This window comes from Erinaceus europaeus, chromosome 11 (genome assembly GCF_950295315.1).
Source record: "Erinaceus europaeus chromosome 11, mEriEur2.1, whole genome shotgun sequence".
Lineage (NCBI taxonomy): Eukaryota > Metazoa > Chordata > Mammalia > Eulipotyphla > Erinaceidae > Erinaceus > Erinaceus europaeus.
Genome location: NC_080172.1, coordinates 55,088,247 through 55,206,914, shown reverse-complemented (window position 1 = coordinate 55,206,914; position 118,668 = coordinate 55,088,247). Strand labels below are relative to the sequence as shown.

General features: G+C 44.4%; 5 protein-coding genes and 1 non-coding gene across 12 annotated transcripts; 4 read left to right on the top strand and 2 right to left on the bottom strand.

The window, feature by feature from the left end:
• The first annotated feature begins 16,065 nt into the window (after window positions 1–16,065).
• CA14 (carbonic anhydrase 14) lies at window positions 16,066–24,873 on the top strand. Of its 2 annotated transcripts, XM_007531588.3 has the most exons (11): window positions 16,070–16,905; window positions 18,637–18,657; window positions 21,262–21,441; window positions 22,192–22,334; window positions 22,546–22,641; window positions 22,829–22,895; window positions 23,510–23,667; window positions 23,752–23,875; window positions 24,062–24,082; window positions 24,241–24,325; window positions 24,436–24,873. In XM_007531588.3, exons 1-11 carry the CDS (start codon window positions 16,851–16,853, stop codon window positions 24,497–24,499), a joined length of 1,014 nt encoding a protein of 337 aa, XP_007531650.1. In that variant the 5' UTR covers window positions 16,070–16,850; the 3' UTR covers window positions 24,500–24,873. The 2 variants fall into 2 exon arrangements, with proteins under 2 accessions (XP_016047388.1, XP_007531650.1); XM_016191902.2 differs by lacking the exon at window positions 21,262–21,441 and having other exon boundaries at window positions 16,066–16,905.
• A 323-nt stretch (window positions 24,874–25,196) lies between these two features.
• Window positions 25,197–29,078, bottom strand: APH1A (aph-1 homolog A, gamma-secretase subunit). 3 transcript variants are annotated; one of them, XM_007531562.2, is made up of 7 exons: window positions 28,732–29,074; window positions 28,050–28,220; window positions 27,819–27,892; window positions 27,467–27,589; window positions 27,185–27,312; window positions 26,341–26,464; window positions 25,197–26,005 (listed from the first exon to the last, which is right to left on the bottom strand). In XM_007531562.2, the coding sequence occupies exons 1-7, from the start codon at window positions 28,842–28,844 to the stop codon at window positions 25,941–25,943; spliced, it is 798 nt and encodes a 265-aa protein (XP_007531624.1). In that variant the 5' UTR covers window positions 28,845–29,074; the 3' UTR covers window positions 25,197–25,940. The 3 variants fall into 3 exon arrangements, with proteins under 3 accessions (XP_007531624.1, XP_060057743.1, XP_060057744.1); XM_060201760.1 differs by lacking the exon at window positions 27,467–27,589 and having other exon boundaries at window positions 28,732–29,078; XM_060201761.1 differs by lacking the exon at window positions 28,050–28,220 and having other exon boundaries at window positions 28,732–29,077.
• A 12,567-nt stretch (window positions 29,079–41,645) lies between these two features.
• Window positions 41,646–78,219, top strand: C11H1orf54 (chromosome 11 C1orf54 homolog). Of its 2 annotated transcripts, none has more exons than XM_060201756.1 (6): window positions 41,646–41,785; window positions 63,378–63,455; window positions 63,797–63,855; window positions 64,280–64,462; window positions 75,010–75,106; window positions 78,132–78,219. In XM_060201756.1, exons 1-5 carry the CDS (start codon window positions 41,740–41,742, stop codon window positions 75,103–75,105), a joined length of 462 nt encoding a protein of 153 aa, XP_060057739.1. In that variant the 5' UTR covers window positions 41,646–41,739; the 3' UTR covers window position 75,106; window positions 78,132–78,219. The 2 variants fall into 2 exon arrangements, with proteins under 2 accessions (XP_060057739.1, XP_016047358.1); XM_016191872.2 differs by having other exon boundaries at window positions 41,648–41,785; window positions 75,007–75,106.
• Window positions 78,220–79,668: 1,449 nt separating this feature from the next.
• Window positions 79,669–87,503, top strand: CIART (circadian associated repressor of transcription). 2 transcript variants are annotated; one of them, XM_060201755.1, is made up of 6 exons: window positions 79,669–79,813; window positions 80,888–81,027; window positions 81,196–81,271; window positions 83,213–83,291; window positions 83,405–83,516; window positions 86,864–87,503. In XM_060201755.1, exons 2-6 carry the CDS (start codon window positions 80,926–80,928, stop codon window positions 87,371–87,373), a joined length of 879 nt encoding a protein of 292 aa, XP_060057738.1. In that variant the 5' UTR covers window positions 79,669–79,813; window positions 80,888–80,925; the 3' UTR covers window positions 87,374–87,503. The 2 variants fall into 2 exon arrangements, with proteins under 2 accessions (XP_060057738.1, XP_007531648.1); XM_007531586.3 differs by having other exon boundaries at window positions 79,709–79,813; window positions 80,599–81,027.
• Window positions 87,504–91,334: 3,831 nt separating this feature from the next.
• MRPS21 (mitochondrial ribosomal protein S21) lies at window positions 91,335–112,827 on the top strand. 2 transcript variants are annotated; one of them, XM_007531561.3, is made up of 3 exons: window positions 91,335–91,415; window positions 91,836–91,950; window positions 112,558–112,827. In XM_007531561.3, the coding sequence occupies exons 2-3, from the start codon at window positions 91,868–91,870 to the stop codon at window positions 112,736–112,738; spliced, it is 264 nt and encodes an 87-aa protein (XP_007531623.1). In that variant the 5' UTR covers window positions 91,335–91,415; window positions 91,836–91,867; the 3' UTR covers window positions 112,739–112,827. The 2 variants fall into 2 exon arrangements, with proteins under 2 accessions (XP_007531623.1, XP_016047364.1); XM_016191878.2 differs by having other exon boundaries at window positions 91,362–91,458.
• LOC132541616 (small nucleolar RNA SNORA70) lies at window positions 102,564–102,696 on the bottom strand. The gene has a single exon (XR_009552747.1). It is a non-coding gene; the product is annotated as a small nucleolar RNA SNORA70 (small nucleolar RNA).
• Window positions 112,828–118,668: the final 5,841 nt, after the last annotated feature.

Sequence of the window (118,668 nt, the reverse complement as noted above, 5' to 3'; positions counted from 1 at the left end):
AATGGTATGACTTTTTTTTTTTTTTTTTTTTTTTTTGCCTACAGGGTTATTGGCTGCGGGCTCAGTGCCTGCACTATGAATCCACTGCTCCTGGAAGCTATTTTTTTCCTTTTAGTTGCCGTTGTTGTTTATCATTGTTGTTGTTATTGCTGTCGTTGTTGTTGGATAGGACAGAGAGAAATCGGGAGAGGAGGGGAAAACAGAGAGAGGGAGAGAAAGATAGATAACTACAGACCTGCTTCACTGCTTGTGAAACGACCCCCCTGCAAGTGGGGAGCTGAGGGCTGGAACCAGGATACTTAAGCCGGTCCTTGCCATGTGTGCTTAACCTAGTGCGCTACCGCTGGGTCCCGTGACTTTGTATTTTAATCAGAGTGCAGTACATAGAAGGGGTTGAGTATCCTGGAAATAATAATAATGAGAAGAATCCCTGGGCTGGGGAGATAGTATATAGTTAAGTAAATGGCTTTCATGCCTGAGGCTCTAAGGTTCAATGTCCAGCACCACCATAAACCAAAATTGAGCAGCACTTTGGATGAAGGGGAGGGGAGGGGAGGGGAGGGGAGGGGAGGGGAGGGGAGGGGAGGGGAGGGGAGGGGAGGGGAAAAGAAGGGCTAGGTGGTGCTCCTGGTTGAGCTCACATTACAATGAGCAAGGATCAGGGTGGGAGCCCCCAGTTCCCAACTGCAGGGGGAAAGCTTCAGAGTGGTGAAACAGTGTTGCTGGTGTCTCTGTTTCTCTCCCTCTCTATTACTCCCTTCCCTCTCAATTTCTGCTGTCTCTATCCAATAAATAAATAAAAATAATTAAAAACTGAATAAATAGAAAATACTTTTTTAAAAAGGAAAAGAAAAGAGGGTAGGGTGGGAGAAACAAGTCCCTGAATTCATTTAACCACTGGAGGAAACTGGAGAAAGACATGAATCCACCCACCCTCATATACATCTTCCTGCCACCTCTCAGTTGAATTGGCTCAGTATGTTGACACTCAAGCCTAATTGAGAAGCCAGGATAAACAAGATGCTGGGAGAGAGGAGAGTCCTCATATGACCTGTCTCTAAGATTTTGTGAGAACCAGGCACAGTCTACTGGTGATGGATGTAGTATAAAACTATACCTATGGGGAGTTGGGTGGCAGCGCAGCGGGTTAAGCTCACATGGCGCCATGCAAAGCGCAAGGACCTGCGAAAGGATCCCAGTTCGAACCCCCGGCTCCCCACCTACAGGGGATAAAGCAGGCGGTGAAGCAGGTCTGCAGGTGTCTATCTTTCTCTTCCCCCTCGCTGTCTTCCCCTCCTCTCTCCATTTCTCTTTGTCCTATCCTACCACCACGACAACAATAAAACAACAAGGGCAGGAGTAGGGTGGTAGCACTGTGGTTAAGCGCAGGCGTGCGAAGCACATGGGCCGGGCCGGCTTAAGGATCCCGGTTCGAGCCCCCAGCTCCCCACCTGTAGGGGAGTTCCTTCACAGGCCGTGAAGCAGGTCTGCAGGTGTCTATTTTTCTCTCCCCCTCTCTGTCTTCCCCATCTCTCTCCATTTCTCTCTGTCCTATCTAACAACGACGACATCAATAACTACAACAACAATAAAAATACAAGGGCAACAAAAGGGAAAAAATTAAATTAAAAAAAGCTTTATAAAAAAACAAGGGCAACAACAGGGAATAAATAAACATTTTTTAAAAAATAGAACTATAACTATGTAATCTTACAATATTGTAAACCATTATTAAATCACTATTTAATTAAAAATAAAAGAAGGAGCTGGGCGGGAACACACTGGGTTAAGCACATGTGGCAGTGAAGCAGGTCTGCAGGTGTCTTTTTCTTCCCTCTCTGTCTTCCCTCTCCTCTCTCAATTTCTGTCCTATCCAACAACAACAATGGCAGTAACAACAACGGTAACAAAATGGAGGAAATGACTGTCAGGAGCTTTAGACTCATGGTGCAGGTACCCAGCTTCAGCGATAGCCCTGGAGGCAATAAATAAATACATAAAATAAGATTGTGGGTGGGAGGAATAGCACAATGGTTATGCAAAAAGACTCACATCTGAGGCTCCTAAGTGCCAGGTTCAATCCCTAGTGCCACTATAAGCCAGAGCTGAGCTCTGGTGGTAGTGGGGGGGAGAGGATGGGGGAGCGGGTAGTGAGATGATTAGAAAGGTGGCTGAGCAAATATGAAACTGTACCCCTGTGGAAAATAGCATTTCCCCAATAAAGATAAGTTAATAATGCAAAATATTAAACAATAGATTTTTTTTTTTTTACCAGAGCACTGATAAAATCCAGCTTCAGGGCCAGGCAGTGGCACATCTGGCTAAGTGCACACATTACAATGTGCAAGAATCCAAGTTCAAGCCGCTGGTCCCTACCTGCAGGGGAAAAGCTTCCCAAGTAGTGAAGCAGGGCTTCAGGTGTCTCTCTGTCTCCCGCTCTACCACCCCTCTCAATCTCTCTGTCTCTATCCAATCATAAGTAAATAAAATTATTTAATTAAAATAAAATGCAGCTTCTGGTGGTAAAGCTGGAATTAAACTTGGGGCCATTAGTGCCTCCGGCATGAGGTTCTGTTTTATTTGTTTTTGTTTTTCATAACCACTATGTTATCTCCCTAATGGTTTTGCTTTCCACATGTGTACTTGGTAAGCTTGCCACATGCACTGAAGTAGACTTCACTCATCACTAAATCAAAATTTCCTTCAGGTGAATATCTCTCTCTCACATTATTTACCATAAGTTCATGAAAAGATGAAATTCGTTGCACAGGAATATAATTGTGACCCTAGTAAGTAAATTTAATTTCTCTGTGACAACTAAAAGGTGGTAAATGAGCTTGCATACAACTGTAACAAGCCTATGTATGTCAAGCTGGTAGAGGCCCTCTGTACTGAACACCAGACCAACCTAATTAAGGTTGATAACAACAAGAAACTTGGAGAATGAGTAGGCCTCTGTAAAACTGACAGAGAGGGCAAACCTCGTAAGGTCGTTGGTTGCAGTTGTGTAGTAGTTAAGGACTATGGCAAAGAATCTCAGGCCTAAAATGTCACCGAGGAATACTTCAAATGCAAGAAATAAAATAAATAAATAACATTGGCTGTTAACACTTGTAAAAAAAAAAAAGGTGGTAAGAGAGATAACTGAAATGTTTACATAGTTACAGAACACCAAGTATAGCATCATTTTGTTTATCTCTCCAAAAACCGAGGTGACTTATGTATGTGCCATGAGAGGATTATAACCTTTTTGGTTTTTGTTTTTATATTTTTATTTATTATTATTTTTTAAATTTTCTTTCTTTCTTTTTTTTGCCTCCAAGTTTATCACTAGGGATTAGTGTCAGCACTACAAATCCTCTATTCCTGTTGACCAATTTTTTTTTTCAATTGGCTAGGACAGAGAGAAATTGAGAGAGAAGGGGGAGACAGAGGGAGAGAAAAAGACAGATAGGCATCTGCAGACCTGCTTCACCACTTGTGAAGTGACCCGCCTACAGGTGGGGAGCCAGGGACTCCAACTAGGATCCTTAGGTGGGTCCTTGCGGTTCGTACTATGTGCACTTAACCCGGTGTGCCACCATCTGGCTCCCTTTATTTGCTTACTACTCAATAGAGACAGAAAGAAATTGAAAGGGGAGGAGGAGAGAGAGAGAGACCAAGAGACATCTACCTGCAGATCTGCTTCACCACTCATAAAGCATTCCCCCGTAGGTGATAACAAGGGGCTTGAATTCGGGTACTTGTGCACTGTAGTGTGTACGTTTAAGCAGGGACACCACTGCCAGCCGCCACCCCCCCTTTTTTTTAACTTACATGTAGGATAATATGACAACAAATAGAGAAAAAAAAAACTTTTAAAATATTTTACTTTTATTAACATAGAAGTGAGGGAGAGAGAGAACCAAAGTATCACTATGGCATGTGCAATACTTGGGGTTAAACTCAGGGCTTAATACTTTTAGGTCCAAAGCTCTAGCCACTGTGCTTGCTGCCCCTTAGGCCAATGGAACATTTTTTGAGATAGAGAGAGATGCCAGAGCACTACTCATCTCTGGCATATAATGTTACTGGGTTTTGAACCTAGGACCTCAAGGTCTATGGCATGAAAATCTTTTTGCATAATCATTATGTTATCTCCCCAGCCTGAAACAATAATTCATAAATTAAAGTCAAAATGAGGTGCCAAGGGGGTGGCTCATCTGACTGAGCACACATACTACCATGCAGAAGGACTTGGGTTCAAGCCCCTGGTCCCCACCTATAGGGGAAAAGCTTTGAAAGTGGTGAAGCGGTGCTGCAGGTGTCTTTTTTTCTTGCGCTCAAAATACAACCTAGTACTAGGAATTTACTCCCACAACTAGGTGGTTTTTGTTTGTTTGTTTTGTTTGTTTGTTTTGCCAGAGCACTGCTCAACTCTGGCTTATGGTTGGTGTGGGGGATTGAACCTGGGACGTGAGAGCCTCAGGCATGCGTCTCTTTGCATTAATCATTATTCTGTCTTCCCCTACCCAACCAAACTAGGTGTTTACTCAAGAATTAAAAATGCTGGAGTCGGGCCTTAGTGCAGCGGTTAGACTCACATGGCGCAAAGCACAAGGACGGGAGCAAGGATCCCAGTTCGAGGCCCGGCTCCGCACCTGCAGGGGAGTTGCTTCACAGGCGGTGAAGCAGGTCTGCAGGTGTCTTTCTCTTCCCCTCTATCTCCCCCTCCTCTCTCCATTTCTCTCTGTCCTATCCAACAACGAAAACATCAATAACAACAGCAACAATATAAAAAAAGGGCAACAAAAGGGAAAATAAATAAATATAATAATTTTTTTTCCCTCCAGGGTTATTGCTGGTCTCGGTGCCTGCACCATGAATCCACCGCTCCTGGAGGCCATTTTCCCCCCTTTTGTTGCCCTTGTTGCAGCCTCGTTGTGGTTATTATTGCCATTGTTGATATTGTTCGTTGTGGGATAGGACAGAGAGAAATGGAGAGAGGAGGGAAAGACAGAGGCGGGAGAGAAAGACACCTGCGGACCTGCTTCACTGCTTGTGCTTTGCACCAGGTGCGCTTAACCCACTGCGCTACTGCCTAATTCCCGTCTGTAGTGGTTTTTATCTTTGGTTGTCTCAAACTTGAAACAACCCACCTGTTTTCTAACTGGTAAGTAGCTTAAACAAACTGGCTTCATTTGTAAGTGGGAGAACTCAGCAACAAAGTACATTTCTAATATGTAGCAATATGAATCCATGCTAAGTGAAAGAAGCCAAACTCAAAGGGCTACCTGCTGTGTAATTTAACACATAAGACATTCTTGGGAAGGTAAATTACAGGGTCAGGAAGCAGATCAGTAGTTAGCAGCAAAGGGTAAGTGTGGGAAGAGAAGCTGACTACAAAGGGCCACCAGGGAACTCTGGCGGGGGTGGGATGAAGAATTGCTCCCTATCTTGATGATGGTGGTGGTTACAGGACACTGTGCAGGTGCTGAAACATACTGAGATGGATGAGAAAGATAAGCCTGAGGTTTTTTTTTAATTTTTATATTTATTTAATTTTCCCTTTTGTTGCCCTTGTTGTTTTATTGTTGTTGTCGTTGTTAGACTGGACAGGAAAATGGAGAGGCGAGGGGAAGACAGAGGGGGGAGAGACAGACAGGCACCTACAGACCTGCTTCACCCTTTGGGAAGCAACTCCCCTGTAGGTGGGGAGTCTGGGCTTGAACGGGGTTTGAACCTGGGCTTGTACCAGGATACTTACACTGGTCCTTGCGCTTTGGGCCACCTGCGCTTAACCTGCTGCACTACAGCCTGACTCCCTGATGAGCCTGATTGTAGGGAAGTTTTATCTCCTTAAACCTGGATTGCTTTTTTTTATTATTATTACAACTCAGGTTTATTTAGGTCCATATGAACGAACTGTGGCAGCAAAATAGGCAAAGAAGGGAAGAGGTGCTAGCCACACCCCAGAGTTGTTTACTTTGGTGCAATACACCAGACCTGGGCCAATTTCTGCTTTGTGTTTATTGTCCAACTATCTGGGTTTTTTTGTAATTGGATTCATTTCATTGAAGATACCTTTAAAATTTAGATGGAAAAGAGTTCTGTCAATATTTTCCTCTAAGTATTTGATAGTTACTGGTATAACAAACAAGGGGTGTTGAAATTCCCTATATTACTGTGTTGCAGTTAATACATTGCTGTAGCTCTTTCAGTAGATGTTTGATGTATTTAAATGGACTCTCCTTGAGTGTATATATGTTGATAATCATTAAGTCCTCTTGACTGACTGAGCCTCTGAGCATTAAGTAATGTCTATCCTTATTTTTTTTTAATTTTATTTATTTTAAGATTTATCATGTTAGCTTGAGAATAGCTGTTCCAGACAGATTGCTTATTTTTATTATTTATTTCATTTTATTTAACCAACAGAGTTATTGCTGGGGCTCAGAGCCTGCATAACCCCACCACACCCAGAATTTTTTTTTATCTTTATTTATTTTGTAGGGACAGCCAGAAGTCAAGAGGGAAGGGGGTGACAGAGAGGGAGAGAGACAGAGAGACAGCTACAATATTGCTTCACCACTCACAAAACTTTCCCACTGCAGGTGGGGATCAGGGGCTCAAACCCAGGTGCTTGCACATTGTAACATGTGCGCTCAACCAGGTGCACAACCAGGTGGCCCCCGTTTCTCTGTCTGTTTTTTAAAAAATATTTATTTATGTATTCCCTTTTGTTGCCCTTGTTGTTTTACCATTGTTAGATAGGACAGAGAGAAATGGAGAGAGGAGGGGAAGACAGAGAGGGGGAGAGAAAGACACCTGCAGACCTACTTCACTGCTTGTGCTTTGCACCAGATGCACTTAACCCACTGGGCTACAGCCCAATTCCATCTGTAGTTATTGTTGTTGTTATTGATATTGTTATTGGATAGGACAGAGAAAAATGGAGAGAGGAGGGAAAGACAGAGAAGGGGAGAGAAAGATACCTGCAGACCTGCTTCACCGATTGTGAAGCGACTCTCCTGCAGGTGGGGAGCCAGGGGCTCCAACTGGGATCCTTACATCTGTCCTTGCACTTCGTGCCAACTGCACTTAACCCGCTGAGCTATCACCCGACTCCCTTGTCTCTCTGTTTTGATGGTGAAAGGGGGAGAGAGAGAGAGAGAGAAAAGGAAAGACACAGAAATATTCTTCCACTCCTGAAGCTTCGCCCTGGCAAATGGGAACTGAGGGGTTTAATTTGGGCCATTGCCCATGGTAACGTGTTCACTCATTATATTAAAAACAAAAAAAAACAAAAAAACAAAAGAATGAGTTTGAATATTTATTTATTGGGGCCGGGTGGGGGCACACCTGGTTGAGTGCACATGTTACAGTGCTCAAGGGTTTGAGCCCCTGGCTCCCACCTGCAGGGGGGTCACTTCACAAGTGGTGAAGCAGGTCTGCAGGTATCTATCTTTCTCTCCACCTCTCTGTCTTCCCCTCCTCTCTCAATTTCTCTATGTCCTATCCAGCAACAATAGCAGCAATAACCACAACAGTAACAACAAGGGCAACAGAAATGGGGGGAAATGGCATCCAGGAGCAGTGGATTCGTAGTGCAGGAACCAAGCCCCAGCAATAACCCTGGAGGAAAAAAAAAGAGAGAGATTGACATGAAGCAGAAAGGAAAGAACCAGAGACCACTGTGCTATCTACCCTACCTGGCACTTTATTTTTTTTAAGTCTTATGTCCTTTTCTTTCTTCCTTCTTTTCCTCTTCCTCCCTCCCACCCACCCCCCTGCAGAGCACTGCTCAGCTCTCGTTAATGGTAGTACCAGAGACTGAACCTGGGACCTCAGAATCTCAGGCTCATTTTATTTAACTCAATTTATTTATTTATTTTATTTCCACCAGGGTGGCTTATCACTGTGGCTTAGTGCCTGCAGTGCTTCACTGCTGTCATTGACTATTTTTGATAGAAGATAAGGGAGTGGGAGTCCAGCGGTAGCGCAGCAGGTTAAGTGCAGGTGGTGCAAAAAGAGAGGACTAGGGTAAGGATCCCAGTTCGAGCCTCCGGCTCCCTATCTGCAGGGGAGTCACTTCACAAGTGATGAAGCAGGTCTGCAGGTGTCTATCTTTCTCTCCCCCTCTCTGTCTTCCCCTCTCTCTCCCTCTCTCTCTCTCGTGAAATGACTCCTCTGCAGGTGGGAAGCCAGGGGCCCGAACCGGGATCCTTATGCTGGTCCTTGCGCTTCGCCACTTGCGCTTAACCTGCTGCACTACCGCCCGCCCGACTCTTTCTTTTCTTTTTTTTTTTTTTTTTTTTTAACCAGAGCACTGCTTAACTCTGGCTTATGGTGGTGCAGGGGATTGAACCTGGGACTTGACGGAGGCTCAGGCATGAGAGTCTGTTTGCATAACCATTATGCTATCTACCCCCGCCCTATTTATTCATTTTTTAAAAACTTCATCATCTTTATTTATTTATTGGATAAAAACAGCTAGGAATTGAGAGGGAAAGGGGAAATAGAGAAGAAAAGAGACAGAGAGACACCTGCAGCCCTGTCTCACCACTCAAAAATCTTTCCCCATGCAGGTGGGGAACAGGGGCTTGAACCAGGGTCCTTGTGCATTGTAACACGTTGCTTAAGCAGATGTGCTCCCATCCAGCCCCTTTATTTATTAATTATTGGATAGAAATACAGAGAAATTGAGAGGGTTGGAGTTAGAGAGAGAGAGAGAGAGAGAGAGAGAGAGAGAAACTTGCATCCCTGCTTCACCACCTGTGAAGCTTTCCCCATGCAGGTGGGGACCAGGGGCTTGATCCTGTATTCTTGTGCATTGTAATGTGTGTCACCGCCGGCCCCCTTTTCCCTCTCTCTGTCTCTTTTTCTCTATCTGAAAAAGTTGACCCAGAGCAGTGAAAAAAGAAAAAAAGAGATTTATTAAAATGATCAATTTATCTATGAGACAGAGAATCAGAGCATCATTCCAGCAAATTTGATGCCAGGGATCAGATCTGAGTCCCTATGCCTACAGTCTTGTGTTCTAGCAGAAATCCCTACCCCAGCTGCAAGACTTTCTTTACATGACACCATGTCTTTTATTTTTATTTATTTTATTATCTTTATTGGATAGAGACAGCCAGAAATTGAGAGGGAAGAAAGTGATAGAGAGGGAAAGTCAGAAAGACACCTTCAGCCCTGCTTCATCACTTGTGACGCTTTCCTCTTGCAGGTGGGGATGGGGGCTCGAACCTGGGTCCTTGCGTACTGTGGCATGTGCACTCAACCAGGTGCGCCACCACCTGGGCTGTATTTATTTTTTTTACAGAGACAGATAAATTTAGAGGAAAAGGTTATTGAGGGGGAGAGGAAGAAGAACCTGCAGCACTACTTCACCACCTGTGAAGCTTCCCACCTGCAAATGGGGGCCGGGTCCTTGTGCATAGTAATATGTGCACTCAGATAGATGCACCCCAGCCCAGCCATCTGACACCATGTCTTGATCTTGCCCTATCTTGAGCCAAATTTGAGGCCAGCTCCTCACCCACCCACTGGGGGAAACTTCAGCAATGTGGTGTCTGTCCTCTCTTTCTGCCTCTTTATTTTTGCAAAAGTCAACCTGGAGGCAGCCCAGGAGTTGGCTCAGCAGATAAAACATTGGATTCTCAAAGCAGGATGTCCTGTGTTTGATCCTTGATGTTGCCATGTGCCAGAGCATTGGTCAGCTCTGGCTATGGTGGTGCGGGGGATTGAAACTGGGACTTCGGAGCCTCAGGCATGTGCTACCATCTGACTCCCAGAGACACTGAATTTAAAAGGGAGGGGGGGGGAGGGGAGAGTCAGGCGGTAGCACAGTGGGTTAAGCACATGTGGTGCAAAGTGCAAGGACCTACTTAAGGATCCCGGTTCCAGCCCTCTGCTCCCCACCTGTAGGGGAGTCGCTTCACAGGCAAGTGAAGCAGGTCTACAGGTGTCTGTCTTTCTCTCCCCCTCTCTGTCTTCCCTGCCTCTCTCCATTTCTCTGTCCTATCCAACAACAATAACATCAATAATAACTACAATAATAAAATAACAAGGTCAACAAAAGGGAATAAATAAATATTAAAAAAAAAGGAAAAGGGAAAGGAAAGATAGAGGAGGAGGAGGAAGAGAGGACTTCAGCTTCACTGCTTGCAAAGCTTTCCCCCTACAGGTGGGAACCAGGGGCTTGAACCTGGGTCCTTGTGCACTATAACATGTGTGTTCATCCAGGTGTCTCTCTGTCCTGTCCAACTACAATGACATCAATAACAACAATAATAACTACAACAATAAAACAACAAGGGCAACAAAAGGGAAAATAAATAAATTGAATTGCCTATCAAATTGAAGTATGTCTGGGTCTACATTACCTCATGGAATGGCTTGCATTATCTTAAAATAAAAAAAGATTTATTTATATATTCACAGAGAGAGCATGAAAGCATAACTCTGGCACATACAGTACTGGGAATTGAATTTAAGACCACATATTTCAGGGTACCACACTTTATCCACGGCACCAACACTGATAGGAAGTCAAATCTCATTAATTCTCTCTCCTCATTGGTTCTCTTTTCTTAGCAGTTCCTTACCATTTGCACTGTTTGGAAAAGCTCCTGTGGGGGATTTTTTTTTTTTTTTTTTGCTGTTCACCTCTGAGTTTATTTATTTTTTAATACTTATTTTCCCTTTTGTTGCCCTTGTTTTTTATTGTTGCTGTAGTTATTGATGTCATTATTGTTATATAGGACAGAGAGAAATGGAGAGAGGGGGAAAGACAGAGGGGGGAGAGAAAGACAAGACACCTGCAGACCTGCTTTACCGCCTGTGAAGCTACTCAGGTGGGGTGGGGGGAAATTTAAAAATTTTTTTAAAAGATTTATTTATTTATTTCCCTTTTTGTTGCCCTTGTTTTTTATTGTTGTTGTAGCTATTGTTGTTATTGATGTCGTTGTTGTTGGGACAGAGAGAAATGGAGAGAGGAGGGGAAGACAGAGAGGGGGAGAGAAAGATAGACACCTGCAGACCTGCTTCACCGTTTGTGCAGCGGCTCCCCTACAGGTGGGGAGCGGGGGTGGGGGGGCTCCAACCGGAATCCTTTCCCCAGTCCTTGTGCTTTGCGCCAAGTGCGCTTAACCTGTGGCTGCGCTACCGCCCAACGCCTGTGGGAATTTTTTATCCCTTTTTAACTATTTTTAAACAAAATACTGCTTGGCGCTGCCATATAGTAGTATGGGGGCGCTAATCTGGGACCTCAAAGGCTCAGACATGAAAATTTTGTTTTGCACAACCACAAGACTATCTTCCCTGCTTGAGGACCATTCTTCTTTCCTTATGTTCTGCCTTCTTCTGGAGTTGAAATCTCGTATCCTCTCACCACACACTCAGAACACTTAGTAGTTTAGGTTTTTTTTTTTAATATTTATTTATTATTGGATAGAGGCAGAGAGGTTGAGAGGGGTGGGGGAGACAGGAAGAGAGACAGAGAGACACCCATAGCCCAGCTTCATCACTTGTGAAGCTTTCCCCCTTCAGGTGGGGAACAAGGGCTGGAACCTGGGTCCTTTTGCTCTGTGAGCTTAACCAGGTGCACCACCGCCTGGCCCTAGTAGATAAGGTTTTTATCGCTGTGTGATTAAATACTATTCCCCCCCCCCTTTTTTTTTAAACAACTTTTAAATTACCTTTAGCTCCTCCCCCACGACCGGAGACCCCCGTGGGTGGGGTGGGGTGGGGGGGCTCGGGCTCCAACCCAAATCCTTACGCCAGTCCTTGCGCTTTGCGCCATGTGCGTTTAACCCACTGCGCTACAGCCCGACCCCCTAAATATTGTTTTCTAAGAAGCCTCTTTTGTGTGTGTGTGTGTTTGTGTCAGGGTTATTGTTGGGGCTCGGTTATTGTTGGGGCTCAGTGCCTTACTACGAATCCACTGCTCCTGGAGGCTATTTTTTCCCATTTTGTTGCCCTGTAGTTGTTATTGTTCTTTTTTTTTCTTTATTATTTATTTCCTTTTGTTGCCCTTGTTGTTTTATTGTTGTAGTTATTATTGATGTCGTCGTTGTTGGATAGGGCAGAGAGAAATAGAGAGAGGAGGAGAAGACGGGGGAGGGGGGGAGAAAGATAGACACCTGCAGACCTGCTTCACCGCCTGCTTCACCCCTGCAGGTGGGAAGTGGGGGGCTCTAACCGGGAGCTTTCGGCGGGTCCTTGCGCTTTGCGCCACCTGCGCTTAACCGAGAGCTTGTAGTTGTTATTGTTGTCATAGCTGTTGTTGTTGGATAGGACAGAGAGAAATGGAAAGAGGCGGAAAAGGCGGAGAGGAGGAGAGATAGACACCTACAAACCTGCTTCACTGCTTGTGAAACGACCTTATGAAGGTGGGGAGCCGGGGGCTCGAACCGGTAACCTTACGCCGGCCGTGCGCTTTGCGCCATGTGCGCTTAACCCACTGCGCTGCTGCGCTACCGCCCGACTCCCTTTAAGAAGCCTCTTAAGGATCAAGCACATCTAGATACTAAATAACATTCTCCATTAGGAAAAAAAAAAAGTGAATGCTGAAAAGCAGTGATTGGAAAACAAATGCTACATTATGTACACTAAGTGACTAATTTAATTTCTATTAAAAGAAGCATAAAGTACAAAAAAAAAAAGAAGAAGAAGAAGCCTCTTAAGGAGGAAGATAACTCACCTGGTAGAGAGCATACTATGCTATGGGCGAGGACCTGGGCTCAAGCTCAGAGTCAGAGAGGAGCACTAACACAGGGGAAGCTTAAAGAGCAGAGGTGCTGTGGTGTCTTTCATTCTCTCTCTCCCTCTCAAAGGACAAGCAATAAAAGAGAAAGAACACTCTAGGAGAGATGGAATCATGCAGAGAAAAAAACCTATGGGGGGGGGGGGGGACCAAACAAGAATAACAGTAACATTCTTAAGCAAAAAGTCACCACACTGGACAGTTAGTTGTTCCCATTGCACTATGCCTAGTGGACAGCAGAGGGCACCAGAAGGCAGCAGAACACTTTGCCCTTACTTAGCAGGGTTCTGAACAACGTGAGGCTAGAACTGGAGATGCATGGATTTTAACAATGGTGCCAGAGTTTGAGTAGAAACTAGGATGATGGGAAGGTGTGTTTCCTTAAAGCTCTTGACTCCTACTTAAAGTCAGATGGCAACAAAAAAATCTCAGAAATAAAGCAAAATCAAGGCAGTTCAGGAAGGACTACGTTTTGCTGTCCTGGAAACCAAAGTCTTTGGTGGAGAGGAAGGCAGAGGGGGTGGGGGGTGATTTGGGACTAAGACGGCTTTCTGCAACAACGTTCAACTTTATAGGCTGTGTTGGAAAAATCTCCAAGCCAAAACAGCAATAAAAACATTTCTCAGAAGGAGACGCCCGCGATACAGTTGAACGAACACAATTATAAAATGTCAAAGTTCGGGTGGGGTTTTAACATAATGGTTATGCAAAGGGGCTTTCATGCCTGAGGCTCTCAAGTCCCAGGTTCAATCCCCCACACCGCCATAAACCAGAGCTGAGCAGTGCTCTGGTGAAGAAAAGAGGAGGAGGGGGAGGGGGAGGGGGAGGAGGAGGAGGAGAGAAAAAAACAAAACAAAAATAATAATAAATAAAATGTCAAAGTTCACAAACGTGCCAGCAGGGGGCGCCAGGCAAACCGCATTGTGCACCCAAGGAGGTTGTAGGGCAGCTCCAGGTGCTCTGCTGGAACTGTCCTTGGAGAGGTCATTCTGCCCTACCCCTTTCCTAGCATCAGAAGATGTCCCTGCTTTCTTCCTTTTTATAAAAATATTCTTCTGTGTTAACTATTCTGATTTCCAAGAAGTCTAAGAGACACTTTAAACCTTGTACTGAAATGAAAAATCCATAGGTAAAAAAAACGAGAGAGAAGCGCTGCTTGTGGACTCTCACTTCCGCATTCCAGTCGGACTCTGAGTGTAGCCAACCTGCTCTCACCTTTATTGTCAGCACCTTGATGGACTATTTGTAACCAATCAGCTTGTTCCGCGTCCAGCTCAATGGTTACTTTTGAGCTATAACACTGGAGAGTAACATTACGGAATTCTTAATTTTTTTTAAAAAAGTATTTCTTTATTGGGGAATTAATGTTTTTACATTCAACAGTAAATACAATAGTTTGTACATGCATAACATTCCCCAGTTTCCCATTTAACAATACAACCCCCACTATGTCATTTATCATCCTTCATGGACCTGTATTCTCCCCAGGAATTTTTCATTTTTTAAATTTATATTTATTATTATTATTATTTACCAGAACACTGATCAGCCCTGGTTTATGGTGGTGCAGGGGCTTGAACCTGGGGCTTCTGGGTCTGTTTACCTAATCATTATGCTACCTACCACTACCTCAGAATTTCTCATAACAATATTCTTCTTAGATGGGGCAGACCAGGCTTGAGGGCAATCCCCTAACATAAAACTTTTCTGGGGAGTCGGGCAGTAGCGCAGCTTAGCCCACTGAGCGCAAGTATCTGCGGAAGGATCCCAGTTTGAGCCTCCGGCTCCCCACCTGCAGGCGAGTCGCTTCACAGGTGGTGAAGGAGGTCTGCAGGTATCTATCTTTCTCTCCGCCTCTCTGTCTTCCCCTCCTCTCTCCATTTCTCTCTGAAATCAACAACAACAAAAATAATAACTACAACTACAATAAAACAAGGGCAACAAAAGGGAATAAATAAATATTTTTAAAAACTTTTCTGGCTGGGAAATAGCTCATTGTATCATGTCAGGGGACCTGGTTTGAGCTCCATGCCACCACACTGGAGGACCATACACAGGGGAAGTGTCAGGATCGGTGGGGCAGTGCTGCTGTGTTTCTTCTCCCTGTGTCTCTCCCTAAAGAAAAAAAATAAAAGTTCAGTCGGGAAAAAGGAATTCAGAAAGTGATGAGTGATCCTAAAGGAACTCACACCTACAAAAAGGTTGGCTTTGCAAACCCATCATAGGGGCTAAAGAGGCACTGACCACACCCCAGATGTGATTCTGAAGTGAAAAATTCATAGGCTCCTGGTGGACCCCCACTTCCGCACTCCAGTATGAGTGGCAGGCCCTCATTGTAGCCAAACTGCTCTCACCTTTATTGTCCACACCTTGATGGACTCTGCTTCTAACCAATCAGCTTGTGCTGTGCCCAATTTGAAGCTGATAAAAGCTGGGTGCTATGATCCAATCTTGTGCAGGTCTGGTAGGAATCAGCCTGTAACCCATAACATAAATAAATGTAACTCCCTGTCCTCCATGAGGCCTCAGGTCTCATTCTTTGGTTACTTACAAGCTATATTACAGGATTTTTATTACAATTCTGTTCCCTTGTCTCTTCTCCTGCTCCCTTACCTTCTGTTTAAACTAGTTATTGCTACTTAGATCCAGGAGATCAGAGGAAGCTCAAAAGGGTGCATCACCCTGGCAACTTGGGTGAAGTATATGCAGGAAATAGAAAGGGGGTTGGGAGGCAGGCAGCAGGCCCTTCAGGCTCTACATTCTCCAGTGGGGATTTAGGAGTGCATTCCAATCAGGATTTCGAGTCCTGTGGGGAAGCAAACACCAGGCTACATTCCGGAGCACAGCCAGTGGCTCCAGGCGCTCCCTAGCTCAGATCCCCGGAGGCGGTTTCCGCCCAGGCCCTGTTGTCCAGGCTCTGTCCTTTGTCCCGCAGGAGGGAAGACCCATAGTCCTCTTCCAGTGAAATAACATGGCCTCTCTCCCTAGCCCTCTCTCCTTCCCTTGTCTCCTCAGGCTACCTTGTTTGGATGGTGATCAGGATGGTTTCTACGGTTTCCCAACTCGCTTCTCAGCTTGGCCTCCGGGCCAGGGGTCAGTGTCCTCTTCAGTGACAAAAGCCGCCCTAGATCTGGGCTCCCTGGGGAGGGAGGCGCCTAGGACTGGAGGCCCAGTGCTGTCTCCCCATGGTGCGGCCCCTCCCCCACTGGGCACACAAATGGGCTTTATCCAACAAACAAAACCACCACCCCCTGCCGGGCCACTCAGGCACGTGGACCAGGCCTCACTGTGGGAAGGGGGTGACACGCAGGGGAGAGCAGCAGTCGCCCCAAACAACTTCTCTCTGCCTCAGTTCTCGATTTTCCACCAACCAGGATGCAGTCCAGAGATTCCTACCCCCACCCACTTGCATCCTGAGTTTTCAGCTTCTATAAGCTACCTGTCCCCCAACTCTGGACTCTGTACCCAGCCCAAACCCCAGTCTGAGGCAGCTCAATTTTTGCTGGGGCATGGGAACAGTTTGCCCACTCTGCCCAGGGGAGTCTCTCCTCCAAGAAAACAGATGAGTAATGGTGGTGTCCCCCCGAGAAGACTACACTGAAACCTCAGGCTATCCTGCTCTGCACCGTACAGGGACAGGGACCAGAGTTCGCCCCATAGCTAGGCTCCTGAGCTAGGCCAGGGCTCTTGTGTAGCCCAGTGCTCTGGCTAGGAGGGGGCCACACTGCATGCCTAATCAGCTATTTAAGGAGCTGTGGACCAACCAGCCAGCCAAGCGCCCCCCCTCCCCACGGAAGCCCGCCAGAGCCACCTTAAAAGCAAAAGGCGATTGGGAAGTCACTGGCCAACAAGTGAAGACTGCAGGAGATAAAAGAGGGCAGAGGCAGAAGCAGCAGATTTGTCTGGGGGCAGGGGAGCCAGAAATTCAGGGCACCCTCCTAAAAGCCAACCCCCTTGGAGGCCCCCAGACACACACACACACACACACACACATACATACACACACACACACACACACACACACCTCCCTCTTACTCCACACCTTCACTAGCGGTCCTCCAGGCCCAAACTTCCAGCACTTGGTGCTCCCTCCTGGGATACCATGTTCTCCTTCACCCTGCTGCTACAAGGGATCTGGATCCTGGCTGCAGACGCGGGTAGGTGCATCTGGGTGTCTGTGCAGATGTCCATGTGCCCTTGTGGCCATGTCTGCCTCATGGGGGAGGGAGGAGACTAAAAGGAAGCCTGAGGGGCTAGAATAATGGGGGGGGGGGGTAGACCACCTTCCTTCTTGTCCCTTAACTTTCCATTCTCGATGGTGGGTGGTGGAGATGGAGGGACAGGATCAGCACTGTGTGTGCACCTCAGAATCTCTCTGCAGGCTACATACTTTCTCCTCTGGAGCTCTTTCCCCTACTGCCCCAGTGCCAGGCAGCCCTCTTGGCCTTCTTTAGTGACCAACTCTGCCAATTAGGGCACCTCAGAAACCTGAGGTCTGTCTGGGAATGGGGGTGGGGGGTCTATCTGCATCTCCTGCCTAACTCAGGCCTTGGTCCACTTTGTGTACCTAATGGTTGGGGTTCCTCTTGATTGGCACAAACTTTTCCCTGAAAGCCGAGGCAGTAACCTTCAGCACTTACTACTCCCCTTTCTACTTCCCAAAGGTCTCCCAGGAAATGCAGGAGAGCAGAGCTGAGGTGCTCCCAGGACACCCTCTCCCTTCATTTCTGGGATTCCAGTGCCTGGTAGAGCACTCAGCATGTAGCGGGTGTGCAGTTAAAAGTTGCTTGGAAGAAGAGACCATAATGGGGGTGGGAAGGGGTGGGGGCAAATAGAGAGTTACTAACTGCATCTAGAAACAAAAGAAAGCAGCTGAGCAAGAGAAGCTGGGCTGTGAGTTCTGCATGGGAAGGGCTTGGTGGGCGGGAAGGGCGAGGCTGTTACCTCCATGGCCTCCTCCGAACTTTCTGCATCAAAGGATGGGCTTTGGACGCCACCAAGGATAAGGTCCAAAGCATCAAGGAAGTCAGAGGGATTGAATGAATGCGAGAGACAGCAAGAGAGAGGTACTGAAGACTCTGCTCCAAAGTTCCCAGCAGTGGTCAATGCAGAGGAAAGCCTGCAAGCTGCCCCTTTTCCCCTTCAGTCTGGCCTTGGGTGCAAGCCGAACCGGCAGTCCCCTGGCCCGCGAGCGGAGACGCGCTGCCGAGGGCCGGGCATGTGACCCAGCTGGCAGCCCTCCGCACCATACACAATGCTGCACTTTTCATGCTGGCCCCGCCGCCCGGCTGCAGTGCCCACCCACCAGCCTCCACGTGCAGTGCGTAGACCCTCAGCGCCTCGCGCCAACCGGGGAGCCTGAGCGCACAGGCGCCCCGCGGCGGGGGAGGCCTTTGGCGCCGCGGGGACCCGTGGCCTCCAGTGTCCATTCACCGCTCGGGTGCCCTTGAAGCCCCGCAGCGCTTCCAAGCAAAGCAACAATGGCCCCGCTCCCCTCAGGAGCCGCGCCGCCCTCACGCGGAGCCCTCCTCCTCCTCGCACCCCCACTACAGCCCCCGCAGCCCCGACAGCACCCTGAGGTGTGGGGGTGGCCTGGCGAGACCTGGGGCACGCTGAGGACTGGGCGGGCTGCATGCTCGGACCCAGGTTAAATTTAGTCTCTCCGGCATTTCTCTCCTCACATTGGCCCTCCTCTTTCCCTCCGCTAACACCAGCAAGGCCGGCTGGCGATTTAAAACCACCCCCCACCCTGACCTTTCCACCGAGGTGTCCGGTTTCAGGGCTTCCTTTGGGAAGTGGAGGGGAGGGAGGTGGAGCGAGCCGAGTGGCCTCGGGAGGGAGCCGGGAGGCCGGGCTGCTGGCTGTAACTCGGGTCACTTTGCTTGCAGGTCATCACTGGACCTACGAGGGTGAGAGCAGACCCCAGGCTTGGCGACACCCCTTTCACGCTCCACCTGATTTATGGCCTGCGGGCTGGAGGCTTTCTGCAGCTTCTCAGCCTGACCTGCACCTGCACTGTCTACCCCCACGCCCCACCCCACCATCTGATCAACAGACCCCACAACTCCTGACTCAGCAAAAAGTCAACTGAATACCCACCCCCCAGTCCCGCTGCCAGTGAGGGGGCTGAGTGAAAACCAAGGGGACAGGTCTCTCTTTCCTAATCCATTCCAGCCCTCCCCTGCACCACCTGTTTCTGGGACCATGACAGAGCTAAAGGTCAGGGGTGAGGAAGCGGTTAGCAAGAGCTCCTGTGACCCTAGGGAAAGTGGAACTCTCTTTCATTGAATCTGTGGTTAATAAAAAATTGCAGTACCCTGCAAGGCCCAGTGTGAAAACTCAGGAGCTCTGAATCCCATCACCACTTAATAAGCCCCACCCCACATCGCCCCCAGAATCCTCTATATCTCTAAGGACATTTTATTGCTCATTTTCTTTATTTTATTTTATTTTACCAGAGCACTGCTCAGCTTTGGCTTATGGTGGTGTGGGGGACTGAACCTGGATTTTAGAACCTCAGGCATGAGAGTCTCTTTGCATAACTATTATGCTATCTACCCCTGCCCCTCTCATTTTCGTTAATATTAACTGTTTTTTTAATTTGATAGGATAGAGAGAAATTTATGCGGAAGGGAGAGATAGAGAAACACCTGCAGCTCTACTTCACCATTTGTGAAGCTTCCCCCTGCAGGCGGGGAAGGGGCTAGAACCTGGGTTCTTGCGCATGATAATATATGTCCTTCACCAGAAGTATGCCATGCTAGTCTGTTTCCTTTCTTTCCTTTTTTCTTTCTTTTCTCATTTCTTTCTTTCTCCCTTTTAAGTTTTTTTTTTTAATTCAAAATGGGGGGAGGCAGAGGGAGAAAAGTGAACCAGAGCATCACTATCGCACATGCAGTGGCAAGGATCAAGTTAATGACATCAAACTTGAGAGTCTAAGGCTTTATCCATTGCTCCAACACCCAGGCCACCCTGGTAGTCCTACATCTTATCTAGTCCCAGGTCTTTCTTCTTTTTTTTAAGTTTTATTATTTATTTATTTATTGGATAGACACAGCCAGAAATTGAGAGGGGAGGGGAAGATAGAGAGGGAGACACAGGACACCCGCAGCCCTACTTCACAGCTCACAAAGCTTTCCCCATGCAGGTGGGGACTGGGGGCTTGAACCTAGGTCCTTGCACGATGTAACATGCACACTCAACCAGGTTCATCACCACCCAGCACCCCTCTTTCTTCTTCTTCTTAAGCTTTTCTCTCTTTTTAAAAAATATTTATTTAGTTAGTTTGGATAGAGAGAGAGAAATTTAGAGGGAATGGGGAAATTAAGAGGGAAAGAAGTACAAGGACCGGCATAAGGATCCTGGTTCGAACCCCGGCTCCCCACCTGCAGGGGAGTCGCTTCACAGGCGGTGAAGCAGGTCTGCAGGTGTCTGTCTTTCTCTCCTCCTCTCTGTCTTCCCCTCCTCTCTCCATTTCTCTCTGTCCTATCCAACAAGGACAACAACAATAATAACTACAACAGTAAAAAAAAAAAAAAAAAAAAAAAAACAAGGGCAACAAAAGGGAATAAATAAAATATTTAAAAAATAAATTAAAAAAACTTAAAAAAAATAAATAAACTTTAAAAAAAAAGAGGGAAAGAGACAGAGAGACACCTGGAGTACTGTTTCAGTACTTGTGAAGCTTCCTGCAGGTGGGGACCAAGGGGACCTGGATCCTTGCACATTGCAATGTGTGTGTTCAAGCAGGTGTGCCACCACTTGGCCCCTTTTTCTTCTCCCCCCTCCTCCTTTACTTTATTTATTTTCCCTTTTGTTGCCCTTATTGTTTTTTATTGTTGTTGTAGTTATTGATGTCATCATCATTGGATAGGACAGAGAGAAATGGAGAGGGGAGGGGAAGACAGGGAGGGAGATAGACACCTGCAGACCTGCTTCACTGCCTGTGAAGTGACTCCCCTCCAGGTGGGGAGCCGGGGGCTTGAACTGGGATCCTTGCACAGGTCCTTGTGCTTCACAGTTATGTGAGTTTAATCCAGTGCACTACCACCCAACCCCCTATAGGCATACTTTTTTTTTTTTTAACCAGAGCACTGCTCAGCTCTGGCTTATGGTGGTGCAGGGGATTGAACCTGGGACTTCCGGAGTCTCACGCATGAGAGATTCTTTGCATAGCCATTATGCTATCTACTACCCTCTGCCTAGGCAGACTTTCTATCCATTCTCTTCCTCTCAGTCAGCTGTCTTGTCCTGGAAGTTGAGTGACAGGCACAATTGCCTCTTTGCCAGGAGTTGGGAGAACAGCACAGCTGGATAGTGAGGGCAGCCTCACTTCTAGCCCAGCAGGGACCCTGCCTCACAACCCTGTGCAGCCAGTTCCACCTGGGGTGGAGGGAGGTGCATGTGTTTTCTCCACATCTATACATAACTTGGTGGGGAGGAGGGACTGTTGAAGTGGGGAGCTGGAGTTGGGGGGAGGGGTCAGGACAGTTCTTTGTGGTAACCCCCACCAGGACAACATGGTCAAGACCACTGGGAAGCCTCTTACCCGGAGTGTGGGAGCAATGCCCAGTCCCCCATCAATATCTGGACAGACAGCGTGGTTTTTGACCCTGACTTGGCTGTCCTAAAGCTCGTCGGCTATGAGCAGCCTGTTGCCACCCCTTTGGAGCTGCACAACAACGGCCACACAGGTAAGGCATTCAGGCACCAGTCCCAAGCTCAGGAGTCCAAGGAAAACAGCATTCTCCCTGCTTCTGAGTTCTCAAGCAGCTTCCTCCATGGACTTAGAGGTGTGAAAATGGGTGTGAGACTCCCATAGATAAAATCTGGGTGGAAGCCAGGAGGTGCTGCATTAGTAGAGTACACACGATAGTGTTTGGGGACCCAGGTTCAAGCCCCAGGCTACCATCAGCAGGAAGGAAGCTTCATGGGTGGTGGAACAGTGCTACAGGTGTCTATCTCCCCCCGCCCCCTTCAAGGTCTGCTTCTGACCAAAATATTGGGTTGTCAGAAAAGTTATGACACATTTTTCCATAGAAAAATACATTATGAATGGTCTGGGAGTGGCACAGTGGATAAAGTGTTGGACTCTCAAGCATAAGGTCCTGAGTTCGATCCCCAGCAGCACATGTACCAGAGTGATGCTTGTTTTTTCTCTCTCCTCCTATCCCTCTGATTAATGAATAAATAAAATATTTTTAAAAATACATTATGACTTTCCAGACAACCCAGTAAATAAAGTTGGTGTCCACACTCCTCTGATCAAGCCCAATGGACAGATCTGTAGTATGGCATCAACTTGATCTTCATGGGACATGGAGGTGGGGGGGTAAGGAGGGTACTAGAAAAAAACATGGCTTATGGGGAGAACTGGGTGCCAAACAGGGAGGGTGGTCTCCACATTCCTTTTCCAACTCTGGTTTGCTCTCTTGTCCTTATAGTACAACTCTCTCTGCCCCCTACCCTCTATTTGGAGGGGCTCCCCCGAAAATATGTAGCCGCTCAGCTCCACCTGCACTGGGGGCAGAAAGGATCCACTGGGGGCTCTGAGCACCAGATCAACAGTGAAGCCACAGCAGCAGAGGTACCAGGGATCAGAGCACCTCGGGGTAGGACAGAGTGACAAGGCTGGTTGGTACACCAGGGGAGAAAGGAACTCAACACTCAAAACTTGGGGAGACCAAGTCAACCTTAGTAGGACAGATTTAGGATGTATAATGGTTAGGGTCATCGGTCTAGGGAGGGAGAAGTGGGGAGACATTGTATGACTCATCCTCCTTCCCCCTCCCATCAAGCTCCACATCGTGCATTATGATTGCGATTCCTATAACAGCTTGAGTGAGGCTGCTCAGAGCCCTCAGGGCCTGGCCGTCCTGGGCATCCTAATTGAGGTCAGTGATCAGAGACACCCCCCCCTTTCTCCCCATTCTTTCTGCACTCCTCCCTACTCCCATCCTCTATCTCAGCCTGTATCTATTGTTTTCCCTCCCAAGACAGTCACAATCCTGTCTGTCCATTTATCCTCTGTACACTGTCTTACTTCAGAGACTCATTCTAAACTCTGCATTCTCTCTCCAGGTAGGTGACACTGAGAATCCAGTTTATGAGCACATTCTCAGTCACTTGCATGAAATCAGGCACAAAGGTGAGCCCTAAAAGTTATATTTAATTTTATACCAAAGCATACTCAGCTCTGGCTTCTGGTGGTGCTGGAGATTGAACCCGGTGCCTCAGGCATGAAAGGCTTTTTGCATAACCTTTATGCTGTCTCCCCAGCCCTTGAAAGTCTATCTTAGAGGGCCAGGGGGTGGTACACCTGGTTGAGCACACATGTTATAGTGCACAAGGACCCAGGTTCAAGCCCCCGGTCCCCACCTGCAGGGGGAAAGTTTCGCAAGTGGTGAAGCAGGGCTGCAGGTATCTCTCTGTCTCTCTCCCTATCTCTTCTTCCCTCTCAATTTCTGACTGTCCCTCCAATAAATAATACAAAAAGAAAAAAATGGAGCAGTGCTGTGTAGTCTCTCCTATCTGAAATAAAAGGACTAGAAAAAGTCAGCCAGGAGCAGGGGGCTCCTATAAACAGGAAGTCCCAGGAAAACACACATACACACCACCACTGTCCCCATCGCCATCATCTATTTTAGGACATGAGAAACTTAAGGGGCCTGGGTTGAGGCAGTGAGTTGGAGCGGGGGTCATCCTTGAGACCAGGTCCTGGCAAGCTAGAGGGAACAAGAATCCAAATCTGTCCTCCTACAGATCAGAAAACCTTGGTGCCTTCCTTCAACATGAGAGGGCTGCTACCTCTGCAGCTGTGGCAATTCTTCCGCTACAATGGCTCACTGACCACACCACCCTGCTACCAGAGTGTTCTCTGGACAGTCTTCAGCCAGCGGGCCCAGATCTCCAGGGCACAGGTAAGTGGCAGGGCTCTGGGATATCACCACTTACCAACCCGCCCAAGTGACACCCCCACCCCCCACACACACTCTACTCCTCAGCTGGAAAAGCTTCAAGAGACACTGTTCTCCACGGAAGAGGGGTTATCCTCTGAGCTCTTGGCACAGAACTACCGAGTCCCCCAGCAGCTCAATCAGCGCACAGTCTTCGCTTCTTTCATCCAAGGTGACTGAAGAGGACGCAGAGAGGGAAAACTGAGGGACTTAGTGGGATGAACTAGAGAGCTCCTGGGAAGGAAAGGAAGGTTAAGAGGGAGATGGGGGACCAAGAACCAACCCCAGAAGATAGATGGTTGCTCTGGGGAACTGTTCCTAGTGAGAAGCGACTCTAACCTGTTTCCTTCTCTTACAGAGGAGTCCTTATACACCACAGGTAAGCTAGCTGTTGCTGCTGCTGCTGCTAAGGGAGGGGGTTGCCCTCAGGGATGGAGGGTAAGACTCAAGATGGGGGGGCTGACTTTAGGGATGGAGGGAAAGACCCACCATCTCCCTTACTACCAGGCAGACCCCCTCCATCGTTATCTGTTGCAGGTGAAATGCTGAGTCTAGGTGTGGGGATCCTGGTTGGCTGTCTCTGCCTTCTACTGGCCATCTATCTGATTGCTAGAAAGATCCGGTGAGGTCTTACTTACCCTTGCTCCCCTCCTTTCTTTGCTTTTGGAAAGCTTGCTCCTATCTCCATCTCTGCTGTCTCACACATTACACTAGTTATGCCTCCTCTTCTAGGAAGAAGAGGATGGGAAACCGGAAGAGTGTGGTCTTCACTTCAGCACGTACCACAGAGACCTAGGTGTCCCCTCAGCCACAGGGTGCTTCTAAAATGGGGCGCAAGGACTAGATAGAAACAACTGACAACATACAACTCTCCTTCCCCTGGACAGCCCCTATGGAGAGACATATCAGGCTCTCAAAGAAAAAACAGCAGCTCCCAGCCTCCCAGAACTTGTAGAAGGAAATCAGGACACACTGATGCTTTCACCAGAGGGTAAACTGAGTTTAGTTGTAGAAGTTAGGGAGGTACCCCAAACCCTCCACTCCTGCTCTTTCATGTGCCAATCCCTGTATGTAGTGAAAGATCTCCCTCTACGAGAAAGGGTTGTTAGTATTGGGAGATATATATTGATTTTGGTTTAGTGTACTTGGAAATTAAAGTTTCCGATCCCATCTCTGGCCTTAACTTTGGGGCTCCTGACAGTGAAAAAGTTCCTGAATCCTTCAGGTGGCAGAAGTGGGCAAAGGAGCAGAAGCATGTGTCAGTGACTCCTTCTTCACTAATCCTGGTGTGTGTGTGTGGGGGGGGGGGGGAATGAATTTTCCAGAAAATTCATTGAAGCCTGTGACAGATTTCTGCCCTTGTTTTGAAACTAGTATGTGTGGGGGGGTCAGAGGTAATCTGGTCAGCAAGACTGGCCAAGAGACAGGAACAGGCAGAAATCTTAGCAGTGTATCATGTCTACCCCACCTTTCAGAGTCAAGTTCCCCCACAATTAGAAAGTCCTTTTTATTAGTCAAAATCACAATCACCTTGATTAAAAGGATGGGGACACACCATCCTCAGCAGAAAATGATACAGTTTATAAAACCTCTCCCCTCCCACCCCCATCCCAATTAAAAACTAGAAAAAAAAAATCTGCCCTCCTGCCCTGCGATGGTATGGTGGTTTGACTCCTCCAGGGCACTGCTGCTCTGGGGTGGGTCCCACAGTGCCCTCCACTTCACCTTGGGGAGAGGAGGGAGGCTGGTGGTCAAGGAGGTGAAAACATTAGTTCCAGTAATACCAGTTCCCAAACATGCACTTCCTTCCTTCCTTCCTTCCCTCTTTCCCCCAAGGCTGGGATGAAGGGGAAAGATAGATATGAGCCCAGCCAAGAGGAAGCCATTCAAAGAGAAAAAATACAATCCAAGGAGCAGGCCAAGAGTCCAAACATACCTCCTCCCTCCACCCACTCAAAAAAAAAAAAAAAAAAAAAAGGCAGTTTGGGGTCTTTACCACACCAAAAATGGTTCCCCTCGGGCCTGAGAAAAAGATCAAGTTGTCCAGTCTGGGGAGAGAGTGCTGGGAAACTCACAGCTCATCTACCCCTGAGCTGCCAGTACTTTCATCTCCATGGCAATGGCTAAACTAGGTCCCTTTCCTTGGCCACCTGCACTGTCCACAACTGGAGATGGAGAAATACAGGGTGAGGAGATCAGGAGGGCACCCCAGGCCCCGGGGTCCCCCCCAGGTTCCCTCAGTCCTCGGGTGGGATGCGCAGGGCAGAATACACCATCACCCGACTGTCCTCCTGCCGTCGGCCTGCAGAGGGGAAGGGGGGTGAGTCTTGGGCAGGGTGAGAGCAGAGCACTGACACATGGGGAGTCCTGGACAACAAGGGGGTCCCCAGGTGGTGGGGATAAGAGCGGATTCAAACCCACCAGTCACTGACTGGCTGGCCCCAGGCTGTTCCTGGGAAAGCCTAGAGACTAAAGGTCACGAGTGGACAAAGCAAGACCCAGAAGGTGGTGGGAGAGACCAACGAGAAGGAGGCAGACTGGTGGGCAGTGGGTCTGGGTTGGGGCTGGGCTCAGTCATGGGCAGTGGGCAAGCAGGAGGGATCTGGCAGGCGAGCGGTCCAGAAAGTCAGTCCTTACACGAGAGGCTGCGCTGGATACTTCGAAGGGACCCTCCAGCTGTGATGAACGCCCAGAGCCCCATGGAAACAGTGACTGCATAGATGGGCAACAAGCTGGCCTCATACCAGGGGTTCAGGAAGGTCTGGGAGTGGGGTAAGAGTAGAAGAGAAGTTAGAATACCCCTCTGCCTGGTTCTCCGCTCCCTTTTGCACCTCTGATCCAAACCTCCCCCAGAGAGCTCACTCAAAAGCCCCTGTGCTTCCCTTCAGAGCACCAACATCTTGTGAGGGGAACTTTTGGTTTTCAGTCCCCTGGAATTCTGCCACTCCTGCCCAATTCAAGCCACCTGCATTACAGCTTGATTAACCCATTCAGACTCCTCCCCCAAGCATGTTATACAACTGATGCTGAAATAAAAGACTTCATCCTAAGATGTCTTAAGATGTTAAAAAGGGAAGCCAGGTGGTAGCACACCTGGTTGAGTGCACATGTTACCATGTGCAAGGAAGGACCCAGGTTCAGGGCCCTGCTCCCCGCCTGCAGGGAGGAAGTTTCACGAATGGTGAAGCAGTACTACAGGTGTGTGTGTTTCTCTCCCCTTCTCTCTCTCTCCCTTCTCTTTCAGTTTCTCACTGTCTCTATACTGTGGTAGAGCTTTGAACTTTGATGAGGTCCTGAGTTTGATCCCCAGCACTGCAATATGCCAGAGTGATGCTCTGGCCTCAGTATCTCACTCAAACATGTGTCTGTGTGCCACACACTCTCTTTCTCCATAAATAAAATGTTAAAAAGCAAGACTCAAATCTCCCCCCCACTGCAGTCTCTGGTGAATTATTTTCTCCTAATACAGGTCCCAACTCACCAGTCCTGATGTCAGTAGGTGACTCCCAACCACCAGGCCCAAAGCCCAGTATCGCCTCCTCTCGCAGGCATCAAAGAACACGACTCCCCAAAAGGTGTGAAGCAGGATGATGGCTGCGGTCAGAAAAGCTACAGGGAGGGAGATAGGGATGAGACACCTTCTGATGCTTCACCCAGCTTCCTGAGAAGTGGAGCCAAAGAAGCCTCCCAAGGGAGGGCCAGTAAGTCCTATCAAGCCCAGGGTCAGATGGGACACAAAGGCGAGACAGGACGTGGGTCTTACCTGAAGTCAGGAAGTAATAGGGTGAGTCTCCGTGGATCCCAACCACACCTGGCCCAAGAGCATCGGCCAAAATATTGATAACAGAGAAGACACCACTGATGATACCGAAGGAAAGACCAGAAACTGGGGGGAGGGAGGGTCTTATCAATGTCACAGATCACTGTAGCTGGACTGCCAGTGACCCCTCCCCATCCCCAATTCCCTCATGCCTAGGCTCTCCTCCAAACCACTTCTCCTTGGAAGCCAGGTATGAATGGAATCTAGAAGTCACTTAGAACAGATGGATATTTACAGATTTCCCTGGGAAATGGGGGCTCCAACTCCCTCCTCCAGGCCCTCTCCCTTGGCTCACCATAGGCCATCTGTCGGATGGAGATGGGTGATCTTCCGTCCTCACTCAGCGATGCTAACCCCTCATCTGCCTTCCTGGGGTGGAGTGGAGTGGGGTAAATATGAGGGAGAGCAGGACTGCACAGATTTCCCTCTGATGTCTTTCCTCCCTTAATACCTCCTTTTCCATCCCACCACCCACTTCTCATAGAACCCTTTGCCCTTCTCCCCTTCAGGCAGCCCATCTTCTTACTTAAGGAGCTTGTAGTAGGCAAAGCGGAACGCCTCTTGGAGGAGGACAGAGACTGCAGCACCAAAAATCAGAAGGCCATACTGGAGCCGGGCATCTGAGCGGTCGGTCACATGGACTAAGATGAACCAGACCACAGAGGCCAGGAGCAGGGAGACGAGCCAGAAAAATGCCCTGAAGGAAGACAAGGGCAATCAGACAGGCAAAGGGTAGGAGCAGCCAGAGAAATCAAAGGAGGGAAACAACCAAAGCTGCGGCAGGAAAAGTGGAAGTTAAACTTCCCAACAGTTAGAAAGACAGGGAGGGAATAGGGATCTAGTCGCCGAAGGGGTAGAAATGTGATTAATGAGTCTGACGAGAGCCAGAGTGTGTGAGCACTGTGGGTCGAGGTGTCCATTCCTGGATCCTCTCTTAGGGCCGGCTGAGGTCAGCACAACCCTCTCCCGAGTCCTGGTCTGGGGCCTCCTCTGGCGTCGCCGGGAGGAGTTCAGGAAGAATCTGTGCGATCCCTGGAGGGCGGAAACCAACTGCGGGAAAGGGCGAATAGCTCTGACCCCAGACTCCACCCTTTCTAATCAGCACAACCCGTTTCCCCCAACTCTGGCTCCCAGGCTAGCCCCAGTTGCTCCAATCCCTTCTGATCTCTCTCTCGGGCGCCCTCCGCATGTCCCTGGCCCCTACTCACCCCGCGACCAGGATGATGACGCGAAGCGGGTCTCCAGCCACAGTGATCAAGAAAAGCGCAAAGGCTGGACCGAAAGCAACGAAAGTGCAGCCAAAAAACACAGCGGCCCCCATGGCTGCACAGCTGGGGGCGGGGTGGAGGCCTGGCCAAGAGAGGCGAATGAAAGAAATTCACCAGCGGGGGAGTCCGCGTGGGGTGGCGACGCGACCCCGTAAGGGGCGCGATGCAATGTCACCCCCGAACCCCGAGGAAGGGGAAGGGGGGGAGCACCAAAATCCCAGATACTGGTCCGCGCGACTTCCTCTACGGAAGCCGACAAGGGGACAAAACCCGCTGCAGCCCCATGGCCACCTCCCATCTAATCTCCGCCCCCAGATGCCAATGAAGGCCGGATCGGGCGGGGCGGGCCGCATGGCCTGCCGGGAGTTGTAGTTCCCCGGAGTGGGATCCTAGGAGTGGCTGGAGTCTGTTGTAGGGATTGGGCGGGTAAGGGCCAGGGCTGCAGACCGGCTCTCGTATTCCGTGGGCCGCGCTATCCCTACGTCATTTTATGGGGAAGGGCTGGAGTCTTCTTCAAGGGCGGTTGCGTGGGGGAAGATCCTGTTGGAAGCTAAGGGACAAATACAAAGAGAGTACAGGATAAACGGTGCAGGGAGATAGGGACGGGTATTGTTTTCACTTGAATGAGAGGAAATGGGCTAGAGCTAATGCCTAAGAGATGACATTTGGACAGAAAAGCAGAGTCTCTTTGAATAGACTAGGAAACCTGCAAGCCAGTATCTGGATAATGAATCTTCATCTGCAGTGAGAACGGAACCAGAGAGAAACAAGTGGAAACTGGGAAGCAAAGTGGAAAGGATTCAGAGTTAAACTTGTAAAAATCATGAAAGTTATAGGGCTGGAGGGAAAACATCACCAGCCTCTTCCCAGTCACTTGGTTCTTTTTATATCATACTTCCTTTATTTATTTTTCTGAAAATAAACTTCTATCATGTCTCTTCCTTGGTTGAGGGATAGGGGCAGGGGTTGCGTATTATTGAGGTGACAGTAAGTTGAAGCAGGAGAGGAGGACTTTGTAGACTCATTTGGATAGGCGTGGGGTTAGTTGTTTTTTTCCCCCTTTTGTTGCCTTTGTTGTTTTTCATTGTTGTTGGATGGGCTTGGAGTTAATTTTTTCCCCTTTTGTTCCCCTTGTTGATTATTGTTGTTGTTGTAGTTATTATTGTTGTTGTTATGGGTTAGTTTTTTTTTATTATTACTGGATGGAGACAGAGAGGAATTGAGAGAAGGGAAAGATAGAGAGGAAGAGAGACAGAGAGACGCCTGCAGACCTACTTCACCGCCTGTGAAGCGACTCCCCTGCAGGTGAGTGCCAGGGGTTCAAACCAGGATCATAACCGGTTCTTGTGCTTTGCACCACAAGAGCTTAATCCGCTGCGCTACCGCCCGACTCCCAGTTCTTTTTTTTTTTAAGTGATATCTTCAGTAAGTATCAGATTTTTTTCTTTTTTAAAAAAGATTTTATTTATTTATGAGAAAGATAGGAGAGGGAAAGAACCAGAAATCATTCTGGTACATGTGCTGGACCTCATGCTTGAGAGTCCAAAGCTTTATCACTGCGCCGCCTCCGGGACCACTATGGGTTAGTTCTTGAGGATGTTGAGGCAGGGGATGCAGGATATTTTAGCAAGTGAGATCTGGAATATTGTTTTTGAGAAAGTAATCAAACCACCATGGGGGAAAACTATGGAAATCATTCATATTTTATTCCATATATTTTTTGATAGTGGGTGAGACATAAAAAGAATGACAGAGACAGGAGAGACACCTGCAACACTGCTCCACCACTGGAAGCCAGGTACATGGTAATGTGTGAGTGTTCTGGGTGATTTACCACCTGGCTCACTTGGAAATTATTAAAAAGGAACCAGGTTTTCCTTCCTGGAAGTGATTTATGATTTAATGAATATGTGATATGTGTACATCCACATACATTTTTTGCATACTTCCAGGAATTCCTGGAAAGCAGCAGAAAGAATAGACTGTATACATTTTTTTTTTTTTTTTTTTTACCAGAGCACTGTTCAGCTCTGGCTTATAGTGGTGCAGGGAATTGAACCTGGGGCTTTGGAGTTCAGGCAGGAGAGACTCTTTGCATAACCATTATGCTATCTACCCCCACCCGACTATGTATATATTTACATGGAAAAATCACCAAGGTGGTCCAGGAGGTAGTGCAGTGGATAAAGCATTTGATCCTCAAACATGAGAACCTGAGTTCAATCCCCGGCAGCACATGTACCAGAGTGATATCTGGTTCTTCCTCTCTTTCTTTTTTTTTCTTTTTTAAATATATCTTTAGCAACTTTCTTTTTTTTTTTTTTAATATTTATTTTATTTATTTATTCCCTTTTGCTGCCCTTGTTGTTTTATTGTTGTAGTTATTATTGTTGTTGTCGTTGTTGGATAGGACAGAGAGAAATGGAGAGAGGAGAGTAAGACAAAGAGGAGGAGAGAAAGATAGACACCTGCAGACCAGCTTCACCGCCTGTGAAGCGACTCCCCTGCAGGTGGGGAGCCGGGGTTCAAACGGGATCCTCATGCCGGTCCTTGTGCTTTGCGCCACCTACGTTTAACCCGCTGCACTACTCCCTCTTCCTCTCTTTCTTACTCTCTTTCTCATAAATAAATCTTTAGGGACTGGGTGGTGGCACACCTGGTTGAGCGCACATGTTACAGTGCTCAAGAACCCAAGTTCCAGTCCCCTTTCTCCACCTGCAAAGGGAAAGCTTTGCAAGTGGTAAAGCAGGGCTGCAGGTGTCTCTCTTTCTTTTTCTCTCTCCCTCTCTATCTCCCCTACCCTCTCTATTTCTGGCTGTCTCTATCCAATAAATAAAGATAATAAAAAAATAGGTAAAATTTAAAATAAATAAATCTTTAAAATAAGAAAGAAAAAAATCACCAAGAAAATCCTCCCTTGTGAGATTTAAAGGGTGGGAATGCCCTGACCTGCACTCCAGAATCCCTATGTCTTGCTTCTGAGCCTAGTTATCCCAGTGGGGAAAAGAAAAGGGTCAGAGTGACTTTTTTTTCCCTCCAGGGTTATTGCTCGGTGCCTGCACCATGAATCCACCGCTTCTGGAGGCCATTTTTTCTCCTTTTTGTTGCTCTAGTTGTTGTAGCCTCCTTGTGGTCATTATTATTGCCATTGTTGATGTCGTTCGTTGTTGGATAGGACAGAGAGAAATGGAGAGAGGAGGGGAAGACAGAGAGGGGGAGAGAAAGACCCCTGCAGGTGGGGAGCCTGGGGCTAGAACCGGGATCCTTACGCCGGTTCCTGCGCTTTGCGCCACATGTGCTTAACCCACTGCGCCGCCGCCCCACGCCCCCAGAATTACGATAGCAGCCTCTGAAAGATAAGAACAGGCATTGGTGGCTCGAGAAATGGCACAATGGCTGGGATGGTTTATTTACAAACATGAGGTCCCCAGTTCAACCCCCTGGCGTCACATGCACCAGAGTGATACTGTGGCTGCACCCCAGACGCACACATCATATGTACCCCCTGCTGACTTCTTTATGGGTAGCTCCACAGTGATGTACATAGTGCCTTGCAAATAATAGCTCCTGAACAGATTTATTGTTTTTGTTTTGTTTTGTTGTTACCAATACTGGGGCTTTACTGCTCCAAGTAAACTTTTTTTTTCTTTTTAAAAAAATATTAATTCTCTTTTGTTGTCTTTGTTGAATTCTATTTTTTGTTATTATTTAAGAAAGTAGACATTAACAAAACCACAGGATAGGAGGGGTACAACTCCACACAATTCCCACCACCAGATCTCTATATCCCATCCCCTCCCCTGATAGCTTTCCCATTCTCTATCCCTCTGGGAGTATGGACCCAAGGTCATTGTGGGTTGCAGAAGGTGGAAGGTCTGGCTTCTGTATTTGCTTCCCCGCTGAACATGGGCATTGACTGGTCCGTCCATACTCCCAGTCTGCCTCTCTCTTTCCCTAGTAGGGTGGGTCTCTGGGGAAGTGGTGCTCCAGGACACATTGGTGGGGTCTTCAGTCCAGGGAAGCCTGGTCGGCATCATGCTGGCATCTGGGACCTGGTGGCTGAAAAGAGAGTTAACATACAAAGCCAAACAAATTGTTGAACAATCATGGACCCAAAGGTTGGAATAGTGCAGATGAAGTGTTGGGGGATACTCACTGCAGACTACTGTGTACTTTTGCTTTCAGGTATATATTTTGCCCCAGATTATGGATATGTGTGAAGATATGCTCTATCTCAGGGGACCTGGTCTATATCTAGGTTTTGGGACTTTGTTAGGAAGTGAACCACCTGGAATGGAATTAGAGAATACTGTGAAAGGAACGGTCTCACCCGAGTAATGAAGCTGAAGTGTTGTCATTCCACACCTGAAGTCTCTGGACACAGTCTGAGTGAAGCATGCTGAGGTGGCACTCGTTGCGTTGATTAGGTTGTGATCGGCAGGTGCAATATTATTTGATGTGAATTGAGAGCAGCATGCAGGAAAGTGTGCCCCACCGTAAGGTTCCAAGACTGAGGTAAATACAGGCACTATAGTGGAAATGTGAGGTTCCTGCTGTCTTAGGGTTCAAGAAGACAATGAATAGTTATTGTTATCATCACATTATTTGGTAATTGGGTTAACTTTGAAAAGTCCCTTTGTTAGGGTTTGCTGTATAATACCCAGTATCTTGTATATAGCTGTGCCACCAGTTGTTTCTGATCTACCTGGTCTAGGCTTTTGAGATAGTCCACATATCAAAGACTCAGCTTATGTATTAAAAAGACTCAGTCTGTGTTTTAAAAATTTCAAGACATACAATCAATTTTCCCCCTCTCATATTAATTAAGTAGTGATTTATATGACTACACCTTAATAGGAGTGTACACCATTCTCACCAACAAAAGACTTTGTCCCATTCCACCCACCCACCCCCTCTCCCCCCACCACCCCAGGAAGCCGAATGTCCACCTTCCCCCTTACCACAGGGTTTTTACTTTGGTGCCCTACTCTCAATTTAGTCAGATCCTGCTTTTAGTTTCCCTTTCTGATCTTCTTTCTCACCTTCTGTTGATGAGTGGGATCATCCTATACTCATCTTTATCTTTCTGACTTAGTTCACTTAACATAATTCCTTCTATCTCTGTCCAAGATGGGTCAGAGAAGGTAGGTTCATTGTTCTTAATAGCTGCATACCAAGTAGACTTTTTTCAGATAGTAAGGCAGAGACAGAGAGAAAGACACCACAGCATTAAATTTCTCTCAGCCTGGTGGAGGATGGACTCAAACCCAGGTTGTACAATATTGCAGACCAGGAGCCTTCCCAAGCGAGCTATCTTGCTGGCTCTGAGTATTTTTATTAACTCATATTTATTTATTTATTTACTTACTTATTATTTTTGCTGCCAGGACATCTCTGGAAGCTTCATGCCTATACAATTCAACTGCTTCCAGAAGACACTCTCTCACACACTCTCTCTCTTTCCATATAGCTGGTGAGAGATAAAGAAGACAAACTCTACAGCACTTCTACATGAAGCTTCTTCTTTGCATGGTGTTCTTGTGTGGTGGCTAGGGACTCAGACCTGCCTACTTTAAAATGTATTCTCTCCCAAGCGAGCTGTCTCTTGATCCCCTAATATCTCCCTTGTAAAAATAGTAACCAGAGGGAGTCGGGCGGTAGCGCAGCGGGTTAAGCGCAGGTGGTGCCAAACTCAAGGACTGGCAAAAGGATCCAGGTTCGAGCCCCCGGCTCCCCACCTGCAGGGGAGTCGCTTCACAGGCGGTGAAGCAGGTCTGCAGGTGTCTGTCTTTCTCTCCTCTTCTCTGTCTTCCCCTCCTCTCTCCATTTCTCTCTGTGCTATCCAACAACGACATCGATAATAACTACAACAATAAAAAACAACAAGGGCAACAAAAGGGGAATAAATAAATAAATAAATTAATTAATTAAAAAAAAAAAGTAACCAGAGGGTTGGCAAGATAATTCACCTGGATAGCGTGCTACTTTGCTATGTGTGCAGCCCGCGTTCCTGCCTGGCCCCCACCATATTGACTGAAGCTTCAGTGTTGTCTTATTTTCTCCTCTTTCTTTTTTAAAAATTTTAAATTATTTTTATGTGTTTATTGGATAGTAGAGACAGCCAGAAGTTGAGAAGGAAGGGGGAGATGGAGAGGAAGAAGCTTTCCCCATGCAGGTGGGGACCAGGGGCTTAAACCTGAGTCCTTGCACATTGTAACATGTGCATTCAACCACGTGCACCACCACCTGGCCCCTTTTCTCCTCTTTCATTATGCTTCTCTTTCTCTTCACCTGAAAAAGTCATCCTAAAGATGCACAAAAATATAATAACTGGCAACCTGAGAAGAGGCACAATGACAGAAGTTCAAACTTCCAAGCAGAAGGCCCCAGATTCCAGCCTCAACACTTTATATGAGAGAGTGCTACTCGCGTGTTCTCTCTCACTCCTATCACTTCCTATATCTTTTAAAAGTAATATATATATAATCTCTGTATTTTTTGTTTTATTTATTTATCTTAGCTTTTATATTTTGCCACCAGGGTTATTGCTGTGCCTTGGTATCTGCACAGTTAATCCACCACTCCATGGCACAACTGGTGGCCTTTTTTTTTTCTTTCATTTTTTCCTTTCCCTCTCTCTCTCTTTCTTCTTTTGATAGAAACAGGAAGAAACTGAGAAGGGAAAAGAGGATTGAGAGGGAAAGAGAAGGGACCTGGTAGTGGCACAACTGGTTAAGTGCACAAGGACACAGGTTCAAGCCCCTGGTCCTCACCTGAAGGGGGAAAGCTTCACAAGTGGTGAAGCAGTGTTGCAGGTTTCTCTCTGTCTCTCTCCCTCTCTATCTTCCCCACCCCTCTCAATTTCTCTCTAGTTTTTTTTTTTTTTTTTTGGCTCCAGGGTTATTGCTGGGGCTCAGTGGCTGCACTATGAATCCAGTGCTCCTGGAGGCCATTTTTCCCATTTTGTTGCCCTTGTTGTTGTGCTTGTTGTAGTTGTTATTGTTGTTGTAACTGTTGTTGTTGGATAGGACAGAGAGAAATCGAGAGAGGAGGGGAACACAGAGAGGGGGAGAAATAGAGAGACACCGGCAGACCTGATTCACCACCTGTGAAGCGACTTCCCTGCAGGTGGGGAGCCAGAGGCTCGAACTGGGATCCTTACGCAGGTCCTTGCGCTTTGTGCCACGTGCACTCAATGCATCACACTATCACTGGACTCCCTTCTCTCTATTTCTATCCAATAATAAATAAATATTTAAAAGAGAGAGAGAGGGCGGGGGTAGATAGCATAATGGTTATACAAACAGACTCTCATGCCTGAGCTTTGTCAAGTTCCAGGTTCAATCCCCCGCACCACCATAAGCCAGAGCTGAGTAGTGCTCTGGTAGAAAAAAAAAGAGAGAGAGAGAGAGAAAGAGAAGGAGAGACACATGCAGCACTGCTTCACCTCTCAAGAAGCTTCCCCCCAGCAGATAGGGATTGGGGGTTTGAACCTAGGTTCTTAGGCATGGTAATATGTGTGCTTTACCAGGTGCACCAGCACTAGGATGCTGTATTCTTTTTGTATGACCTTGTCTGTTACCCCTAAGTTGTTTATAAGACTAGCACACTGGCACAGCTATATACAAGATACTGGGTATTATACAGCAAACCCTAACAAAGGGACTTTTCAAAGTTAACCCAATTACCAAATAATGTGATGATAACAATAACTATTCATTGTCTTCTTGAACCCTAAGACAGCAGGAACCTCACATTTCCACTATAGTGCCTGTATTTACCTCAGTCTTGGAACCTTACGGTGGGGCACACTTTCCTGCATGCTGCTCTCAATTCACATCAAATAATATTGCACCTGCCGATCACAACCTAATCAACGCAACGAGTGCCACCTCAGCATGCTTCACTCAGACTGTGTCCAGAGACTTCAGGTGTGGAATGACAACACTTCAGCTTCATTACTCGGGTGAGACCGTTCCTTTCACAGTATTCTCTAATTCCATTCCAGGTGGTTCACTTCCTAACAAAGTCCCAAAACCTAGATATAGACCAGGTCCCCTGAGATAGAGCATATCTTCACACATATCCATAATCTGGGGCAAAATATATACCTGAAAGCAAAAGTACACAGTAGTCTGCAGTGAGTATCCCCCAACACTTCATCTGCACTATTCCAACCTTTGGGTCCATGATTGTTCAACAATTTGTTTGGCTTTGTATGTTAACTCTCTTTTCAGCCACCAGGTCCCAGATGCCAGCATGATGCCGACCAGGCTTCCCTGGACTGAAGACCCCACCAATGTGTCCTGGAGCACCACTTCCCCAGAGACCCACCCTACTAGGGAAAGAGAGAGGCAGACTGGGAGTATGGATGGACCAGTCAATGCCCATGTTCAGCGAGGAAACAAATACAGAAGCCAGACCTTCCACCTTCTGCAACCCACAATGACCTTGGGTCCATACTCCCAGAGGGATAGAGAATGGGAAAGCTATCAGGGGAGGGGATGGGATATAGAGATCTGGTGGTGGGAATTGTGTGGAGTTGTACCCCTCCTATCCTGTGGTTTTGTTAATGTCTACTTTAAAAAAAAAAAAAAGACTAGCACACTGGCAGTGCAAGAGGTAGCACAGTGGATAAAGCATTGGACTCCTAAGCATGAGGTCCTCAGTTCAATCCCTGGTGTCATATGTGCCAGAGTGGTGCTCTGGTTCTCTTTCTCGTAAATAAATAAAATCTTAGGGGGAAAAAAAAGGACTTATGTCCTTGGCACATATGCTGTTAAATATTTCTGAACTGAATACAATGAAAACAGAGACTGTAAAAACAGGGAGAAGTGTAAGATAAACCATACTGAGCCACTGAAATAGCTCACTTGGATAAGCGCTCCGCTTTGGCATAGGCATCACCCAGGTTCAAGCCCAGACCCCAGGCTCATTGAAGGAAGAAGCATCAGTGCTGTGGTATCTTTCACTCTCTCTGTCTGCCTCTCTATCTCCAGAAAACAGACAACCAACCATACCTCTCCCTGTAAGTGAGAATAAAGGGAACTTACCTGGGCTGGCAAAATAGCTCACTTGGATAGTACACAGCTTTGGCCATGTATGTAACTCTGGTTCAAACTCTGCCCCCACCACATTGAAGGCAATTTTAGTGTCATGGTTTCTTTTCCTTTTTTTCCTCTCAGACTCTGTTTCTCTATTAAAAAAAAAAAAACTGAAATGTCTGAAAGTGAGAGATGGGTGTGGTGTTCACAGCAGGGAGAAACTATGTACTTCCTCCTTTCTTCCATCCTGTGTTCAGAAAGCTGGGGAAGGGGTGAAGTGAGGTCAGTTTTTACAAGAAGGAAACCACTGGCCTTGGCAGGGAGATTTTTATCACAGGCAGAGCAGCAGGTGCTTTGAGAATCAGACAATGATGTTGACAGGCTCTCAGACTTTGTAGTTCAAGACAGGCAGAGAGGGGCTACTCTGTTTTGAAAAATGTTCACACACACACACACACACACAAACACACACACACACACACCCCACTTTGTGAACAAGAGTTTGTGATTAGGCCTTACAAGGAAGAACAGTTGTATGTACAGGTGGAAAGTTAGGGACAATAATAGCAAGGAGGGAAAGCTTTCAGTTTAGCTTGGGAGACAGAAAGCAAAGGAATGGTGGGGCCGGATGGTGGCACAGCCAGTTGAGTGCAGCATACATCACACATCACCATCCACAAGGACCTGGGTTCAAGCCCCTGGTCCCACCTGCAGAAGATTCACAAGCAGTGAAGCAGTGCTGCAAGTGTCTCTCTCCTTCTCTAATTCTCCCTTCCCTTTCAATTTCTCTCTATCCTATCAAATTAAAATAATAATAGTAATATTTTTAAAAAGTAAAGAACCCAAAGGAGTGGTGAGGAAAGCCAACAGGCATCCTAAGGTGCTTTGGAACTTTGTTTTTTTCTAGTGGTATCTGGAATTATGAATGGGTCTAATCTAGGACTAGCTGGGGGGGAGTACAGTCAGCATGTTCCCATCAAAAGTCATTTGGGTAGAAGGAGAAATGACAGCTAGAAAAATCAGATTTGTCTGCCTCAGGTTACTTTTTTTTTTCTTTTTTCTTTTCCCTTTTGTTGCCTTTTTTTTTTCTTTTTGTTGCCCTTGTTTTATTGTTGTAGTATTATTGTTGTTATTTTTTTTTCACTTTTTTTTTTAATGGTTTACATTCAACAGTAAGTACAATAGTTTGTACATGCATAACATTCCCCAGATTCCCATATAACAATACAACCCCCACTAGGTCCTCTGAATCCTTCCTGGACCTATATTCTCCCCACCAACCCCAGAGTCTTTTACTTTGGTGTGATACGCCAATTCCACTTCAGGTTCTACTTGTGTTTTCTTTTCTGATCTTGTTTTTCAACTTCGGCTTGAGACTGAGATCATCCCATATTCATCCTTCTGTTTCTGACTTATTTCACTCAACATGATTTTTTTCAAGGTCCATCCAAGATTGGCTGAAAACAGTGAAGTCACCATTTTTTACAGCTGCGTAGTATTCCATTGTGTATATATACCACAACTTGCTCAGCCATTCATCTGTTGTTGGACACCTGGGTTGCTTCCAGGTTTTGGCTATTACAAATTGTGCTGCCAAGAACATATGTGTACACAGATCTTTTTGGATGGATATGTTGGGTTCCTTAGGATATATCTCCAGGAGAGGAATTGCAGGATCATAGGGTAGGTCCATTTCTAGCCTTCTGAGTGTTCTCCAGACTGTTCTCCACAGAGGCTAGACCAATTTGCATTCCCACCAGCAGTGTAGGAGGGTTCATTTGACCCCATACCCTCTCCAGTATTTGCTGCTGTTACCTTTTCTGATGTATGACATTCTCACAGGAGTGAAGTGGTATCTTGTTGTTGTTATTTGCATTTCTCTGACAATCAGAGACTTGGAGCATTTTTTCATGTGTTTCTCGGCCTTTTGGATCTCTTCTGTGGTGAATATTCTGTCCATGTCCTCCCCCCATTTTTGGATGGGGTTATTTGTTGTCTTGCCCTTGTTTTTTTTTGTTGTTGTTTTTAGTTATTATTGTTGCTGTTATTGATGTCGTTGTTGCTAGATAGGACAGAGAGAAATTGAGAGAGGAAGGGAGGACAGAGAGGAGGAGAGAAAGACACCTACAGACCTGCTTCATGGCCTGTGAAGGGAAGCCCCTACAAGTGGGGAGGGGAGAGCCGGGGGCTCAAACTGGGATACTTCTGCTGGTCCTTGTGCTTTGTGTCATGTGCGCTTAACCTGCTGAGCTACCACCCGACTCCCTGAGGTTCCTGTTTTAGTCCCCAGCACAGAGTAGTACTCTAACATTTCTTTCTTTTTCCTACTATCTTATGTCTCATATGCAAGAAAAATAATCTTTAAAAACTACTATCCCGGAGTCGGGCGGTAGTGCAGCAGGTTAAGCGCATGTGGCACAAAGCGCAAGGACTGGCATAAGGATCCAGGTTCAAGCCCCTGGCTCCCCACAGGGGAGTCCCTTCACAGGTGATGAAGCAGGTCTACAGGTATCTATCTTTCTCTCCCCTCTCTGTCTTCCCCTCCTCTCTCCATTTCTCTCTTCCTATCTAACAGTGACGACATCAATAACAAAAATTAATAATAACTACAACAACAATAAAAAGATAACAAGAGCCACAAGAGGGAAAATAAATAAATAAATTTTAGAAAAAAGATATACTAAAAAAAAAAAAAATCCTACTATCTCCTGGGGGCCAAGTAGTCGCACAGTGGATAAAGCACTGGACTCTCAAACCTGAAGTCCAGTAGTCTGGGAGGTGGCGCAGTGGATAAGACTGGACTTTCAAGCCTGAGGTCCTGAGTTCAATCCCCAGTAGCACATATACCAGAGTAATGTCTGGTTCTCTCTCTCCTATCATTTCTCATGAATAAATAAATACAATCTTTAAAAAAAAAAAACACCTGAGGTCCAGAGTTTGATCTCTGGAATGCTTTATTCACCAAGCTACCTCCCAGATCTCTCCCTCCCTTTCTATCTCTCTCTCTGTATCTCTTTTGCTCTCTCTCTCTCTCTCTCTCACTTTTAACCAGAGCACTGCTCAGCTCTGGCTGATGGTTGTACAGGGAATTGAACCTGAGACTTTGGAGCCTCAGGCATGAGAGTCTCTTTGCATAACTATTATGCTATTTACCCTAGCCCTTTCTCTTCCTATCTCCCCCTTTCCTCTCAATTTCTTCCTGCCTCTCTCTCTTTTTTATTTTCTAGGTCTGATTTTTTTTTTTTTTTTAGATTTTATTTATTTATGAGAAAGAGAGGAGGAGAGAAAGAACCAGACATCACTCTGGTACATGTGCTGCTGGGGACCAAACATAGGACCTCATGCCTGAGAGTCCAATAATTTATCCACTGCGCCACCTCCCGGACCACATCTAGGTCTGATTTTTAAAAATTTTATTAGTGACTTAATATTGATCCACAAAATTATAAGATAACAGGGTTATATCTCCCTATCTCTAGCAAAAAGGAAAAAAAGGATGTCCTCTGGAGGTGGTTGATTTGTCCTATAGGCACCAAGCATCTGCAATAACCCTGGTGGCAATTTAAAATGAATCAACAAATATATTAAACAATAATATCTCATGAAAAAAGGAATGGCAAATGTTCCTTGGGAAAAAGAAAAAAGAAGCATCAACATCAGCAACAGCTCATTAGCCTCCTGCATCTGGACAGCTTTGGCAGGCGCCCAGACCGGTAGTAACTCATGGTCCTGTCAGCCCAAAAGTGGGAGGGAGGAATTCCAGCCCCTGGGGAGCAGAACCCTGCAGCTCCTTCCCTGCCTTAAAGGGGGCGGGAGAGGCGGGAGGCGGGCTAAGTTTGGTGGGAAACTTTACAATTTCCTTTTTTTTTTTTTTTTTTTTTGCTTCACTAGTACAGAACCCAGAATGGATGTTCTCCTTATAGCCATTCTTGCTGTGCCGCTCATCCTGGGTAAGTAAGTGCCCTGCCCTCTGTGGGCTTTGGAGCCAGGGCTGCTCTCAGAAATGGTGTGGGGGAGAGAAATGGTGAAAAGGGTGAAGGATGCAGCTTACCTAGGGGTCAGGTAGCATCTTGGGGCCAAATGTCGGGCGTGGAGGGGGACTTAGAACATGGGCTAGAAAGAGGAGAGGGAAGCAGAGTCTCAAGAAGAGAAAGCTTGAGTCAGGAGAGTGCTCACCCAGTAAAGCACACCTTGAAGCATGTGTGAGGTCCTAGGTTCCAGCCCTATGGGAGCACCACAGCACCAGAGGAAGCTGCTGTACTGTCTCTTTCTTTATTCCTCTCTCTATTTCTCTTTCTCTCTTTCAAATCAAACAAATTAAAAAAAATGGGCTTGGGAACAGTGGAATCCTGTATGTAAGATCCCAGTACTGAGAAAGAAAAAAAAAGGGAGAAAGAAATAGAGGGAGGAAGAAAGAGAAAAAGAAGGAAAAGGAACAGAAAGAAAGAAAAAATAAGAGAGAAATGAAGGCATGGGCAGGGAGTCCCATTATGAGGCTTTCCTAAGGAAACTGATTTCAGCTTTATAGCAGCATGAACTTGAACTAGACCAGAGGGACTGAAATGAGAATGAAGGTGGGGGGGGTGACTCTGTGCCAGTGGGAGTGGTCCTGACTAATGAGGAAAGCCTGGGTACTTTCTTCTGTATATAGTTGAAGGAAAAAAAAAAAAACATCTTTTCTTAGCAAGGACTTGAAGTGACAGGGGTGACATTCAGGGTAGGGGAGAACTGCTCGCCTTCAGGACAGGGCCCTAAAAGTAGTCTGGTTCCTTCCCTCTTTTGTTCCCAGTCTTCCAGGTGAGCTCATGGTTTCCTTTTCCTCCTGATTCTTGTGTCATTGCTTGGGGTTAAGAAAAACGTTCAAGGACCTAAGGGAAATGTCTAGCAGGATGGCATTCTCGCTTCAAGCATATTAGAGCCACATACTTTCAGTCTTGCGAAGGAATTAAAATGAGGGAGAGACATCATTTCATCCAACTAGTTCTTTAAGAAAGTGATGTGAAGCCCTGGAGATGGCTCAGGGGGTCAGATTCCATCCCTGTTGTCCTGTATCTCTCCCCCCTCCCAATAAAAGTGAATCAATCTGTAAGAAATCAGTGTTAAATAGTTTGTTCAGGGTTGTTTCTTTAGTGAACTGTGAACCAAGAACTAAAATGCAAACCCCAAGCTTCAGGGTGTGTACATGCTTGCTGATTATTTGTGACAGATAAAATAATAGTGTAGATTCTTATTTCATCCCCAGCTGCTATGGACATAGGCTGCATACACACTAAGTACTTCTAAAACACACTCAATGGTACAGCTGATGTTCTTAATTTCTGGTCTCTTTCTGCTTCCTATTTTGTTCAGGTTTATTTCTCGGTGGGGAGCCAGTAAGTAAAGGGATCCTGTTTCTGTTCTGGAAGTTCCTGGATTCAAAGAGCTCAGAGGAATATTATTCATCATACTTCCTACTTTTTAAAATCATTATTATTATTTTTTTTTCTTTTTTGTGCCAGAGCACTATACAGTTCAGGCTTATGGTAGTGGGGGGGGGGGGTTTGGACTTGTGACTTCAGAGCATGCTCAGGCATGAAAGTCTTTTCTTTTGCTTGAGAATCCAGTGCTTTATCCACTGCACCACCTCTCAGACCAAGACTTTTCTTTTGCAAAATCATTATCTATTTCCTCACCTTACTTTTTTTTTTTTAATTAGGGAAGCTTTAAGATTCAAATTAACTTTGCATTAATAATTATAGTACAAATACAGTGTGACATTTTAAATAATTTCTCCTCAGGTTGAGTAAACAGGTTCAGTCCCCAGCACCACCATAAGCCAGAGCCGAGGAGTACTCTGGCATTTAAGAAAATACATATATATACACAAATATTTTTTTCTCAGGCTGGGGAGATAGCACAATGGTTATGCAAGGAGTCTTTTGTGCCTGAGGACCTAAGATCCCAGGTTCTGTCATCAGCACCACCATAAGCCAGAGCTGAGCAGTGCTCTGGTAAAAAACAAGCAAATAAAAGTAAATAATTTTTTTTCTTCTTAAAAAAAGGCAACTGATTTTCTTTTTCCTGGGACACATGGAGATTCAACTACTAGCATAAATGTGACCAATCTACTGCACTATGGTTTAGTTAATGTTGTTTACCAAAACAAGTATTCTCATTTCATGTTTACAGTTAGGTAGATTGTGAACTGCTTCTGTCACTAAAATTTTGCAAAACCTCCATGAGATAATTTAAAGGAATGTCAAATTTTTGAAGTGCAAACACATAAAACTCTACTTCAGGATAGCTTTTTTGTTTGTTACCAATGTATCTATATCTGACTTGAGAAATAGACAATTTCTTTCTTTATCTGTTTCTCTCTCTCTCTCTTTTTCAATGATTTTATTTATTTACTTTTTTTTTCTTTTCTTTTATTTAATTTTTTTAATTAAGAAAGGATTAATTAACAAAACCATAGGGTAGGAGGGGTACAACTCCACACAATTCCCACCACCCAATCTCCATATCCCACCCCCTGCCCAGTAGCTTTCCCATTCTCTATCCCTCTGGGAGCATGGACCCAGGGTCATTGAGGGTTGCAGAAGGTAGAAGGTCTGGCTTCTGTAATTGCTTCCCCGCTGAACATGGGTGTTGACTGGTCAATCCATACTCCCAGTCTGCCTCTCTCTTTCCCTAGTAGGGTGGGTCTCTGGGGAAGCTGAGCTCCAGGACATATTGGTGGGGTCTTCAGTCCAGGGAAGCCTGGCCAGCATCCTGAAGGCATTTGGAACCTGGTGACTGAAAAGAGAGTTAACATACAAAGCCAAACAAATTGTTGAGCAATCATGGACCCAAAGCTTGGAAAAGTGGAGAGGAAGTGTTAGGGAGGGTACTCACTGCAAACTCTAGTGCACTTCTACTTTCTTACTTTGGTGCCATACGCCAAACTCAGTCAATTTCTGCTTTGCGTTTCTACTTCTTCTTCTTCTTCTTCTTTTTTTTACATGCATAACATTCCCCAGATTCCCATTTAACAATACAACCCCCACTATTTCATTCATCATCTTTCATGGACCTGTATTCTCCCCACCTACCCACCCACCCCAGAGTTTTTTACTTTGGTGTAATACTCCAATTCCATTTCAGGTTCGACTTGTGTTTTCTTTTCTAATCTTGTTTTTCAACTTCGGCCTGAGAGTGAGATCATCCCGTATTCATCCTTCTGTTTCTGACTTATTTCACTCAACATGATTTTTTCAAGGTCCATCCAAGATCGGCTGAAAACGGTGAAGTCACCATTTTTTACAGCTGAGTAGTATTCCATTGTGTATATATCCCACAACTTGCTCAGCCACTCATCTGTTGTTGGACACCTGGGTTGCTTCCAGGTTTTGGCTATTACAAATTGTGCTGCCAAGAATATATGTGTACACAGATCTTTTTGGATGGATGTGTTGGGTTCCTTAGGATATATCCCCAGGAGGGGAATTGCAGGGTCATAGGGTAGGTCCATTTCTAGCCTTCTGAGAGTTCTCCAGACTGTTCTCCAGAGAGGTTGGACCAATTGACATTCCCACCAACAGTGCAGAAGGGTTCCTTTGACCCCACACCCTCTCCAGCATTTGCTGCTGTTACCTTTTCTGATGTGTGACATTCTCACAGGAGTGAAGTGATATCTCATTGTTGTCTTGATTTGCATTTCTCTGACAATCAGAGACTTGGAGCATTTTTTCATGTGTTTCTCGGCCTTTTGGATCTCTTCTGTGGTGAATATTCTGTCCAAGTCCTCCCCCCATTTTTGGATGGGGTTATTTGTTGTCTTGTTGTTGAGTCTGGCAAGCTCTTTATATATGTTGGTTATTAAACTCTTATCTGATGTATGGCATGTAAAGATCTTCTCCCATTCTGTGAGGGGTCTCTTGATTTGGGTAGTGGTTTCTTTTGCTGTGAAGAAGCTTTTTAATTTGATGTAGTCCCATAGGTTTATACTTGCCTTAGTCTTCCTTGTAATTGAATTCGTTTCATTGAAAATGTCTTTAAAATTTGTGCGGAAAAAAGTTCTTCCAATATTTTCCTCTAAGTATCTGATTGTTTCTGGCCTAACATCCAAGTCCTTGATCCACTTGGAATTTACTTTTGTATTTGGTGAAATACAGTGATTCAGTTTCATTCTTCTGCATGTTTCAACCCATTGTTTCCAACACCATTTGTTGAAGAGACTCTGCTTTCCCCATATAATAGTCTGGGCCCCTTTGTCAAAGATTAGATATCCATACGTGTGGGGCCTCATTTCTGGGCTCTCAATTCTATTCCACTGGTCAGTGTGTCTGTTCATGTTCCAGTACCAAGCAGTTTTGATGACAATGGCTCTATAATACAGTTTGAGATCTGGCAGTGTGATGCCTCCGGTTCTGTTCTTTTGATTTTATTTATTTACTAATGAGATAGGCGAAGAGAGAGAAAGAACCAGAACCCACTCTGGTACATGTGCTGCCAGGGATGTGGATCAAACTTAGGACCTCATGCTTGAGAGTCGAATGCTTTATCCACTGTGCCATCTCCTGGACCATGACAATTTCTTTCTCAATTCCTTGAAAAAAAAATCTTTCTGCAACAAGGGACCAACATAATAGCTCACTTAGGTAGTGCACTATTTTGCTATGTGCATGGCCTAGGTTAGAACCCAGACTCTACCTCATTAAAGGTGACTTTGCAGTGCTGTAGGTGCTTTTCTTTCCCCCTTCCTCTTTCTCTCACCCTCCTCACTCATAGTTTCTACTGTCTCTAGCCGATAAATAAATAATAAAAACAGTAAATGACTAAAATGCAAAGAGGGGGAAACTTTGGTGCTGTGGTATCTCCTTTCTTGCTCTCCTCTCTCTGTCTCTGTTTCATCTTTAAACTTTAAAAAATGTTTTTTATTATCTTTATTTATTTATTGGTTAATGACAGCCAGAAATTAAGAGGGAAGGGGGTGATAGGAAGAGAGACAGAGAGATGCCTGCAGCACTGCTTCACCACTCGTTAAGCTTTCCCCCTGCAAGTGGGGACTGGGGACTCAATCCTGGCTCCTTCAGCACTATAACATGTGCACTCAACCAGGTGCACCACCACCTGGCCCCCTTTAAACTTTTTTAAAAAAATTTTTGTTTAATATTTATTTATTTTCACTTTTGTTGACATTGTTTTATTGTTGTAGTTATTGCTGTTATTGATATTGTTGTAGTTGGATAGGACAGAGAGAAGTGGAGAGAGGAGGGGAAGACAGAGAAGGGGAAAGAAAGATAGACACCTGCAGACCTGCTTCACCGCTTGTGAAACAACTCCCCTGCAGGTGGGGAGCCAGGGGCTCAAACCAGGATCCTTATGCCAGTCCTTGTGCTTTGAACCACGTGCGCTTAATCCGCTGCACTACTGCCTAACTCCCCCCCCTTTTTTTTTTTTAACTGCAGTTAAACTTGTATCTTTTTTCCTAGGACTGGGCTGTCTTTCAGAAAGATGATCATTTCTGTGGTTTGCTTCCCACAAATGATAAATCAGTTTCACTGGCCTTTATTTTCTTTTATTATTTTATTATCTTATTTAATTTTTTATTGATAAAAAGGAAACATTGACTAGACCATAGGATAAGAGGGGTAAAACTTCACACAATTCCCATCACCAGAACTCAGTATCCCATCCCCTTACCTGGTAGCTTTCCTATTCTTTAGCCCTCTGGAAGTATGGACCCAAGGTCATCGTGGGATGCAGAAGGTGGAAGGTCTGGCTTCTGTAACTGCTTCCCTGATGAACATGGGTGTTGACAGGTCTATCCATACTCCTAGCCTGTCTTTCTCTTTCCTTAGTGGGGAAGGACTCTGGGGAATCAGAGTTCCAGGACACATTGGTGGGGTTGTCTGTCGAGGGAAGTCTGATCAGCATCATGCTACCATCTGGAACCTGATGGTTAAAAAGAGAGTTAACGGGAGTCGGGCTGTAGCACAGCGGGTTAAGCGCAGGTGGCGCAAAGCACAAGGACCGGCATAAGGATCCCGGTTCGAACCCCGGCTCCCCACCTGCAGGGGAGTCGCTTCACAGGCGGTGAAGCAGGTCTGCAGGTGTCTATCTTTCTCTCCTCCTCTCTGTCTTCCCCTCTTCTCTCCATTTCTCTCTGTCCTATCCAACAACGACAACAACAATAATAACTACAACAATAAAACAACAAGGGCAACAAAAAGGGAATAAATAAATAAAATAAATATTTAAAAAAAAGAGAGAGTTAACATACAAAGCCAAACAAATTGTTGACCAATCATGGAACTAAAGTGTGGAATAGTGCAGGTGAAGAGTTGGTGGGGGTAAGGGTGCTCCATTTTGTAGGTAGCTAGTAGACATATTTTAGTTATATTCCAAAGGGCCTGTGGCTATACTAGTTTTTCTTTTTTTTTTTTGCTTGAGCCTGAAATCTGATGTGCAGGTGGATCCTAATTATTGTCTGGAGAGATGATGTCATGACTGGCAGAAGGACCAGAAAGCTGGATCAGGGAAGAGAGTAGCTCCCTAATATGGGGAAGGGGTATAAATATTGTTAACTGTAAACCCCATCGATTTGATGTGATCTGGGGCCCATATTCAGCTTAGGAGCCTATGTAACCTCTGCATCCCTGTAGATCTGAGCTCACATTCTGTGGTCATGAGTAGGAACGTTCCAAACTACCCCAATATCAGGACCCATCTTCCTCAGGTGTAGCATAGAGTATGTTGTCCATCCTCCCTTCTGAGGTTGGAACATTCTCTACCATTGTTGATCCAAGTTGAGGGAAAGGTCCTATGGGGGCCCACAAAGGGGTCTATTGTGTCATTCCTGATAGAAATGACCGGTAACAATGGAAAGAGGGATTTATTTGAGGTCTAGGTCCATCATGTCTATTTGGGAATCTCAGGACTCCCCAATTAGGGCCCCAGCTGATGGGATGGCCTGATAGTGACTAAAGAGTGATCATTGAAATATGCTAGTCTCTTGCCCTTTTGCAGTCCTTGCTTTGATGAGGTTATCTTTGGAGTGAGTGAGAGAACTGTAATAGGAAGTAGGTGAGGAGAGTATCTAAGTAGACACTATTTCACTATGAACTTTATACTGACTCACTACAGACTATTGTGTACTTTTGCTTTCAGGTATATATTTTGCCCTAATTTATGGATACATGTGAACATATGCTCTATCTTACAGGACCTGGTCTATATCTAGGTTTTGGGACTTTGTCAGGAAGTGAACCTCCTGGAATGGAATTAGAGAATACTATGAAAGGAAAGGTCTCACCCAAGTAATGAGGGTGAATGTATGATATTCCATGCCTAACATCTCTGGACACAGTCTGAAGTGAAGCATGCTGAGGTGGTACTTATTGCGTTCATTAGGTTGGGATCGGCGGATGCAATATCATTTGGTATGAATTAAGAGAAGCATGCAGGAGAGTGAGCCCCACCCTAGAGGTTCTAGGACCAGGGTAAATATAGGTTCTAAAGAGGAAGGGGGAGGTTCCTGCTGTCTTAGGGTTTAAGAAGACAATAGATAGTTATTGCTATAATCACATTATTTGGAAATTAGATTAACTTTGAAAAAATCCCTTTGTTAGGATTTGTTGTATCATACACAACATCACCATAATTTATGTCCTTTGACATTATTTGTATATAGCTGTGCCACCAGTTGCTTCTGTTCTTCCTGGTCTAAGCTTTTAAGAGAGTCAACATATCAAAGACTCAGCCTATGTATTAAAAAGACTCAGTCTGTGATTTAAAAAGTTTGAGACATTCAATCAACTTTTCCCCTCTCATATTAATTAGTTATTTATTTAATTTTTTAATTTATTTAAAAAGGAGACATTAACAGAACCGTAGGATAAGAGGGGTACAACTCCACACAATTCCCACCACCAGATCTCCATATCCCATCCCCTCCCCTGATAGCTTTCCCATTCTTTATCCCTCTGGGAGTATGGACCCAAGGTCACTGTGGAATGCAGAATGTGGAAGGTCTGGCTTCTGTAATTGCTTCCCTGCTGAACATGGGCGTTGACTCTCTTTCTCTAGTAGGTTGGGGCTCTGGGGAAGCAGAGCTCCAGGACACATTGGTGAGGTCATCTGTCCAGGGAAGTTGGTCGGCATCATGTTAAATAGTGATTTATATGACTACAAATTGATAGGAGTGTACATTAACATGATTCCCACCACCAAAAGACTGTGTCCATCCCATCCACCTCACCTCCCGCCCCGTGAAGCTGAACATCCACCCTCACCTTCAACCCAGGGTTTTTACTTTGGTGCCCTACTCCAGTCACTGGCCTTTCATGTGCAGCCAAATGGGACTTTGCTGGCCAACAGCAATGTGGCTTCATAGGCAAAATAAAACAGCATAGGTCCTGCCAAACCAGTCTCATTTTTTAAAAAATTATTTAATTTGCATAGAGACAGAGAAATTGAGAGGGAAGGGGGAGATATAGGTGAAGAGAGACAAGGAGGCCAGGCAGTGATGCACCTGGTTTAGTGCACATATTATAGTGCACAAGAACCCGGGTTCAAGCCCCTGGTCCCCACCTGCAGAGGGAAAGCTTCATGAGTGGTGAAGCAGGGCTTCAGAGTTCTTTCTGTCTCTCTCGCTCTCTATCTCCCCCTTCCTCTCAACTTCTGGCTGTCTCTATCCAATAAATAAAGATAATGAAGAAATTTTAGGGGGGGGGGGCGGAGGTAGCACACCAGGTTAAATGCACTTAGTGGGAGAGTTCCTCTAAGCTCTACCTACCATGCTTTCACATAATCCCACACAGCACAAGGATTCCGGCTGAAGCCCCAACTCCCAACCTGGAGGAGGTCTATCTAACCCCCTCTCTATCTTCCCCTTCTCTCTCAATTTCTCTCTGTCCTATCTAACAACAACAGCAACAACAATAACAATAATGGAAAAATATGGCTGCCAGAACCAGTGGATTTGTAGTACAGACACTCCTTGTGCATTGTAACATGTGCTCAACAAGTTGCACCACCACTCAGTCCCCAGACTAGTCTCATTTGTGATGCTTCATCTGCTACTTTTTCTTATTTTATTTTATTTTATTTATTTATTCCCTTTTGTTGCTGTGTTGTTTTATTGTTGTAGTTATTATTGTTGTCATCATTGTTGGATAGGACATAGAGAAATGGAGAGAGGACGGGAAGACAGAGAGGGGGAGAGAAAGACACCTGCAGACCTGCTTCCCGCTTGTGAAGCAACTTCCCTGCAGGTGGAGATCCAGGGCTCAAACCAGGATTCTTACGCTGATCCTTGCGCTTTGTGCCACCTGCACTTAACCCTCTGCACTACAGCCCAACTCCTTACTTTTTATTTTCTAACTTTATTAATTAATGAAAGAAACAGAAAAATAGTGAGAGAACCAGAGTATCATTCTGGCACATGTGATGGTGGGGATTGAACTTAAGACCTCATGCTTGAGAGTCTGACTCCTTATCCACTGTACTACCTCTGGGCCTCTGCTACTTAAAAAAAAAACATTATTATTATTATTTTAATATTTATTTATTTATTTATTCCCTTTTGTTGCCCTTGTTTTATTGTTGTTGTTATTGATGTCGTTGTTGGATAGGACAGAGAGAAATGGAGAGGAGGGGGGAGACAGAGAGGTGAAGAGTAAGATAGACACCTGCAGACTTGCTTCACAGCTTGTGAAGCGACTCCCCTCCAGGTGGGGAGCCCGAGGCTCGATCTGGGATCCTTACGCCAGTCCTTGCACTTTGTGCCACCTGCGCTTAACCCGTTTGCGCTACCGCCCAACTCCCTTAAAAATTATTTTTAAATGTCTTTAATTATCTTTATTTATTATTGGGTAGAGACAGCCAGAATTTGAGAGCGAAGGGGGTGATAGAGAAGGAGAGAAACAGAGAGACACCGGCAGCACTGCTTCACCACTGGGGAAACTTTCAGGGGGCTCTAACCTGTGTCCTTGAGCACTGTAAGCTGTGTGCTCAACCAGGTGCACCACCACCTGGCCCAAATATTATTTTTATTTTTTAATATGTTGCTCATTTATTTGATAGAGACAGAGAGAAATTGAGAGGGGAGGGAAAGATAGGGAAGGAGAGAAACAGAGCACTGCTTCACCACTCACTGTATCTCTCATTTCAGGTGGGCATACTGGAGGTTTGAACCCAGGTCCTTGAGCATTGTAATATGTGCACTCAATGAAGTGCACCACCTCCTGACGCTGCTACCTCTTTTTTTTTCTTAATATTTATTTATTCCCTTTTGTTGCCCTTGTTGTTTTATTATTGTAGTTGTTATTGATGTCGTCGTTGTTGGATAGGACAAAGAGAAATGGAGAGAGGAGAGGAAGACAGAGAGGGGGAGAGAAATATAAGACACCTGCAGACCTGCTTCACTGCTTGTGAAGCGACTCCCTCGTCGGTGGGACCCCGGGGGCTCAAACCCAGATCCTTAGGCCGGTCCTTGTGCTTTGTTCCACCTGCGGTTAACTTAACCCGCCGCGCTACCACCCGACTCCCTGGTTCTTACTTTTTAAAGTTTCAATTCTCAGGAGTCGGGCGTTAGCATAGCGAGTTAAGCGCACGTGGAGGACTGGCTTAAGGATCCTGGTTCAAGCCCTTGGCTCCCCACCTGTAGGAGAGTAGCTTCATAGGTGATGAAGCAGGTTTTCAGGTGTCTTTCTCTCTCCTTCTCTGTCTTCCCCTCCTCTCTCCATTTCTCTCTGTCCTAACAAAGATGACATTAATAACTACAACAACAATTAAAAAAAAACAAAAAAACAAGGGCAACAAAAGGGGAAATAAAATTAAAAAAAATTTTTTTTAAGTTTCAATTCTCTCTGAGGTTGGTCATAAGTAAAGGGACCCTGTTTCTGTTCTGGGAGTTCCTGGGTTAAAAGAGTGCAGAATGCAGCCTTGGAGGTGCTATAAAAGTTAGAGTACTGGCCTGTGAGTATGAGGTCCTGAGACCCCTACCCAGCATCACTGATCACTCTCCCATTCATTAATAAATATAATTGTTAGTCTATTTTATCTTATTTTTATTTAGATAGGACAGAGAGAAATTGAGACTAGAACTTCACCACTAGTGAAACTTCCCCCTTGAAGATGGCAACTGGAGACTTGAAACTGGGTCCTGGGCTGGGGAGACAGCATAATGGTTATGCAAAAGCCTTTCAAGCCTGAGGCTCTCAGGTCCCTGGTTAAATTTCCAGCACCACCATAACTGAGAAGTATTCTTCTCAGAAGCCAGAACTGAGAAGTGTTCTGGTCTCTTCCTCTCTCGTGGTATCTTTCCCTCTGTATCTACTCTTTCTCATTAAAATAAAATATTTTTTTTAAAAGAAAGAAAGAAACTGGGTCCTTGCACATGATAATGTGTGTGTTCAGTCAGATGTCTCACCATTTAGCCCCATAAATATAATTTTAAAAAATTAAATAACGTGGGGAGTCAGGTGGTAACGCAGTGGGTTAAGCACAGGTGGTGCAAAGCACAAGGACCGGCATAAGCATCCCAGTTTGAGCCCCCAGCTCCCCATCTGCAGGGGAGTCGCTTCACAAGTGGTGAAGCAGGTCTGCAGGTGTCTTTCTCTCCCCATCTCTATCTTCTCTTCCTCTCTCCATTTCTCTCTGTCCTATCCAACAACAATGACATCAATAACAACAATAATAAATACAACAGCAATAAATAAATAAATAACAAGACCCAGATGTAGATTCAGTGTTGAATTTTTTAAATTATTATTTATTTATTAGATAGAGACAGAAGTTGAGAGGGAAGGGGGGAGATAAAGACACCTGCAGCCCTTGCTTCATCACTCCTGAAGCTTTCCCCCTGCAGGTGGGGACCAGAGGCTTGAACCTGGGTCCTTGTGCACTATAAAGTGTGCACTTAACCAGATGTGCCACTGCCTTGTCCCAAGTGTTGAATTTTTTATTATTTTTTTCTTTTTTTATATTTATTTTATTTTTTATTCCCTTTTGTTGCCCTTGTTTTATTGTTGTAGTTATTATTATTGTTGTTGTTGTTGTTGTTGGATAGGACAGAGAGAAATGGAGAGAGGGAGGGGAAGACAGAGAGGAGGAGAGAAAGATAGACACCTGCAGACCTGCTTCACCGCCTGTGAAGTGACTCCCCTGCAGGTGGGGAGCTGGGGTTCGAACCGGTATCTTTATGCCGGTCCTTGTGCTTTGTGCCACCTGCACTTAGCCCGCTGCACTACAGCCCAACTCCCGAATTTTTTATTATTTCTTTCTTTATTTTTACCAGAGCACTGCTCAGCTCTGGCTTATGGTGGTACTGGGGATTAAACCTGAGACCTGCCTTGGGCATGAAATTATTTTTTGCATAACTATTATACTGTTTCCCCAGCCCAGGTGTTGGCCTCTTAAGGATAATGTCCCAAGTTCAGTCCCTACCATCATATGTGCCAGACTGATGTTTTAGTTCTTTCACGCTCTCTCATAAATAAATGAATTTTTAAATATTTTTTTATTTTCCCTTTTGTTGCCCTTGTTTTTTTGTTATTGTTATTGTAGTTATTATTGTTGTTGTTATTGTTGTCATCGTTGTTGGATAGGACAGAGAGAGATGGAGAGAGGAGGCAAAGACAGAGAGGAAGAGAGAAAGATAGATACCTGCAGACCTGCTTCACCTCCTGTGAAGCAACCCCCCTGCAGGTGGGGACCCGGGAGCTCGAACCAGCATCCTTATGATAAATGATTTAAAAAAAAATTTTATTTCAGGCAGGGATAGATAGCATAATGGTTATGCAAAGAGACTCTCAAGCCAGAGGCTCCTAAGTCTTAGGTTCAATCCCCCGCACCACCATAAGCCAGAGCTGAGCAGTGATCTGGTAAAAAAATTAATTAACTGGGGCTGGGTGGTGGCGCACCTGGTTGAATGCACATGTTACAGTGCCTAAGGACTTGGTTCGCGCCCCGGGTGCCCACCTGTAAGGGGAAAGCTTAATGAGTAGTGAAACAGGACTGCTGGTGTCTCTCTATCTCTCCCCTTTCTATTTCTGACAATCTCTATCCAATAAATAAATAAAGATAATAAAAAGCTTAACTAATTAATTAATTAGATTTATTTATTTATTTATTTATTTATTTACTTTGCCTCCAGGGTTATCGCTGGGGCTCAGTTTCCACTGCTCCTGGAAGCTTTTTTTTTTTTTTTTTCCCTTTTGTGGCCCTTGTTTTATTGTTGTTGTGGTTATTATTATTGTTGTTATTGATGTTATTGTTGTTGGATAGGACAGAGAGAAATGGAGAGAAGAGGAGAAGACAGACACCTGTAGACCTGCTTCACCACTTGTGAAGCGAAGCCCCTGCAGGTGGGGAGCCCAGGGGCTCAAACCGGGATCCTTAGGCCAGTCCTTGCAATTTGCACCACCTGCTCTTAACCTGCTGTGCTACCGCCCGACTCCTAGTTCTCTCTCTTTTTTAAGATTTTATTTATTGATTTTTTTTAAATTTTTTTTTATTTAAGAAAGGATTAATTAACAAAACCATAGGGTAGGAGGGGTACAACTCCACACAATTCCCACCGCCCAATCTCCATATCCCACCCCCTCCCCAGTAGCTTTCCCATTCTCTATCCCTCTGGGATAGGGTCCCCAGGGTCATTGAGGGTTGCAGAAGGTAGAAGGTCTGGCTTCTGTAATTGCTTCCTCGCTGAACATGGGCGTTGACTGGTCGGTCCATACTCCCAGCCTGTCTCTCTCTTTCCCTAGTAGGGTGGGTCTCTGGGGAAGCTGAGCTCCAGGACACATTGGTGGGGTCTTCAATCCAGGGAAGCCTGGCCGGCATCCTGATGGCATCTGGAACCTGGTGGCTGAAAAGAGAGTTAACATACAAAGCCAAACAAATTGTTGAGCAATCATGGACCCAAAGCTTGGAAAAGTGGAGAGGAAGTGTTAGGGAGGTACTCACTGCAAACTCTAGTGCACTTCTGCTTTCTTACTTTGGTGTCATACTCCAAACTCAGTCAATTTCTGCTTTGCGTTTCTACTTCTTTTTTTTTTTTTTTTACATGCATAACATTCCCCAGATTCCCATTTAACAATACAACCCCTACTATTTCATTCATCATTTTTCATGGACCTGTATTCTCCCCACCCACCCACCCACCCACCCCAGAGTCTTTTACTTTGGTGTAATACTCCAATTCCATTTCAGGTTCAACTTGTGTTTTCTTTTCTTTTTTATTTATTTATTTATTTATTTTCCCACCGCCCAATCTCCATATCCCACCCCCTCCCCTGACAGCTTTCCCATTCTCTATCCCTCTGGGAGCATGGACCCAGGGTCATTGAGGGTTGCAGAAGGTAGAAGGTCTGGCTTCTGTAATTGCTTCCTCCCTGAACATGGGCGTTGACTGGTCGGTCCATACTCCCAGTCTGCCTCTCTCTTTCCCTAGTAGGATGGGTCTCTGGGGAAGCTGAGCTCCAGGACACATTGGTGGTATCTTCAATCCAGGGAAGTCTGGCCGGCATCCTGATGACACCTGGAACCTGGTGACTGAAAAGAGAGTTAACATACAAAGCCAAACAAATTGTTGAGCAATCATGGACCCAAAGCTTGGAAAAGTGGAAAGGTAGTATTAGGGAGGTACTCACTGCAAACTCTAGTATACTTCTGCTTTCTTACTTTGGTGCCATACTCCAAACTCAGTCAATTTCTGCTTTGCGTTTCTACTTCTTTTTTTTTTTTTTTTACATGCATAACATTTCCCAGATTCCCATTTAGCAATACAACCCCCACTATTTCATTCATCATTTTTCATGGACCTGTATTCTCCCCACCAACCCACCCACCCCAGAGTCTTTTACTTTGGTGTAATACTCCAATTCCATTTCAGGTTCGACTTGTGTTTTCTTTTCTAATCTTGTTTTTCAACTTCGGCCTGAGAGTGAGATCATCCCGTATTCATCCTTCTGTTTCTGACTTATTTCACTCAACATGATTTTTTCAAGGTCCATCCAAGATCGGCTGAAAACGGTGAAGTCACCATTTTTTTACAGCTGAGTAGTATTCCATTGTGTATATATCCCACAACTTGCTCAGCCACTCATCTGTTGTTGGACACCTGGGTTGCTTCCAGGTTTTGGCTATTACAAATTGTGCTGCCAAGAACATATGTGTACACAGATCTTTTTGGATGGATGTGTTGGGTTCCTTAGGATATATCCCCAGGAGGGGAATTGCAGGGTCATAGGGTAGGTCCATTTCTAGCCTTCTGAGAGTTCTCCAGACTGTTCTCCACAGAGGTTGGACCAATTGACATTCCCACCAGCAGTGCAGGAGGGTTCCTTTGACCCCACACCCTCTCCAGCATTTGCTGCTGTTACCTTTTCTGATGTATGACATTCTCACAGGAGTGAAGTGATATCTCATTGTTGTCTTGATTTGCATTTCTCTGACAATCAGAGACTTGGAGCATTTTTTCATGTGTTTCTCGGCCTTTTGGATCTCTTCTGTAGTGAATATTCTGTCCAAGTCCTCCCCCCATTTTTGGATGGGGTTATTTGTTGTCTTGTTGTTGAGTCTGGCAAGCTCTTTATATATGTTGGTTATTAAACTCTTATCTGATGTATGGCATGTAAAGATCTTCTCCCATTCTGTGAGGGGTCTCTTGATTTGGGTAGTGGTTTCTTTTGCTGTGAAGAAGCTTTTTAATTTGATGTAGTCCCATAGGTTTATACTTGCCTTAGTCTTCCTTGTAATTGGATTCGTTTCATTGAAAATGTCTTTAAAATTTATGCGGAAAAAAGTTCTGCCAATATTTTCCTCTAAGTATCTGATAGTTTCTGGTCTAACATTCAAGTCCTTGATCCACTTGGAATTTACTTTTGTATTTGGTGAAATACAGTGATTCAGTTTCATTCTTCTGCATGTTTCAACCCATTGTTTCCAACACCATTTGTTGAAGAGACTCTGCTTTCCCCATATAATAGTCTGGGCCCCTTTGTCAAAGATTAGATGTCCATACGTGTGGGGCCTCATTTCTGGGCTCTCAATTCTATTCCACTGGTCAGTGTGTCTGTTCATGTTCCAGTACCAAGCAGTTTTGATGACAATGGCCCTATAATACAGTTTGAGATGTGGGAGTGTGATGGCTGCGGTTCTGTTCTTTTTTCTCAAGATTGTTTTGGCAATTCTAGGTCTTTTCTGGTTCCAGATAAACATTTGTAGCATTTGTTCTATTCTCCTAAAAAATGTGCTTGGGATCTTGATGGGGATAGCATTAAATTTGTAGATGGCTCTGGGTAATATATTCATTTTGATGATGTTAATTCTTCCAACCCATGAACATGGAATATCTTTCCACTTCTTTGTGTCTTTTTCAATTTCTTTGAGTAGTGACTCACAATTTTCAGTATACAAGTCTTTCACTTCTTTGGTTAGGTTTACTCCTAGATATTTTATTGTTTTTGTTGCTATAGAAAAAGGAACTGATTTCTGGATTTCAATTTCTTCTAGCTTAGTGTTTGCATAGAGGAATGCCACTGACTTTTGAATGTTAATTTTATAGCCTGACACATTACTGTATTGCCTGATGATTTCCAAAAGCTTCTTGCTGGATTCCTTAGGTTTTTCCATGTATACTATCATGTCATCTGCAAATAAGGAGAGTTTGACTTCTTCTTTTCCAATCTGTATGCCTTTAATTCCTTGCTCCTGCCTGATTGCTATTGCAAGAACTCCCAACACTATGTTGAATAGTAATGGTGATAGTGGGCAGCCCTGTCTAGTACCTGATCTTAGGGGAAATGCTTCCAGTTTTTCACCATTGAGTATGATGTTGGCTGTAGGTTTGCTATATATAGACTCCACTATCTTGAGGAATTTTCCATCTATTCCCATTTTTTGTAGTGTTTTGATCATAAAGGGATGTTGTATTTTGTCAAAGGCTTTCTCTGCATCTATTGATATGACCATGTGGTTTTTGGTCTTGCTTTTGTTGATGTGGTGGATCACACTGATTGATTTACGTATATTAAACCAACCTTGCATGCCTGGGATAAACCCCACTTGGTCATGATGAACAATCTTTTTGATATACTGCTGTATCCGGTTGGCTAGAATTTTATTCAATATTTTTGCATCTATGTTCATCAGAGATATTGGTCTGTAGTTTTCTTTTTTGGTTGTGTCCCTGTCTGCTTTTGGTATCAGGGTGATGTTGGCTTCATAGAAGCTGGCAGGGAGTATTCCAGTGTCTTCAATCTTCTGGAAGACTTTTAAAAGTAGAGGTATTAGTTCTTCTTTGAAAGTTTTGTAGAATTCATTTGTAAAACCATCTGGTCCAGGACTTTTATTTTTGGGAAGATTTTTGATAACTGTTTCAATTTAATTAGCTGTGATGGGCCTGTTCATGTTATCCACTTCCTCTTGACTTAGTTTTGGAAGTTGGTAGGTATCTAGGAAATCATTCATTTCTTCCAGGTTCTCTAGCTTGGTGGCATATAGTTGTTCATAGAAGCCTCGCATGATATGTTGAATTTCTGCAGTGTCTGTTGTGATTTCTCCTCTTTCATTTACTATCCGATTTATTTGGGTCTTCTCCCTTTTTTGTTTTGTGAGTCTGGCTAAAGGTTTGTCGATTTTGTTTACTCTTTCGAAGAACCAACATTTACTTTCATTGATCTTTTGTATGGTTTTCCTATTCTCAATGTTATTGATTTCTGCCCTAACTTTAGTAATTTCTGTCCTTCTGGTTGCTTTAGGATTCCTTTGTTGTTCTTCTTCTAGGTCTTTAAGATGTGCAATCAGGCTGTTTATTTGTGCCTTTGCTTGTTTCCTAATGTGTGCTTGTATAGCTATGAACTTCCCTCTAAGGACTGCTTTGGCTGTGTCCCAAATATTTTGATAGCTTGTGTCTTCATTTTCATTGAACTCTCAAAACATTTTGATTTCTTCCTTGATTTCCTCTTTGACCCAGAAGTTGTTAAGAAGTGTACTGTTGAGCTTCCACATTTTGGCACTGTTACTAATCTTTTGTTGATTGTTAAGTGTTAGTTTAATTCCACTGTGGTCTGAGAAGATGCTTGGGATGATTTCAGTGCTCTTGAATAGGCTGATGCTGTCTTTGTGGCCTAACATATGGTCTATCCTTGAGAATGATCCATGTGGATTTGAGTAAAATGTGTATTCCAGTTTCTTGGGATGAATGACTCTGAAAATGTCCAATAGTTCTAGTTTATCTATCTCTTCATTTAGCTCCCTTATGTCTTTACTGATTTTCTTCCTGGATGATCTGTCAAGTTGAGATAGTGGGATGTTGAAGTCCCCTACTATGATTGTGTTACTGTTAATATATTGCTGTAGCTCTTTCAGTAGAAGTTTGATGTATTTAGATGGCTTCTCATTGGGTGCATAGATATTAATAATTGTTAAGTCCTCTTGATTGACTGATCCTCTGAGCATTAAGTAGTGTCCATTCCTATCTTTTTCAATCTTACCTATTTTCAAGTCTATCATTTCAGATATGAGAATAGCTGTTCCTGCCCTTTGTTGTGGGCCATTGGCTTGAATGATAGTTTTCCATCCTTTCACTTTAAGTCTGTGTTTGTCTTGTTGAGTTAGGTGAGTTTCCTGTAGACAACATATTGTTGGATTATGTTTTCTGATCCATCTTCCTACTCTGTGTCTTTTAATAGGTGAATTCAGGCCCTTGACATTTATTGATATCAAAGATTAAAGATATTTTAACGCCATTCTTGCAGAGTTTTAGAATGTTTTGATATATGTCCTATTTGTGGTGGTCTGGTTGTTTATAGGATACCTTTCAGAACTTCTTTCAGGGCAGGCTTGGTGATGGTTGCTTCCTTCAACTGTTGCTTGTCTGAGAAGGTTTTGATGCTTCCATCTAGTCTGAATGACAATCTAGCAGGATATAGTATTCTTGGCTGAAAGCCTTTCTCATTGAGCACTTGATAGATATCTTGCCATTCTCTTCTGGCCTGTAGTGTTTGTATGGAGAAGTCTGCTGCTAATCTTATGGGTTTTCATTTGTAGGTGACTCTTTGTTTTTCTCTTGCAGCCTTGAGGATCCTTTCTTTATCCTTATTCCTTTCCATTTTAAGTATGACATGTCTTGGTGTCTTTAGGTCTGGGTTAATTCTTTTTGGGACCTTCTGGGCTTCTTGAATCTTTATGTCTTTGGTGTTGTCTAGACTAGAGAAATTTTCAGCTATTATGGTCTGGAGAATGCTTTCTTCCTCTCCTTTTTCTTCCTCTGGTAAGCCAATAATGCGTATATTGTTTCTTTTGAAGTCATCCCATAGGACTCTGTTGTTGTTTTCAGCATCTCTTAATCTCTTTTTGAGATCTTTTACTTCTTTTTTAGTTGTCTCTAATTCATCCTCAATCTTGCTAATTCTGTCTTCAGCCTCATAGGTTCTATTCTCTCTGCCCTCTACCGCTTTCTGGAGTTCATCTATTTTGTTGCCCTGCTCTGATACTGTTTTAGCTTGTTCAGCTAGTTGCCTTCTTAGCTCAGCGATTTCAGCTTTCAGCTCTCTAATAACCATGAGATAACTAGAATTTTCTTCCATATTCTCATTTGTTGTTCCTGCATTTCTGATTACAATTTTTTCAAATTCTTTACTCACTCCTGTTATTATTTCCTTAGCTAATGTTTGGATGTTGAACTCGTTGTTTTGTGCTTCACCCTCTGGAGGACTTTTAGCTGGACTCTTGTCCTGGTTCGAGTCTCCAATATTTTTTCTTGTTGGTTTACCCATTTTATATATTATGTTATGAGTTCCCTTTATCAGTACTTTTCAAATTATTGATCACTATTGCCTGGATTGACTTGTGTCTAAGTAATTTAATTAAAGGGTTTACCGTGGTGGAAGTTAACAGTTTTTTTTCAATCCCTGAGTTGGAGCTCAGTGGTGTAAAAGCCTCTTTTTTTTCTTCCCTGTAGGCTATGGGTGCCTGAGGGCTTTTAAACTATCAATAGGCTTCTTCGCTTAATCACTGACTCCTGACCAAGAGATAAAGCAGGGTGTGGCAGAGATAATCCAGCGGTTATGCAAAGAGACTTTCACAGCCCCTCAGCTATGCCACCAAGGTATAGGTCTTCTCCTGAGTTTCCTGGTTAGATCTCTGTACCCTGGTGTCCCTCCCTGTTGCTGCTCCAGATTCTGAGGGTAGTAGCAATGGAGACTCAGAGTTGCACTTGGTGAGTCTCTGTGGAGTCCTTTCCTCCCTTCAGCTGTCCCCTTGTTGTGGAGCAGACTGGAGGTGGTGTCTCCACTGATAAACTGTCGAACTGTTAGCAGTCACTTAATCTCTCCTTAGGCCCCTCTCTCCTCTCTGTCACCAGCCACGCGTGTTTGTACTACTCACGGGTGATTTACTGGGTTCCTGTGGTCATTCTAGTCCTGTCTTGTTTCGGTCCGGGTGGTCTCCTTTGTTATTCCTAGTTGATCCGGGAGAGGAGAGGAGAGGAGAGAAAGTGTTCTGCTGCTCGTAGCTCCGCCTCCGGAAGTCGAATCCTTATTTATTGATTGATGAGAAAGATAGGAAGAGAGAGAGAAAGAACCAGACATCATCCTGGTACATGTGCTGCCAGGGATCAAATTCTGGACCATATGCATAAGAGTCTAATGTTTTATCCACTGTGCCACCTCCTGGACCACTCTCTTTCCCTCTCTAGCTCAATCTTGTCTCTCAATTTCTTTCTGTTTCTGTCCAATAATAAAGAAAAAAATTTTTTTTAATTTTAAAGATATTTTATTCTTTATTTGATAGGATAGAGAGAAATTGAGAGGGGAGGGGGAAGTAGAGAGGGATTGAGACTGAGAGACACCTGCAGTAGTATTTGCTTAACTGGTGAAGCTTCCCCTCTGCAAGTTAGAAGCAGGGATCAAACCCAGGTTCTTGCGCATGGCAACCTGTGCATTTAACAAGCACGCCACCACATGGCCTCCCTAAGCTCTGTCTATTTAAAAAGTAAAAGTGCAGGGGGCAGGTGGTGGTGCACCTGGTTGAGTGCATATGTTACAATGCACAGGGACCCAGGTTCAAGTCTGTGGTCCCCTCCTGCAGGGGGAAAGCTTCACAAGTGGTGAAGCAGTGTTGCAAGTGTCTCTCTCCCTCTCTATCTCTCCTTTTCTCTTCTGGCTGTGCCTATCCAATAAATAGATTATAAAAAATTAAAAAGAGTGGTCTGGGAGGTGGCGCAGTGGATAAAGCATCCGACTCTCAAGCATGAGGTCCTGAGTTCAATCCCCTGGCAGCACATGTACCAGAGTGATGTCTGGTTCTCTCTCTCTCTCTCTCCTCCTGTCTTTCTCATGAATAAATAAATTAAATATTTTTTAAAAAATTAAAAAGAAAGAAAGAAAGAGTGTCTAGTCTCATCACAGCTCTGAATCCTGGAAGACTGAGAAGGGTTTAGAGGTACAGAGAGGTATGGTCCTTGGAGAGGAAGTAAAGAGAAAAGAACTTGACAGAGCTGAAACAAAACTTGGGAGTCCTTCAGTCACTGAGAAGCTGCAGATGCCCACTGACTTCTGATTCTTGTCTTCACAGGACAAGAATATGGTGATGAACCAGACTTGAATTATTATTACAATGTTGCCTATTACTATACAGTCACCCCCAACTATGGTGAGTAAGTCTAAGGCTTGGTCCCTTAGTAGGAGAGAAGAAGGTGTTTTTGTTTGTTTGTTTGTTTTTGTTTTCTTTTGAGAATACTTATTTCTTGTTTTTCCCTTTGCATTTGAACAACTTAGTCCAAGAGACATTTGACATTGTGAGCCTGGTGGTCTTTGTTCACAGCTAAATGTCTATTGGACTCAATTGTTTCATTGCAGTTCACTAGAGTTAAGAGTATACCAGTAGCTTTAACAACTGAAATAGGTTGAAGTGTTTGTTCTAAGCTACTTACTCTTGTCACTGCTAGAACTAGTGCTACCTCTCTCTATCACTACTCTTTTTCTCCTTCCCAGATGACTATGGCGTCAATTTCACTGTTGATTACTCCATATTTGAGTCAGAAGACAGGCTGGTGAGTGACCTCTACATGACAGTCAAGAAAGGGTCAAGATAAGTATCAGCTAAACAGAATCTGGGCAGTGTTGAAATGTAAGTGATGAGCAGGAATGAAAATGAGTTAGGCAAAGTGAAACCAGGTAGTAGACCCATCACCAATGTAGCAGATGTGTTAGTCACAGCTGGGGAGGAGAATGAGAGAACTCACTAGGTTTGCTAAGACACTGCGGATGGGGGAGCTTCTCTGAATCATGTGACCTTGTGACTAGCAAAGGGATGAATCCATGCAAACATAAACTGGGAGAATCTCTGAATTTAAGTGTTGTGGGTGGGCATGGGGGGGTGGAGGTGGTATAGGAGAAGACAACTTTTTAGTAGAGACTCTATGAGGATGATGGATGGAGGCAATGATAACTGTTTCCTAATCCTACTGAGGGCAGAACCAGTTGGATACAAAGGTAAAGGAAACAGAGACTACCATGAGTCATGAAACAGAACATGTGGACCATCAGGAGCCTGTGACAGTGGAACCAGTGACAATGAACCCTCTGACAACAGAACCTGTAATAGTGGAACCCGTGACTATGCAGCCCATGACTACAAAACCTGTGACAAAGCAACCAGTGAGTTAACTGGGGACAAGGGGGAAAGAATTGAGACACGCCTTACCCCTGGAACAGTGGGAGGACTAGCATACCAGGCATCAGTGGGGTGAGGGGCGTAAGGGGTGGGCAGGTATGCTTGGTGGAGTTTGCCAAGTAACTAGTATTGAAATACTGGTATCCATCAAAACTAGTCATCTTATCTAGCCCTGAGGATTTTTTAAAATATTTATTTTCCGGGAGTTGGGCTGTAGTGCAGCAGGTTAAGCGCAGGTTGCGCAAAGCACAAGGACCGGCATAAGGATCCCGGTTCGAACCCCGGCTCCCCACCTGCAGGGGAGTCGCTTCACAGGCGATGAAGCAGGTCTGCAGGTGTCTATCTTTCTCTCCTCCTCTCTGTCTTCCCCTCCTCTCTCCATTTCTCTCTGTCCTATCCAACAACAACAACAATAAAACAACAAGGGCAACAAAAGGGAATAAATAAATAAAATAAATATTTAAAAAAATTTTTTTTAATGTATTTTCCCTTTTGTTGCCCTTTTATTGTTGTTGTAGTTATTATTATTATTCTTATTGATGTCACTGTTAGATAGGACAGAAAGAAATGGAGAAAGGAAGGGAAGACAGACAGGGGAGAGAAAGATAGACACCTGCAGACCTGCTTCACTGCCTGTGAAGCGACTCCCTTGCAGGTGGGGAGCCTGAGGCTCAAATCGGGATTCTTAAGCTGGACTGTGCACTTCGTGCCATGTGAGCTTAACCTGCTGTGCTACCACCTGACTTCCAGCCCTGAGTTTTAATAATATTACATATACAAAACATTGTGAAGATTTGTTAGATCCAAGTTAAGTAGCACTTAATATGTATGTAACCAACCCTTGTGCACTGCTTGTGGGAATGAAATTGGTCTAAGCCCTGTGGAAAGCAGTCTGGAGAACTCTCACCTGTCCTATGACCTGCAATTCCACTCCTGGGGATATATTCTAAGGAACCAAACACACCATCCAAAAAGATGTATGTATACCCATGTTCATAATAGCACAATTTGTAATAGCCAAAGCCTGGAAGCAACCCAGGTATCAATAAAATAAAATAAAATAAAGGGCCACAGGAGCATTGGACTCATAGTGCAGGGGCTGAGCCCCAACGAAAACCCTGGAAGCAAAAAAAAAAAAAAAGAATACTACTCCACTATTAAAAATGGTGACTTCACCTTCTTCACCTCATCTTAGATGGAGCTTGAACGGATCATGTAAGTGAGATAAGTCAGAAAGAGAAGGAAGAATATGGGATGATTCCACTCATAAACAAAAGTTGAAAAATAAGAACAGAAGTGAAAACACAAAGTAGAACTTGGACTGGAGTTGGTGTATTGTACCAAAGTAATAGACATTGGGGTGAAGCAGAGTGTCCAGCTCCTTGAACAAGATGGTTAAGGAGGACCTAGTGGGGTTAGATTGTTATGTGGAAAACTGAGAAATGTTACACATGGACAAACTGCTATATTATACTGTTGACTGTAAACCATTAATCCCCCCAATAAAGAAAAAAAATGTATGTAACCGATGCCCCAAATGGCTAAGGATGCTTTGAGGATGATGAAAAAAAAAAAGTCTATGGGGTAGGGAGTAGGTAGCATAAAGGTTATGTAAAGAGACTCTCCTGCCTGAGGTTTCAAAAATCAAGGTTCAATCTCCCCCACCACCACCACCACCATAAACCAGAGATGAACAGTGCTCTGGTTAAGAAAAGAAAAGTCTATGACTTTACTTTTACTTTCCACAAATTTATAAAATTCAAGTTGATACTGATGAAACATTTAGAACAAAAAGGTTTACAATCATAGTAAAATACATGTGAGAGCACATGGCATAGACAAGTGTTGTAGCAGCAGAATGGTAAATTGTCTTAGGAGTGCAGCCTTCCCTGGTGGTCTAGTGGTAAGAATTTGGTGCTCTATTAGGAGTGCTTGTGCTTAGGAGATAAAACAAGCTTTTATATTTTTCTTTTCAAAAGTTTTCTTTTCTTTTTTATTTATTTAAATAATAGATACAGAGAAAGTGAGAGGGAAGGGGAGAGATGATAGATGATAGACAGATAGATAGATAGATGATAGATAGATAGATAGATAGATAGGGAGAAGGAAGGGCTGATGATGGCACACCCGGTCAAGTGCACATAGTATGAAATGTAAGGACCCATACAAGGACCTGGGTTCAAGCCCTCAGCTCCCCACCTGCAGGGGGGACACTTAACAAGCAATGAAGCAGGTCTACAGGTGTCTGTCTTTCTCCCTCTCTATCTCTCCTTCCCCTCTCATTTTGTCCTATCCAATAAAATGGGGAAAAATGGCCACCAGAAGCAGGGGATTTGTAGTGCTGGCACCGAGCTCCAATGATAACCAACTAGAGGGAGGGAGAGAGAGAGAGAGAGAGAGAGAGACCTCTAGCACTGCTTTGTCATTTGTGAAGTACCCCCCCCCCCCCGCTAGTGGGAAATCGGGGCTTAAATCCAGGTCCTTGAGCTTGGTAACATGTGTGCTACACCAAGGGTACCACCACCTGGCACCCTGGACAAGCTTTTCATTGGAGGTAAGATATGAAAGGATGGGCCTGGGGAGAGGGCATAATGGATATGCAAAAGACTTTCATGCCTGAGGTTCTGAGATTCCAGTTTCAATTGCCCACAAACACCACCATAATAATCCAGGACTGTATCTTTCTCATTAAAATAAATAAACTTGGGAGTCAGGCAGTAGCGCAGCGGCTTAAGTGCACACTGTGCAAAGTGCAAGGGCCAGGCTTAAGGATCCCGGTTCGAACCCCGGCTCCCCACCTGCAGGGGAGTCGCTTCACAGGCGATGAAGCAGGTCTGCAGGTGTCTATCTTTCTCTCCCTCTCTGTCTTCTCCTCCTCTCTCCATTTCTCTCCGTCCTATCCAACAACGACATAAACAACAATAACTACAACAATAAAAAAAATGGCAACAAAAGGGAATAAATAAATATTTTAAAGTTATAAATAAATAAACTTTTAAAAATGATATGAAAGTATGGATGCCGGGCGGTAATGCAGTGGGTTAAGCGCACGGTAAAGGGCAAAGACAGGCGTAAGGTTCGAACCCCGGCTCCCCACCTGCAGGGGAGTCGCTTCACAGGTGGTGAAGCAGGTCTACAGGTGTCTATCTTTCTCTCCCCCTGTCTGTCTTCCCCTCCTCTCTCCATTTCTCTCTGTCATTTCTCATTGTCCAACAATGATAACATCAGTAACAACAACAATAATAATTACACCAACAATAAAAAACAAGGGCAACAAAAGGGAAAATAAATAAAAAAAGAAAAAAGATTTAAAAAATGATATGAAAGTATGAAAGCAATTGGGAAGAATATTTATTCAAACATTCAAAGAGTCAAATAGATGAGGGTAGGGGTAGACAGCATAGTGGTTATACAAAAAGACTCTCATACAGATTTAATGCTATCCCCATCAAGATCCCAAGCACATTTTTTAGGAGAATAGAACAAATGCTATAAATGTTTATCTGGAACCAGAAAAGACCTAGAATTGCCAAAACAATCTTGAGAAAAAAGAACAGAACCGCAGCCATCACACTCCCAGATCTCAAACTGTATTATAGGGCCATTGTCATCAAAACTGCTTGGTACTGGAACATGAACAGACACACTGACCAGTGGAATAGAACTGAGAGCCCAGAAATGAGGCCCCACACCTATGGTCATCTAATCTTTGACAAAGGTGCCCAGACTATTCAATGGGGAAAGCAGAGTCTCTTCAACAAATGGTGTTGGAAACAATGGGTTGAAACATGCAGAAGAATGAAACTGAACCACTGTATTTCACCAAATACAAAAGTAAATTCCAAGTGGATCAAGGACTTGGATGTTAGACCACAAACTATCAAATACTTAGAGGAAAATATTGGCAGAACTCTTTTCTGCATAAATTTTAAAGACATCTTCAATGAAACGAATCCAATTATAAAGAAGACTAAGGCAAGTATAAACCTATGGGACTACATCAAATTAAAAAGCTTCTTCACAGCAAAATAAACCACTACCCAGACCAAGAGACCCCTCACAGAATGGGAGAAGATCTTTATATGCCATACATCAGATAAGAGTTTAATAACCAACATATATAAAGAGCTTGCCAGACTCAACAACAAGACAACAAATAACCCCATCCAAAAATGGGGGGAGGACTTGGACAGAATATTCACCACAGAAGAGATCCAAAAGGCCGAGAAACACATGAAAAAATGCTCCAAGTCTCTGATTGTCAGAGAAATGCAAATAACAACAACAACAAGATACCACTTCACTCCTGTGAGAATGTCATACATCAGAAAAGGTAACAGCAGCAAATGCTGGAGAGGGTGTGGGGTCAAAAGAACTCTCCTACACTGCTGGTGGGAATGCAAATTGGTCTAACCTCTGTGGAGAACAGTCTGGAGAACTCTCAGAAGGCTAGAAATGGACCTACCCTATGACCCTGCAATTCCTCTCCGGGGGATACATCCTAAGGAACCCAACACATCCATCCAAAAAGATCTGTGTACACATATGTTCTTGGCAGCACAATTTGTAATAGCCAAAACCTGGAAGCAACCCAGGTGTCCAACAACAGATGAATGGTTGAGCAAGTTGTGGTATATATACACAATGGAATACTACTCAGCTGTAAAAAATGGTGACTTCCCGTTTTCAGTCGATCTTGGATGGACCTTGAAAAAATCATGTTGAGTGAAATAAGTCAGAAACAGAAGGATGAATATGGGATGATTTCACTCTCAGGCAGAAGTTGAAAAACAAGATCAGAAACGAAAATGCAAGTAGAACATGAAATGTAATTGGCACATCGCACCAAAGTAAAAGACTCTGGGGTGGGTGGATGGGTGGGGAGAATACAGGTCCATGAAGGATGATAAATGACATAGTGGAGGTTGTATTGTTAAATGGGAAACTGGGGAATGTTATCCATGTACAAACTATTGTATTTACTGTTGAATGTAAAACATTAATTCCCCAATAAAGAAATAAATTTAAAAAAAAAAAGACTCTCATGCCTGAGGCCCCGAAGTCCCAGGTTCAATCATCATGCACCACAATAAGCCAGAGCTATGCAGTGTTCTGGTGTTTCTCTTTCTGTGTGTGTGTGTGTCTCTGCATCTCTCTCAAAAAATAAAATATATAAAAATTTTTAAATTATTTTTTTATTTTTTTAACCAGAGCACTGTTCAGCTCTGGCTTATGGTGATGCGGGGGACTGAGCCTGGGACTTTAGAGTCTCAGACATGAGAGTCTGTTTGCATAACCATTATGCTATCTACCCTCTGCTTTTTAAATTTTTTATTTATAAAATATTTTTTTAAAAAAGGTCAAATACATGAGAGGCAGAACAAACATGGTGTGTTTAATGAATGGGGTATGACTGAAGGAGAAAGCATATGGAAAGAGACAGTGGGAAATTAAGAAAGTGTCTTTTTTTTAATTAAAATTTTTTGTTGGAAGTAATTACAGTCACCAGTAAATATAGTTGTTGGTACATGTATAAAATTTCTCAGTTTCTGAGATTTGCTTGGTCTTTTCGCATATGGCAAAACAGAATCAAATTATAGTGTGAAATATCTGGCTAAAATTTAGAATTAGGGTCGCCTGGTGGAGTTCTTAGTAGAATGCACGTTACAATGTGCAAAGATCTGTGTTCAAGTCCCTGGTCCCCACCTGCAGGGGGAAAGCTTCATGAGTGGTGACACAGTGCTGCAGGTAATTCTTTCTCTCTGTGTGTCTCTTTCTCTCTCTCTCTCAAGATTTTATTTATTTATTTATTTATTAATAAGAAAGATAAGAGGAGAGAGAGAAAGAACCAGACATCATTCTGGTACATGTGCTGCTAGGGATCGAACTCAGGACCTCATGCTTGAGAGTCCAGTGTTTTATCCACTGTGCCACCTCCCAGACCACTCTCTTTTTTCTTTCTTTTTTTGTTTTTTTGCCTCCAGGGTTATTGCTGGGGCTCAGTGCCAGCACCATGAATCCACCGCTCCTGGAGGCCATTTTTTCCCCTTTTTGTTGTCCTTGTTGTTGTAACCTTGTTGTGGTTATTATTGTAATTGTTTTTGTCATTCATTGTTAGATAGTACAGAGAGGACTGGAAGACAGAGGGGGAGAGAAAGACAGACACCTGCAGAGCTGCTTCACCTCCTGTGAAGCGACTCCCCTGCAGGCGGAGAGCCGGGGCTCGAACCAGGTTCCTTATGCCAGTCCTTGTACTTTGCGCTACGCGTGCTTAACCCTCTGCGCCACCACCTGACCCCCTCTTTTTTCTTTTAACCTCCACTGTGGCTCAGTGCTTGCACCATGAATCCACTGCTCCTGGTGGCCATCTTTTTTTTTCATTTTATTTATTTATTAATTTATCAGATAGAAATTGAGAGGAAGATAGAGGAGAGAGAGAGAGAGAGAGAGACACCCATAGCCCTGCTTCACCACTTGTGAAGCTTTCCCCGTACAGGTGGGGACCAGAGGCTTGAACCGAGTCCTTGAGCACCGTAGTGTGTGTGCTTAACCAGGTGTGCCACTGCCTGACACCTCTTTTTCCATTTTTGTTGTTGTCATTGTTGGATAGGACAGAGAGAAATTGAGAGGGGAGGGAAAGATAGAGAGGGAGAGAGAAACAGACATCTTCAGACCTGCTTCACTGCTTGTGAGACAAGCCCCCTGCAGTTGCTGGAACCAGGATCCTTGCACAGGTCCTTGAGTTGAGTACTATGTGCACTTAACCCAATGGGCTTCTGCCCGGCCTTCAGTATCTTCAGTATCTCTCTGTCTTTTTTTCTTCTCAAATTCTCTGTCTCCGTTCAATACATACCTATTAAGGTGTTTGTTTTTTTAAATGTAAACATTAAGCTATCTCCCCAGTCTAGAGAAGTGGCTTGTTTTTTCTATCAGAGTTATCTCTGGGGCTCAGTGCAGGTATGGCCAGTCTACTGCTCCACCACTGCCAACAGCCAGATTTTCTTAATTTCTTTTCTTCTTTCTTTCTTTCTTTCTTTCTTTCTTTCTTTCTTTCTTTCTTTCTTTCTTCCTTCCTTCCTTCCTTCCTTCCTTTCTCTCTCTCTCTTTTCTTCCTTTTTTTTATTTGATAGGACAGACAGAAATTGAAAGAGGAGGGTAGATAGAAAGTAAGAGGGAGAGAGTCACCTACAGACCTGCTTATTTCTTTATTTTTACCAGAGCATTGCTCAGCTCTGGCTTATGGCAGTGTGGGGGACTGAACCTGGGACTTGAGAGCCTCAGGCATGAAAGTCTCTGCATAACCATTATGCTATACTCTCACCCCAGATCTGCTTTACTACTTGTGAAGCTTCCCCCTTGTAGGTGAGGAGTAGGGCCTCAAACCTGGGTCCATATTCATGGTCCATACTCAACCATGTGCTATCACCTGTCTGGCAAGTGGCATATAAAAAAAAGATATTTACTAATGCAAGAGAGAGAACTGTGGTCCAGGAGCTGCCGCAGTGACTAAAGCATTGGACTCTCAAACATGAGGTCCTGAGTTCGATCCCTGGCAGCACACATGTACCAGAGTGATGTCTGGTTCTCTCTCTCTCTCTCTCCTACCTTTCTCATGAATAAATAAATAAAATCTTTAAAAAGAGGGAGAGACAGAGAGAGAGAGAGAGAGAACCACAACATTTTTCTAATGCATACAATGCTGGGAACTGAACCTGAGACTTCCTGTTTGCACATTTAGTGTTCTACCTGCCAAGCCACCTCCAGGGCCTGAGGAAATGGCATCTTGAATGGAGAAGAGAAACTAAGAAATATTTTGAAATAATTCATTTCAGTAATTTATACAAGCAATGATGAGGAAGATTAAATAACATAAATTTAATAGTTACTGTTTTGTTGTTGCTGGGGGTTCACTGCTCTGTGGCACCTTTTTCAACTAGAAAGAGCCAGAGACAGAGAGACAGAGGATGAACAGGAAAGACACTATAGCACCAATGCTTCCTCCCTGAGACGCAGGATAGGCTCCAACCTGCGTTGTGTTCACAGCAATTCAGGTACCATCCCAGGTGAGCTATCTTATTGGCCCTGAAATATTAAATATTCTATTCATTTTATTTTAATGAGAGAAATACAGAGATGAGAAAGATAAGAAGAAGGAAGAGGAAGAAGAAGAGAAGGGGGAGCCGGGTGGTGGCACAGCAGGTTAAGCGCACATGGTGCAAAGTGTGAGGATCGGCATCAGGATCCTGGTTTGAGCCCCCAGTTCCCCACCTGCAGGGAGTTTGCTTCACAGGCGGTGAAGCAGGTCTGCAGGTGTCTTTCTTTCCTCCTCTCTGTCTTCCCTTCCTCTCTCCATTTCTCTGTCCTATCCAACGACAGTGACAGCAATAACAACAACAACAATGATAAACAACAAGGGCAACAAAAGGGAAAAATAATAAGATTTTAAAAAAGAAGAAGAGGGGGAGTCTGGCGGCAGCACAGTGGTTAAGCACATGTGGCCAAAGTGCAAGGACTGGCGTAAGGATCCCGGTTTGAGCACCGGGCTCCCCACCTGCAGGGGAATCACTTCACAGGTGGTGAAGCAGGTCTCTGCAGGTATCTGCCTTTTTCTCCCCCTCTCTGTCTTCCCTTCCTCTCTCCAATTCTCTCTGTCCTATCCAACAACGACATCAATAACAAAAATAATAACTACAACAATAAAACAACAAGGGCAACAAAAGGGAATAAGTAAATACATATAAAATATTTTTTTAAAAAAAAGAAGAGGAGGAGGAGGAAAGGAGAGAGGTGGAAGAAGAGGAGGAAGAAAGAGAGTAGAAGGTATGCAAACAGACTCTCATGCCTGAGGCTCCAAAGTCCCAGGTTCAATCCCCCGCATCACCATAAGCCAGAGTTGAACAGTGCTCTGGTTAAAAATAAATAAATAAATAAATAAAGTAGGAGGAAAGGAGAGGAGAGGAGAGGAGAGGAGAGGAGAGGAGAGGAGAGGAAAGGGAAGGAGAGAGAAGGCAAAAGGTGGAGTTGTGTAGAGAAGAGAGGACTTCAGTTCTGGCTTATGTTAGAGTTGGGATAGAACGTGGCACCTCTGAGCCTCAGACATGAAAGTCTTTTGCATAACCATTATGCTGCCTTTCTGACCCATAACTTATAACTTTTAAAAAAATGGATGTCTGGAGAAATGGTTGGTCAAAGTTGGACCTGTGGGAGTCAGAGTGACATAGGAGTGAATTTGAAGCTATAAATCAGGCATTGACCTATGTAAGTATATGATGACAGCTCTTTGAGGTATCCTAAAGGGAGCTAAACTGGGCCAGGGCTACTGTTCTAAGTGCAAAGTCACAGTTACGAAAGTAGATTGAAAGTGGATTAGCTTGACAGAACCAATAACACAGATGCCCAAAAGGCTAATGACCTTGTCTGCCATTAGTAGAAGGAAGAAGAGGAATCAACTAAAGAACTGGAGAATTGACTGGGAAGGGGTAATGTAAACAGCTAAATTTGTCTTACAGAGTCTAGAAGAGACTGTTTAGTCTAATCAATCAAAGCTACCAAGAGACCAAGGAGAAAGAGATTATTGGTGACCTCAGAGAAAGCAGTTTTGAATAGCAGGATTTTTTGTAGAGTAGGGAAGAAGTCATTGTGAGAAAGTGCAGGGAACTTTTAGACCAGTCAGCTGGGAAATATGGTAACAAAAAAGAGAAACAGACCTTTTCCCCTCCCACTGTGCTACCTCCTGGGCAGCAAGAAAGGAATAATATATATATTATATAGTGATAGGAAAGAAGGTTAGCACTGTCATGGTCCCAGAGGTGGTACAATGGTACAATGGATCAAGTGTTGGACTCTCAATCATGAGGTCCTGAGTTCAATCCCTGGCAGTTCATGTACCAGAGTGATGTCTTATTTTTTCTCTTTCTCCTCCTATTTATCATAAATAAATAAAATATTATTTAAAAAAAGGTTTGTACTAGGGAGCCGGGAGGTGGTGCAGCGGGTTAAGCGCACGTGGTGCCAAGTACAAGAGCTTGCATAAGGATCCTGGTTGGAGCCCTTGGCTCCCCACCTGTGGGGGAGTCACTTCACAGGTGGTGAAGCAGGTCTGCAGGTGTCTATCTTTCTTTCCCCCTCTCTGTCTTCCCCTCCTCTCTCTACTTCTCTCTGTCCTATCCAACAACAATGACAGCAGCAACAACAACAACAATAATAACAACAATGAATAACAAGGGCAACAAAAGGGGAAACAATTAAATAAAATGTTTGTACTTTCTCCAATCCAGAGAGGATGAAAGCAGGTTGGTATAAAAAGATGGCTCTTCATTCATTCATTTATTTATTCATGAGAGAACCAGAGCATCACTTTGGCATATGCAATGCCAGGCATTGAACTTAGGTCCTTGTACTTATAAGTCCAGCACTCTCGCCATCACACCATCTCCAACGTCACATAGAGAACTTTCTCTCTAATGGTAGAGGAAGATTATAGGAAGGATGTCGCTGACTTATCATGGGGGGGATGTTTGTATTTTAGCAGACCCCAGATCTGAATGATGCTGTCTCCAGTCTGCAGAGCCCCGTTTTCCTCCTCCTATCCTGGATCCTCCTTCAAGCTGGGATGTATTTCACGTAAGGTAAGAATGTAGCCACTAACATTGGGGAGGGGGAAGGTCAGTGTAGCAATTTATTTTTATATTTTATTTTATTTATTTTTTAATTTTTTTAAAATTTTTTATTATATTTATTTATTTTCCCTTTTGTTGCTTTTATTGTTGCTGTTGTTATTGATGCTGTTGTTGTTGGGATAGGACAGAGTATTTTTTATTTTTTAAAATTTATTTATTTATTTATTCCCTTTTGTTGCCCTTGTTTTTTATTGTTGTTGTAGTTATTGTTGTTATTTATGTTGTCATTGTTGGATAGGACAGAGAGAAATGGAGAGAGGAGGGGAAGACAGAGAGGGGGAGAGAAAGATAGACACCTGCAGACCTGCTTCACCTTCTGTGAGGCGAAAGCCCTGCAGGTGGGGAACTGGTCCTTGCATTTTGTGCCACATGCGCTTAACTCGCTGCGCTGCCGCCCGACTCCCTATTTTAATATTTTAAAGGTATGTTGTAGGAGTTGGGCGGTAGCGCAGCGGGTTAAATGCAGGTGGCGCAAAGCGCAAGGACCAACATAAGGATACCGGTTCGAGCCCCTGGCTCCCCACCTGCAGGAGAGTTGCTTCACAGGCAGTGAAGGTGTCTTTCTCTCTCCCTCTCTGTCTCCTCCTCCTCTCTCCATTTCTTTCCGTCCTATCTAACAATGACGACATCAGTAACAACAACAATAATAACTACAACAATGAAAGCGAGTGCAACTAAAGGGAAACTAAATAAATAAATAATTTAAAAAGATATGTTGTATTCATTTCATAAGAGATAGAGTTTCACATGAAAAAGAACCCAGAGGGAGTCAGGTAGTAGTGCAGAGGATTAAGTGCACCTGGCGCAAAGTGCAAGGACCGGCATAAGGATCCCGGTTCAAGCCCCCGGCTCTCCACCTACAGGGGATTTGCTTCACAGGCAATTAGCAGGTCTGCAGGTGTCTACCTTTCTCTCCCACTCTCTGTCTTCCCCTCCTCTCTCCATTTCTCTCTGTCCTATCTAACAATGATGACATCAATAACAACAACAATAATAACTACAACAGCAATAAAAAACAAGGGCAACAAAAAGGAAAATAAATATTAAAAAAATTTTTTTTTAAAGGTGGAGGGTAGATAGCATAATGCTTATGCAAACAGACTCTCATGCCAGAGGCTCCAAAGTCCCAGGTTCAATCCTCTATACCACCATAAACCAGAGCTGAACAGTGCTCTGGTTAAAGAAAAAGAAAGAAAGAAAGAAAGAAAGAAAGAAAGAAAGAAAGAAAGAAAGAAAGAAAGAAAGAAAGAAAAAAGAAGAGAAAAGAAGAGCAAAAGCATCACTCTCTTACTTAGGATGCCAGGAACCTCAACCATGCAAGTCCTGAGCTCTATTAGCTAACCTATTTCTCCAGCCCCTTAAAGCAATTTTTACCACCATCTCTGGCTAATGTTTTCAGGCTGGTTAATTTTCAGTGATTAAAGAGGAAATTTTTTTTAAATGTATATTTATTTATTTTCCCTTTTGTTGCCCTTTTTTATTGCTGTTGTTGTTATTGTTGTTGTTGTTAGATAGGACAGAGAAATGGAGAGAGGAGGGGAAGACAGAGAGAGAGGGAGAGAAAGACACCTGCAGACCTGCTTCACCTCCTGTGAAGCTACTCCCCTGTAGGTGGGAAGCTGGAGGCTCAAACCTGGATCCTTCCGCAGGTCCTTGTGCTTGGCACCACGTGCGCTTAACCCACTGTGCCACCTCCAGACTCCCGTAAAAGGGAAATTATTTATTTATTTGTTTTACCAGAACACTGCTTAGCTCTGGCTTATGGTGGTTCAGGGGACTGAACTTGGAACCTCAGAATCTCAGGCATGAGAGTCTGTTGCATAATCGTTATGCTATCTCCTTCACCCCCAATAAATCATATTTAGAAAAATATTACTGTTATTTTACTACCTAGTTTTTTGTTTGCTTGCTTGTTTTGCCTCCAAGGTTACCACTGGGGCTCGGTGCCTACACTACAAATCTACTGCTTCTGGCAGCCATTTTTCCCATTTTTTGTTGTTGGTGGTGTTGCTGTTGGATAGCGGCCCCTTTGCAGGAACCAGGGGCTCTATTCGGGATCCTTGCACCAGTCCTTGAACTTCATACTACATATTTTTAACCTGGTGCACCACTGCCCAGCCCCTTACTATTTAGTTTTTAAAAGGAGATGTTGAGGTAAATATTTTATAATAAGTCATCACTTTGTTTGTTTGTTTAAACTGGAGAGACTTCAGGACTAGAGCATACTTAGGTGAAATGGAGCAGAAACCTTTCTAGGTTTCCAATCTGTCTTTCAGAATCAAAGCTGTTTATGGCCTAACTGGGGCTTAAGGGATGGCAAGTTCCAGAGGGCAAAATGGGCAGGGCCTTACTATCTGGCAGACTCAAGAGGCAAAGTTCAGGGGGCAGAAAGGATGGTAGTTCCATAACATAGGGATGAAAAGGTGGGGGAAAGTAGAAGGCAGTATCTAGTATGGGAGCAGGATTTAAGTTGGAATTCGAAATAACTATAATCATGAAGAGAAAGAAAAGGAGGGAGTATCATCATCTAGGAGATGTAACGCAGAGACTGGCTCAGAATATGAAATCTGAAAAAAAAAAGTATAGAGTTTTTTTTTTTTTAACTTTTAAAAATATTTTTTTCCCTTTTGTTGCTCTTGTTTTTTATTGTTGTAGTTATTGATGTCGTCGTGGTTGGATAAGACAGAGAGAAATGGAGAGAGGAGGGGAAGACAGAGAGGGGGAGAGAAAGACACTTGCAGACCTGCTTATGGCCTGTGAAGTGACTCCCCTGCAGGTGGGGAACCTGGGGCTTGAACCGGTATCCTTACTCAGTCGTTGAGCTTCACGCCATATTCGCTTAATCCGCTGCGCTACCGCCTGACTTTCAAGGAGAGTTTTTTTTTTTATATTAAGGTTAGAGACACAGAGGGGCTTTCTGTTCCTATTTTGTAGTTGTTTCTTTTCCTTGATTTTTTTTTTTTTTTTTTTTTAGGAGCGAGAAGACTTAACTTTTTTTTTTGGATGGGCCTTAGGAAGAGGAAATTGGAAGACAAAATAAATGAAATAATCTGTTTACTCTCTATTCGTTCTTGTGTGGATTTTTTCTAAAGCCACATCATTAAAGACAGCAAGCACTATGACATAGGACTGACAAGGGCAAACTGAAAAGGGAGCTGGGGATGGTTTTATTTTTCCCCTATAACTGGGGTGGTTTTAGAAGAAATTATTAATATCTGGACATTTTAAAATCCATGGAGAACAGCTCTCACAGACAAGAGCTTTAGTTACAATCCATAGTTACCTCTAATTCTGTTATATTTTATTGTATTTAGTATGAAGACTGTGTATGGGGGAAAACTGAAATTTGTGTAGATCCCTTTTTTCTTCTTATAAAGTAAGCATAATGTTAAACAGTAAAATATTAAAAAATGACTTAGAATTACTTTTAAAAAGTCACACCCTTCTTTAACCCCCACAACACAAAGTGTGTGTGCGCGCGCGCGCGCGAATGCGTGTTCCAGTTAGTAATTAGGGCAGGCTGGGACATATGTACTTTCCACCCACCCCCACCCGTTTCTATCCTCCGTTCAGAGGACTCCGTTCAGAACTGGGGTGCCCCCTTGCGGTGTCTTCTCTGTCATAGCTTGAATAAGCCCACAGTCCTTGTGCTCCAATCTCCTGTCTCACCGCAAGGACTCTTGATATTGCAAGGGGTAGTGAATAACAACAGCCCAGTTACTTTGGGGACTCTAACCTAGGCGATCAGGGATCTGCCCTCACTCAGTTCTCATGCTAAGAATAACAAAATCCACGGCTCAAAGAGTCGGGTTTTGACCTCTAGAGCCGGTGCGGGCTGGCATCTGAGCTGGTAACGTGCCGCGATGAGTTATGTAAGGTAGGGGCTGACTGAGCTGCCCCAGCGGGAGCCCAGGAGAGGACACGGTGTTCTCTTCTCGGGGCAGTCCCCACCCTCCTCACCCGTCAGGGCAGGAAGCACCCAAGTTGAAGGAGGAGGGGAAAGTGAAATAGACCCGGGAGTCACGAGGGCTGGGCCTCCGAGAAAGGGATAAGGCACGTGGTGGCACCGATCCATTTTTGTACACGAGTAGCAGATGTGACTCCCTGATGGTTTCCACATGCTGCACCCGTGAGCAGAAGTGTTATCACAGGGAGTAGAGGGTCCTTCCGGGGCTGCGCAGGGAGTCCCCCAATCATAAGTGTCTCAGTTCAGACAACCAGTCAGGCCGCGCATCTCTGGCGCCCCTCCATCCTATTTAAGGCGGCGGGCTCCTCCCTCTCCTTCCCCTCCCTTCTGTCCCATTCTTTTTCCATCCGCCTCCCAGTCACATCACCGGGTTCAGTCCGGGAGCCGCATGTAGGGGCGGAGCCTGGAATGCTTCTCTTCCAGCCAATCGTCACTTGATTGGCTTTCCTACTGGCCAAGCCCCTGTATGCTGTAGCGAATGCTGTACGAATGTCAGGAGAGCTGATCACGTGGTGCCGGCTAGCCAACCAATCAAAGCGCGAGATCTGTGTACGCAGGGTGAAGGCACGTGCAGAGCCGCACGTGTCTGGGAGGGGGAAGAGGCGGGACCCACTTGGGAGGGAGGCGGAGGTGGGGAGCCGGCTGAGTCTGAGAGCTGGAGACAACCTGGTCTGAGCCTGGAGACGCAGGTAAGGAGACTGAGCTATCCCAGGGATCCGAGCCCCAGCGGAAGGGAGTGGGTTCAGGGACTTGGTTTGGGGAGGAATCGAATTACGTGATAGGCGCCACCAAGGGGTGTAGGACTCCGGGGTCTTGATCCAAAAGGTTGGGAAGGTGCAGGAAAGCTGGGTTTGGGGCGGGGGGAGGTAGTGGAGAGTGGTCGCTACGTAGGTATGTGTATCGGAGATTTATCGCTGTCTTCACTGGTGTCGTGACCTCAGGTAAAGAGGTTAGCAGGGGGACCAGGATGGGAGCAGACCCAGCGAAACGGGTTTCAGGAACGGTGTAAACTCTGATATTTACTATGAACAGAGGGAATATATAACCGTCTGTGTGACGCGATGAGCTGCGGAGACTAGAGAGACACTCCAGGTTCTTTTTTTAAAAAAATTTTTTTAAATATTTTATTTATCTTATTTTAATGAGGAAGAGTAGATACAGAGGGAAAGATAACAAGAGAGAGGAAGAGACCAGAACACTACTCAGTTCTGGCTTATGGTGGTGCTGAGGATTGAGCCTGGGCCCTCAGAGCCTCCGGCATGAAAGGCTATTGCAGAACCATTATTCTGTCTCCCCAACCCACAGTCCAGGTTTTAATGGAGGTGGGGAGATGACTTTCCTTGTTGTCTCTGAGACAGGTAACATTGGGGAGGGAAAGAAGACTTATAACCCAATACAGTAGCCACCCCCAGTCTCCCAGTCCGTTCCTTGATCCTTACGTTCTGGTTTCAAATTCCCTTGCTTTGCTCTTCAGTTGCAGGTTCCGATCTTTGGGTACTTCAGGAGCTGCTCTCCAGCCCCTGCTTCTGAACCTATGGATTCTCCATCTAGTATTTCTTCCTACTCTTCCTACTCTCTCCCTTCCTCTTTTTCCATCTCTCCGGTAAACAGTGACTGTGGCTTCCCCTCCGATAGTGATGGGGAAGAAAAAAGGGTCTTTGGCCCCAAGCCAGACACTGTTGAGCAGAGGGGAGGTTCTAGGCCCAGCTCAGGGCCTATCCGCTGCAGGCATCGGCCCAAGGTTTCCACTAATCAACACACAGCATCTCACTCGGAACAGCAGCGGGGATTAACTTCTCCTATGGCAGGATCTGGGGTCAAAAGATCAAGAGATGATGAATTGGAGACCAATCTAAATACCCAGGGTTGTACCACAGAAGGAGACCTGCTCTTTGCTCAGAAGGTAAGAGGAGGAGAAAGGAGACACTACTGGAGTGACTGAGCACCCAACTTGTTGGGAAGGGTCCCATGAAGATACTACTGCTTCCCAGATTTGAAAGTGGAGGAAGTAGCAGTTCTGATATGGGCAATTTTTGTTTTTCTTATTAGCCTTTGTCCTGTTTTTCTGCAGTGTAAAGAGCTCCAAGGATTCATACGTCCCCTCACAGACCTTCTGAATGGACTAAAGATGGGCCGCTTTGAGAGAGGTATTTATTTGTTTAGTTGCACTCATTTGGGCTATTTTATTTTATTATTGGATAGAGACAAAGAGAAATTGAAACGGGAGGGGGAGAGAGACAGAGACAGAGAGACACCTGCAGCCCTGCTTCACCACTTGTGAAGCTATCCCCCTGCAGGTGGGGACCAGGAGCTTGAGCCCAGGTCCTTGTGCACTGTAATATGTGCACTTAACCAGGTGCACCATGGCCTAGCCTGAGGGGCTAGTTCTCCCCCCCTTGTCTCCTCTCTCTTTAAAGAATTATCTTATTTAGTATATAACACATGAGAAAAAGTGTTTCCTATAAGGCAAAGAGAAGTGGGAAGAAAGAGGTAACCTAGAGCACCACTCTACCTCATGCAGTGCTGGGGATCAAACTGAGAACCTCAGACATGAAGGTCCATGCTCTACCAATTGAGGTATTGCCCCAGCCACATCATCATTATTATTATTTGCCAGAGCACCACTCAGCTCTGGCTGTTTGGTGGTGCAGGGGGTCAAATCTAGGACCTTGCTTATACAATTCTGTGTTCTATCTTCCAGCTCAATTACATTTTTATTTATTTATATTTACTTATTTTTGTTATTAGAATTACCACTGGAGCTTGGTGCCTGTATAACTCCATTGCTCTTGGCTCCAAGTTTTTAAAATAGAGAGTGAGAGACAGATAAAGGGTGTGGGTCATCACCAGGCAGTTAACTATTACAGACCACCTGCCTATACTTTGCCTTAGTAAATATGTCAGCTAATGACCACAGTGTAAACACCTGGGTCAAACCATAGTACTTGTCTGACAGAAATTTATCAAAATACCACTGACCACTGCATTTTTATTGTGTATGTGTGGGTATGCTGGAGGTGGACCAGTGGTACTTGAATGAGTCATAAAATAAAGATATTTATCATAAATTAAAAAAAAAAAAAAGTGTGGGTGACAGCACTACTCCACCCTTGTAAAGCTTCCCCAATCATGCACATGCTATATGGTGCTCAGGGGCTCAAACCTGTGTCCTCCTGGCATGGTAAAGTGTGCACTGTTCTAGATAAGCTGTCTCCCAGAACTTTTTTTTAAAATATTTATTTCCTTTTGTTGTCCTTGTTGTTTTATTGTTGTAGTTATTATTGTTGTTGTTATGTATGTCATTGTTGTTGGATAGGACAGAGAGAAATGAAGAGAGGAGGGGAAGACAGAGGAGGAGAGGAAGACAGACACCTGCAGACCTGCTTCACCAACTGTGAAGTGACCCCCCTGCAGGTGGGGAGCCAGGGGTTCAAACCAGGATCCTTAAATGGGTTCTTGCGCTTTGTGCCACCTGTGCTTAACCCACTGCAGTACCGCCCAACTCCCACTTTTTTTTTTTTTTTTTTTAACCAGAACATTGCTTAGGTCTGGCTTATGGTGGTGTGTGGGATTGAACCTAGGACTTTGGAGCCTCAGGCATGAGAGTCTCTTTGCATAACCATTATGCTATCTAACCCCACTCTTTTTTATTTTACAAATACCTTTTAAATTATTTATTTTATTATTTATTTGCCACCAGAGTTATCCCTGGGTCTTAGTGCCTGCAAGATGACTCTGCCAATTCTGGGAGCCATTTTTTTCTTTTCTTTATGGGTGAAACAGTGAGAGGGGAGGAGAGACACCTGCAGCATTGCTCTGCCACTCATGCATGAAGCTTCCCCTTTGCAGGTGGGGATCAAGGGCTTGAACATGAGTCTTCCTATGTAGGTTCTACAGGATGTATCACCACTTCTCTACCCTACATTTAAATGTGTTTTTCTCTTACGTCTTTGTGTGTAATATGCCCTTTTTGCTTCTGTGGTTTAATTGCTTTTGGTGAATCAATTTTAGTTCTTCCCTTTCTTTATTTTACTATCAATAAATGCTTAATCCTAAGTCTTTTTCTCTTTCTCTCTCCTCAACCCCAGGCTTGAGCAGTTTCCAGCAGAGTGTGGCAATGGACAGAATCCAGCGTATTATAGGTATTCTGCAGAAGCCCCAGATGGGGTAAGTCCCCCTGGTTCTTGACTCACTGTTTATAAAAAAAGGACATTGTCTCTGATCCTATCGCATTGCTTTTTGCTCTCTTCATAGCTTTTTTCATAATGTCTTTTTCACAGGAAGCGTTACCTAGGAACCCTGCTTCAGGTAGAAGGGATGTTAAAGACCTGGTTTCCTCATATTACCACCCAGAAGTCACCACTGAGTAGTAGAAAACATCAGCTGACTAAGGTAAGAGCTTATAGACCTGGAGGAGAGGTGGGAAAGAGACCAAGGAAATGAAGTACACATGCAGAAATGGGGTTTCCTCTCCCAGTGGCTTTTGGGTCATGTTCTCTTTCTAGCAGTTGCATTTTCAGGAAGAGAATGGCTAAGCTTCCTTCATTTTATTTCCTTCTTTATAAAATATTTTGATAGGACAGAGAGAAACTGAGAAGGAAGGGGTTTAAAGAGAGAAAGGGAGAGAGAAAGAGAGACAGAAACACCTACAGCAGTGCTTCACTGCTTATAAAGCTTACCCCCTGCAGGTGGGGACTGGGGGCTTGAATAGGAACTTGTACACTTCACCAGGTGTGCCACCACCCAGCCCTATATTTATTTATTTATTTACTTATTTAATCCTCACCAGAGCTTCACTGTTCCCAGGTGACTTTTTCAGAGAAAGACTGAACTAGAGAGAGAAGGGGAAAGACACCACAGCACTGAAACTTCCCTCAGGGTCCTGGGACACGTTTGAATCTGGGTCATGCACATGATAAAGCAGGTGTACTATCCTGAGAGACTGTCTTGCTGGTCAAAATTCCTTCATATTTTTGGCTCCTACATATTTTTTTTTTGTTTGTGTGTGTTTGGAAGAACTCTCAGACATTAAATCTTGCCCCTTGTGTTGGAGCCAATTTGTTTTCATAGATACAGAAGGTGTTTACATTGGTCAAATGATTCAGGCAGAAGGATGTCTTAGCATCTCTGCAAATTCTTTCTCCTCTGCTACCCTCAAGACTAATTTATTTTCTGTCTTGTCTGGCAGAATTTACTACTCTTGGCTGTCTGTTTTCAGATTAAAAAAGGGAAATGTAGTCAGAAGAGGGAAAGATACCATAGCACCAAAGCTTTCCCCCATGTAGTGGAGGCCAGGCTCAAACCTGGGCCAGACTTATGACAAAAGAGATGCATGATCCAGGTGAGATATTCTGCCTGTCCACCAAGACTTTTTCTTGATTATGAATGAGAGCACCAGAGCATCACTGTGGCTTTGGGGACACGTCATGCTTGTAAACCTGCATGCTACTGTTGTACCATCTCCTGGGTGACTCAGAGACTTTTTGAGACTCCCCCCTCATTTTACTTTTGCCCAAATATCTATGTGTATAAACTCTCCAGAAGTATGATTTTCTTTTTTCTTTTTCTTTTTTTTTTAATATTTATTTATTTTCCATTTTGTTGCCCTTGTTGTTTAACATTGTTGTGGTTATTGATGTCGTTGTTGTTGGATAGGACAGAGAGAAATGGAGAGAGGAGGGGAAGACAGAGAGGCAGAGAGAAAGAGACACCTGCAGACCTGCTTCACCGCTTGCGAAGTGACTCCTCTGCAGGTGGAGAACCGGGGGTCAAACAGGGATCCTCACGCCAGTCCTTGTGCTTTGCGTCACATGTGCTTAACCCACTGCGCCACCACCGGACTCCCCAGAAGTATGATTTTCAAATGTGGAACATAAAAAAAATTAAGTTTACTTAGGTAATCCATAGTGGTCTGGGAGGTGGCACAATTGGACTCTCAACCCTAGGTCCTGAGTTCATTCCCCGGCAGCACATGTACCAGAGTGATGTCTGATTCTCTCTCTCCTATCTTTCTCATGAATAAATAAATAAATAAAATATTTTTTTAAAAAGAGGTAATCCATAAAAGGAAATTTAGGGGAGTCGGGCAGTAGCGCAGTGGGTTAAGCACAGGTGGCTCCAAGTGCAAGGACCAGCGTAAGGATCCCAGTTCAAGCCCCCGGCTCCTCACCTGCAAGGGAGTCACTTCACAAGTGGTGAAGCAGGTCTGCAGATGTCTATCTTTCTCTCCCCCTCTCTGTCTTCCCCCTCTCTATTTCTCTCTGTCCTATCCAACAACAACATCATCAACAACAGTAACTACAACAACAACACAACAAGGGTAACAAAAGGGAATAAATAAATAATAACTAAAGGGACAGCAAAATAGCTCACCTAGATAACTGCACCTGGTTGGCTAATGCACATGCCCAGGTTCAAGCCTGACCTTCACTGCATTTGAAGACATTTGGGTGCTATGGAGTCCTTCAAGAATCAGAGTCCTGGGGCCAGGTGGTGGCGCACTTGGTTAAGCGTGTACATTACAGTGCGCAAGGATCCAAGTTCAAGCCCCTGGTCCCCACCTGCAGGGGGAAAGCTTCACAAGTGGTGAAGCAGGGCTGCAGGTGTCTCTCTGTCTCTCTTCCTCTCTATCTTCTCTCAATTTCTCTCTGTCTCTATACAATAATAAATAAAGCATTTTTAAAAAGTACAAAAAAAAAAAAAAGAATCAGTCTTTTGGGGTAGAGGTAGATAGCATAATTGTTATGCAAAAAGACTCTCATGCCTGAGGCTTCAAGGTCCCAGGTTCAATCAACGCACCACCATAAGCCAGAGCTGAGCAGTACTCTGCTAAGAAAAAAAAAAGAGAGAGAGAGAGACCGTCTTTTTTTAGGGTTGGGGGGATAGTATAGTGGTTGTGCAAATGTCTTTCATGCCTGAGACTCTGAGGTCCTCGACTCAGTCCCAGACACCACTATAAGCCAGGGTTAAGTAGTGCTGGTAAAAAAATAATGATAATAACTTTTGCATAACAGTATGCTATCTCCTCAGTCCAATTTACTAAAATAATAGCCTGACAAGAAATTACTTATTATTATTTTAACAAGAAACTACTTATAACATTAAAACAAGATAAGTTTGGGTCTGGGTGGTGGTGCATCTGGTTGAGAGCACATTATAATATGAAAAGGACCTATGTTTGAGCCTCCAGTCCCCCACCTGCAGGGGGAAAGCTTTGCAAGTGATGAAGCAGTATTGCAGGTGTCTTTCTGTCTCCCTCTCTATCTCCTCCTTTCCTCTCAATTTCTGGCTATCCAATAAATAAAGATAACAAAAAAATGTTTAAAAAGATAGGTTTGCATTGCTGAGTTTCTAAGAAAAGCAGAGGTAAGGGAGTCAGGCAGCAGCGCAGCAGGTTAAGCGCAGGTGGTGCTAAGCGCAAGGACCGGCATAAGGGTCTTGCTTCAAGCCCCCGGCTCCCCACCTGCAGGGGAGTCGCTTCACAGGCAGTGAAGCATGTCTACAGGTGTCTTTCTCTCCCCCCTCTGTCTTCCCCTCCTCTCTCCATTTCTCTCTGTCCTATCCAACAACGATGACATCAACAACAACAATAATAACTACAACAATAAAACAGCAAGGGTAACAAAAGGGAGTAAATAAATAAAAAAATTTAAAAGAAAGAAAGAAAAGCAGAGGTAAAAGGAAGCTGGTGAAGTTTGTAGCTTTCTCACATAATTTTTCTTTTTGCTTCTGCCCCTTAGCATTTCCCCAGCCGCCAGAACTACTCTGCTGCTTCCTTTCCTTCACCTCCTGCGGAAAAGACAGACCAGACACCACTAGAACGTTTAGTCTTAAAATCAAAGCAGCCTTGGACCCTCACCGAGTGGCCAGCTATGAACCTCACTTGGATCCATAGCACTCCAATCTGCAACCCCCCTTTCGGTGTCCCCGGTACAATCTCTGTAAACCATGGCCCTTTGGCCACTGGAACCAGCATTGGTGTCATCCTTTTCCTCCAGCATGGAACACCACTTCTTGCACACTCTGCTCCTGCCACTCCAGTTCCTCCTGCCGCAGCATCTCCTGCTACCCTTGGTGATCTTAAAGAACTGTCAGGAGAGGGACCTCGGTGCCACAGTTTGCCAGTAACTCTACCATCAGACTGGAATTGTCCTCTCTCCCCTCCTGGGACACTCTCCAAAACCAGGGCACATCTAGAGCAGAGAAGCCATCCTGCAGTTGCTCCAGATGTCCAGTTTCTCAACCAATAGTCCAGGATTTGAGACTGTACTTTCTAATTTGTGTGAATATCTCTCTCTCCCTCTATCTCTGTCTTACTTTTAGTGTGTACATTTGTGTTGGACAGAAATCCTTTCTAATTAAAGAAATTTTATACCTAAATTGTTTGTTTGGGGGAATTGAAGCTTGCTGCTTTAAATAATAATGTGTATACCCCTAGCTTCAAAGAAGAAATAGGAATATTTATGAACATACACCCACTAAATTAGAAGTCTGAATAGGCAGCCGAGTAGTGGAATACCTGGTAAAGTGCACGTTACCATAGGCAAGGACCTAGATTCAAGTCCACAGTCCCCACCTACAGGGGGGAAACGATGAGTGGTGAAGGAGAACTGCAAGTCTCTCTCTTTCCTTCTCTCTTTCTCTGTGCCTATCAAAAATAAAAAAAGATAGGGGGAAGGAGGGGAATGACCACCAAGGGAGGTGGAGTCCTCATTCAGGCACTAAATCTAGGCAACAAAACAAACCCTAATGGCAACAAAATAAAATTTAGAAGTTTGGATGGGACAATATAAATCCTGTGAGAAAGGAAAATAGATCCTCTGCTGCTGTTTCCCTAGGAAACACCCATGGGGCAAGTACAGGGTTCAGAGCTGGGTTTGTTTTTTCATTCAGGCTCCAAGGTTACTAGTACCTTTCCCTCTGTATCTCTCACTGGCCCAGACTAGCAGGTTCTTCTGCTCTGGGAGAGTTCTTTATTTTGACTGGAGCTGTTGATGCTTGTGGATAAATGCATCTATAATCTACCAGAGCCAGATTAACCTCAGTGGGTGCCAATTTCAAAGAAGAAGGGACACTCTGAGACTGTCAAAATGGGAACCCCCCTGAAACACTGGCTTCATTCTTATTAAAACAAATAATAAATCTGTAGCTACTAAATGCTTGCTAGACTAAGCAAGTTACCCAGAGTTATCAGGAGATACAGTGAAGTTTGTGAATGTTTTGATATCTACACATATACATTATTCCTTCCAATTTGCCCCAGTTTCCATCAAAAATGTTCTTTGCCACCCTAAGCCTTGGCGGTGGGGACTGCTCAGTTATTTGAGCTACTACTTACTGTTTCTTACCATGCTTAAGGCAAGTTATAGATCTTTCCCCTATTCCTCAAGTCCTCTGATCTCAATGAATAGTTGTCTCCTTTTATTTCAGAGAACATGGCATCCTTTCTTTTTCTTTTTCTTTTTTTTTGCCTCCAGGGTCATTGCTGGGGTTCAGTGCCTGCACCATGAATCCACTGCTCCTGGAGGTCATTTTTTTTCCCCTTTTTGTTGCCATTGTTGTTGTAGCCTTGTTGTGGTTATTATTGTTGTTGTTGATGTTGCTCGTTGCTGGCCCGACCCCCCCCCCCCCTGCCCCACGGCATCCTTTCTAAGACAAACCTCTCCACTTATGCTTTTGATTACCTCTCACCTATGGAACTTTGGCTGTATCATTTATCCTCAATCATTTGTCATATCTGTTAATTGATTGTATATTATCTCTACAAATAATAGCTACCTATTTCCCCTACAATTGTGCTCAGGTCTTTCCTTTTTTTTTTTTTTTTTTTTTGAGACAGCTTTCTTTTTAACATTTTTATTTATTTTTGTCATAGTCAGGGCTCTACTGTTTCTTTCTAGCTGACTTCAGATAAAGACAGAGGAAGTTCTGAAGTTTCCTTTAATGTTATGGGGTCTGGCTTGAACCAGGATCACACTTGGAAATATCTCCTGATGGGGGGTGTCAGATGATTGCTCATCCAGTAGAGCTCAAGGACCTGTGATCTAGTCCCTGATCCTCACCTGCAGGGCAGAAGCTTCAGGAGTGGAGCAGTGCTACAGGTATCTCTCCTACTTCCCAATATCTCTCTCCCCTTTATAAAAATAGAAAAAAAAACATGATAAAATTTGAAGATGACAGAACCATACTCTTTGACTCCTTTTAACCAATTCTTAGCCTTTTGCAACCTGGTGTCAGTTGCTATCACTTTGCTGCACCTTCCTATGTCACCTAGGATTCAGAACGTCAGTTTTATAATGTAGTTACAAACCCATTCTGGAGCTAGATCCAGGGGTCTTGATAAAGCCTGTGTCTACATGTGCTCTGTATAATCTGACACTCTTGATACAGCTTGTTGAAACTCTCCTCTCTTGGATCCCATGACAGCACATTATCCTAATTCTCCTCTTACCTACCTGGCAGCAACTTCTAGATCTTTTAATGGCCCCACTTGTACCCACACCAGAATGTGGGTGTTCTCTAGGCTCAGTTCTTGACCCCTTACTCTTCTCTGACCACATTCTTTCACTTAAAGCTTTCATCTTCTGTCATGTCTTTATTGTTCTAGTTTAGAAAAATGCTTAAATTTAATCTCCAATCACAATCTTTTCCTTGAGATGACATACTAAATGTTAAATTCTGCTGTATAGCTCTAGATAAATTACACTGAAAATTTCAGAACCAAGAGGTAACCTTTGTATTTCATTTCAACCCACTCATTTTATAAATGAGGAAACTTGGGCGGCATGTGTAAGACAACACAATATGTGGGACTCTTGATTTCCAAGCTGGTGCTTTCTTCCAGTGCTCACCTATGAAAACGCTATCTTTGGGCTAGGGAGAAAGCATAAAGGTCATGCAAAAAGACTTTCAAGCCTGAGACACCAAATGTCCATAGTTCAATTCCCAGCACCACCAACCACCATAAGCCAGAGCTGAGCAGAGCTCTGGAAAATGACAAAAGAAGAAAATAATAATAATAATACACTTATATGTATTATCTTTGATACTTTTTTTTTGGTCTGTGCAGGGGCTGCACAGCTCTAGGCTGCTCCAGACAGTGAGCAAGGGGGGCCGGATGATGGCACACCTGGTTGAACACACACATTATGGTGCACAAGGACCCAAGTTCAAGCCCCATTCTGCAGGGGGGAAGATTCAAAGTGGTGAAGCAGAACTGCAGGTGTCTCTGTCTCTCTCCCTCTCTATCTCCCCCCTTCTCTCTCAATTTCTGAATGTCTCTATCCAATAAATAAAGATACTAAAAAACTTTTTTAAAAAGTGAGACACGGTCAAAGAAAGCACTGAAGCTACCAGTGCAGCGAGGATCAGGCTAGAACCTGGGTACAGTGTGTGGCAGAAGAGGACCTCTCCCAGGTGAGCTATCTTGCTGGCCCTAAAAGATTTATGTTTTACATGCTTTTTAAAATTTTAACCAGAACACTGCTTTATGCTAGTGTGGGGGACTGAATCTGGGACCTTGAAGCCTCAGGAATGAGAGTCTCTTCGCATAACCTTTATGCTATCTCCCCTACCCCAAGACCTATGTATTTGATAAGATCAGGACACTGCTCCAATTGACAGTGCTAGGGATTGCACCCCGGCGCCTCATGCATGCATGCCCTGTGCTCTACCCTGCCCAGCTCGTTTCCTGTTTCCTTTGTGTTTTGAGTAGATGAGGGCTGGGAGGATGTCTTTCATCTGAAAAGCAGATCCCAAAGAATCTCCTCTGTGAAGACAAAACAGGAAGGTGTCTCAGGAAGCCTTGTCTATTTCTCTCATTTTCCTTCCAGAAAAACAAGTCTTTTCATCGGGGATAGATAGCATAATGGCTATGCAAAGAGACTCTCATGCCTGGGGCTCCAAAGTCCCTAGTTCAAGCCCCCGCAGCACCATAAGCCAGAGCTGAGTAGTGCTCTGATGAAAGAATGGAAAAAAAAAAACAAAACAGCTCAAACACTTATAAAAGAATGAATAGCATAAAGGGCTGAAGGACGCGTCCAAGAGAAGGCGAGGGAATCCTTTTGGGGGGACCTAAAGTAGCAGATATCTTGCTGGGTCAGGTGCAACGTCCAGATGCCAGGGGCAGGAGGTGGCCGATGGGAGAAAGCGCGGCCACCTCCAGGAGAACGTGACGCGCTTCTCACGTCGTCTCCTTGGCGTCTGGGTTGCTTGGGCGGCGCCGGAAGTTACGTACATTCCGCTTCCGGTAGCTATCAGGCTGTGGGACTTCTGAGTGCTGAGCTTGCGGGGGTGAGGAATTGAGGGCCCAGACGGGAGAGCTAACGCGGTGGAGGTCAAGCTTTCTACAAAGTGCCCCCCCCCCCGCCGCGTCCCCCAAGGAAAGGGAGAGGCTGTTCCCAAATCCTGTGCACATCTGAGGGTGTGAGCGGCGGGGGAACTCAGCGACTCGGTCGGGTCCTCAGGCGCCCTGCCGCTTGCTCTGCGTTCCCTTGGGAGGGTTGGCGACGGCCTTGGGAACCAGGGACTGTTGAAACCCGTTCGCGGATTCTTAAGGTATAAACACATGCGCCTGCCCTTGTCGCTCATGTTCCCAAACATGTTTTATTTGCAGAGCTAGACACAGCCACACAGTGGAGTTAGCATTCCAGTTTGTGTTTCTCTCCCTCCCCTTCTGGCTATATTTTACCTTCCCCTCTCTCTGTCCTTCAGGTCCAGCAGACTGAAAACTTAAATTCAAGGTCATGGCAAATCATCTGAAGTTCATTGCCAGAACTGTGATGGTACAGGCAGGGAACGTGGACGGTGCATACAAAACCCTAAACAGGTAACTGTCAGGGTCCAAAGTTGTGCCTCGACCTACTTTTCTTGAGAAGCGAGGCAGTGGGGTGGGAAGATAGAACAGTGGCTATGCAAAACAACTTTCTTGCCTGTGGCTCTGAGACCTTCGGTTCAGTCTTAACCACCAGCCCGTCAGTCAGAGATGAGCAATATTGTAGTCATTAAAACAAACAAAAAAGTGACGCGCTCATTTTTCTCCTTTCCCATCATACATTATCCTCAACCCACAGTTCGGTAGTCTCGTGAAAAATTCTCAACCCTTCAGTTTTATTATCTTATAAATGAAGATCTTCCCAAAACTTGTATTGTATGAGACTTGTCGCCATTCATTTCTTTGATAGTAGACCTAAATTCTTTTTTTTTTTTTTACCAGAGCACTGCTCAGCTCTGGTTTATGGTGGTGCAGGGGACTGAACTTGGGACTTTAGAGCCTCAGGCATGAGAGTCTGTTTACATAACCATTATGCTATCCACCCCTGCCCAATAGTAGACCTAAATTCTGTCCAAGACTTAAGAAAGCACAAAGGGGGGGGGGGTCGGGTGGTGGCGCAGTGGGTTAAGCGCATGTGGCGCAAAGCCAGGGACCGGCGTAAGGATCCCGGTTCGAGGTCCCGGCTCCCCACCTGCAGGGGAGTCGCTTCACAGGCGGTGAAGCAGGTCTGCAGGTGTCTATCTTTCTCTCTCCTCTGTCTTCCCCTCCTCTCTCCATTTCTCTCTGTCCTATCCAACAACGAATTGCGTCAACAAGGGCAATAATAATAGCCACAACGAAGCTACAACAAGGGCAACAAAAGGGGGGAAAAATGGCCTCCAGGAGCGGTGGATTCATGGTGCAGGCACCGAGCCCAGCAATAACCCTGGAGGAGGAAAAAAAAAGAAAGAAAGCACAAAGGGGGAGTCGGGCGGTAGGGCAGTGGGTTAAGCACAGGTGGCACAAAGCGCAACGCCCGCAGCAAGGATCCCGTTTCGAGCCGGGCTCCCCACCTACAGGGGGGTCACTTCACAGGTGGTGAAGCAGGTCTGCAGGTGTCTCTCTTTCTCTCCCCCTCTCTGTCTTCCCCTCCTCTCTCCATTTCTCTCTGTCCTATCCAACAACGAACAACCTCAACAATGGCAATAATAATAACCACAGCAAGGCTACAACAACAAGGGCAACAAAAGGGAAAATAAAATAACTATAAAAAAATTTTTTTTAATTCTGCCCATGAGTGAGATTATCCCATATTCATCTCTCTCTTTCTGGCTTAGCTCACTTAACATGATTCATTTAAGCTCCATCCAAGTATGAGGTGAAGAAGGTGAATTCGTCATTCTTTTTTTTTTTCACTTTTTTTCCATTAATTTTATTTTTTATTTTTATTTATGAAAAGGAAAAACCGACAAAAAACATAGGATAAGAGGGGTACAATCTCCACACAATTCCCACCATCAGAACTCTCTATCCCCTCCCCCTTCCCTGATAGCTTTCCTATTCTTTATCCCTCTGGGAGTATGGACCCACAGTCATTACAGGGGTGCAGAAGGTGGAAGGTCTGGCTTCTATAATTGCTTCCCCACTGAACATGGACACTGGCAGGTTGATTCATGCTCCCAGCCTCTCTCTTTCCCTAGTGGGACGGGGTTCTGGGGGAGCAGGGCTCCAGGACACATTGATGGGGTCATCTGCCCAGGGAAGTCCAGTTGGCATCATGGTAGCATTTGGAACCTGGTGGCTGAAAAAAGAATTAACATATAGAGCCAAACAAATTGTTGACTGATCATGAATCTAAAGGCTGGAATAGTTCATATAAAGACTTGCGGGGGGGGGGGGTCTCCATTTCATAGATAGTAGTCCTATTTTAGTTATATTCCGAAGAGCCCGTGACTATACTAGTTTTTTGTTTTTTTTTTTTTCCCTGAGCCTGACACCTTATATGCAGGTGGATCCAAGTTATTGTCTGGGGAGATACTAAGGAATTTTTTTAATGGATTAATGATTTACAGTAAATACAGTTGTTGGTACATATGTAAAATTTCTCAGTTTTCTGTAAAACACTCACCCCCAGCCTTGGTCTGACTCCACTATCATGCACCAGGACCTGAATTCCCCCCCCCCCAAATCCTTTATTGGGTTGCAATACACCATTTAAGGAAGTTTTTAATCCTTTGATTTTTGCTTTGTGGATGACTTGATCATTTTGAAATGTTTAGAGATTTGTCTTGCTTTAGCAGGTTTTTCCTGCTGTCTGCACTGGATTGTGCAAAGGTGGCCTGATGCTGGTGGCAGGAGGAAAAGAGGAATTATCAAAGTTACTTTGTCAGAATAATCTAGTTTGCTGCTGGTATTGGGATGACTTTCCTTACAGACAAAGATACTTTCCACTCAGGACTCCTCTGGTTTAGTGTGTTGTTAATCTCATTTAAAAATATCTGCACTATAGGTTCAGGTGGTGGTTAAGTGCACACAGTACTAAGTGCAAGGACCTGGCGCATGGATCCCAGTTCAAGGTCCCAGCTCCTCACCTGCAAGGAGAGAGGGCAGGGTCAGTTCACAAGCAGTGAAGCAGGTCTGCAGGTGTCTATCTTTCTCTCTATCTTCCCCTCCCTCTCAATTTCTTTCTGTCTAATCCAAGAAGAAAAAAAAAGGCCACAGAAACAGTGGATTTGTGGTGCAGGCACCAAGCCACAGCGATAACCCTGGAGGCAAAATATAGATTTTTTTTTTTTGTATGAGCTGCTCAGTTATTTCTCACTTGCTCCTAAAAATTATTTTTAAATATATATATATATATATTATTTTATATGATAGTATCGAGAAATTGAGAGGAGAGGGAGAGAGAAAGATACCTGCAGCACTGCTTCATTCATGAAGCCTTCTCCTGGTAGGTGGAAACCAGGGGCTCGAACATATACACAGGGCTGTAACACATACACTTAACCAGATGTAACACTGCCATTTATTACTTATTTATTTTTACTGAAAGAGACGGACGGGGTCGGGCTGTAGCGCAGTGCCTTTGTGCACATGGCGTGAAGCGCAGGGACCAGCGCAAGGATCCCGGTTCAAGCCACGGACTCCCCACCTCCAGGGGAGTCACTTCACAGGCGGTGAAGCAGGTCTGCAGGTATTTTCTTTCTCCCCCCCTTTCTATGAAGAGAGGTGCCTCTCCTGTCTTCATTTCTCTGTCCTATCCAACAGCAACAATAATAACTACAACAGTAAAACAACAAGGACAACAAAAGGGAAAATAAATAAATAAAAATTTTTTTAAAGAAAGAGATGGAGACCAGGGTACTACTCAACTCTAGCTTATAATGGTATTGGAGCTCTAACTCACAGAGCCCCAGGCATGAAAATCTTTCGCATAATCATTATCCTATTTCCCCAGCCCCACCGAAAACAATTTTTAGACCAGTACCCAGGAAGGTGGCTCAACTGGTAGAACATCAGATAGATTTGCATGCCTGAGGTTTCTGTAGGCATCAAAGTATATTCTAGCTTCTCTCTGTGTGTCATGTGAAACTCCCATGTATGTGATAAGTTTTTAAACTAGGGTGCTGACAACACAGGTCACATGGATACTGTGTTGCTTTGTCTGTGGGCATGAAACAGGTTCAAGCCTGGCTCTGCACTGAGGGAAATTTCAGTGTTGTGGTGTTTTTTCTCTACTCTGTCTCTTGTCTATCTAAAAAGGTTAGATAGACTATGTAGCAGTGAAGCCCCCATGATGACCAAAACAAAAAAGAAGAAGAAGAAGAATAAAAACTTAAAATCAGGTCTGGGGAGATAGTTCAGCCTATTAGAACATTTAATTTAAAATCCTTCCTTATCCCAGGTGTGAGTGAGTGGAGGTGAGACAAGAATAAATGAATGGCAGAAGAGGAGGCACATTTGGATGCCACTTGCCATCTGGCCTCACCTGGCACTATCTCAGGCTACCTTATTCTTAGGAAGCTGTTTTCAAATATCTCTGTATTTCTCACTTCTTTTTGTTAAACAGTAGCCCCATACTGCTGCTATCGCTACTTCTCCTCCCCCTTCATTTAATTATTGATGAAAGAGAGGAAGAATCAGAGCACTACTCTGGCACATGTGATACTGGGGACCAAATTCAGGACCTGATACAAGTCCCATACTTTATCCACTACGTCGCCTCCCAAGCTGCAAAATAGAAATCACTTTGAGGGCCTGGGTGGTGGTGCCCCTGGTTGAGCACACGTAACAATGCGCAAGGATCTGGATTTGAGCCCCTGGTTCCCACCTGCAGGGGAAAGTTTTGCGAGTGTTGTAGGTATCTCTTTCTCTCTGTCTCCCTCAATTTTGGCTGTCTCTACCCAATAAAGATTTTTTTTAAAAATATTTATTCCCTTTTGTTGCCCTTGTTGTTTTATTGTTGTAGTTATTATTGATGTCGTTGTTGTTAAGAGAAAAATGGAGAGAGGAGGGGAAGACAGAGAGGGAGAGAGAAAGACAGACACCTGCAGACCTGCTTCACTTGTGAAGCAACTCCCCGGCAGGTGGGGAGCCAGGGCTCGAACCGGGAGCCTTACACCGATTCTTGTGCTTCACCCCACGTGCTCTTAACCCGCTGCGCTACTGCCCAACTGCCCCAATAAAGATATTTTTTAAACAGTTTAAAAAAAAAAAAGAAATCGGGAGTCAGGCGGTAGCACAGTGGGTTAAGTGCACATTTTGCGAAGCGTAAGTTTCCGGGTTCGAGCCCCAGCTCCCCACCTGCAGGGAGTTGCTTCACAAGCAGTGAAGCAGGTCTGTAGGTGTCTTATCTTTCTCTCCCCTTCTCTGTCTTTCCCTCCTCTCTCCATTTTTTTATGTCCTGTCCAACAACAATGACAACAACAGCAATAATAACTACAACAATAAAAAAAAAAGGGCAACAAGAGGGAAAATAAATAAATATAAAAAAGTAAATTTAAAAAAATCACTTTCTTCCTTTTTCTGAAAGAAATAGGGTGAGGGGGAAAAGGAGAGCCAAAGAAAGACATCTGTAGCACTGCTCCACCACTTGTGAAGCTTCCGCCGGCAGGAGGAGATCAGAAGCTTGAACCTACAGCATTGTACATTGTAACATGCACTCTACTAGGCGTGCTGCTGCCTAACCTTTTTGTTTTTAAAGATTTATTTTATTATTTTTAAATATTTATTTTCCCTTTTGTTGCACTTGTTATTTTATTATTGTTGTTGTTATTGATGTCATCGTTGTTAGATAAGACAGAGAGAAATGGAGAGAGGAGGGGAAGACAGAGGGGGAGAGAAAGACACCTGCAGACCTGCTTCACCGCCTGTGAAGTGACTCCCCTGCAGGTGGGGAACCGGGGCTTGAACCAAGATCCTTAAGCTGGTACTTGCCCTTGGTACCACGTGCGCTTAACCTGCTGCGCTACCACCCAACACCCTAAAGATTTATTTTATTACATACAAGAAAGAGATTCACATGAAACAGGACACAAAGAGACAAGCCAGGGCACTATTTTAGCGCATGCCATGATGCCAAGAATGAAGCCGGCTACCTCAGTCGTGAAATACGAGTGTGCTTTAACAACTGAACCACAGTGCAGAGCATAGATAGCATAATGGTTATGCAAACAGACTCTCATGCCTGAGGCTCCAAAGTCCCAGGTTCAATCCCCTGTACTGCCATAAGCCAGAGCTAAACGGTGCTCTAGTAAAAAAAAAAAATTTAAAAAAACCTGAACCACAGAGCATTATGCTGGCATATGTAATACTGGCATGCAAATCTGATGCTCTACCAGTTGAGCCACGTCTGGCAACTAGTCTAAATTTTTTTTTTTTTAGTTGGGACTGGGGAAATAGCATAATAGTTATGCAAAAGACTTCCATACCTGTGCTGACACATGTAATATGGGAATTTATATGTAGTACCTGGGAATACATGCAAGTCTAGTGTTCTAAGCACTATGCCACCTCTCAGGCCATAGCCCATACTTTTAAGATTTATTTATTTATTTATTTAATTACATAGTTTTATTTATTATTGAATAGAGAGAGAAATTGAGAGGGGAGGAGTAGGTAGAGAGAGAGATGCCTGCAGCCTGCTTCACCACATGTGAAGCTTATCACCAAGATTTATTTATTAATGAGAAAGAACTAGAATATCAGGTTGGCACATACAACGCTAGGGATCAAATTTAGAACCTCATGCTTGAAATTTCAACACTATCTGCTCCCAGGTAGCTTTCATACTTAAAAAAAAATTTTTTAAATTTTATAGTTTTCCTTTTGTTGCCCTTGTTTATTATTGTTCATGTAATTATTGTTGTTATTGATGTTGTCATTGAGAGGACAGAGAAAAATGGAGAGAGGAGGGAAATACAGAGAGGAGGAGAGAAAGAAAGACACCTGCGGTCTTTCTTCACTGCCTGTGAAGTGACTCCCCTGCAGGTGGGGAGCCAGGGGCTTGAACCAGGATCCTTATGCGGGTCCTTGCACTTTTGCGCCATGTGCACTTAACTTGTTGCACTACCGCCCGTCTCCCATAAATGTTAATTTTTATGCAGATAGGTCAGAAATAGAATATAGAAGTTACAGTAGTCGGACGGTAACACAACAGCCGGCTTAAGAATCCCAGTTTGAGCCCCTAACTCCCCACCTGCAGGGGAGTCGCTTCACAAGCGGTGAAGCAGGTCTGCAGGTGTCTATCTTTCTCTCCCCGTCTCTGTCTTCCCCTCCTCTCTCCATTTCTCTCTGTCCTATCCAATAACAACAACATCAATAACAACAACAATAATAACTACAACAATAGAAAAGAACAAGAGCAACAAAAGAAAATAAATATTTAAAAAAAATTAAAATGGTACCAGGGAGATAGCATAATGACGATACTGACTGTCACAACTGAGGCATCCAAAGGTCTCAGGTTCAATCCCAGCACTACCATAAGCCAGAGCTGAACAGTGCTCTGGGAAAATAAAGTACCTTTTTAAAAAAATTTTCTTTTATATTTATTCCCTTTTGTTGGCCTCGTTTTATTGTTGTTGTTATTGATGTTTTTATTGATGTTGTCGTTGTTGGATAGGACAAAGAAATGGAGAGAGGAAGGGAAGACGGGGAGAGAAAGACACCTGCAGACCTGCTTCACCGTTTGTGAAAAGACTCCCTTGCAGGTGGGGAGCCGGGGGCTCGAACTGGGATCCTTTTGCCAGTCCTTGTGCTTTGCGCCACCTGCGTTTAACCCGCTGCGCTACCCCCGACTCCTGTAAAGTACATTTTTTAAAAAAATGTGATCTGGGAAGTGGAGTAGTAGATAAAGTAATGGACTCTCAAGTAATAGGGTCCTTTGTTCAGTCTCCATCATTACCTTTGCCAGAGTGATGTTCTGGATTTCTCATTAATAATCTTTTAAAATTATTATCTTACTGCATAGAGACACCCAAAAATCGAGTGTAGGTCAGAAACTGCAGAACACTGGTCAGTGTGCTACAATATGGTTTATAATCTCAGTTGCCAGTTGGAATTGCCTGACTAACCTAAAAAACATATATGGATAAAAATAATGAAAAATTAGTTGTATGTTCTGTAGTCTAGCCACAGAATAAATGAGAGGAAAGGGAGCTTTCGCATGTTTGGAGCAAGGAAGTAGTCTGACAAAGAAAATAGTCTATGTCTCTCCCATGTGAGACTGCCACAAAGTGCTTCTTATATAACCCAGGGCCCTCAACAGTGCCCTGAGATGAGGAGATAGAGAGTGGGGGTTGCTAGGAAGCCCTGCATGCTTGAGTGGCCCCCGCAAAGGAAAGCACAGGGGGACTTTCCAGGCCATGTGCTGGAAGCATGCCAAGTTGGCTCCTTTTATTCCTAGTGGGCGATATTCTGAGTCCATTGTATCTGGAACTTCTGATACACGTTGGTCCTGACGTACTACACTGCCGTCTGAGTCTGCCGCCCCCAACTTCCTCCAGCCAGGCAACTTGGCTCATTTTACATAATCCATTGAATGTCACTAAAACTGGCAGTTAATGTCTCCTTCAGTGTTAGGTTGCCAGGTGCCTGATCTCCAGGCTGATCATTTTACTCTAAAACTCCTGGTCCTTGAACTACCTTTGAAAATGAATGCATCTTTAGTGACACTGTTTTTACTTTATGAATTCTACTAAGCTCATCCTGTATCACTTCTTATTAGAAGTGTACAAAATGGACCCTGGGAATATTTGAAGAAATATGTTCTTTTGAAGGCTAACTAGAAAATGCAAGCAAGCTGATTCCTCACCAGAATCTTGGAATTTCTTTGGTCTGCTTGGGAAGTAGCTAGAACCATCCAAGGAATACCTTTCTTTTCTTTTCTTCCTTTTTTTTTTTTTTTGCCTCCAGGGTTATTGCTGGGGCTCAGTGCCAGCACTATGAATCCACTGTTCCTGGAGGCTGTTTTTCCCATTTTGTTGCCCTTGTTGTGGTTGTTATTGGTGTTATAGCTGTTGTTGTTGGACAGGACAGAGATAAATGGAGAGAGGAGGGGAAGACAGAGAGGAGGGAAAGATAGACACCTGCAGACCTGCTTCACCGCTTGTGAAGCAACCCCCCTGTAGGTGGGGAGCTGGGGGCTCGAACCAGGATCCTTATGCTGGTCCTTGCACTTTGCACCATGTGCACTTAGCCCGCTGTGCTACCGCCCAGCTCCCCAAGGAATACCATTTACTAATTCCATCAATATTCTAATTGGGGGGGGCAGACAGCATAATGGCTATGCAAACAGACTCTCTTGCCTGAGGCTCCTAAATCCCAGGTTCAATCCTCCGCACCACCATAAACCAGAGCTGAGCAGTGCTTTGGTGTTTCTCTGTGTGTCTCTCTGCATCTCTCTCAAAAAAGTAAAATAAATGCAATTAAAAAAAATACTCTAATACCACTAGTGTTCACTAATTCCCTTACTCTGCTTACATTCTTCTGTGTTTTTTGGTTTTTTTGTCTTCTTGTTTTTTTTTTTCTTAATCACATAGATATTTATTTGGTAAGATGATCACTTCTGTTTCAAAGTCCTTTTGAAACTTGGTAGAACAGCTGGGGAAATAGATCACCTGGGGGCCAGGCGGTGGCTCATTGGAATCCCAAAGACCCATGCAAGGATCTAGGTTCGAGCCCCCAGCTCCCCACCTGTAGGTGTATCACTTCAGAAGCAGTGAAGTAAGTCTGCAGGTGTCTTTCTCTCCCCCTCTCTATCTTCCCCTCCCTTCTCAGTTTCTCTCTGTCCTATCCAATAAAAAAATGAAAAAAAAAAAAAAAGGTCTCCATGAGCAGTGGATTCGTAGTGCCAGTACTGAACCCCAGTGGTAACCTTGGAGGCAAAAAAAAAAAAGAAGGGAGGGGGCAGCCAGGCGGTGGTGCAGCAGGTTAACCGCACATGGTGGAAAGGTTGGCATCAGGATCCTGGTTCGAGCTCCCTGCTCCCCACCTGTAGGGGGGTTGCTTCACAGGCGGTGAAGCAGGTCTGCAGGTGTCTGTCTGTCTTTCTCTTCCCCTCCTCTCTCCTTTTCTCTCTGTTCTATCCAACAACAATAATAACAACAACAATGATAAACAAGGGCAACAAAAGGGAGAAAAAAAAGAAAGAAAAGAAAAAATAAATAGCTCAAAGGCATGGTAAAGACCTTCATGCTTGAGTTTCTCTGTTTGATCCCCAGTGCTACATATACCAGGCTGGTGCTGTGGCCTATCTCTTTTTTTTACGGCAGGATGTAGATTTATTGTGTGATTAAGGAAGGTGCATTTGGTGTATTGCACCAAAGTAGTAGACTCTGGGGTGGGGGTACAGGTCCTAGAAAAGGATGACAGAGGACTTAGTGGAGGTTGTATTGTTGTGTGGAAAACTGAGAAATGTTATGCATGTACAGACTATTTACTGTTGACTGTAAAACATTAATCCCCCAATAAAGAAATTAAAAAAAAAAAAGGAAGGTGCATTTCTGAGACTATCAAGAGTAAAGTCGGATGAGGGTAGATAGCATAATGGTTATGCAAAGAGACTATTCATGCCTGAGGCTCCAGTGTCTCAGATTCAATCCCCCATATCACCATAAACTAGAGCTGAGCAGTGCTGTGGTAAAAAAAATAAAATAAAGAGTAAAGGACCGACCACATATCCAGGGGACCAGAGTTAGGAATGTGTCAATATTTAACCCTACAGCCATCTGAGAAGAGGTGCTTTTCAGTCACCATATCTTGAAATTCATGAGTTAAACTTGGTAAAGTCCCACTTTTTGGAGATATGGATCTTCTGGTAGCCAGAGAGCTTGAACTTGGCCCTGTTCAGGGCCTCAATCACATGGTCATTTGTTCTGTAGTTGATGCAAAGGGACATGATGACCTGGCCAATGTGTTTACCAGCCACTGTGCCTGGGGCTGTCTAAAGGCACCCACATACCTACCTGGGTAGGGACAACAGGTGGTCAGGCATGAAATTAATATTCAGTGGAAGGCAAGGCTAGATAGCATAATGGCTCTGCAAGAGACTTATGCCAGGTGGGGGTAGATAGTATAATGGCTATGCAAGAGACTCATGCCTGAGGTTCCAAAATCCCAGGTTTAATACCCTGCACTACCATAAACTAGAGCTGAGTGGTGCTCTGGCAACAAAGGAAAAAAAAAAAATCAGTGGAAAAGGCTGCCTCTTAGAGAAACCTGTACAAGCTGAAGGCTACAGACACTTCCCAGGAGGCTCTTATTAGCAGCCATTGCACAGGCTCCACGGGGGAGGGAAGCATGATGGACTGTTGATTGTAGCTCTTCCTTTTCCCTCTCTGTTGTTCCTCTCTCTCCCTCCTTCTCGCACCCTCATTTCCTCCTCCTTTTTAATATCTGCTTATTTATTAAAGAGGAGGAAGGAGAGTAACACAAAGCATCACTCCGAATAATATGGGGGGTGGGTGGAGCTTGGTACCTCATGCCCGAGAATCCAGTTCTGTATCCACCCTACTACCTTCTAGGCCACTGTCCTTTTCTGTCTTGTGAAATTCACTCTAGGGTATAATAAATTAAAAATAAGCCTTTAAAACAAAACTCAATCGAATACCTGAATATGTATCTATAAATCCTTTTGTAGTTTTCCTTCATCCAACTTTAAAACTGCCTTTGTCATTCTAATAAGATCCTTTTCGTAGCAAGTCATATTCTGGGTCTCAGTAGTCTCTCTTCAAATCCAGTTATTTGTTTTTGGTTTTAGGGACTTCACCCCTCCAAATGCCTTTCCTTTCCCATCTCCCCCACCCCCCCCCCCCTTTTTACCAGAGCACTGCTCAGCTCTGGCTGATAGTGGTGTAGGGATTGAACATGGGACTTTAGACCCTTGGGCATGAGTGTCTTTTTGCATGACCATTATGCTATCTACCCCTGCCCTTCTTTTATTTATTTATTTATTTATTTATTTATTTATTTATTTATTTTAATAAGACAGGAGGAGAGCAAAAGAGAACCAGAGCATCACTCTGACATCTGCCAGTACTAAAGACCAAACTTGTGACCTCATGCATGATATAGTCTACTGGGCCACCTGACTGACTTTTTCAGATAGAGAGAGAAAGAGAACTACAGAGGGACTAGTCTTTCCCAATGTGGTGGGACTGGGCTTGAACTTGGGTCACATATGATAAAGTAGACACCCTCCCAGGTGAACTATTTTGCTGACCCCAAGTACCTTCCTTCCTTCCTTCCTTCCTTCCTTCCTTCCTTCCTTCCTTCCTTCCTTCCTTCCTTTCTTGACTTCAGAAATTATTTATTATTGGTAGAGACAGAAATTGAGAAGGGAGGAGGAGATAGAAAGGGAAAGAGGGGAGTCAGGCGATAGCACAGTGGGTTAATTGCACATGGTGCGAAACGCAAGGACCAGCGTAAGGATCCCGGTTCGAGTCCCTGGCTCCCCACCATCAGGGGAGTCGCTTCATAAGTGGTGAAGCAGGTCTACAGGTGTCTATCTTTCTCTCCCCCTCTCTGTCTTCCCCTCCTCTCTCCATTCCCTCTATGTCCTATCTGACATTGACGACATCAATAACAACAACAATAACAACTACAACAATAAATAAAGGCAAAAAAAAAGGGAAAATAAATATAAAAAAGTTTTAAAGAAAGGGAAAGAGGCAGAGACACCTGTAGCCCTGCTTTACCAATTATGAAGCTCTCCCTTTACAGGTGAGGACCAGGGGCTTGAACCCCAGGTCTTTGCATACTGTAGTGTGTGTGATTAACGACGTGTGCAACCACCTTGCCCCATCCTTTTTTCTTGCCTTTTTTGCTTTATTCACTCCTACTTTTTTTCCAGAGCACTTGTCAGCTCTGGTTTATGGCAGTACTGGGGATTGATCCTGGGGCTTCAGGGCCTCAGGCATGTGTCTTTGTGTATAACCATTATGGCTGTTTCCCCAGATGAGTTGTACTTTTTTTTAAAAGCATTGAGATATGATTGCAACTTTTTTTCCCTTTTGTTACCCTTGTTGTTTTTTATTGTTGTTGTTATTGATGTTGTCGTCGGATACGACAGAGAGAAATGATTTGAGAGAAGAGGGGAAGATGGGGAGAGAAAGAGAGACACTTGCAGACCTGCTTCACCACCTGTGAAGCAACTCCCCTGCAGGTGGGGAGCCGGGGGCTCCAACTGGGATCCTTACACCAGTCCGTGTGCTTAACCCACTGCGCTGCCGCCCAACTCCCAGCTTTTTTTTTTTTTGCATCCAGGGTTATCACTGGGACTTGGTGCCTGCCCTATGAATCCACTGCTCCTGGAAGCTATTTATTTCCTTTTGTTGCCCTTGTTGTTTATTGTTGTTGTTATTATTGCTGTCATTATTGTTGGATAGGACAGAGAGAAATTGAGAGGAGGGAGAAAAAGATAGACACCTGCAGACCAGCTTTACCAGTTGTGAAGCTCTCCCCTTGCAGGTGAGGACCAGGAGCTTGAACCCCAGGTCTTTGCATACTGTGGTATGTGTGATTAACCACGTGTGCCACCACCTGGCCCCATCCTTTTTTTCTTGCCTTTTTTGCTTTATTCACTCCTACTTTTTTTTTTTTTCCAGAGCACTAATCAGCTCTGGTTTATGGCAGTACTGGGGATTGAACCTGGGACTTCAGAGCCTCACGCATGTGAGTCTTTGTATATAACCATTATGGCTGTCTTCCCATTATGAGTGCTACTTTTTTTTTTTTTTTTGAACATTGATCTATGATTGCAACTTCCCCCCTTGTTTTTATTGTTGTTGTAGTTATTGTTGTTGTTATTGATATCATCGTTGTTAGATAGGACAGAAGGGGAGAGAAAGAGACACCTGCAGACCTGCTTCACCGCCTGTGAAGTAAACCTCCAGCAGGTGGGGAGCTGAGGGTTTGAACCGGGATCCTAACGCCGGTCCTTGTGCTTTGCGCCATGTGCACTTAACCCACTGTGCCACTACCAGCACCCCTTTTTTTCTTTTTTGCCAGAGTACTGCTCAGTTGTAGTTTATGGTGGTACAAGAGATTGAACCTCAGATTTTGGAGCCTTAGGCATGAGAGTCTCTTTGCATACTGTTATGTTATTTACCCCTGCCCAAGAGCTACTTTTTTTTTAAATTTTTATTTATTTATTCCCTTCTGTTGCCCTTGTTTTATTGTTGTAGTTATTATTGTTGTTGTTCTTGATGTCATCATTGTTGGATAGGATAGAGAGAAATGGAGACAGGAGGGAAGACAAAGGGGGAGAGAAAGATAGAGACATCTGCAGACCTGCTTCACTGCTTGTGAAGCGACCCCCCTGCAGTTGGGGAGCCGGGGGCTCGAACTGGGATCCTTATGCCGGTCCTTAACGCTTTGCGCCATGTGTGCTTAAACTCACTGCGCTACTGCCCGGCTCCCTACTTTTTTTTTTTAAGCAACTTTTTATTTATCTTCTTTAATATATAGGATCTAGTTCAAAAATTAACTTTGAGGGACCAGGTGGTGATGCACCAGGTTGAGCACATACATTAATACACAAGGACCTAGGTTCAAGTCTCCAGACCTCCACCTGCAGGTGGGAAGCTTTACAAATGGTCAGATGAGGCTTCTCTCCTCTATCTTCCCCCTCCCCTATCAGTTTTAAATATTTATATATATTAAATAAGCCTCATTAAATGACAGTAAAAAAGGCCTAGACAAAAATAAATGCCCATAGGAGTCAGGTGGTAGCATAGCAGGTTAAGTGCAAGTGGCGCAAAGCACCAACGCCCAGCGTAAGGATCCCGGTTCAAGCCCCTGGCTCCCCACCTGCAAGGGCGGGGGTCGCTTCACAGGCAGTGAAGCAGGTCTGCAAGTGTCTGTCTTTCTCTTCCCCTCTCTGTCTTCCCCACCTCTCTCCATTTCTCTCTGTCCTATCCAACAATGACATCAATAGCAACAACAACAATAAAAAACCAAGGGCAACAAAAGGGAAAATAAATAGACAAATATAAAAAAATGCCCATTTTTAAAAATATTTATTTTTTCTTTTTTATTGCCCTTGTTGTGTTGTTGCGTAAGACAGAGAGAAATGGAGAGAGAAGGGGAAGACAGAGAGGGGAGAGAAAGATACCTGCAGACCTTCTTCACCGCCTGTGAAGCGACTCCCCTGCAGGTGGGGAATCTGGGATTGAACCGGGATCCTTAGACAGGTCCTTGCACTTAGTGCCATGTGTGCTTAACCCGCTATGCTACCACCCGACTCCCAAAAAAAAAAAAAAAGCCCATTTGGATGGTACCTTTCCCACAGTGAGCCATATCTACTTTACTTCCATCTCTTTATTCTAGTTGAGGAACCTAACCCAGAATTTTCTTCCCATGTTGTCTCAGGGCACTGTAATAATTTGTCTTCTGAACTCGGGTGGTCATTGTTTGAAAAACATGAATTCCATCTCTAGTTCTATTATATGATCATAACTAAGCCTCTCTGAATGTCAGTTTCCTAATCTGCAAAGAAATGACATTACCTGCTTAATTTCATAGTATGAAAATGCTACCTAATCCCTAGACTGCCATCTTAGTAAGGTAACATCAGTGAGGCTTTCCGAGCTAATAATCCCAAGAACTGTGTCAGTTGGAGGGTCAGTTAATCCCTCGAGGTGCAAATATAGGCATATATAGCCTAGAAGATTCATTTTGTCATTACTGATAATTTACTCCAGGCCAAGTAAATACCGAAACAATCACACAAGCAGTTGGAAGATAGCTCACCAGGCAGGGTGCTTAGGTAGCCCTGTATTTGGCCCTGTTTTGAACACTAGCATCAAATAGGAGTGCCACACTCAGGGAAGCTCCAGTACTGTGGTGTCTCTGTATCTATCTGAAATAAAAGGAGTGGTGGTGGGGGCTGGGTGGTAACGCAGCAGGTTAAGCGCACATGGTGCAAAGCGCAAGGACCAGCGTAAGGAACCCGGTTCGAGCCCCCAGTTCCCCACCTGCAGGGGGGGTCACCTCACAAGCAGTGAAGCAGGTCTGCAGGTGTCTATCTTTCTTTCCCCCTCTCTGTCTTCTCCTTCTCTCTCAATTTCTCTCTGTCCTATCCAACAACAACAGCTATAACAACAATAACAGTAACAACAACAAGGGCAACAAATTGGGAAAAATGGCCTCCAGGAGCAGTGGATTCGTAGTGCTGGCACCGAGTCCCAGTGATTTAAAAAAAAAAAAAAAAAGGAGTGGTGTTGGTGGGAAAGAGAATTTTTGTGGTGGGTAAGTGTGGAACTATACTCCTGAGGTGCCAGGGGCTTAAAGCTAGGTCCTTGCACATGATGACCTATGTACTCTACCAAGTACTACTGCCCAGCCCCTAAAAATTTTTATAATGATATAAATGAAGAAAATCAGCCTGAGAGGAGCAGCTAATTCATAGTATAGTCACCAAGCCCCAGCAGTAACCCTGAAATCAGCCTGAGAGTTGAAATTGTATGTAAACAAGTCCCCAGTACACAAACACATCAGAAGATAGTTCACCAGATACGGTGCCTGCTTTGCCATTGCCATCCAGCCTCATGCTAAGAAGAAAGAGAATAAGAATTTCACTCTTTATATCTGAATGAGAAAGTGACCTAGAAGCAATGAAATCACACATACATGAGACTCCTAGCTCCATAAAAATAAGTAAAATATAAAGATTTGACCTCCAACATCGCATTATAACCTAGAAAGACTAGTATATCCATATGTCTTGGCATGATTGTTTGCAAGAGAATCCATTTATATACTTCTGCTTCTGGGAATTTACCACAATTCTCTTGCTGCCCATGTCCGTGCCTTAAAGCCTAGACAACTGATCTATACAGTCACTGTTCTCCAATAGGCTACAAATCATTTTTGATATAAAACAGGATTCTTGGAGAGGATCCTGTAAAACAGTGATTCCTTTTTTTTTTTTAATAATATTTATTTTATTTATTTATTCCCTTTTTGTTGCCCTTGTTGTTTTATTGTTGTAGTTATTGTTGTTGTCGTTGTTGGATAGGACAGAGAGAAATGGAGAGAGGAGGGGAAGACAGAGAGGAGGAGAGAAAGATAGACACACCTGCAGACCTGTTTCACCGCTTGTGAAGCAACTCCCCTGCAGGTGGGGAGCCAGGGTTCGAACCAGGATCCTTATGCCGGTCCTTGTGCTTTGCGCCACCTGCGCTTAACCCGCTGCGCTACAGCCCGACTCCCTAAAACAGTGATTCCTATGTTTATTCACATTTGTAATTTACCCAAAGTGCAAATCTTTTCAAGTTTATATTCCATTTAGTATTGTTAACCCGGGGCTTTGTGACATAGCACAGTAGGAATAAATAGGATTACCCACTGGGAAGAAGTAGCTGCTGGCTTCTCTTATTTCCTGTGTACTCCCTCCAGTTTTAATAGCCATGTCTTAACCTCCTTACCTCCAAGTATGCCAACTTTTTACATGCAATAAAAAAGTTAAGGTAGGGGGCCAGAAGGTAGCACAGTGGGGTAAGCTACAGGGTGCAAAGAGTAAGGATCCTGTTTCAAGACCCAGCTCTCCACCTGCAGGAGGGTCACTTCACAGGTGGTGAAACGGGTTTGCAGGTGTCTATCTTTCTCTCCCTCTCTCTGTCCTATTCAACAACAATGAGAGCAATATCAACAACAATAATAACAACAAGGGCAACAAAAGATTTTTAAAAAATAGCTTCCAGAAGCAATGGATTTGTAGTGCAGGCACTAAGCCCCAGCAATAATCCTGGGGGCAAAAAAACAAAGACAATGTAAACAGGAATGAGGCCTGTAAACAGTGGGGGCTGCAGCAGCAGGTGCCTCAGACTTCAGACTTCCCTCAGGACCAATTGGTGATGGTTTGAGAGGAAGAGAGAAATTACAGCTAGAAGCCAGAGCTCTCAGGAGTTTAAAGATCAGATAGAGTATAGAATGGCTGGCGTCTTCTTAGCTCAGGGAGGAAGTTTCAAGAACTAGAATTTTATTTTTCACATTGGTGCTTCACACTTGTGCAACTTCAATGATTGTGGATTTTTTTTAATTTTTTTTCTCACCCATAAAGGGTGACAGGTGGATAGAGCCCTGGTGCTATAACATGGTTAGTAGAATGACATTGGTGGTTTTGTTTTCGCTCTCTCTTTTTATTATTTTTTTTCTTTGCCTCCAGGGTTATTGCTGGAACTTGGTGCCTGTACTATGAATCCACTGCTCCTGGAGGCAGCTATTTTTTTTCCCTTTTGTTGCCCTTGTTTATCCTTGTTGTTGCTGTGGTTGTTGTTGGATAGGACAGAGAGAAATGGAGAGAGGAGGGGAAGACAGAGAGGTAGAGAGAAAGATAGACACCTGCAGACCTGCTTCACTACTTGTGAAGCAACCCCCCTGCAGGTGGGGAGCCAGGGCTCAAACCGGGATTCTTAAGCCGAAACTTGTGCTTTGTGCCATGTGTGTTTAACCCACTGCGCGACCACCCAACCCCTGGCATTGTTGTTTTTATAATTAAAGAATGGCAGAATGGGGGAGTTGGGCGTAGTGTAGCGGGTTAAGCGCACATGGCGCAAAGTGCAAGGACCAACAGAAGGATCCCAGTTTGGGCCCCCGGTTCCCCACCTGCAGGGGAGTCGCTTCACAAGCAGTGAAGCAGGTGTCTGTCTTTCTCTCCCCCCCCCCCCCGTCTTCTCCTCCTCTCTCCATTTCTCTCTGTCCTATCCAACAACAACGTATCTAACAACAACATCAATAATAACTTCAACAATAAAACAACAAGGGCAACAAAAGGAAATAAATATTAAAAAAAAAAAAAAAAAGAATGGCAGAATGGGCCGGGTGGTGGTGCACCTGGTTGAACACGCATGTTACAGTGCTCAAGGACCCTGATTCAAGACCCCAGTCCCCACCTGCAGGGGGGAAAGCTTCACAAGTGCTGAAGCAGTGCTGCAGGTGTCTCTCTCTACCTGTCCGTCTCTTCCCTTCTCAATTTCTGGTTCTCTCTATCCAATAAATAAATCAAGATAATTAAAAAGAGACTGGAAGAATGGTGGCTGAGGAAGTAGCTCAACTGATAAAGCATCCGTTCAGTTCCCAGCACTGCACATAATATTTTTTTTAAATATTTATTTATTCCCTTTTGTTTCCCTTGTTGTTTTATTGTTGTTGTTGTTATTGATGTCATCATTGTTGGATAGGACAGAGAGAAATGGAGAGAGGAGGGGAAGACAGAGAGGGGGAGAGAAAGACAGACACCTGCAGACCTGCTTCATTACCTGAAATGGAAATGAAGGTATTACTTGAATTCTTCCAGTTGTACACTAATGTGATAAAATCCACCTCTTTCTCTATATCTAATGCCCAGAGGGCTCTTAGACCTATAGACTTGAGCTATCAATATATCAGTTATTGCTTTTTCTTTTTCTGGTGGTATGGGAAATTAACCCTCAGCCTTACAACACTGTTTAACCTCCCTAGCCCAAGCTTTTCTTTCTTTGAGGAAGGTGGGGGAGAGTCAGGCACACAGAAGAGACACTATAACCCCACTATACCATCTGTGGGGCTCTATTGGTGCTGGGTCTTAAACCCAGGGCCTCAGGTATACAACATGTCTGCTCTCCTGGATGAGCTATAACCAGCTCCCCCCGCCCTTTTTTCTCTTTTAGAGATTATGTATTGAGCCAGGAGATAGTTCAGCCGTTAGAGTGCACACTTTACCATGCTCTAAGACCCAGGTTTCAAGTCCCCACCACCATCTGGGATCATCATACAAAAAAGGAAGCTTCTTCTTTTTTTTTTTTTTTTTAATGGGGGGGAGTTCATAAGTAGAAGCAGGGGAATCATGCACGTACAAAAAGCCCCTGTGGCTCAAAACAGTTAATATACAAAGCCAAACAAATTGTTGGACAATCATGGACCTAGAGGCTTCAGCCACCAGGTTCCAGATGCTAGCAGGATGTGACCAGACTTTTCTGGAGCTCCGCTTCCCCAGAGCCCTTCCCCACTAGGGAAAGAGAGAGACAGACTGGGAGTATGGATCGACCTTATCAACGCCCATGTTGACAGGTTGGTTTTTTTTTTTCCCATTTTATCCCATTTGATATTTCTGAAATGACACCTAAGAATCGGTGCCCTAGAGAACAGTTGTTTTTATAGAACCATGTCATATCCTTCATGCTGTGATAATAAAAGCTTGAGGATGTGATGACTAAATTTTCCCCAAGATTAAGAACTGGAATTAATTGCTTTTATTTTCCCCAGATTCCTGTTTCGGGGCCTCCATTCATAAGTAATTAGTGTTGTGTTACTAACATTTCTCTCTCTTTTTTTTATGAATTTTTAAAAATTTTCTTTATTTTATTTGTTAGAAACAGCCAGAAATTGAGAGAAGAGGGGGAAATAGAGAGTAAGAGACACCTACAGTCCTGCTTCACCATTTGCAAAGTTTTCCCCTTGTAGATGGGGACCAGGGGACAGAACTTGGGTCCTTCTACATTGTAACGTGCGCTCAACCAGGTGTGCTACCACCTAACCCCAAAGGTAAGATGAGCTTAACAGGGATTTGAAGTCTGGATCCTCAGATTAAAAGTCTGATGCTTTACCGACTGAGCTACCCAGGCTCACATTTCTCTATAATGAAACCAAGTTTCTTTTTTTTAAGTAGGTATTTTTTTGTTTACATATCTATTAATATGAGAGAAAGAACAAGAATGAACCGGAGCATCACTCTGGAACATGCTGAACCGGAGCATCACTCTGGAACATGCAGTGCAGGGGACTGATTTTTGAATCTCATCCTTGAGAAGCCAATGCTTTGTCCACTATGCTGCTTCTTAGACTGCAGTGAGCTCGTTTCTTTTTTTTTTTTTTAAGATTTGTTTATTTATTTTTTAAATATTTATTTATTTCCTTTTGTTGCCTTTGTTTTATTGTTGTAGTTATTGTTATTGTTGGTGTCGTTATTGTTGGATAGGACAGAGACAGATGGAGAGAGGAAGGGAAGACAGAGATGGGGAGAAAGAGACACCTGCAGACCTGCTTCACCGCCTGTGAAATGATTCCCCTGCAGGTGGGGAGCCGGGGGCTCAAACAGGGATCCTTAAGCCGGTCCTTGCGCTTTGAGCCACCTGTGCTTAATCCGCTGTGCTATCCTCAGAGTCCCATGCTCAAGTTTCTAACCTGTTTACTTTCATACAGAATCCTCACAATGGATGGACTCATTGAGGACATTAAGCGACGACGATACTATGAGAAGCCTTGCCGCCGGCGACAGAGAGAAAGCTATGAAACTTGCAAGCGAATCTACAACATGGAGATGGCTCGAAAGATCAATTTCTTGATGCGGAAGAATCGGGCAGATCCTTGGCAGGGCTGTTGAGGCTTGTAGCTAGGAGTCCCAGTGTGAAAACCCTCATCCGATTGTGTCTCCAACTCTCTTCTTCCTCCAGCTCCTTTTCACCTTTCTTACAATAAACTCAATCACATAGATGCAAAAAGGCTTGCTGACACAGCAGCACAACCTCATCAGCATGAACTCTCACCTTTACTAAGTTTGTGTGTGTGAGGGTGACTGACCGAAAAGCAGTCTAGGAGAACAATAGTGGTTGCCAGGGGCCAGCTGGGGGGAGTGTTGGGGAATTACTGTCTAATGACTGCAGAGTTCCTGTTTGGAAAAATGTGAAAGTGCTGGAGATGGATTTGGTGGTAGTTGTAGAACAATGTGAATATACTTGATGCCACAGAACTATACAATAAAAATATATTTTAAAGTCTAAGAAAGGAGGAATTTATTTAAAATATGATAGAGCTGTGATTTTCTGCCCAATTTTTATGAAACCCGAAACAGGCTTTTGTTGTTGGAAAAACATCCGCTTTTCACTCAGCTGTCCCCCCACAACAGCTCTTGGGTAAAAAGGGGGGACAAAAGTATATGTGTATTTGGAATAAATTCTTCTGAAAAACCTAATGATTGGATTTGGGTGCTGGAGTCCTTAAAAACAAGTCAACATTCACTCTTACTTCCTAAGGGGCTAGTGGGAGGCTGATGCAGTGGAAATAAAGCTATAGACAGTAGAAAAGAGAGAGTAGAAAGGGCAGAGTCAGAAATAGAGCAGTAATTTTTTTTTTAATTTTCTTTTCCCCCCTTTTGTTGCCCTTATTGTTTTACTGTTGTTGTAGTTACTATTATTGTTGTTGTTATTGATGTCTTCATTGTTGGCTAGGACAGAGAGAAATGGAGAGAGGAGGGGAAGACAGAGAGGGAGAGAAAGATAGACACCTGCAGACCTGCTTCACCACTTGTGAAGCGACTCCCCTGCAAGTGGGCAGCCGGGGGCTCAAACCCGGATCCTTACGCCGGTCCTTGCACTTGGTGCCATGTGCACTTAACCCTCTGTGCTACCTCCCAACCCCCAGCAGTAATTTTTAAAAAATATTTATTTATTTATTCCCTTTTGTTGCCCTTGAGTTATTATTGATGTTGTTGTTGGATAGGGCAGACCTGGATTGAAGCCTGGGGTTGGAGTACAGTGATCTAGTTTAACAGATCACTGCAGGTGATTCTGATGCCCACTAAAATTTGAGAGCGGCTGTCCTTTAGTACTCAAAGGATTCCAGGTGGAGGGCATCAACACCTCTCAGTCACTGAAGACATAAAGGGGTGTGAAGCCCTCTTCCACTCCATATTACTAGTGTGCAAACACTGCCCCCTTGTGGTCCAGTATCTTGGCTCTAGACTTCTTATGACCATAATTCTTTTTTGTTAGTATCCCTGATTAAGCAGACCAACTCAGACCCCTGCAAGCGTCAACCCGGCTTTGACCTAGCATGTTATGATTGGGCCCTCCTCAATCGCTATCGAACAGGCCATGGCCGGTGCGCCGCTATGTTCCATCGCTGGGGAGCCAGAGACAACCCGAACTGCCCCTGCGGCTACAGACAGACTATGACCCACATAGTCAACGACTGCCACCTCTCCAGATTCAAAGGAGGTCTCGAAACTTTACATCAGGTTCAACCTGACGCTGTTGACTGGCTACGGAAGGAGGGCAAACGCTAGAAGAAGAAGCAGACCAACAAGAACATTCTTGGGGGTGGGGTAGGGGGTAGGTGGTGATGCACCTAGTTGAACGCAGATGTTACAATGCACTATGCATGATTTTGTTACAAATATGGGTGTACGACATCTCTGAAATACTGTTTTTAGTTCTTTTTAAATATTTGCTTATTTATTTTGCATAGAGACAAATTGAAGAAAAGATAGGAGAACATAGGGAGAGAAACAGACAGATACCTATACCACTGTTTCATGGCTTGTGAAGCTTCCTTACTGCATGAGGACTGTCTTGAACCTGGATCCTTGTGCACTGCGCTGTATGAGCTCAACCTGGTGCACCAACACCTGACCTCCCTGCTTTTAATTCTTTTTGAGATATATCCAGAAAAAAATATAGCTGGGCTCTTTACTCAGTAATCTAATTAATTTGTCATTGAGGTTTCACTGCTCCAAGCTGACTTTGTCAAGAACAAAAATAGATGAAGAAAGACCAAGGGGGGGGGGGCAGGGTATTGCTAAGTGCAAGGATCTGGGTTCAAGCCCCCCCAGTTGAAGGGAAGCTTCATAAGCGTGAAACAGATCTGTAGGTGTCTTTCTCCCTCTCTATCTCCCCCTAAATTTTTCTCTGTCCTAATTAATTTAATCTTTGTTTACTGGATAGAGACAACCAGAAATCAAGAGGGAAGGGGGTGATAGGGAGAGAGATGGAGAAATATCTGCAATACTGCTTCACCACTTGCAAAGCTTTACTCTTGTAGGTAGGGACCAGGACTCAAACCCAGTTCCTAGTACTTTGTAACGTGTGTTCAACCAGGTGAGCCAACAGCCGGCCCCTAGATTTGCTGATCTTATTTTTTTTTTAATATTTATGAGAAAGAGGGAGAGAGAAAGAACCAGACATCACTCTGGCATATGTGCTGCCGGGGATCGAACTAGGGACCTCATGCTTGAGAGTCCAAAGCTTTACCACTGCGCCACCTCCCAGAACACTGATGATCTTATTAATGAAAAAGAAGATCAAACTAGAGACCTCAGGCTTGAGAGTTCACCACCTTACCCACTGTGCCTCCACCTGCACTACTTTTTTTTTTTTAGTATTTATTTACTCCTTTTTGTTGCCCTTGTTATTTTTATTGTTGTAGTTATTATTGTTGTCATTGTTGTTGGATAAGACAGAGAGAAAATGGAGAGAGGAGGGGAAGACAGAAGAGAAGAGAAAGACACCTACAGACCTGCTTTACCACTTGTGAAGCGACTCCCTTGCAAAGTAGGGAGCTGGGGGCTAGAACCAGCATCCTTATGCCGGTCTTTGGGCTTTGTGCCACCTGCGCTTAACCCAATTAATTTATTTGTTAAAAATGTTTTAGGGGGTTGGGTGGTGGCACACCTGATTGAGCGCACATGCTGCAATGCTCCAGGACCTGGGTTCAAGTCCCCAGTCCACACTTGCAGGGAGAAAGCTTTTTAAGTGGTGAAGAACTGCTTCAGGTGTCTCTCTGTCTCTTTCCTTCTCTGTCTTCCCCTTCCTCTCGACTTCTGGCTGTCTCTATCTAGTAAATATATAAAGATAATTAAATTGTGGTCCAAGATGTGGCGCAGTGGATAAAGCACTGGATTCTCAACCATGAGGTTCTGAGTTCAATCCCTGGCAGCACATGTAACAGAGTGAGGTCTAGTTCTTTCTCTCTCTGTCTATCTTTCTCAAAATGAATTCTTTAAAAAAAAAATTACTGGGGGTCGGGTGGTAGCGCAGCGGCGGGTTAGCGCACATGGCATAAAGCGCAAGGACCAGAGTAAGGATCCCGGTTCGACCCCCCAGCTCCCACCTGCAGGGCAGTGGCTTCAGAAGCGGTGAAGCAGGTCTGCAGGTGTCTGTCTTTCTCTCCTCTTCTCTGTCTTCCCCTCCTACTCTCTGTCTTCCCCTCCTCTCTCCATTTCTCTGTCCTATCCAACAACAACAAAAAAATTACAAAAAAGTGTTAGTGAGGGGCCAAGTGGTGGTGCACCTGGTTAAGTGCATGTGTTACTGCTATGCACAAGGACCCAGGTTCAAGCCCCTGGTCCCACCTGCAGGGGGAAAGCTTGATGAGTGATAAAGCAGTGTTGCAGGTGTCTGTCTCTTCCCCCCTTCATTGGCCCACCAATTTCTCTATGTTCTATCAAATAAAATAAATTAATTTTTAAAGATTTTATTTATTTATTTATGAAGATAGAAAGAACCAGACATCACTCTGGTACAGGTGCTTCCAGGGATTGACCTCAGGACCTCATGCTTGAGAATCCAATGCTTTATCCACTGCACCGCCTTCTGGACCACATAAATTAAATTTTTTTAAGTCTTTAAAAACGGATTGTTGGCCCAGCAGTGGATAGAGCCCTGGACTTGGACACATAGGGTCCTGAGTTCAACCCCAGTTATTATATATGCCAATGATCACTGGTTTTCTCTATTTTGTTTTTTCTTTCCATCTTGTTCACTAATAAAATAAGCAAATATTTATTTATTTACCAGAGCACCGTTCAGCACTGGCTTATGGGGGTGCAGGGGATTGGACCTGTGGACTGAGAGCCTTAGGCATGACAGTCTCTTCATATTACCACTATACTATCTCCCCCACTCTAAACAAATATTTTTCTAGGGGTCGGGGGTGGCACACCTGCTTGAGTGCACATGTTACAATGCACAAGGACCCATGATCAAGCCCCCAGTCCCCACTTGCAGGGGGGAAAGCTTTGCGAGTGGTGAAGCAGTGCTACAGGTGTCTCTGTCTTGTTCGCTCTCTATCACCCTTTCCCTTTCAATTTCTGGCTGTCTTCTATCCAATAAATACATAAAGATTTTAAAAATATATTTTTAAATAATTTTGTCTCTACCTGGACTTAACTGCTCTAGACCAACTTTTTCAGATACAAAGAGAGAAGTAGAGAGAGAGGGAACATACATCCATCCACAGCACACAGCTCCCGTCAGTGCCATAGTACTTCATGTGAGATGCTGGGCTCTGGAACCTGATTTGTAAATAGCTAAGCAGGTGCCCTTCCAGCTATCTTACTGGCCTCCTTTTTAATTTATTTTATTTAATTTTATGTTTTAGAACTGGTTGGACTGTTGTTGTTGTTTTTTTTAGAATTTATTTATTTATTCATGAAAAAGATAGGAGAGAGAAAGAACCAGACATTGCTTTGGTACATGTGCTGCCAAGAATTGAACTCAGGACCTCATGGTTAAGAATCTAATGCTGGGAGTCAGGTGGTAGCACAGCGGGTTAAGCACATGTGGTGCAAAGTGCAAGGGCCAACAGAAGGATCCCAGTTGGAGCCCCTGGCTCCCCACCTGCAGGGGAGTCGCTTCACAAGCAGTGAAGCAGGTGTCTGTCTTTCTCTCCCCTGCAGGTGGGGAGCCGGGGGCTCAAACCGGGATCCTTATGCAGGTCCTTGCACTTAGTGCCACCTGCGCTTAACCCGCTGTGCTACTGCCCGACTCCCTTGATTGATTTTCTTTTATGTATATGTAACATCATTGGAATTTCACCACTTTCTAATATTTTTTTCAGATATAAAGAGGAGAGAGTGGGCCAAGTGGTGGCGCACCTGGATAAGCACACACACTACAGTGTTCAAGGACCTGAGTTCAAGCCCCTGGTCCCCACCTGAGGAGGAAAGCTTCACAAATGGTGACGTAGAATTACAGGTGTTTCTGTTTCTCTCCATTTCTATCTTTCTCTCTCAATTTATGTCTCTGTCCAATAATAAATAAATAAAATAAATTAAAAAAAAAAAAAGAGGTGAGAGCTCTCCTCCTAAGGGAGGCTGGGTCATCCCACCATGCCACTGAAGGAAGAGTATTTCTGAAATGAGTACAGCCTAGAACATTCCCAGCTGTGACCATGAACCATGAGCTCAGACTGACAGAGACTTGGAGCCTTGACAGGCTCCTGTATAAAATATGAATATATATGGGCCCAGGGTCACATTCATGAGGTAAACAATTAATTGTATTTATATATTTTCTTCAAGTTTGGGAGCTTCTCTTTGCCCTAGTCCAGTTTTTTTTTTTTAATGTATTTCATTTTAATGAATAAGAGATACAGAGAAAAAGACTAAAGCACTGCTCAATTCTGGTTTATGGTGGTGCTGGGGATTGAACCTGAGACATTGGAGGCTCATGCCTGAAAGCCTTTTGTATAACCATTATGCTGTCTCCCCAGACTCCCAATATAGCTTTTTAGCCCTATTCTCTGACACCATCTCCC

What these genes read in the sequence shown, in the direction of transcription:
- C11H1orf54 (XM_016191872.2), top strand. Translation starts at nt 41,740, where the DNA reads ATGGATGTTCTCCTTATAGCCATTCTTGCTGTGCCGCTCATCCTGG. An exon ending in TACAGTCACCCCCAACTATG is followed by an intron (nt 63,456 to 63,796) that starts GTGAGTAAGTCT and finishes TCTCCTTCCCAG; the next exon opens with ATGACTATGGCGTCAATTTC. An exon ending in AACCTGTGACAAAGCAACCA is followed by an intron (nt 64,463 to 75,006) that starts GTGAGTTAACTG and finishes TTTGTATTTTAG; the next exon opens with CAGACCCCAGATCTGAATGA.
- APH1A (XM_007531562.2), bottom strand. Translation starts at nt 28,844, where the DNA reads ATGGGGGCCGCTGTGTTTTTTGGCTGCACTTTCGTTGCTTTCGGTCCA. An exon ending in GCCTACTACAAGCTCCTTAA is followed by an intron (nt 27,893 to 28,049) that starts GTAAGAAGATGG and finishes ACTCCACCCCAG; the next exon opens with GAAGGCAGATGAGGGGTTAG. An exon ending in ACCTACTGACATCAGGACTG is followed by an intron (nt 26,465 to 27,184) that starts GTGAGTTGGGAC and finishes CCCCACTCCCAG; the next exon opens with ACCTTCCTGAACCCCTGGTA.
- CA14 (XM_007531588.3), top strand. Translation starts at nt 16,851, where the DNA reads ATGTTCTCCTTCACCCTGCTGCTACAAGGGATCTGGATCCTGGCTGCA. An exon ending in GATCCTGGCTGCAGACGCGG is followed by an intron (nt 16,906 to 18,636) that starts GTAGGTGCATCT and finishes CTTTGCTTGCAG; the next exon opens with GTCATCACTGGACCTACGAG. An exon ending in CCCAGATCTCCAGGGCACAG is followed by an intron (nt 23,668 to 23,751) that starts GTAAGTGGCAGG and finishes TCTACTCCTCAG; the next exon opens with CTGGAAAAGCTTCAAGAGAC.
- MRPS21 (XM_007531561.3), top strand. Translation starts at nt 91,868, where the DNA reads ATGGCAAATCATCTGAAGTTCATTGCCAGAACTGTGATGGTACAGGCA. An exon ending in GCATACAAAACCCTAAACAG is followed by an intron (nt 91,951 to 112,557) that starts GTAACTGTCAGG and finishes ACTTTCATACAG; the next exon opens with AATCCTCACAATGGATGGAC.
- CIART (XM_007531586.3), top strand. Translation starts at nt 80,659, where the DNA reads ATGGATTCTCCATCTAGTATTTCTTCCTACTCTTCCTACTCTCTCCCT. An exon ending in CTGCAGAAGCCCCAGATGGG is followed by an intron (nt 83,292 to 83,404) that starts GTAAGTCCCCCT and finishes TCTTTTTCACAG; the next exon opens with GAAGCGTTACCTAGGAACCC. An exon ending in GAAAACATCAGCTGACTAAG is followed by an intron (nt 83,517 to 86,863) that starts GTAAGAGCTTAT and finishes TCTGCCCCTTAG; the next exon opens with CATTTCCCCAGCCGCCAGAA.